General features: G+C 37.8%; 9 protein-coding genes, 3 long non-coding RNA genes and 1 pseudogene across 21 annotated transcripts; 11 read left to right on the plus strand and 2 right to left on the minus strand.

Annotated features, from left to right (window-relative positions):
- The first annotated feature begins 6,695 nt into the window (after window positions 1–6,695).
- LOC112173605 (transcription factor bHLH113) lies at window positions 6,696–8,708 on the plus strand. 2 transcript variants are annotated; one of them, XM_024311287.2, is made up of 5 exons: window positions 6,696–7,434; window positions 7,549–7,665; window positions 7,760–7,822; window positions 7,945–8,052; window positions 8,365–8,708. In XM_024311287.2, exons 1-5 carry the CDS (start codon window positions 7,057–7,059, stop codon window positions 8,554–8,556), a joined length of 858 nt encoding a protein of 285 aa, XP_024167055.1. In that variant the 5' UTR covers window positions 6,696–7,056; the 3' UTR covers window positions 8,557–8,708. The 2 variants fall into 2 exon arrangements, with proteins under 2 accessions (XP_024167055.1, XP_024167056.1); XM_024311288.2 differs by having other exon boundaries at window positions 6,702–7,434; window positions 7,552–7,665.
- A 5,731-nt stretch (window positions 8,709–14,439) lies between these two features.
- LOC112172772 (DNA repair protein REV1) lies at window positions 14,440–26,801 on the plus strand. Of its 4 annotated transcripts, XM_024310248.2 has the most exons (26): window positions 14,440–14,692; window positions 14,906–15,038; window positions 15,336–15,451; window positions 15,558–15,634; window positions 15,970–16,451; window positions 16,939–17,082; window positions 17,581–17,713; window positions 17,837–17,925; window positions 18,050–18,100; window positions 18,189–18,392; window positions 18,492–18,611; window positions 19,073–19,165; window positions 19,931–19,990; window positions 20,091–20,177; window positions 20,350–20,433; window positions 20,571–20,643; window positions 21,379–21,447; window positions 21,681–21,785; window positions 22,095–22,373; window positions 22,458–22,531; window positions 23,218–23,801; window positions 24,649–24,709; window positions 25,506–25,660; window positions 25,780–25,895; window positions 26,016–26,225; window positions 26,348–26,801. In XM_024310248.2, exons 1-23 carry the CDS (start codon window positions 14,496–14,498, stop codon window positions 25,545–25,547), a joined length of 3,357 nt encoding a protein of 1,118 aa, XP_024166016.1. In that variant the 5' UTR covers window positions 14,440–14,495; the 3' UTR covers window positions 25,548–25,660; window positions 25,780–25,895; window positions 26,016–26,225; window positions 26,348–26,801. The 4 variants fall into 4 exon arrangements, with proteins under 4 accessions (XP_024166016.1, XP_024166017.1, XP_040365207.1 ...); XM_024310249.2 differs by lacking the exons at window positions 25,506–25,660; window positions 25,780–25,895; window positions 26,016–26,225; window positions 26,348–26,801 and having other exon boundaries at window positions 23,218–23,470; window positions 23,649–23,801; XM_040509273.1 differs by lacking the exons at window positions 24,649–24,709; window positions 25,506–25,660; window positions 25,780–25,895; window positions 26,016–26,225; window positions 26,348–26,801 and having other exon boundaries at window positions 23,218–23,290; window positions 23,392–23,470; window positions 23,649–23,790.
- A 4,113-nt stretch (window positions 26,802–30,914) lies between these two features.
- On the plus strand, window positions 30,915–33,908 carry LOC112173237 (G2/mitotic-specific cyclin S13-7). Of its 2 annotated transcripts, none has more exons than XM_024310827.2 (8): window positions 30,915–31,067; window positions 31,717–31,858; window positions 31,960–32,029; window positions 32,160–32,390; window positions 32,512–32,637; window positions 32,746–33,153; window positions 33,263–33,441; window positions 33,546–33,908. In XM_024310827.2, the coding sequence occupies exons 1-8, from the start codon at window positions 31,031–31,033 to the stop codon at window positions 33,706–33,708; spliced, it is 1,356 nt and encodes a 451-aa protein (XP_024166595.1). In that variant the 5' UTR covers window positions 30,915–31,030; the 3' UTR covers window positions 33,709–33,908. The 2 variants fall into 2 exon arrangements, with proteins under 2 accessions (XP_024166595.1, XP_024166597.1); XM_024310829.2 differs by having other exon boundaries at window positions 31,969–32,029.
- A 10,062-nt stretch (window positions 33,909–43,970) lies between these two features.
- LOC112172814 lies at window positions 43,971–51,176 on the plus strand. Its single transcript, XM_024310300.2, has 2 exons — window positions 43,971–44,339; window positions 50,589–51,176. Exons 1-2 carry the CDS (start codon window positions 44,022–44,024, stop codon window positions 50,895–50,897), a joined length of 627 nt encoding a protein of 208 aa, XP_024166068.1. The 5' UTR covers window positions 43,971–44,021; the 3' UTR covers window positions 50,898–51,176.
- Window positions 51,177–52,326: 1,150 nt separating this feature from the next.
- Window positions 52,327–54,909, minus strand: LOC112173776. 4 transcript variants are annotated; one of them, XR_002925704.2, is made up of 7 exons: window positions 54,500–54,909; window positions 54,219–54,347; window positions 53,838–53,940; window positions 53,629–53,671; window positions 53,126–53,188; window positions 52,552–52,692; window positions 52,327–52,362 (listed from the first exon to the last, which is right to left on the minus strand). It is a non-coding gene; the product is annotated as an uncharacterized LOC112173776 (long non-coding RNA). The 4 variants fall into 4 exon arrangements; XR_005801373.1 differs by lacking the exon at window positions 52,552–52,692 and having other exon boundaries at window positions 52,328–52,362; window positions 54,500–54,907; XR_005801372.1 differs by lacking the exon at window positions 52,327–52,362 and having other exon boundaries at window positions 52,398–52,674; window positions 54,500–54,908.
- Window positions 54,910–59,378: 4,469 nt separating this feature from the next.
- LOC112172153 lies at window positions 59,379–60,766 on the plus strand. The gene is made up of 2 exons (XM_024309368.2): window positions 59,379–59,753; window positions 60,149–60,766. The coding sequence occupies exons 1-2, from the start codon at window positions 59,436–59,438 to the stop codon at window positions 60,515–60,517; spliced, it is 687 nt and encodes a 228-aa protein (XP_024165136.1). The 5' UTR covers window positions 59,379–59,435; the 3' UTR covers window positions 60,518–60,766.
- Window positions 60,767–63,106: 2,340 nt separating this feature from the next.
- LOC112172848 lies at window positions 63,107–64,276 on the plus strand. The gene is made up of 2 exons (XM_024310343.2): window positions 63,107–63,496; window positions 63,645–64,276. Exons 1-2 carry the CDS (start codon window positions 63,179–63,181, stop codon window positions 64,008–64,010), a joined length of 684 nt encoding a protein of 227 aa, XP_024166111.1. The 5' UTR covers window positions 63,107–63,178; the 3' UTR covers window positions 64,011–64,276.
- Window positions 64,277–66,106: 1,830 nt separating this feature from the next.
- Window positions 66,107–69,680, plus strand: LOC112174778. Its single transcript, XR_002926171.2, has 9 exons — window positions 66,107–66,360; window positions 66,470–66,603; window positions 67,034–67,104; window positions 67,230–67,309; window positions 67,398–67,461; window positions 67,557–67,628; window positions 68,606–68,707; window positions 68,860–68,932; window positions 69,662–69,680. It is a non-coding gene; the product is annotated as an uncharacterized LOC112174778 (long non-coding RNA).
- A 3,070-nt stretch (window positions 69,681–72,750) lies between these two features.
- LOC112174712 lies at window positions 72,751–74,469 on the minus strand. Of its 2 annotated transcripts, none has more exons than XR_002926146.2 (3): window positions 74,139–74,469; window positions 73,191–73,442; window positions 72,751–73,081 (listed from the first exon to the last, which is right to left on the minus strand). It is a non-coding gene; the product is annotated as an uncharacterized LOC112174712 (long non-coding RNA). The 2 variants fall into 2 exon arrangements; XR_002926147.2 differs by having other exon boundaries at window positions 73,182–73,442.
- Window positions 74,470–76,235: 1,766 nt separating this feature from the next.
- On the plus strand, window positions 76,236–77,275 carry LOC112172703. Its single transcript, XM_024310159.2, has 2 exons — window positions 76,236–76,615; window positions 76,745–77,275. The coding sequence occupies exons 1-2, from the start codon at window positions 76,291–76,293 to the stop codon at window positions 77,098–77,100; spliced, it is 681 nt and encodes a 226-aa protein (XP_024165927.1). The 5' UTR covers window positions 76,236–76,290; the 3' UTR covers window positions 77,101–77,275.
- A 7,982-nt stretch (window positions 77,276–85,257) lies between these two features.
- On the plus strand, window positions 85,258–95,536 carry LOC112170785 (annotated as a pseudogene).
- A 7,192-nt stretch (window positions 95,537–102,728) lies between these two features.
- On the plus strand, window positions 102,729–103,854 carry LOC112172660. The gene is made up of 2 exons (XM_024310096.2): window positions 102,729–103,184; window positions 103,318–103,854. Exons 1-2 carry the CDS (start codon window positions 102,860–102,862, stop codon window positions 103,671–103,673), a joined length of 681 nt encoding a protein of 226 aa, XP_024165864.1. The 5' UTR covers window positions 102,729–102,859; the 3' UTR covers window positions 103,674–103,854.
- Window positions 103,855–117,522: 13,668 nt separating this feature from the next.
- LOC112173861 lies at window positions 117,523–118,489 on the plus strand. Its single transcript, XM_024311545.2, has 2 exons — window positions 117,523–117,885; window positions 118,018–118,489. The coding sequence occupies exons 1-2, from the start codon at window positions 117,561–117,563 to the stop codon at window positions 118,371–118,373; spliced, it is 681 nt and encodes a 226-aa protein (XP_024167313.1). The 5' UTR covers window positions 117,523–117,560; the 3' UTR covers window positions 118,374–118,489.
- Window positions 118,490–143,829: the final 25,340 nt, after the last annotated feature.

Below are 143,829 nucleotides of genomic sequence, written 5' to 3' on the forward strand. Positions count from 1 at the left end.
ATCTTGGGTGGTATGATCAAAATTACTTTCACAGGTAAATTGGAATCCTCCATCCACAGAAGATTGTCCATATTCATATCTTTCACCTCCACCACCTGTTCCGCTTCCACCCTCTCCACCATCATCAGTACTATCTGGAGTTTCTGTACCACCCCACGCATCATCACTATCTGAATTATCTTCTAGGTTTTTAACAACTTCTTCAGATAAGACTCTCTCTGCATTGATTCCAGCATTAGTTGTAGTTTCTACAACTTGTGGAAGAGGTCTTCCAGCTTTATCATCAAGGTGTGCAGGCATAATCCAATCATGAAGTGGATCAATGCCATTATCAAGCGGCTTGCTTGCAACATGAAGTAGATCTATATAGTTGTTTTCATTGACCACATTAGTCTTTGTCTGTTTATCTCGCAATTGCAGCTTCATGTTGTAGTAGCAGTATACAAGCTTTTCCAACTTCTGATATGTCAAACGGTTCCTTTGCTTGGTATGAATAATAGCAAATGTACTCCAATTTCTCTCACACGCAGAAGAAGAAGCCGTTTGTGCCAAAATACGCATTGCAATTTTCTGCATGTTTGGTGCAGAATACCCACATTGTGCCCACCAATCAGCTGTAAAGCTACTACAATGAGTTACTGTTAGATTCACCTTGCGGGGATTTCTCCTAACTCAGATTTGCCTTGAGGAGATCTCTCTTCACACATATTTTCATTTAGAGAATTACCGAGTTTTTTTTTTTTTTTTACCTCAAATTTTACATATATTTCTTCATTTTATCGGGGATATTTGATGATGTCGGAGAAATTTCGCAGAAACGGTAAAAGATAAGATATTTACCCCCTAGATATATTGGTCCGTCGAAAAAATGAGATATCGGAAATATCGCAGATATTTAAAACCTGTAAATCATGGAATTGGAAGGCATTTATTACTTAGGTTTTTTTTTTCTTTTTCTTTTTTTATCTGACTTGTTACTGCTTATTAATGCCTTATATTTCACTTTGCAAATAAATTGTATGCAACTTCATTTATGATCCATAGTTTGTTTGGTTCTAACATGTAGTGTGTGAATGACCTATGGATGGTCAATGGTCAATTTAGATATACTCATTGAAACGAAGATATTACTTCTGCTGCTTGACTATCTAACTTATGATATCACATAAATTCTTTTTCAAGTTGTTGCTACTAATTTGAAATTGAAGTGTGTTTGAGCTAAGTGCTTTACCGTTTTGCTAGTCGGAAAGCTCTAACTTGCTCTTTTTTATGCTTGTAGGTCGTCCATTAGGTTTTTCGGTGGTATCAAAACCCAAATGTTCTCTTATTTTTGTATTTGTTGTCAAATTTGTAATACATGGGCTGACAGTTGGGCTCTTTATTTCAAAAGGCCCAATTAAAATCCTAGAGGCCTAAACTATAAATTAAATAGTGTATCATCATTCATCTTCAACCTGGATCTAAACTCAAAGAGGAAAGAAGAGAAGCAGTGATGCCTAAGGGAAAACAGGGGAGGGTGGGTAACAAAGGGGTTTCGTTCCTTAGTCTTTTGTTCCTCACTCTTTTGGTCAAGCTTCGGGTCCAGATTCGCCACCATCTTCACATTCTTCCTTGTTTTCGTGTTAAAAACAAGGAAGAATGTGAAGATGGTGGCGAATCTGAACCCGAAGCCTGACCAGAAGAGTGAGGAACAAAAGGCAAAGGAACAGAAGCCGAACGCCCAGAAGCTCACCGCTGCTCAGAAGCTGCTGTGGGATCGTTTATTCGGCAGGACCTGGGGTGATTGTAAAGAGGGCCCAAGCCATGGCATCGATGAGGTAGTTGTCTCCGATCTAGGCATGCTTTGGATTGTTTCTTATTTTTTAATTCTGCAAACAGTGTTTTATCGGGATTTGATGTAAGAAGTGGGTTATGTAATGGACTAAGATTTATATATGTGTTATCGACTATTTGCTTTGGATTATTTTAATTTTCTCTGTGGTCTTTATTGGGAGATTTATATGTGTTATCGACTATTTGCTTTGGGATTATTTTAATGGGAGATATATATGTGTTATCGACTATTTATATGTGTTATCTGTCAATGAATGATTTAGGCATATTAAATGTGAGTTAAGAAGGCTCTTCTTCAATTAAGTTTGATTCTAAGTGATTGACCTTCCAAATTTGGTTCTTAAGTTTGCGAATATTGATGTTTGATAGTTTAGTATAAAAAGATAATCTCCATATTTTTTAAAATGGGACGAGTGGGATGAAAATGTATTCGTCAAATATCTAATAGTTCATTGCACTTTGTTTTTTACTTTATTGATTATTTCTGCATTTTGTTGCCTTTTATTTTATTTCCAATTTAGTTTTTGATTTTGTAATTGGAGATGAATTGTTGCCTTGTTTGTAGCTAAACTCTTTCAGTTTGAATGAGTGAACGATTTTTTTACATCAATTTAACTTTTGAACAGTTAAATCATGGTTTTAATTAGATTGACGAATTTATGCAAATAAGAAAGAGTTTGGACACACGGGTCCAAACCAGTTTGGATGTAAGTATTTTTCAAATCAATTTCGAAGTCATTTGCTTCTACAAAGAGAATGTCATCCGGGATGAATACCAAAACGATACTACTCCCCAACATACAAAGAAACAAAAGACAAATTCAAACAATAAAGCAATATCCAAGGTTGCAGTTATGAATACTTGAAAACCAAACATACTATACAAATGTTAAAGACTTTAAAGTATGATATGAGTCAATAGTTAAGATTGCAAAGGCCAAACTTAAAAAGCCTACTTTACTACCTCTTATTAATTCTCTTCTTTTTTTTGGTTTTGATGTAGGTCGAGAATGTGCCAAGTTTAGCCGAAAAACCATAAAGGTAAAGAAGTAGAGTAGAATCAAGAAGAATGATTGTAATGAGGTTACTAACCGCTGGAATATTCAAGAAGATTTGGTTTTGGACTTTTCGAGTTATTCATGTGAAAAGGCAAATCTTAATTGTGAATCAGATTGGGATTAACTTTTGGCCAGAATGTCCGTTTGAAACGCATGATCCTTTCTAGAATGGGAACGACGAGATCATCAAGACTCACTTTAGTGAGCCCTAACAGATTTAGGCTAAAATATATCGTCTTAATTATCCGATTTGGGATTTAATATTTTTAGGCTAGTTTTTAGGATTCTTTTTATTTTAGGTTCTTAGTTTCCTTTTAAATTTGGATTCTTTAGGATTTCTTGTTAGATTATGATTTTAGGTTTTGGATGCCTATATAAGCACCATCATGCTTCGTATTAGAATTAGTTTATCATATCAAAATTTAATAAAAATGAGAGTTTTTTCTCAAATTCTCTAGTGGACTCTAGATTTATCTTTTTAGGGTTTATTGCTTGTAAACCTAAGTTACTTCCAACTGCGTCAGGTTTGTAATTAGATCCTAAAAGTTGAATGTGATATCTAGTTGTGCAAGAAATATGTAACTATGGAACTAGGAAATTACATATTTAGTGATATATTTATTTGATAACTAGGATTTAGGAGTCACTAACTAGTTTGGTCATCAAAGTAAATCGCATATGACATTACAAACTATTTTATACATGGTCTAAGTATAAAAATCTTTTGTTTCAAGTCGTGATATTAAAATCTAAACAAATACTAAAAAATCAATCGACTAGAATCAATAAGAGTCCATATGGAATTTAAACAATCCGTGGACAGTATATAGCAAGGGGGACTAAAGCAAAACCTTGCCAAGAGAACATGACTAGGGAGTGTACAAATGAAAATATAATATAATTAGATGTACATAGAAAACTGTGATAGAAATAAAAGTATAATGATAGAAAACTGTACGAATAAGATCTTTACCATATGGCCTAACAATGAAATCAGGTACAACATCCCACCAATGATTACCTTCATAAGAAGCACCATATCAGGCAAGGCCATCAGCCACTGCATCTCTTTCTCTATAGATGTGAGATACTTTAAGATTTAACTGACAAACAAGATGTAAGCAATTCAACCAAGAGATATTAAGTTGCCAAGGGACCAAAGAGGGGCGATGAACAAAATGCACCACCTCGAATCAATCTTATGCGAAATATGAGTCCAATGATGCACCAATGCAACATTGATAGCCTCAATAATTGCAAGAATGTATGGAAAATCAAACATAATATTTTAAAATCTGAATTGAATACACCCCCCTAAGTTGATTGTTGTAATAGACAACTTTATCCGTCAGTTATAACGTCCACATAGTTGTGTGTATCAGTTATTAAGGACTTCTAAGCAACCTGGTTCTAATGTGTTAACTACATTGTGATGCTACTAGGCTTGAAACTTGAGAGATTTCCGGTCATCAATATTAAGTGCAAGTGATTTCTTGATTTTCCTGCAACAAGCTTTCATAGATTGCTTTAACAGCAAAATAACACCTAGTATAGTAAATTTTGGGTGTGTTGTTTCATGCACCCATTTTCTACACACACACACACACATCTAATAGTTGAAGACAATTTCTTTGGCGTTGTAGTCAATTCCTTTGGTCTTGTAGACTTATAATATATTAAGTTGTGGGAGTTTACCTGCCATAAAGATCCAAAAGCTTCCTGATTCCTTAGGTTTGTGCGAACTGTGAAAGTCGGAAGCAGTCTATTACCATCATCATCATGAGTGGTTTGGACCTATAATAAAAGTAGATGGATTTTTCTAACGCTTATATGAAATGAATGACTTGTAATTTTTTGGTTTTGGTTCGACAAGACGCTTGGGGCATTGATTTTCAGTGGAATTTCAATTAATCAATCTATTAAGAGCCACCAAACGTTCAAATTCATTTATTGAGTTTTGTTTCAAAAATGATGGGGCATATATGTTCATGTGTCAATGCTTCTATACACCGATAGTGTAAGTGACATAATAGTTATTAGGTGATGATCTCAATTCTTGATATTTGTAGTCAATTTTTTTTAATAACAAAAAAGTACACTTGATGTTATCTAACTGTCAATTCTTGTTGGTCCAAGTGCATATTGATGCTCTAAATCCTTTACCCATGAATATTCATGTTGAGTCACACTTTTCAATTTTCTACATTGTTAACCAAGTAATAATTGAAAAGGTATATTCGCGGGAAAAAGATACACTTGTGTTGTGTGCATTGAGAATTGCATGTAGAGTTTATTTTGCTATTTCATTTTGGCAATCGCCTTAGAGTCTTGAGTTTAAGTCTTCATTAACACATCATTTCGACAAAACTAAACTGATTTCTTTTAGGTACTCAATCTTAATCAAACAAATGAGCAAACACAATCTGCTGAATATTAACCATTCATTTATATTAGTTGTGTTGTAAGAAAATATTCATGTTCAATCATTGAGTTTTGTTCCTAATACAATGGGGCATTTATTCATGTTGACTAAGAGCAAGTGCACCCGTAGTCAAGAAAAGGCAAAGTCGAGAAGTCAAGAATTCGACCAGTCAAGTTACTATTCACTGCCACTGGACATAGGTTTGCATCCGTTTTTTTCCTTGCCAGGTCAATACTGTTCACTTTTCACTGTTGGAATTCACTGTTCATTATTTAATTTTTTAACTTTTCATTTAAAACCCAGCAGCTCCTCCAGTACAGCGACACCTGCAACACCAACCTCCATTCCAACCTCTCCCTCCAGACGCTGCCATCTATCCCCTCCCTTCAGAAGCTCATCTTCCAACTCGACGCCCCAAACCTCTCCGTCTCTCACCTCTGCTTCATCTCCCAACAGTCGGTGCCATAAACTTCCAGACCTTGAAGATTTGGCGGGACTCCAACCTCCGCTGCGTAGAGTCCGTCAAGGCGCACGAGGACGCCGTGAGTGCGGTGGCGGTGGCGAAGGATGGGACCGTCTACACCGGGTCGGCGAACCGTCGAAGCCGGGTGTGGGGGAGACCGCAAGACGAGAAGCGCCACGTGTTGGTGGCGACGCTGGAGAAGCACAAGTCGGCGGTCATCCTTCGCGTCTCTCTCTGGCCGTAGTGGCTGACGTCAGCCATGTGGGGAGCTCGGGCCGTGCTGGCAGCAAACTTGACTGGCTAGGAAAATAGTCATGCACTTGACTATTTTCTTGGCTGTAGTCAAGAAGGGGTGGGTTTTGCCCGGCCAAGCTTTCACCGGTGGAAGTTGTTTTTTCTCCATGCCCGGTCACCACATCATCATTCCCTCACTTTGCCCGGGCAAAGTCATACCGGTGGACTTGCTCTAATAGCTTTCAATTTTGTATATGTTTAATCAAGTAAAGAATTGAATGGCTATTGAGAAAATGTACAAGTTTCTTAGAAACCATTTTGCATTTGCATTTTGACAATTTGACTCATTAAAGTACTTAACTTGAATCAAACAAATAAACACACACAATCTATTGAGTTTGAATATTTCATTATCATCAATGTGCTTCACGGTATTAGCACCTGAATAATCTCGGTTTGACGACAACATTGATGAATTCCGATAACATTGACCGATCTCTACAATCACACCGAGTCGGCAACTAAGATTACACAATCTCATCACATAAACCAAAAACCAAAAATTTGATGAGAACATAGCACCGCATAGGGACCCCAAACCCTTTGTCATGGTCTAAAGAAAAACGTTATTCTATACGAGATGGCTATACGTTACGCAGCAAGAATGAAGCTCCATTTCCATTGAGAACAACAGAGATGACGTATTGAGAGTCAAGTTACTGGGGTTAGCAACATAGCCTTGGACGACGAAACCACGGTTTTCTCGGGCCAGGTGGGGTTTGACCAAAAGTCGCCGAGAACCCCCAAAAACCTTAGAGCATTGAAATCCCATCTCTACCCCCCTCTGCCACCGTCACACTCACTTCGCTCTTCTCTCACACATATACCCAGAAATTCAGAAGCAAAAAAACAGAGCCAGCCAGACTTGTTTCTCTTCTCTCTTATCAACACCAACAAAGAAGCTTCCGTCGTTTTCTCCCAGAACCCTTCTCCTTTCATTTTCGCTTCGCTCTTCTTTCCGGGTGGTCCTTCTTTCTCTTCCCTTAATGGCTGGAAAGGAGGGTTTTGAGGTGGACCAGCTTGGGGTCATAGAAGGAACGAGCTTCTCTCAGCTGCTCTACGAAGTCGAACATGATGTGGTGGGTCTTTGTGTAGATGATCATCAATCCCAAATCTTCAACTACAACACCAACAGCTGCTCCTCGCTTTATTCGGCCACCGACCTTAAAACCCCCAAAATGCTCTGTTTCGGGGACTTTCAGAACAAGGACAGGGACAACCACCACCTCGGGGAAATTGGGTTTCCGGAGATTTCGATTTCCCGGCCGCCGGCTCAGAAATCAGGGCTCACATGCAGCGATTCCTCCTCTGTTTCTTCCACCAGCACCAAAGCGGCCACTTCTTCCTCCAACTCTAATAGTAATGTAAGTGTTGCAAATTCGCAATTGATTGATTTTGTAATCATTTTTTTTTGAAAAGGGTTTGATTTTGTAATCATTATGTGGTGTTTGTTTTGGTTATGATTTTGGGTTTGTCAGCAGAAGAAGCGAAACGGGGTGGCGCAAGAACAACAAGTTCAATGTGCAAGCACCACAACTCAGGCCGGTCAGAGAAGCTCTAAGAAGCCGAAAACGGACAAGCCCGCTGCCGGAAAGGTTTGAAATTTAGACCGGAATTTCTTACCTTCTATCTGTTTTTATTGTGTAATTTCATCTGTGATTAATAACTAGGGTTTTTTTTTTTTTACAGAGGAGAGAGAAGCTGGGAGAAAGAATCTCAGCACTGCAGCAACTCGTTTCACCCTTTGGAAAGGTACAATCTTTCTCATAAAAACTAATTTATTTCATTTCTTGAAACCTACCCAATTTCAACACTATATCAAAGTTGGACAATTTCATTAGACTAGATTAATGGGGTTTCTTTGAACCGTGCAGACAGACACAGCCTCAGTGCTTCATGAAGCGATGGGATACATCAGGTTCCTGCACGACCAGGTTCAGGTTCTGTGTTCGCCATACCTGAAACGCTTGCCTTCATTACCTGTAAGTATTACTGGAACAAGAACAACCCACCAAAACAAACCCAGCCAAAATCCAACGCACCTTTCTCTGTCAGATTAATTTTGTTTCGACCTCCTTCCTCCCTCTCATTGATAATTTTTGTTGCGACCTGACCTGACCTTACTCCACGTCACCGTCATGACGCTCCATTGGACTCAGTCTCCGTACGGGTCCCACACTGACGTGACCGCACTTAAGTCTCTCGTCCTTAGTCAACAGTCCCAGTCAAATTATGGCTTATATTTTTCACCCTTTTTTTTTAACCGCGGTTAATTATAGGCAATGTGATTTCAGGAGGGAGGAGGAGATGGGGCGGAGAAGAAGGACGAAGAAGCGAGGAGTAATGACCTGAGAAGCCGGGGGCTGTGTTTGGTGCCGATGGAGAACACCGCACATTTGGCGAACAACAACGGTGCCGATTTCTGGTCACCGGTTACAATGGCGAGCAACAGTAACAACAAAGTGTCATCGTCGACCGGATATTGATGAAGGACTAGTGAAGGTGCTTTTGTCAGTTTTGTGTACATGGCCAAACCTAGAAGAAGACCTAGTGCCGGCTCGTTTTGGGAACCTACAACAATGACATGACAACGTAATTTTTGGGGTAAAAGGTGAAAAGGGTGAAAAGAAAATACAGGGGAAGGGGAAAAAGTTGGTAGTAGTAGTAGTAGTGGTCTCTTTAGCCTAGTAGGCGTGTGAAAATGGTTTTTGTAATTTTGCTTTTAATGTAATGAATTGGAAAGGGTACTGGGAAAGGAATGCTTGTGTGTTTTGGGGAAGGAGTGCGTGTGGGTTTTTGGCCAAGGTTGCCTTGGCATGGCTTACACATGTAAATTTCCTAGGGCTAACCAATTACCAATGTATTCTTGTGCATTTCTTGGTTTTGGGCATTGGGGTTTCGGAGTAATAATTACAAGTTAATACTAGAAATTGCAAATCATTAAGTGGTTTTTTTTTTTTTTTTTTTTTTTTGTGTAAAAAGAAAAATAACAATTGCATTAGAAACTAGAAAGTTCCTAAATCATTATTCCCTGGCTTCCTATGAGTGCAAGGCAGGACCTATAATCGAACGCCAATTCTTAAGTTTGGAAATTATTCTATGTACGGTGTAAATGACCAAACATTTATAAGATGATTTTAACCCTTGATATTTATAATTAATATTTTTATTAATAACTTAAGAGTGTATTTAATATAATCTAACAATTCATTTATGTCGGTATAAGTGCACGTTGCTGCACTGAATTCTCCCCCTTCTTAAGTTAGAAAAAAATCATTAAATTTTGAAACCTCATTCGTTTTAGATGTATAAAAATAAATTTTTGCTATTCATTTTGTTAATAAGCACTAGAAATTGTCTACACACTCGCGCGTGTAAGATGGTGAAGTATGTGTGAGTGGATAGTTTAAGGCAATTCTTTTTAAAGGAGTGAAATTTACACTCACTATTTTACAATTCACACTCCATATTTTTTTTAGTATATTAAATTCTCTTTTTGTAGAAAAATTTGGAAGTGCGAATTTCATTCTAAAAGCAAAAAAATGAGTATGGATTTCAAATTTGAGAGTGTGAATTTCATTCTCTTTCTTTTGATTAATTTTTTGTTTTATTTTGACATTTTGATGTTTTGGCCAATTAATAATTATTAATTAGATAAGATAATTGTAATTGCAGTTAGCTGTTGGTTTCCCATGTTCAATGATTTTTTTTTAAATTTCACTATCCCTTTTTGAAATATTTTATTTCACTATCTTTGGTGTACTCAGCAATGTTCACCCAATTAGTAATTGACCAAGAAAATAATGCTCAACCACCATTGAATATAAATTCAATGATGGAGTGAATTATTATTAAGTTGAGTTGTTTTCTTTTCCACATTTGAATTTATATTTAAGGGTGATTTTTCTTGGTCAGTTGCTGACCTGTTGAACACCATTGTTGATGTACTAACCTAAGCTCTTTTTCCTTATCGAAAAAAAACCTCTTTTTTTTTTTTTTTTTTTTTGAAAATGCACTAATCTAACCTTAGTATATTAGATAAATCATTTTAGAGTTTAATTTGAGCAAAGGGCAAATTAGATAAATCATTTTTAGAGTTTAATTTTTTTCTTTTCTTATTTTTCTGCTTCTCTTGTAATTTGACTATCCCTTTGGCTATATTCTCCCTATATATTTTATGAGTATGAAAGTTTATTAATATTTCAGGGTTATTTTGGTATAATTTTTCAGTTTTGACTAACAAAGCTTCTTCTTTTAATATTAGTGTGTGTGTGTGTGTGTATATATATCATATTTATTAATTAATTAAGCCAATTCTCTACCAGAATGGTTAAATTTTTGAAGTACCTGTAATACCCACGGTTTATTCAAGCTCCATAAATCTATAAATACTGTGCGAAGGATATGATGGTAATCTTAACAATAAAATAAAGGGAAGAGGATTCTGCTGCGGCAGAGATGAGAAGGAAAAAAAAAATTCCCAACAATTCTGCCGCAAAAGAGAGGGGGGACAAATACAAGTCAAATAAAAATTTGCGTCTCTTTTGTAACGACTCAAATTTATAACTTTTTCGCACATTAGAGTTCTTTGAAGCTCCAATAATACAGTTGGACGCCCCCATCGCCGAAGTCGTACGACAAAGTTCAACTGTAAAACAAAGTGTGATACATGATTCTCGCCATATTTGTCTCATTTAACCATATTGTCCACATTAAGCCTCCAAACAATTTGTCATCTCTTTTTTCATACTTCCCACAAGATTTCGGTCTTGTGTCAGAATATTGTGTGCTAGGATCTTCTTGAGAATTCATCCAAGAGTATGAACTCATTATAAAATCCAAAGGTTCATACAAACCTCAAAAATATTTTTAAACAGAAAAGAACAATAAACCACACCTCCCAATCCGTTGGTTATCACTCTTCTTCTTTACCAAACTTCTTGGGTCTTGCCTCATCATGTTTGTTTTGAGTTTTTGGATTTGTATAGAAAGTGCGGGAGTCTTAAATATGAAGAGGGGGACTGGAGACATGCCTCATCAATTTTTAGAGTGCCCATAACACTAACCAACAACCCAGTATGGATTTTATACATTTGAAGTTGAGTCACAATTGGCATATACATTTAGGCACTAAAATTATGAACTTAACTTGTCTTTGATCCTTCATCGACCCAATTTGTTATTGAAACATGGCTGGTACAAGAAGAGTGCGAGCCATGTCAGCAATAGGACGATGTTTGCATGTAGCAAGACAATTCTATTAAGGAGTGTGAGGACAAGAAAATCGATGGTGAATCTCAAAAGGTAAGCACCCAATGGGAAAGACTGATTATCGTGTTCCTTGCCGTCATCACTTTGAAACTGTTCAGGATAGCAGAAAATTCTGTTTTGATATAAGAAAGAAAGTTTTTGAGATGCTCAAGAAATAAAGAGGGAACAGAAGTTACTTTGTAAAGACCATGTCTACAAGAACCTTGGAAAGGAAGAGAATCATTTGATTTATCAAATGTGTAAAACTTTCGAGAATCAAATATACATAAAACATTGTCATCTTGACAGAGTTGAGCAATAAATTTCAAATTTTAAGCGTTGAGGGAATTATCATAGACATTGTACAACACCGATATAAGATCGAGTTAGAGCCAAGCAAAAGTGATATGCATGCATGATACTTTAAACCTGGAAAGATTGCTCTGTGCTATGCAGCTATGAAGCAGTGGGGAATCAACTGTGCTACTCTAAGGGAATAAGAAAAGCGGTACGTGGCGCTGTTTGGGCTAGCTGTAGCGGCGTGAGTGGAAAGCAGTGATAATACGACAGCTGCAAAAATTTTGCAGCAACTAATTGATTATGGAGAGAGCAAATAGTCGCAGCATCGAGAAGAAGCGTTGTTGGTCAGGTAGTGATATTTTTGTGAGATGAGATCGAGGGATTGGGGCAGTTGTGTGGCTGAGCAGTACGTGAGCTCAAGTTCTTCGAGAAACGGTGGTTTAAAGAAGGGAGGAGATGATGAAAATCCAAGAGACTGAGAAGGATCTATGCTTTCATACCATGAAAAATTAAGTTGGTTAACTTCCGTTGAAAACTTTTGAATTTATATAATATGCTAACTGCTCATATCCTGAGTCTAATAAAAAGTAATTGCGGCAGTTACAACAGGGAATTACAATCTGAAGATTGTGCTATCAACATAATCAGGACAAAGAATGAATGTAGACATGTTACATGAATCCTAGCTAGTTGTAATTGTACGAGTTACAAAGACGGAGAAGAGTACCAGTTAGTGTCTTTTTGGGTGCCAATTCCGTCTCTCTCTCTTCCTCCCACTTTTCCTCTCACTCCTCCCTCCGAAGATTTTTTTCTTTCCCGATTTTGGCAAGTACATCTTCTTTTGATTTATTGTCCTAAATTAGCAACTTAATTTCAAATCTGTAGGCTTTTAGGCTAAATTCTATATGAAATTAATTAATTTTTCTAGTTTAAAGTTACTTTGAGAACAATTGTGAACCTAGGAGAGCGCCGCTGCTGCTCTTAGCCATCGTTTGTGTCAGAGAGCGACGGTGACGGTCAACTCCTCATCGTCGAGTCTAGCAGAGGCGTGACCTATCGTAGTCGAGCGCGGTTCTAAGGTGAGGCCGGAGATTTGCGGTTTGTTTTTGCGGATTGGAGCCGGATTTGTAGCAGAGTTGGCCGGGTTGCAGCGGTGGTTGAACTAGGTGCGAATCTGTAGCGGCGGAGGTCGAAGTTTGGTTGCAGAGGAGGTCGCTGCTGTTGCGGAGATAATTGGTTTTGAGATCGGAGTTCCTGATCGGTAGCTCGTTTGTTGGCCGATTGGGTTTTCGGTTTCTTTCTTCCCAGTTCCGGCGCCGGGGAGGCTTTTGCATATTTGTGTAGGTTGTTGAGAGAAGTGGCGCTAATGTTGCGTTGGTGGGGCCGCCTGCCGGAAAACATGGCGGCGGCGATGATGACTGACAGAGGCAGATTCACGTCTCCTGTTGTGTTGTCTTTGGTACACTTGGGCCTGGGCCTGGGACTAGGTTTGGATTTGGTCTCAGGTTATGGGCTAGTTGGGTTTGTCAAGAGGTCTGCCCTTTTTATAGGGCAGGAGCCTATAGTTGTTTGATAAGTTGATCCTAGTTACTATTGTCTATGCTGGTAGAGATACCTCTATGAGTCTTGTAGAAGTACTTAGTTTTTAGCGTACCACAATTGCGTGCCTGGTGTGTGAGACTAGGTAGAATAGATTGCCTGCAAGGCGAGGTGTTTGTATGTGGCATAGACTACTCAGAGCATCATTGTTTTATTGGAGTAGTCATTGTACTATTTCTTAATCTATGAACGGAGCATACTATTGGTATGTGTCAATTTGATCAAAAATAAATAAATTGTGAACCTAGTTTTATTTTTCAAATTTTTATTCGACTTCAAAGTTTCTACTTTTCTTAATTTGGAATTCGGTTTGCTTTGTTTTATTTGTTGTGAATTGAGAGGGTAGAGAAGAACCGGAAACTTCACAATCAGTTTGACACTAAAACTTCAAGTTTTCTGAATTCTAAGAAGTTTGAATGATACGTGAGTTTTAAAAACAAAAACAAAAAAAACAAAAAATACAAAAATTAAAAGAAATTTTTGCACATGGAGATTAGGCAAAAGTGGCTCATTATTATTTTTTTTCTTTTTAAATATTGTGATCACTAAATTCTGTATCCTCAGTTGATTCCATGGGAACGAAATCCACAAATCATGCTACACTAACCAATTACATATCATACCTATTTCAAATTTATCTGCATATATAACATTATATAAAAAAGAACCAGATTGGTATGTACCGTATTTGTGAGAAATGAGATAACACTCCTACATGAAAGACAGATCCTACCACAAGATTAGAGGATCTATCTAGTCTCTTCCCAAAACCCCCCATTTCAATAATGAAAAACAAATAAATGAGAAATTAAGTGATTATTAATTGTAGCAACGAGTCCTACGATGAACTTTCTTATTGGCCCTTGTCAACCTCGAAATTAGTTTTGTCTCTTATTGTACCAATTGTTATGTTTTCATTCTATAAGTTTTGTGTGCTTAGTTGGACAATAATAACATGATAGATATCTTAAAACAGAAACGCATGATATTGAATAAATAATAACTTCGTGAACTTCTGATTAGCTTTTAACTCAGATCAAACCTTGAATCATGCAACAGAAATCTAGTCACAATACTTCATCAGAAGAAAGAAAATAAAAAATTCCTACCAAAAAAAAAAAAACCGACCCGGATCCGACCGTTAAAAACCCGACGAGTCGGTGAAATCTGGGCGCACGTATAAAAGCCCGTGTCTCAATTTGCCGCTTTCATTTGAATAAAACGTCAATAGCTTCCCCAACACACACTCTCAATTCTCTCTTTCTCCAGAGATACTATGAGTTTGAATTCGTCAAAATCGTCTGGTTCAAAATCCAAGCGAAGCTTCAATTCCAACAATTCCACTAACAACAACAAGAAGAAGACGAAGATTAGCACCAATCAGAAAACCCTAGGCGGCGTCTCTTGGGGAGCCAATTCTCTCTCCTCCTCTCGCTCCTCCTTCCAAAGATCCCCCTTTCCTGATTTCGGCAGGTACATCTTCCTTTGATTTGGTCTCCTAGATTTCTCGGTTGATTTCAAATCAAATTGACTTTTAGGCTGAATTGTAGATGGAATTGATTTTTGTAGCTGAAATTAGGACAATTGCAAACCCTAGTTTTGGGTTTTCGAAGTTTTATTGAATGATCGAGGTTTTGTTCTTTTACTGATTGGAATTAGGTTATGTTTGTTGCGTTTGTTGGGCAGTTATATGGTAGAGAAGAACAGGAAACTGCAGAATCAGTTTGATAGTGAAGCTTCGAGTTGTTTGGGGTCCGAGAGGAGTATTTTTCGTGGGGTTTCGATTTTCGTAGATGGTTTCACAGTGCCTTCTAGTCAGGTTTATATGCTTTCTCAAAATTTTGGATTATTTACTGCTGACAGTTATTTGGCTGCCTAGAATTAATATCATATAGAAGACATAAAATGAAAAGTCGAGAAGAAACCAAGCTGCAGATTTCATTTCAAACTATAATTTGAACATTAGCGTGAATTGAAAGTTGAAACTAAGTAGTAGAGAATGCTTAATTTGAGCTTCCTTTTTACTGAGTTCTATGAATCATTCTTGGCAATCAATGGCGAGGTGTTGTTTCTTGTGGGTTTTCTTTTTGTTGTTGTTAATGTTATGCTGTTTCAGGAACTGAGAGCGTACATGGTGAATTATGGTGGTAGATATGAGAATTACTTTTCAAGGCGTCGTGTTACACATATCATCTGCAGTAATCTTCCTGACAGTAAAATAAAAAATCTGAGGTTTGTGTTGTTTTACTTTCAGATTGTTAAAATTGGAAAATTGAGCTACATTTCTTTGGCCCTTTGTTACTATCCCATTTGATTTCTGTTTTTGATCTTGTTACAGGTCTTTCAGTGGAGGGCTCCCAGTTGTGAAGCCTAACTGGATTGTAGATTCAGTTGCTGCTAACAAACTCTTGAGTTGTAAGTGCTTGGACATTCTCTTCACCTTCCATTTTTTCTTAATGTCTATGACTCAACTTTCCCATACTACAAAGTACCAACTAATTCAGGACTTGTCTCGATGCATGGTACATTTGTCTTAAATGCAACTGAAACCAGCATGGAGACACTGGATTAGGGGGTATTTTTTGCAAGGAAATAGTTGGTGCAAGAGTGTATCATGTTATCCCTATTATTACTAGTCATGTTTTGAAGACTTCTACTCATGGTCCTCTTTTTTGGCTTTTGAGAGGATTTCAGGAAGTATCATATACGTTTTTTCTTACTCATGAGGGAATTACTTTTTCTGATTGCAGGGGTTCCTTATCAACTTGAGCAGGTTTCTTGTAACCAACCAAGGTTGTCAGACTTCTTTGCTCCGAAGATAATCCCCAACTGTGATGATGCTTTGAGAGATACATCTGATCAAGTGAAACCTGAAAGTGAGGATACATCTTTGGTAGGAACCAGATTAGAAGATGATAACAAGTCAGTATGCAGATCCACTGAACACGAACAGGAAAGTAGCGGAGAATCTGATGATATGATATATGAAAACACCGATGGACAATTTGGTGAGGAGTTGTATACAGGTGAAAAATATTCTGAAGTTAAACAAGAAGAAACGCCTACTTCAGATGCAGAAGATAATGTCAGCATAAAGGATGAATTTAAATCTAGTACCCACCAGCACTCTGCTTCAGTTAGCAGTAACTGCTTGCCAAGCTCAGAAAATTTTGGGTCTAATCGAAGTCATTCAACTCTTGGGGATCCCAATTTTGTGGAAAATTATTTTAAGGTACTGATTTAGAAAACTAATTTGTGCTCAAACTTGTTAGTGGACATTGTGTCATCATGTATTTGATGAAATTTTATTGATTCCTTTTGTTTTTAAAGTCAGGTGGTTTTCTCACCAGATTTACTTTTGCAGTCCATGAATTACTGAGAGACTCTTTCCTTTCGTTTCTTGAATTTTAGATTTGTCTCAATTATGCTAATGTGCAAACCTTATGCTTAAATACTAACCAACCAAAGCTTTAAAGGCAATCCTTTTTTTAACGGTACCAGTAAAATTGCATGAGGGGGGTAGTTCCAACCTTTTGATTGAGATGGTACTGATGCATTTACTTATGTGGTTTGAAAACTTTCCTATCTTGAGTTATACATTTAATGGTTTAGATGGATATTGTTATATAGGTACATGATTACTATTTACTATCATTTACTCGTACTGTATTGGAAGTACTTAACTGAAGTCTTTGGTAATATTCCGTTTTGGTCTGCAGAGCTCAAGGCTGCACTTTATAGGAACCTGGAGAAATCGGTATCGCAAGCGTTTTCCTAGTTCGTCTAAAGGGTTGGACAACACAGATTCTAACCGTTGTGCTCCTGATAGTTCTCTGAAGACTCCCATTATACATATTGACATGGTAATATGGTACACTCTACTCCAGTTCTGTTTTACCTGAATTGTTATTGCATGTTCTAAAATTCAGTCTTCCCTTGCCTATGCTGTTTGTTGACGGTCATCACTTTCATTTTCTCCCAACTCCCATATATAGGTAGTTTTGTTATCAAGACAATTGTGTAAAAAACTGAGGTTTCAGATTCTTATTTCCAACACCAAGCATTTCTCAAATATTTTGCATTAACATAACTGTCAGGGAAATTCATTGCTTGAAATTATCTTATTTCCATCACCATTCAATCTTCAAAATCAAAACCTCTTATCTTCAGGGTAAATCTTTTGTGGAAGTTGTTTCTAATATGAAAGTCATAATTGCAAGGGAGGCTAAAATGCTTTACCCTGTCTAATGATGGATTCATCTCAACTGTCAAGTTGAATGGTTTTGGGAATGTACAAACTGAAGATCTTAGACTAGCTGGAAGTTTTCTGTGTTACTAAAATACTTGTCAATATGCTGTAGGACTGTTTTTTTGTGTCCGTGGTCATCAGGCAACACCCTGAACTTAAGGATAGGCCTGTAGCTGTATGTCATTCTGATAATCCAAAGGGCACTGCTGAAATTTCATCTGCAAACTACCCTGCTCGAGATTATGGTCTGTTTTGGTAACAATTTTTTATAGCAGTTTTTTCTTTTTCTTTTTTCCTGTTCGGTCATTCTTTTGTTTCCACTGGGTATGTTCTGTGTGGTTAAAAGTCTTCTTAATGTGTATTTTCAGGAGTGAGGGCTGGGATGTTTGTCAGAGATGCTAAGGCACTTTGTCCACACCTTGTCATTCTTCCTTATGATTTTGAAGCGTATGAGGAGGTTGGTTCTCGGAGGACATCATTCTCTTATGTTTCAAATTGCTGCTAGTTATCTTCTTTGTTTCTTATATCCTTACTTTGGCAAGTTTAGTGGATTTCTATGAGCCATATGATCTGTTGTGCAGGTAGCTGATCAGTTCTATGACATTCTGCATAAGCACTGCAGAAAAGTACAAGTACGCTTTTGGAAACCTATTTTATTTATCTTCTTAATACTTATTTCTTCAGTTGTGTTTTTATTAATATGCATTTTGTTGAATTTAGGCAGTAAGCTGTGATGAAGCATTTTTAGATGTCACATACTTGGAAGGGGTAGATATGGATATGTTAGCCTCAACTGTAAGACAAGAGATTTTTGAGACTACTGGATGCACTGCAAGTGCTGGCATAGCTAGAAATATGCTGATGGCTCGCCTTGCAACAAGATCTGCTAAACCAGATGGTCAATGCAACATTCCTCCCGAAAGGGTATGTATTTTGAAATGTAGTTCATTGCAACTGTTGTGCTTGTCATCATGAATATTATGTGCAGTCTGGCTTACTTAAATTGTATGGTTTTTGTATTAGGTGGATGATTATTTATATGAACTTCCCATCAAGACGCTTCCAGGAATAGGACACGTTCTAGAGGAGAAGTTGAAGAAGCGAAATGTTTTGACGTGTGGACAGTTGCGTATGATTCCTAAGGTGTCTTTATTTATGCATTTCTATCTCTTATTTTTTATCAGTTGGACCATAGATTTAAGTATGTACCAAACCCCAAATTGTAACTGGACTGGATTTTATAAAGTTTTGGTTTGATATATTGGTAAGAAAGTTTATTGAAATGATATGGGGACAGTTGAGGTACACAAAAGATATGAAAAGAAAGAGAAACAGAGAACAGCTAACTTAGGAGTGCAAGTTGTTACCCACTGTTAAGTCTTAAAGGTTTGATGACGACTTCCAGAATCATTTGCTGAGATACTATTAAATTGGAATATTTATTGCAACACCCTGCTTCAGAGAACTTTTTTTTTTTTTGGTGGTTTATGGATCAGCTCTTAATCTGAATTCTTTTAACCCCAATAAAATAGTTTGTGGTTTTATCATATTATTATGTGGAGATGTTCAAGCATCTGTTCTGTATGTTTTCTTGGCTTATTCAGGACTCTCTTCAAAAGGACTTCGGAATAAAAACTGGGGAGATGTTGTGGAATCATAGTAGAGGCATAGATAATCGGCTAGTTGGGGTGATTCAGGTTTGGCAAGGAGCATAACTTCTTGGCTTCTCTACCTCTGAGGCTACTGATTTTTTCTTATATTCCTGTTTTGCATTAAATTCTCCAGACATTTTTGTTTCTCCATGCTTTGTTTCTATGTGAATGTTTTACTGCTGTATTACCTTGGTGCATGCTACTTTCATGTCAAACAATTTCTTTTCATTAATCAAGTGTAGCACATTACTCTAATTTGTTATAGCATCAGTAGTAATTCTTACTCGAATTTGTTGTTATCACTTTACGAATTTAAGTGACAGACAGAATCATGTATTTGATGAATTACTTACAAGTCCGGGAAACTAAATTTCTAGCCTTGTCTGGAGAGGCTGAAAACCTGTGCTGGTCAGTGGAAACACATGTAACTGTCAATTATTTTGATATCTACATCTAAAACTATCCTCTAGTAATATTTACAAGATGGCACAGGTACTTTGTAGTATCATTAACAAGGTCAAGAGATCATACTAATTCAATGTTCTTCAGACATGATTTTGTGGACCTTAGGTACTCAAAATTCCTCATTGTAGAGAGAGGATGATAATACCAAATTTGTTGTCATCTATAGAATTGTATTTTTCTGCAGTATCAGTGTCCATATGAGAGCAATCTTTGTTCTATTGAGCTTTTTCATAAAAAATTTCTTATTGAGCTGTGCTTTTTGGTATTGTGTCATTTGCAATTTTTAAATTTTTTTGTTTTAAGTATTATCATTTCAGCACCACTGACCTATTGTCTGTTGTGCAGGAAAGTAAGTCTATTGGTGCTGAAGTGAATTGGGGTGTGAGATTCAAGGATTTGAAAGATGTAAGTAGTCTAATATTCTGTACAAACAGAAAGAAGTTATCTATTAACAGAATTTTTGTATATAGCCAGGTTAAGAGTTGACATTTGAAATTTTTGTCAGAGTCATCACTTCCTTTCAAATCTTTGCAAGGAGGTTTCTTTACGCTTGCAAGGATGCACAGTGCAGGGTCGTACTTTTACCCTTAAGGTATAGTCCTCTAATACTTATGATCCAAACATCTAGCTTGTGGCTCAAATGTCAAGCTGAGATAGTTTTCTTTGTTATGCCTCTCTCCTGTCTCCGGAACAGATAGTCGTACCTCAGGGATAACGGTGCTGTGAACTAAGGTTGACATCAGTTTTGTGATGTTTTGTTATAGATTAAGAAAAGAAGAAAAGATGCACAGGAGCCTGTGAAGTATATGGGATGTGGAGACTGTGAAAACTTGAGCCACTCTGTCACGGTAACAATACTTTATTTTCCCTTTACAAACATGCACAAATGTTGGCAACATTCACGATTGTGCGCATGCATAATTCTTGTTGCATATGGGTAACTTCCGCTTTTAGAGGCTCAGATGTAAGTTCTATTTCATCTTAGGTTCCAGTTGCTACTGATGATGTGGAAGTGCTTCAGAGAATAACAAAGCAGCTCTTTGGGTTTTTCTCTCTAGGTAAATTAACTTCTTAGACGATTTAAAAATGTATATGTTTTAATATGAATGGAAGACATCCATACATGTTAGCAGTCTGTAATGAAGTTCATGCACTTTTTGGGAGCTGAAATTCTTATGCACTGGTATTTTATGTTTGATACTTTGATGTAAGCATCCTATTTAGTTGGTCTCAGGATTTTACTTTTCTTGGACTACATCTTTTTGTTTAGGATTTTTGTTAAAGGATTCAAATAGTTAAGAAACTGGAGATTAGTAAGAGCAACCTTTTTGAAATCGAAAAGCATATATGGCCATTCCACTACTGCTGATGTTGGTAGCGAACATGAGTTTTTGGCTCTTGGCTTTGAAGGAAGTGGTGTGGTCATGGGTTTAAGGGGCAATGGCAACTTGATGGTTGACAGGGTTATAACAGCTAAAGAACCTATGGTGGGATCTTGGTTTGTGGAGTCTCATGTGGAAATATAGTGGTGATAAGGAGAAGCATTGCAATTTCAATGATAGTTGGGTAGGTGGTGGGTCATGTCTTGCCTGCGTCACTGTATAGTGTGTTTGTTTTTTTTTGTTTTTTTTAATCCCTAAACCCTATCTGTATAGCATGTTTAAGTGGATGTCTTACGTTTCCATTTCAATGGGAATTTCTTTGTTTTGTGTTGAATTCTAGTAGCTGTGGAAGATGATTTCTATGTAGTAATAACTTATAACTTCCTTTCAACCCTTTGATTATTTGTGTAGATGTCAAGGAGATTCGAGGTATTGGTTTGCAAGTTTCCAAGCTTGAGAGTGTAGATGCTTCAAAGCAAGGTGCATGCCATATTAGTCTGATATTTCACTTCAGCAGTACTAATCGAGTGCCATGTGGTTTCAATTAAGCAATTTAGCCACATATCTTTATCCTATAAACTGTAGATGTTGTGCCCTTGGCTAGACGGGAAGAGTTCTATATGATCTGTTGTTATTTTTCTTAGCCTTCACTCTGTGATCAAATTGGTCGTAATTTGTTTTTTATTTATTTTATTTTATTTCTTATGCTGAAGGACTTGGAAAAAACTCTTTGAAATTGTGGCTCCAATCTGCCAAAGCAAGTACAGAAGAACAATCCAATACTTATTCTGTAGATGATGGGAAGAGGGCGCATGCAGGTAATACACACACACACACACACACGATTTTAGAAAAAGTTTATTCTTAAATGTTTGTTTAGTCAATATTACTTCAAGAATAGAATCTATGTTATTTTTCAGACATGCTAAATTCATTTATGTAGGTTATGATATTATGATTTATACCGTCTACACTGTTTATGATTGATCTCTCTATGTTCAGAATATGTGATAATGTTTTGACATTTTCTGCCTCAGTCCAACTTAAAATAATATAGAATAACATGCTTGATAAGACATCAGCTCTGTACAGCATATCTATATCTTAATATGGCATTTGTCATACAGATTGTGAGGGTCGGGGAACTCATCGAACTTCAGGCCAGCTATGCGGAAATTCACTTGGTATTCCAATTCCAGTGGACAATCATCGGTGTAGTGGTGAAACTTCTGTGAACCAGGTTTCAGCACCACCACCTTTATGTCATCTTGATTTAGGAGTTATTGAAAGTCTTCCTCCAGAACTTTTTACGGAATTAAACGGGATCTATGGTGGCAAGTTGGTTGATTTTGTTGCTAAAAATAAACGAGAATTCAGTGCAACAACATCTCATGAACGAGTAGATGGTATTTCTCTCTCTCACATGTCTACCCAGCCGATTCAGTTATATATTTTCTGGTGCCTGGTTAATTTGTTGGTATATCTCTTAGGTGCAAAGAACGGGAGTGAGAGTCATCTCTTCAATGATATGCACCTGCAGGATGAAAATGCATTAGAACCCAAGGTATTTTTTCTCACTTCTGCTCTTTCTTCTGCAGTTCTTTTCTTCTCAATATTTATTTATCGAGTCAGGATCTTTCATCCAGTTATGTGCAGCATATTTATCAAGTGCTGTAGTTTGAGATGGACTTTAATATTACTCTTCTTTTTCATTTATGTCACACTCTTCATCCGAGTTAGCAGTTACATGTCATGACTGTTTAAGTTAGATAGCATTCCTGTAAGCTGAGGTATCCCGACCATTCACGACGCATCATCCTCGTTTTATTTTAGTATAGGACTTGGGTCTATGTCAATTTAAAAAACGAAAAGATATTACAAAGTATTATCCAGGCCCTGGTAGAATATTTTGTATCTTCAAAAAGAAAACCTTTCTTTTGAAGAGTAGTAAATATCTGGATCCCTTTTTTTTCTTGTCACTTTTTCTTTGACTGTAACTCTCAAGTGAATTTTTTCCCCATTAAAAAAAAATAGTTGAATGAAGATTAATTTATTATTATTATTTTTTTTGGGACATTATCTTAGGTGATGACTGTTTCTGTTTTCAAAGCATACGCTTTTCTTCCAGAATAGGATTGCAATAAAAAAGTTGCTGTTTTCGTAGTCTGAAAATTGAAATTTTTTATTTTTTATTTACATGCATTTGAAATCTTTGTTTTGGAACTTAATATCTCTACTTATGTGATGCAGCATACAGTTGTAGAAAAACAAGCAATGCCTTCTTCTGTGGGAGGGTCCAGTGATGTGGCAGCTTCAACATCAGGTCTTGGAAATACTGATATAATGCCTGCATCTTTAAGTCAAGTAGATCCCTTGGTGTTGCAACAATTACCTCAAGAACTGAGAGTTGACTTACTTGAGCAGCTTCCTGCACACAGGAGATATGACTTAGCTTCAAGTGCTGCCTCGGACCCTCTTGCAGAGATACCTGGAGAATCAATAGGTATGAGGGACGGATATCATTCTGGATCACATGATCTTGCATTTAACAAGCTTTGGATTGGAAATCCTCCACAGTGGGTTGAAGAGTTCAAAGCCAGTAAATGCATGATATTAAATATTCTTGCTGAGATGTATGACAAATCAGGGTCAAGTGGAAACTTATCTGTAATTCTGCGCAGTACTATCATGGAATGTCAACATCCTCTAGATTCAAGTTCTGACTGTTGGATTCAAGCTGTATACAGCTTCTCTGAGCTTCTCAGGCAGTATGTTACATTAAAGATCGACTCAGATATTGAAGAGATCTATGTTTGTTTTCGGCTTCTTAGAAGGTATATATACTGTAGTTGCATACCTCTCTCTCTCTCTCTCTCTCTGGTGCTGTTTTATGCATTTAACTTCCTCATCAGTCATCATTTGCACTAAAGTAGGGGTCCATATGTTTTAATTTCAAGCAATAATTTTTACCTTAAAACTGCAAATGGTAATGTAGGCATCCAACCAAAAAAAAATCACAGAATGATCCAAGTGTTGTGTGGGGAATGGTGGGTCTGACAAATGATATCTCAGAACCTGTACATTCCAATTTCTGTTGTTTTTTCCTGAAAAAGAAAAGAGGGAAGGAAGTATGAATACTTAAAATTTCAGTCATCAATAGTTTTCATTGTTGGACATTTTAGTGTGTTATATACTTATATCCATAGAATTGGTAAACTTTTGCCATCATGTACATGAATATTGTAGTCATGACTTGAGATCTTTAATTTTATTATTGGATGGAAAATGTTATTCATTTGGGAAAAATGTACAATCATATATTACATAGGACAAGATGTCCACTGATAACAGAATCTTAAAGCATCTAGAATACAAGTTGCATTAAATGACCAAAATTTCTTTCATGCCAAACAAAGAGCCAGCATCCAAGTTGCAACTGTAGCAAAAGAAAGGAAGCTGCAAAGAAGACTAAAAGCTGACATTATTCTGTAAAACTTGACCCTTCCCTAGAAACCTAGTCTTCTCACAAAATAAAATCAGTACAATTTGCTAGATTTTACTCTGCAGGACATGATTCTTCTTTACATATTGTGCATTTCTATTCATTTTCTGCTTAGTTTTATTTTTCAAATACTATAAATATTTTAACGAGTTAATTGATTAAAGTTTATTCATTTTCAGGTTTACAACGAAGTCAAAGTTTTTCTTACAAGTATATAGTGATGTCTTTCCTTACCTTCAGGTGAGTAGTTATACTTTCACGGGTACAATGCATTGTGGATAACCATCCGGTTTTTGTTATTTAGTGTGATATTATTTAAAGTTTAAGATGAGAGCCAATCTGTTTGAAATGATGTCTTTGTTTAAGTATTCTCCAATACCATTATTGAATTTTCAATTTGGTTGGAATGACTGACAGGATCCTCTATATGCTAGTATTGGATAGTACTTTTGGCTTTGGTAGTAAATTGTCACCGTAATTGACATATGAAGAAACCATAAGTAGAATAGTCCTAAATAATTATAAGAAAAAAAGCCAGACTCTGTAGTCTGGGCTGTATGCCTTTGCCATTTCACCATTGTTTACGTGTTTTTTTTTTTTTAAATGATAAATGGGGGTCCAAAGGACCCAAAAAGAAACCCAACAAAAAAAAAAAAAACACAACCTAACCTCAGCCTATGGCTGTTAACTTTCCTGTATCTAAGAACTTCATCTAACAGAAAACTAGTGATCTGTGGAGGTTGTTTACTAGTTGTCTGATATGAGGTGCTAGACATTCCACGTCTACCTCACATAGATTTGCGACCAAAAGGGGAAGAAAAAAACATTAGCTGTAAGTTATGTCCAAACAATGTAATGGCATGGAGAATGTCTCTATTGTCAGAAGACTCGGAATTCTTTTCTGATTTCCTTATCTTTTAAGTCTAACTAGAGATATATATGGCTGGGTATACTGAACCACTGTCTGCATGTCTTCATCAGTGATTGTGTTATGCTTATTCTTCCTACTCATTGCTTTGTTGATTTAATCTGTTAGGCATCTTTCACTGATAGCTATGGAGGAAACTTGCACATTTAGATTTGTGCTTCTTGTCATCTGACTTCTCCTACTGTACTGATTTTTAACATCCAAAGAACAATTTCTGTGGAAGGTGGAAAGCGAGATCCTAACATCGATCCCCCAGTAGATGGGTAAGAAATAACCATTTTATGTTACTGAGTTTATAATGCATTTATGCTTACTGATCTTCTCTGTTCGAGTCTTTGGTATCTTGAATATGAACTTGCGAATTTACATGCGATCACAACAGGATGCACTTTGGAGCACAACTTGTCTGGTAAATTGTTCACTTGGATGGTTCTTAGGTATCTGACGGAGATTCTTGTTCCTGCTATGTGTATGCTTGGAAACACCTATTCACAGCAGGTATTTGGGACACACTTTTTCATCTGTGCTAGAATAATTTGCAAGAGGTGCTTATTTATAGCTCAGAAGAATACCTATTTCTTCTGTTATAGCTTACAAAGGGTCTATTCCATGTTTCAGGTTTGCAAATGTAAATGAATGGAAGAAAAGAATTGGCCATAATTGAAGAGTGTACATATCCTGATTCTTTGTGTGTTCAAATCAAATATGGTATTGATCAAGGATAGGGTCAATTTTCTTCAGAAAAGGGAGGTGACAGGTGGTTCAGGATTGTCCCTTACAAAGTGTACAAAGGACTGTTAACTCTCCGGCACCAGTGTCCCACCTTAGGTACTGCCACTGTTAACTCTCAATTTTCGTCTTTGTTTTTCTGGTTTATGTGCTGGGTCTGCTTGATGTATGAAATATACATAGATTAGTCTGGAAACTGACGTTAGCATTCATTCATTCAGTTTAGCTCAGCCTACAGAGCGATGTCCTGGAGCAACTCGAAGATTAATGTTAAATAAGATGGAACTAGGACAGTGCTTACAGATTCCAGTTACTGTTTTGGTGCAAATTCTTGAAAAGTGGATTACTTTGGTTTATCTAGTACAAGAACAGATTTGACATGTGTTTCTGAACTGAATTTTTATCCTGTCGATGCTGGTTTTGGCAACCTCGTTTAGGACTTCTAAGCGCATTTCACTTGGTTCACTTGATCGTAAGACACTAGATGTCAAGAGTCACTTGCATATAGAATCAAGACCTTCCGAGTCTCCTAGAGCTGAAAGTGTTTTTGTTAGTCCAACTATGTAGGTTTTGAGAAGTTGTATTCAGGTTGTACATCATTCCGTCTCCCCTAACTCTATTCAAATTGTTACAAGATAAATAAAGAACTGTGAAACTTCGTTTGAAGTTTGGATATCCTTCAGTTGCTTTTTGCCAATTCCCAGTCTACATATTTCAATTGTTTGACTTCCCTAGTTCACGTTTCTGTTATTTTACAATTTAATTTAACTAACATTGTTTATAAGCTCCATTTCAAATGGCGTTCGGGTGGGACGAGGATATAGTAGAATCCAAGTTCATGTCTTGGAAAGCAAATTTGGCTAATGGGGCCTGAAATTAGGAGTTGGTTTTGTTATTTGGTCAGACTCGTGGTGCTGCTAATGCACTTCTTGGTAAATGTGGACTTGCCTTCAACGTGTGGCATAAGAAAGATTAATTGGACTTCCATTTTCTGAAGTTGCCGAGTCTCGATGGAATCTCGATGGAAGTCTGAAACCGCAGCAAATAGTAGGGGATGCCCAGCCTAACAACTTCAACCAATTCAACCATTTATTCCATTTGATGTGGTGGCACATGTTCCTGACTCTAGGCTCCCGTGCCTGAAGTTTGTTTTCGGTCTTGTGCTTTGATTTTTAGTGTAGGTAAGCGTAGGGTTGATTTTTATGTTACTTTATAGTCCAAAGCATGCCAAGGTTCCTTTGAATAACTTCTTAGTAAAACGTTTTTCCTCAAGATTTCCTCCAGATCTGGTATTGAGGAAAACACTCGAACCAGCCAGCATTTTTATACTATTCCACTTTGGAAAAGACTACATTTGTCAACTGATGACACAGTTCCTCATCATTAGGATTAGTTACAAGAGATAAGCATAAGTGGCGAAAGGCATCAGACTAAATGAAGTATAAGTGGTGTGGGAGAGCGGGGATCTGGGTTATGATTAGGCTATGTAAGAGTCAGATCCCTTTAATGTAACGAAAAGATAAAAATTCAAAAATTCTAAGGAGTAACACCGGTTGGAATCACATAATGGAAATGGCACCTTCTTTCACTTTGTTTTATCAAGGCAAACTTCAAACTGGAAGGTCTTTATTGGAGACCATATGTTCTTAATAGTCGTTCCATGTGTAATGGAATTTACATGTCATATGCTTGGTTTTATGTGATTAGCGCTAAGATTCTGGGATTTATGAGTCTCCCAAAAACCTGCGAAAAAGGATTGTCTTAACGATAAGAGAAAGACCCTAAAAGTGTTAATTAGGTCTAAAAGGATAAGGTGTTAGCTTGGATCTTTAGTAGGTGTTAGGGAAAGAGGGTTCTTAGTGGTTTGGTCATGTAAAAGCAACATAAATAGTCATAAAACGCCAACTGAAATCTTTAGAGAGAATAGACCAAACATGAAAGATCTACATCATGCAGCACTCTACAGAAAAAATTGCTCACCAACGTAACTGTAATCTTGCTCCGACCATTGAATTGTTCCTATATCTATAATATTCTACTGGAAAAACCTTTCAACTAGTCAAAGCCAGAGGTTCACGTTTTCAAACTCAAAGCGCCTAAAATCACAATCCAGCCTACAGTTCATCAACAAAGTCAATCAAGTACAAAACTCGAAAGCTAATTAATCTCCCCCAGTCCCACGTACCCTCTTTCAAGTTCTATATAAGAAACATACCTAGCTTACCTCTCTTGTATATCTCCAATTCTTCAAACTCAAACATTCTCTTAGGCTCTTAGCTCAGCTACTGCTGAAGGGAGTTCTACGTGTTAAAATGAAATCTCATTCTCATTCCCTTGTGTTGGCTTTGAACGCCTTTTCCATTGTCATCTTCTTCCTCTTGCTCTCTTACTCCATGCAGACCGAGGCCTCAAGACCTCTTCGAGGTGCTCATCGCTCCACTGCTACTCATTTCGAGTCGATAAAGCGTTTGATTATTGCTCAAGCTTACTCCGGTCCCAGCCGCAGAGGAAGCGGTCACTGATCACATAGAAATGATCTTTGTGTGATCGAAACTCGCATTCTATAAAGTCGTTTCCACTATTCAAGAAATAGCCAAGCTACGAGGTCAAGGGACATTTTGGTAGAAAAGATTGTTGTTATTATAATTTTCAGTTGTAGTCTTGTAGAGGTGTTTTTGGCCAACACATCTTCGAAAGTTTCTACTTTCAAGGCCACAATGAGTAATCACACTGTTTTTGTTCATTCATCGTAAATGGTTAACGTGAATCTGATCTCATACATTAATATGATAGTTATATAAATACCTGGTCTTTTCTTTCGTAATTGTGGGTTCATACATGCATATCGAGTCTCGTAGGTGTGACAAGATTGAATAGTAAACGTATGGAACATAAATATAGCGTAATGTTAGGTTGAGATTATTAAATCTTAATTAGCATGGCTCTTTTATATGTTGGTAAAAGGTCAACACAAAATGACAATTCTTAGGTTCATCCTTAGGGTGAACGAGCATATTCACCCTCATTGTCGATTAATATACTTTTACTTAATAAATTTATAATCCAACGGTCCATATCTTAAATTAGCCTTTAAAGATCATCTCTGTAAAAAATCAATCAAATCGGAAATCGTTTAATTATCTAATTGAATCAAATAAATAGATGGTTCTAACAACACTTACTACTATTATGATGAACCGTCTATGTATTTCATAGAAATAAATAACCGAAAGGTCTTCAATTTGATTGATTTTTTATAGAGCTAATCTTTGTATTACATTATACAACATGAATTAATGGTTGGATTAGAAAATTATAAAGTTATTATGAGTTAATCGCAAGAGAGAGTGAATATGCTCATTCACCCCAGGAGTGAACCTAAGAATTTTCAAACACAAAAACATCACACTGGTGAAACTGAGGTATAAAATAACACGAAGTAACTAGGCATATAAAAAAAGGGCATCATTTAATTGCTATTTTATGTTTTTATCAATTTTAAATGAGAAAATATTTCAAACAGTACCCGAACTAAGGCCGACTCCTAACTTCAGTACCTGACTATGCAAAACTATCACTTTGGTACCCCAAGTTTGAAGCTCGACCCAAGAATGGTACACGCCGTCCATCACAGCGTTAAGTCTTTGCTACGTGGCAAACCATGAGGGCCCTCAAAATATGCCACGTGGCTAGGTAGTTAACGCCGTGATGGACGGCGTGTACCATTTTTGGGTCGGACTTCAAACTTGGGGTACCAAAGTGATAGTTTTGCATAGTCGGGTACTGAAGTTAAGAATGAGCCTTAGTTCAGGTACTGTTTGTAACATTTTCTCATTTAGAAATTTGTTTATTTGAACTTTCTCTCATATCTGAGAAAAAAATCTTAGGAATAAATCGAAATACATCATGGACCAAAGACCCGAGATAAGCGAGGAGAGTAGCTCTGTTAGGAATGATGCTCGTTCTTTATTATAATCTTTTGGATACCTTAGTAATCTGTATCACTATTTTACCTGCTCTTGTTATGTAACTTTTTTTTTCTTTTTTTTTTCTTCTTTAAATAAGAGGATCAAATGATTTCACTCCTACCTCCATGATGACTTGAACCTATGACCTCGATCTTAGGTAGTGGGTGCTCTTGTTATGTATCTATTTTTGATGAGAATTGTTCTTTAATTATGCAAGGAATGTTAACCCACTACAGTTCAAATATTTCAGTTTGGCATATCAACTGTAACGTTTGGTTATTTTTTAACAAAAGTTGTAGTCTTCTGTTATTTTCCTTTTTTAAATTATCTGAGTCACTTGTTTATGCACGTGTCAAGTTATGCGAACATGATGACTTATTGTTTTCCGACCAAGGTAAAACTCTTATTGTAAAAGAAAAAAATGAAGTATGACTTACGAATTACGATTGAGCAGCTTAATAACAATTGTAATGTTTCGTCATATCCAAAAGAGAAAATGTATGTAGTCAATTTGGAGCGAGTCTTAATTGATTAAACGGTAATAATATCATTTTGCCCATGATGTATCCACTAAATATTCCACTTAAACGGTAATAATATTCTTTCTATTTATTTGTCGAAAATTAAGATCACGTGGCACTCTGTAAAATCCAGAATAAGCTGTGATGAGTTGGTGACCACGCCTTGACCCCCAGTCATTTACCTTTCTGCCCCTAACGGTAATATTCTCAAATGAATAGGCCCGTAGATGGTGCCTCTGATCCAACGGCTCAAAATTAAAGAAAATAAGACCGTTGGAGTGAAGCGGTGGCTCCCCTAGCTTCAAAAAGGGGTCATTCGGCTCCAAATTCTTATTCATTCTCTGAATCGCTTCTTCTTCTTGGGCTTCAGAGAGAGAAAGATTGAAAGGATTGATTTTGAATCAGAGATTTAGGAATGGCTTCGAGAGTCGTTGATCAACAACAAGCCAGAGGTATTGTTTTCTGATTCTAATTGGGGGTTTTGTTGTTCTTGGAAGATTGTTCATCTGATTTGTGATACGAACCGTTCATAACTGGGTAATTTTGCTGAAAAGGTTCAATCTTTGGACTTTGTGTTTGTGTAATTGCATAACCCATGTTGAGAAATCGTGGATTCTGATGGTTCTGGGTGCCTTTTTCGTTTAAATTTTGCAAGAAATTTTCTGATTTGGTTTCTGGGTGTGGATAGTTTCCCCCCAATATGATTAAGGCTTACCCATGTTGAGAAATCGACGAATCTGACTGCTCTTGGTGCCTTTTCATATGAAATTTTCTGATTTGCCTTCTGGGTTTGGTTAACTTCTACCCAATATGATTAAGGTTTAGATCTAAAAGGTTTGTTCTGTTATGGGAATTTACCTTATTTGGTTTTATAAAGTTTCATATAATGTTCACCAAAACCGATTGAAGGGTTCTGTTTCTTGGATCCCAAATGATGAAAGAATCATATCTTTTCAATCTTTTGACAGAAAAGATTTGCATAGAGTTGTCAGATTTCATTGGAATTAGACTGTTGTATCTGTCTTGTGATCGATTTCTACAAATGGGTTTGTTATAATAGGTGTTCTTTGTGACTGAGATTAATGTGTTCTGTTATAATAGGTATGGCAGTGGCCGGAGTAGGAGTTAAGCCACAGAAGAAGAACGCTGTGGCGGATGGGAGAAACCGAAAACCACTTGGTGAGATTGGTAACCAGCAACTTGTTCGAGGAATTGAGATCAAGCCGAATCGCCCCATAACAAGGTTTATTACTCGCTCTTCTATTTGTGCCTATTTTCAATTGTTTTGGTTACTTTGGGTTTATGTTCTATGGTGATTGTTACTTTCTTACTAATGTTCTATAGTGATTGCAGGAACTTCCGGGCTCAATTACTAGCTAATGCACAGGCTGCAGCAGCTAATGAGAACAACAAGGTTTGTTTTGATACCTCTCTTGCATTATCATGTGTCTGATTATGGGTTCTTTTATCACATTTATACCTTGTTTGCTTTGCTTTATTCATGTATCTGATTTTGGGTTCTGCCTATTTTGTTTGATGTACAGAAGCAAGTTTGTGTCAACGTGAATGAACTTGTGGCGGTTAAAAGGGATGAGGCACCCAAGCCAGTGCAGAAGAAAGTAGTTAATATCAAGTTGAAGCCCAAGGAGATAATCGAAATCAGTCCGGACACAGAGGAAGGCTTGATTGAAAAGGTGCATGAGAAGAAGAAAGAAGGAGCTTCAAAGAAGAAAGCAGCACCAACTCTTACTTCAGTCCTTACTGCTAGAAGCAAGGTAACATGTTGACCCTTTTTCATTCTTTGGCTGATTGGACTAGATTATTTTTGGTGGCAGATTTTACTTTGTGGTATTGTTTGTTCGTTTGTTCTTATTTATCTATTGGGGTGATATCCAGGCTGCTTGTGGTTTGACTAATAAACCAAAGGAAGTGATTGTTGATATTGATGCCAAAGATGCTGGTAATGACTTGGCTGCTGTTGAATATGTTGAGGACATGTACAAGTTCTATAAGCTTGTTGAGGTATGCATTAGATTGAATTGTCCCCTTATTTTCAGTATCACTTGTATATTTCACTGTCAGTCTCTGATTCAATCAGTCTCTAACTAATATCACACATATATAATGCAGAATGAGAACCGCCCTCATGACTATTTGGACTCACAGGCCGAGATTAATGAAAACATGAGAGCAATTCTGATGGACTGGCTGGTAGTTGTTCACAGCAAGTTCGAGCTTTCTCCAGAGACTTTCTACCTAACCACCAACATAATTGATCGGTTCCTTTCAGTCAAGACTGTGCCAAGGAGAGAGTTGCAATTAGTTGGCATCAGCGCCATGCTGATTGCCTCAAAGTATGAGGAGATCTGGCCCCCTCAGGTCGATGACTTTGTTAGCCTTTCGGACAATGCTTACAGTAATGTGCAGATATTGGTGATGGAGAAAATGATACTGGGCAAGTTGGAGTGGACCTTGACTGTACCTACACTCTATGTGTTCTTGGTCCGGTTCATTAAAGCAGCAATTTCAGATGAACAAGTGAGTAATCATATCAAAACCCTCTCAATTGTTGCTACCTGATATTGGCTTAATTAGATAAGTTGCTAATATTAAGTCATTAACATTATTCTTGTGTGGAATTGTCCAGATGGAAAACCTGGTCTACTTTTTAGCGGAATTGGGTATGATGCATTATGGCATGCTAATGTACTGCCCTTCAATGGTTGCTGCCTCTGCAGTCTATGCTGCTAAATGCACTCTAAACAAGAGTCCTGCTTGGTGTGACACGCTTAAGCTTCACACTGGTTTCTCAGAATCTCAACTAATGTAAGTATCTCTTGTATTCTCTTTTTTTTGCTTTGAAAATCTGTAAGTGGGTTTGTATGATTGATTGGATCTTTACTTACTATCCTTTAATTGCTTTCAAACAGTGATTGTTCCAAAGTGTTGGTGAGCTTGCATGCTAAGGCTGCAAAAAACAAGCTTCAGGGTGTGTTCAAGAAGTACTTGAGTTCTGAGAGAGGTGCTGTGGCTTTGCTGTCTCCAGCCAAAGTGCTTTTGCCCCCAGCCAAAGCTTCAGGAGGATCTTCATAGACACTTAATCATGGGATTCTGGAAGAAGCGGATACAACTAAGAGAATCAACAGTAGTTGATAATAGATTTGGTTTGGTGATTTGATTGGGTACACCTGCATAAACAAATGTTCAGACAAAAACAGATGTGTTTTAGATTCTATTGTACTGTTCCATGTTTAGATTTCAAGGAAACATTATTAGTATTATAATTCTTTCCATTCTTCCTATTTTTGTGAAAGGGTGCGGCTATCCCTACTATTTTCTTTGTTCACCCTACAAATATTTGAATTATTGAAAGACTATATTACCCAAATGCAAAATGACTAATAAGTACACTAATTTTCTAAAATTTAAATCTTTAAGGAAAACTAAATACATAACTAATTAAATACAAATTTCAATTTATTACAATTTTCTTTTTTATCTTTTTGTTGCGTCCTCATCGTTAATTTGTTATTCAATTCACAAAACCATTAGTGTTAACTTCATCAAAATCTTTATAATACTTTTAGAAACACCGAAAGTAAAAAATTTAAAACACGAAAAAAAAATCAATATTTTTTTCATTGCTCATAGTACTTACTAATTTTTTAATATGGATTGAAATAAACGAACATTGAAACTGAATGGAAAAAATAAAAAAATAGAAGTAAATCAAATTATGATTTTATAAGGAAATTTTAATATATTTTAGGACGTCTTTTTAATTGATATAAATTAAATGAGAAATTTTCGTTAAACAAAATTTTTTTTTATATGATGGAGGGTATTCTTAGAAAGAGAAATGGGTTGGATAAGTAAATCTAATAATTGTAATTAAATTATAGGGTGTAATGAGCAAGTAGGGTGAACAAAGAAAATTGTAGGGTGGCAATAGCCTCACCCTTTGTGAAATTGTGCCCCATTTGTTTCACTCTTTACAAATCCATTGGATCCCTTCTTATTTCACCAATGCCTCACTATGAGGACTATTGTACCAATGCCTCACTATGAGGACTATTGTACTAATGGCTTTAGGCAAATATTTGATCCTTAAGCTGTGAACCCTTTCACTAACGAATCAGGATAACCATTGTGTTTATCTCTATGTACAAGTTAGGTTCTGCATTGGATCCCTTATTTCACCAATGCACTATGAGGACTATTGTACTAATGACTTTAGGCAAATATTTGATCCTTAAGCTGTGAACCCTTTCACTAACGAATCAGGATAACCATTGTGTATGTATCTCTATGTACAAGTTAGGTTCTGCATTCAAAGCTTAATACACATCTTTTTTTTTTTTTTGGCAATTAAAATAATTTATTAATTAAAAAAGATAGTACGTAAGGGACACATCTATTATATTAACTCTTTGAACTCTGTTTTTCTGCTTCTTTGCCATTAGTTCTCTTAAATGATTAATAATTTATTAATTAAAAAAGATAGTACATAAGGGACACATCTATTATATTAACTCTTTGAACTTTGTTTTTCTGCTTTTTTGCCATTAGTTCTCTTAAATGATCAAGTTCCTATATCTGTGTTGGCCTATATTTCAAATTCTCAGTTCCTACTAGTTTATCATTCTCACCACTTTGGGAGCCTCCTTTTCTTAACATAGAGTAGATCCGTAGCCAAAAAACTGTTAACAAATTAAGTCATCCATTCTGCCCTCCTCCTTTTCTTAACATAGAGCAGATCCGTAGCCAAAAAACTCTTAACAAATTAAGTCATCCATTCTGTCCTCCTCCTTAACAAATTGTTTTACAGTGGTCATGTTATCCAAAACAACTAATGGATTATCCTATTGGTTAAAATTGTGTCATTAATTAAAGGGTTAACTACAAAGCACTACCAGACAACATATTTTTTGACAACTAAGTCCACAACCTTTTCCACTATACAATTAAGGACAGACACTATTCTCCTTTTACCTTCTTTGCTTTTTACATAGTATCAGCTACAGTACACAGTATCAGCCTATTTCTTTTCCAAACTAACACAGTATCAGCCTAAGGACTAGCCTTCAACATGCCACAATTTCACCTAACGACTTCCTGTCTAAGCGGCTACTACCAGGGCGGAATCACTGCTGCCTTAGTATGATAGGGGTCAGTTTTTATAGAAAGACTGCTACTGCTTACTGACTGCTACTGCTACCAAAACATAGATGCAAAAATAGTAAAATATTTTTGTGACAGAGTACTGGGCACAAACTGAATTTATTTATTCAAACATAAATACAGATACAGAACCCAGAGCCTCACTCTTGGGCAAACAGCTAGAAGCTGTTTTAGCTACTCATAACTGATTTACAAACACTTACTTGTAATAGAAAGCACACTGTGTCCACAGACGGACTGCTACTGCTACTGAGATATGCTGATCTTAGAGATTTTCGAATATAGAACTAATGCCTTTTTCTTCGAATGCCTTCTAAGGGAAGCTAAAGCTCCTTATATAGGGAGCGGAACTCAAATTACAATTCAAAACAACAAAATGTACAGAACGACTCCGTGATTTCCTGCTTTCCTTAGTGCTCCTGCTGGTGGAGGTCGACCGGGGAAAAAGCAGATTCCTTTAGGTGAAATGTTTTTCACCTGCTTTTTGAAAAGCAAAAGTCACTTTTAGGAAAAATCCAAAAGGACTTTCGGTGTTTTCTACACCTGCTGCTTCACATGTTCTCGTCGGTTTCTGAATTGTGACCAAGGACAAACGAGTCGTTATCTGCCTGGGCCATCCTTACTGTTGTTGCATTGTCTTCGACATCTGTATCAACATACATCTTGTAGTGGTTGTCAGTTTCAAGTTTTTCCACCCATCGTAAGCATGCCAGTGTCGAATCTATCTCTTTTCTGGTAAGAGATAGAAACAAGTCACTGCTGACTACGTCAGGATGATCGTAAGCAGTGATGATAATTTTCTCTCCTGCTGCCAGGAAGGTATTGTAGGTATCTTCAGAGATGATCTTTTTGATATATTCTAGAGTCATGGCTTTCATCCAAGGGATGCTTGAGTTTGGTTGGCCATTGTACCCTACACAGGCTGGTTGAAGATATTTCCTTTGAATAATTCTTACATAATGATAAGGAGGAATATATTCAACTTCACCGTTTGCCTTCTGGATCCATTCTGGAGGAGTGGATCTGAACTTCAGTCTAAGCATACAGTCATTTTTTCTTACATTTTTGACTGTATTAACAATGATAGGCGGCAAACCTTTTAGATCATCATTTGTTTTAGTCCACAGATTATGGACAAAACCATTTTCAACAAGCCAGAGCTTGTGTTCTTGAGGATGTTCACTCTGAACATTAACCAGGTATCTTCCAACATAAGGACCTGAAACAATAAAGAGCGTTGGAGGAACTAGGTCTTCTGGATTATGTCTTCCTATCAGACTGTGGAATTCATGCCAGTCTGATTCATTAAGTGCCATGACAGGAACTCTAGCACTTTCTGGACTTTCAAGGAAGAGAATTTTTTCTTTTCTTACAGCACTCTGCTGTATATGACTTTCTTCAAATTGTGGTCTGGCGTTCTCATATAGTTCTTCAGCTAGTGCAAAGAGTGCCGGGAACATTAGACCACTGCTTCTTTCTTGGAAAGCAAATAAGAGATTATCTAAGATTGCCTTCTGGTGATAAGCTAGTCTCCTGCCAGTTCTGAACACAGGAGTGTCAAAAGTTCTTAATTCATAATTAAAAACATTTATGACTCCAGTTGGAGTTGGTCTGCTTTTTGGCAAAGCAGCAGCCGTCAACGGTCTTGATGAGCCTTTACCGTCTGCCGTTTGAGACGGGCTAGCCAATCCTTTACCCTGGGATTGATCAGTTGAGGCTAGTCCTTTAGGACTTAGCAGAAACCTTTTAAGAACTTTTTCTTTGGTTTCCATAGGATCTTCTTGATGCTCATGTTCTTTCCCAGTCCTTCTGCTTCTGGGATTACGACCTTCGTCGTCTTCTCTTTGGCTAAACATTGCCATTTCCCTGGTCAATGCGTCTGGAAGATAATTCTTGTTTCCTGCAATTAATTCAACATTATAATCATATTGGTTAAGAAATAATTGCCAGTTCGCTAATCTTCCTCTATCAGCAGCTTTATCAAGTTTAAAATTTTTGAAATTCTTTACTCTGGCACAATCGGTGCGGACAGTAAAGGTTTTTCCAAGAAAAGCTGGTGAATTTAAAATCGTTTTTTTGACAGCCAAAATTTCTTTTTCCCCTGTGGGATAATTCAGTTCTGCAGGGCTGAACTTGCCACTACAAAATTTGCAGATCTTTTCAATGTTAGTTCCAGGCGCTCTTGCCAGAACAACACCGGACCAGTAATTATCGCTCGCATCTGTCTGGAGGATAATTTCATCATTCTCTTCTGGTTGTTGGAGAGGAGGGAGGTTTTTGCAGAGATTTTTTATCTGCTTCACAATCTTTTCATCATCTTCTGTGAAGTTCCATTTTCTTTTGGAACTTGTCTTAGGAGATAACATCGCTGTTAACCCTGAGATTTTAGGGATGAAATCTCTCCCATAATTTATGACACCAAGGAATCTCTCTAGACTCTTAGCATCATGAATTTTGTCTGGGAACTTCCAGATCTTTTCAAGAATATGAGGTTGGAGTTTTATTACTCCATTTTTGATGTTTATCCCTAGGAAATCAACTTCATCAAGGATAAAGAAGATTTTCTTTTCACCTAGGATGATTCCATGCTGAACTATCAGCTTTACTACCTCATGGAGGTGTTTCATGTGTTCTTCTTTGTTTTTGGAGAAGACTAGGATGTCATCTATGTAGACGACGCAAAACTCTGCCACATGCTTGAAGATGTTGTCCATCTTTCTTTGGAAGATTGAGGGAGCTTGCTTTAGACCAAAAGGCATTACTAACCATTCATAATGGCCTTGTGGTGTTCCAAATGCAGTGAGAGGTATGCTCTCAGGATGCATCTTGACTTGCCAGAAACCCGACTTTGCATCGAATTTCGAAAAGACTTTGGCTCCTCTGAGCTGGTTGATCAGTACTCTTACTTGAGCAATTTGATAACCATCTTTGACAGTCTTCTTGTTGACATCTCTGTAGTCAATCACCATTCTAGCTTTTCCTCTTAGAGTTTCTGCATGATTTCTCACGTAGAATGCTGGAGCATGATGAGGGCTAGTGGAAGGTTGAATCAATCTCTTGTTCAGGAGATCTTCAATATCTTTTCTGAATTCTTTTTGATCTTCCTCTTTGTAATGAGGAATGGCTTTGACATGGCAGATAGCATTCATGTCATGCAATTTCAATTCACAGACCACTGGGTCTTTTTCCCAAAACTTTTGAGGATTTGTATCCACATTCTGCTCGAGTAGTTTCTTGATTTTTTCAAGAGTGGGAATTTGCTGAGACTCAAGCTTATTCTGAAAGTGCTTGAGGTTGTGTTCATGGATGAAACTAGCTTCTTCATCTTCACTAGCTTCTTCTTCTTCTTCTTCTGAAGATTCTTCAACAAGCAATTCTTCTTGTTGTTTGATTTGGAGTATGGGCTCGAATTTGGGTTTGTAGGGGGTAAGATCACCACTATTCTGTTGCGATCTCTGATAGTGAGTAGTAAAACCGGGACCTACCACACTGAATGCATGTGTGAGTCGGTCTGCCCAGAACACTCGTCCTCCTTTCCTGAAGCCTATCGCTTCTTCATCCTGAATAAATCTTTGTTGGAGAATAAAATCATTTCCTAACAGGAAATCAGATCCTTGGCCTTCTGACTGCCAAACATTCTGGATGATAAATGTTCCTCCACCAATGGTGATATGAACATTTTTTGCTACTTTCTTCATGGTGAGATGGCTTCCATCAAATGTAACACCAGTAGCAGACTTTTTCTTATCTTCTTTCCAGAGTTCATCTGGAATTGCAAATCTCTTTGCAACAGTAAAACCTGATCCATTATCTACAAAGGCATGTAGATGATATTTCCTGTGATCAGGGAATTTGAGTCCGATCTCTATGTAGTTGCTGTATCTACTTGTAGAGACGACTTTCGATTGGTGAGGCTCATTTTCTTGAGCTTGCTCTTTTGGAATGAATGGTTTACATTCTTCTGAAACATTTTCCTGCATGGGTGATTTATCTTCACTATCATCCCAGTTTGTAGGAATTATCTCTTTGATGTCTGGATCACTGAACCAGGACGGAGGATCATATCTGACTTTATAATCATACTTGCCAGAGGGTTGGCCAAGTAGATCCCATGTGTCAGTAGCCTCTTGTCTTTCTAAGAGATGTACCGTTTCTGGTGGTTTCACCAGTTCTACATTTTCTGGTATTTCAACCAGTTCAATATCTTCATCGACTTTTTCTTTATCGACGATTTCTTCCTTTTTCGAGGAAGATGGTTCCATGGTTTCCTGGAAAAGAGTTTCAATTTCTTTTGCCTTTTGCTCGGCAAAATACTCTTCATATTCTTGCTTAACCAATTGGCTGACAAGACCATTCTTGGTTTTTCTTCTCGCTTCAGCTATGAAGCATTCTTTGTGATAAGTCTTCTTAGACTCTTCACAAAACATTGGGAGACCATTCTTTTCGTGACAAAAGCAGTAGTCACAAACGAATGTACCAGGGTTCACCTGATAAGAAGACATGAAGGATTCTGTCTTGCTTTCTTCCCAGTTTTTTATTCTCAAAACATTCAGTTGTCTAGATTCGAAGTACTCTACTTCAGAATCAATCTCAGACTCTTCTGATGAACTTTCTTCTTCTCCAGACCAGGCAGAGTAGACTGACCTGTCGTCATCTTCATCATCAGAATAGGCTATTTCGTAGCCTTTCATGTTTGCTACCTCTACTATTTGCTCATATTCTTCAAAGAGGGCCTTAGTAGATCTTTTACCCTTTTCCGGACATTCATTTGCATAGTGTCCTTCAGCTTTACACAACCAACATCTGCAAGCTTTCTTGCTAGGCTGTTTATGCTGATGAGTATTCTTCTTTTTGAAGAATTTCTTTTTAGGATCTTCATCCTGTTGCTTTTTGTAATTGGAACTTCTCTTGAATTTCCAATTTTTCTTCTGATTACTCTTTTTAAATTTTTTAGAGTAATATTTTTCTTTCTTCTTCTTTCTGTGGAATTTGGAGTCATGGCATCCCCAGTTTGTGGGCATATCTAATATTCCATAACAGAAATTTTCAACTCCTTTGAGTTGTTTCTTGGCCATCTTAGCTCTAAGATTGGCTTTGCATTGCTCTTTCAGTAATTGCCGGATTCTGTCGGCAATCCCTCCAACTGAAAATCTTTCAATTGGTTTTTCAGCTATACTTTCTCTCACAGCTGTTCTCCATGGTTCAGGGAGTTTTCTGTGCAACAGATTAACTAGATCAGTATTTTCTAGTTCACCAATTGTACAGTAGTACTCTTGAAACTCATTCAAGTACTCTTCGAAATATCTCATGTCACAGATTTTAAGAGCATAGATATTCGATTTTGCCGTTTCTTTGGCTTTTTCACTCAGATTTGAAAGATCTCCACAGAACTGATCATACAGTGGTACTGCAAAATCATACGGAGATTTTGAATTTTTGATTTCTTCCAGCCAGTCTTTTCCTCTGGCAGTTTCTTTGAAAGATAGGTAGTACTTTTTTGCTACTCCAGTGAGAGTAGTTTCATAGTACACCTGCAGATCTGGTGCTTCAAATTTGCCAAGGGTGAGTGCAGAAGCCATCATCAGGCTGTCTACCCATTGGTCAATGGTTTTTCTTTTGTCTAGACTCTTGTCTAGATTTAACCATATGCCATAGTTCGTGATCGGAACTCTAGGCAGATTGTCCTCTGGGACAAATCTTTGAGAATTTCTTTCTCCTTTTTTACCCGTGGGGGCTTTCTGAAATGGGAGTTTTATTTCTTTTTTTTCTCTGCTAATGAAAGTTCTGGAGCTTTCTCCTTCTTCCATTTCAATATCTTGATAAGGAAAGACTTTTCTTGTCTTTCTGAATTTGTATTCTTTCATTTCTTCGATTAGTTTTTCTAATCGTTCAGGATTTTCGCAATTCCCAGCTTCTTCATAAAGATCATAGAGCTTCTTAGTTCTGAACATATGGACTGGTCTGTTCAGATCAGCTTCCAATTCTTCTTCAGAAATTGGCTCTTCAATAGTGGGTTTTATACCACTGACACTAGCTTCTCTAGTGCTGTAGCTTCTTCTTAGAAGATTGTTCTTGTTTATCCTGAGATTCTCAGGACTGACATCACTTCTTCTGTGATTGTCAAAATTAAGACTAATTTCTCCAGTCTTTCTACTCTCGTAGATCTTTGCTTTTGCTCTTTCCGGCTGCTTTTTTGGACCGGATAATTTCCATTCAAGAGGAAAAGTTACTTCATTCCAAGTAACTTTGTGGATTTGTTGTGAATGGTTCTTCTGATTGGTGAGGAATCCAGTAGTAAGACCTGGGATATTTGTTATCCTTGTCTTAGGGGCTACTGTAGTACTCATCAATTTATAGTATATTCTATATACTATAGCAAGTTCTTGCATATCTTCTTTCATGGATATACCATCTGTCTTGACTCTCAGTCTGAGACAATGAGCTGCATCTTTCAAGCTGGTGGTGAAGTTGGGGAAGCAGTTGAAATATGCTACTTGGTCGCATAAGGATGCTTCGAGTGTTCCCAACAGACTAGCTTGGAAGTCTGTTAACCTGTTGTCCTGTAGGACACATAGGACCGAACAGTTTATGCCTTCACGTGCAAGTAGATTTATGCCTACTTGGACTGCTCCAATATGCATAAATTGATATTTTTTTGCTTGAGCTCTAGCAACTTCTGAAGGAGTGATTAATAGAAGATCAGTCTCTCCTCCTGCTGTAGCTGGAGTTGTAATTTCCAGAAGTTTAAAATAATGGCTATCCATTAAATCAAACTTTCCCCTTTTGTAGATTTGTTTAAAATCTAACTTTGGGATTGAGGAATTTTTTACCTCTTGTTCGATTTCGTTGAATTCGAATTCTTCAGCATTTAGGAGCTGTACTCCCTTCTTTTTCCCAAAGATGCTTAACATCTTCATTTCTCTATTTTCCGGATTTTCATACCGGATACTAGTCTGACTAGTAGATGGTTCCAGAAAAATCATATTTGGAATACGATTTGTGTCTGGTTTTTCTAACGGTTTGAATCCATTAGTTTTCTTTTTTACTGTAGGCACTTTCTTGTCCTTCAGTATATTTTTCATGATATCCAGCGTTTTTTGCTGTTCATTGACTTTTCTACTGACAACTGTCAGCTTTTCTTCTTCCACTTTTGGAAGTTCTTTGATATAATCCAGTTTGTTTTCCAATCTTTCTAATTGGTGGATTATAGCAGGTAATTTTTCTAGATGAGTTTGACATCTAGATATTTCTAGTAACAACTTCTGATATTTCTCATCAGAAGATTTCAATAGAGAATTTATTTTTTCTAATAACAATTCTGACCTTGTCCCCATTAAGGAGGGGTTCTCCTTGAGCTATTTTACAAGCTCTGATACCAGTGATGTGCGGATCTAACCAATGCTCAAATAATCAAGAGGTTTTTGTTCCTCTTCCAGAACTTCTAAGAGATTATCTATCTCCTCTTCTATTCTATATATTCTAGTCTGTAGTCTATAGATAATATCCCAGTAATTGGGAGAATCCCTACTAAGATTATCTCTATAGGTTTTTAATTTTCTCAATTTCTCTCTCTCCTTTTGCAGTTCCTTAGTAGTAATTTTGCAAATAGCAATCAACTCAAGTCTATCAACAATCGAAATTATGAATAGTGAAAATAACCGTTTACCTTCGAGTATAGAGGATGGATTTATACCTGCAATATGGTTAAACAAACAAATTCAAAAGCATGGGCCCACTACGCTCCGTCAATTTTATTTTTACCCAAGGAAGAGATAACTATTAAGGAAAGTAAAAGACTTACTAAAGACAAAATGTCCTTAAGTGTAAACTTTTGTCCTTAGATGTATAAAATCAAAAGTGGAGGAGTTATTTGTGTTTTGGACTTCTACTAGGGGGGTCTTTGTAGTTTGCTATTAATTAAAATCTTGAAACTTAATCATTTATCGGCCGAACTCAAAAGGGTACCTTGCTGGACAGCAGACTACTAGGACTATTGTTTTGGTAAGAAGACTATGACCAGTTAATTGAATTGAATACAAATCAAAGATGGATTAGTGATTTAGTTCGTTCCTCACGTAGTTACGTACATGGCTCTTAATGAATATTGGTGAGTAAACGCCCTAATGCTAACCATGTCTTGCAGAACCAAACTCTATATAAACCACAAAGAGCAAACACTATGTGCATAACAAATTACAGTCACTTGGTAAATCATTTCAAACACCATGGCTCGCTTTCTCCTTTCATTTGTCTTTGCTTCTCTCTTAGCCCTAGCTACTGTCCATGAAACTCAAGCTATTGAGTACATCGTCGAGAACCGGGCTCTCAGCACCCCTGGTGGAGTCCGTTTTAGAGACGAGCTGGGCTTGGACTACACCAAGCAAAGAATGAGAGACGCGACTGATTTCATCTGGAACCTCTTTAAGGAAACTACAGCTGCAGAGAGAAGGGACAAGCCACGCATAAGCTTGTTCGTCGAAGACAGAGAAGGCATTGCGGTTTCGAGCGGTGACATTATTCATGTTTCAGCCAAGTACATCCAGGTAAATATATACATGGTCAAGATTTTCAATATTTTACATTTTTTTTTTCCTTTGATATTTCTTTTGACTAATATATACACATAGCAATCTCGAAGTATAAGAAAATTTTCTTGTCACAATTCATTATTTTATCATTATGTTGAAGGATGTCGACATAATGTGTGCCTCTACAAACTAGGGTTTAGAGTTGTAATAGAAAAGTGTTCTAGGTATTCAATTGTATTCGGATTCTATTACATATTGTGTACCTTGTAACTCCCTATATAAGGGGCTTCTATTATCAATAATAAACACAATTACAATTCTCCTACAACACGTTATCAGCACGAGTTCTAACTCTAGCCCAAAAGAAAAAAAACCTTAAAATCTTCCGTAAACTCTCCTTGCCCACAAGACCCTAGCTCGGCCTACCTCCTGCCGCAGCCTCTTGCAGCCCAGCCTCCTGCAGCCCCTGCTGCCTTAGCCCCCTGCAGCTCGCCTTGCACACCTACGCAGCCCGTGCTGCTGCCTGCACACCAGCCCAGCCTCCTTGCAACGCACCTGCCTGCACACCTTCTGCCGCAAGCCAGCGCCCTTCCTGCCCTGCGCACCTGCTGCCGAAGCTGCTTGCCTGCGTCCCTGCAAGCCCGCCTCCCTGCAAGCATGCCTGCCTGCCTTGCAAAAGAAAGATAAAAACAGAAAACGAAAGGAAGAAACACATAGAAGAAGAAGGGGAAGGAGTGGGCCCAGAAAAGAAAAGAAGAAAAGAAAAAAAAGATGGGAGAAGGGCAGCCCACCAACTGCCAATTTTGACCAAATTCTGGCAATCCTAATTTAGCTACACGCCTGCATCAACACGCGCGTGTCTTCAAGCCAAAAACAATTACGTAAGTTTTTATAATTAAGGTTGCCGCTTTCTTGAATTTAAATTCCCTTTATTTTATGCAGAATATTGGAATATATGTTGCCAAATGGTTTTGAGTGTTTAACAAAGCGGAATTGTGGGGATTCACGCTTAACGAACTAAAAGTGTTCGTATGAACTAAGAGTGTTCATAATTAAACGAACTAAGAGCGTTCATATGAACTAAGAGTGTTCATAATGCTTGGACTAAGAGCGTCCATAAGCATCAAATTGTGACCATATTAAAACATCATTGTTTGGTCTAATCTAAAAGAGATTCTTGGAAATTGATTTCTTGGTAGCATAGCTCAGAAATCTTATTGTTTTAGTTTTTGTGGAAGTTTAACTCCGAAACTAATATATCTTCTCTTCTTATTTTCAGGATGTCGAATGAACCTAGACTCAACTTTCCCATGCTTGACTCAACAGGCTCGGATTACCACAGTTGGGTAACCGATGTTGAGAACCATCTCACTTCAAAGGGAATATTACCCATAATCCAGGCACCTAACCGGATCTTATGTTCGTGTGAACACCTACAAAGCATGCTCAAGCAGTTATCTTGATGTGACGCCATATGGACAAGGCACTCAGATTGGAGTATATGTCGATCAAGAATGCAAGAGAGCTATGGGTAGCGCTAGAAGAGCGCTTTGGCAATGTCCAAGATTCCCTCCTCCCTGACATGAAGGTTCAATGGAACAATCTGCGCTTTGCTGATTTCAAGTCTGTTGTTGAATATAATTCAGAACCTCTTCGCATACAGTCCATGTTGAGGTTTTGTGGACAACCTGTCACAGAGCAAGAGCTAATTGAGAAAACTCTCTCCACCTTCCCCGTTTCAGCCATTGTGGTATCAAAGCAATACTGCACTGAAGTCAATGCTGGATGGATCACAAGGTTTCATCAGCTTATCAATGTTATATCTGTAGCTGAGAAACATGATAACATGCTCGTGAGAAATTATAATTCAAGGCCCATTGGAACTAAGAGCGTTCATGAGGCGAATTATAATGCACCCAAAGGAGGGCACAAGGAGCGGTACCCTAAGAATGAGGGACGTATAGGCCCATATAACCGCCCTAACCAGGAAGGAAACCGCAAGTTTGGTGTGGATACACGTGGTGGTAATGCCACACTTGGGAGAGGGGGTCGTGGTATCCCTAGCCGTGGTGATGGCGCCATGGGTCGTGGTGGTGGCACCAACCCTCCTAGGGAACTCCCGCAACGTGCACCTCAATTAAAGGGAGGCAACCACAATGATGTGTGTCATCGATGTGAATCAATTGAGCATTGGTTCAAGCAATGCAAGGCAAGCGAGCAACTAGCTGCAAGATACAGGGCATACAGGGAACTGAGGGAGAAAGAAGTGTATCTTGCAGAAGAAGAAGAAGATAGTGAAGATGTCAATCTCACATAGAGGACTTCAAAGCTGAAGATGAAGTGCACAAGGATGCAGCAGACTTTGATTTGATTAGTCATTTTATTTTTCCAAGAACTTTTGTAATGGCAATATGCCTTAGTCAATAAATGACAATTGTATTAACTCTTTCTTATGTGGCGGACCCAACAAAATGTGATGTCTAGGAAAGTCATTGAGATTATTGGTACTTAAGAGAGCCTCGCTCCACCAACATCTCTATTTACTTTCCTCGTCATATTTGATTGGAGTTACCAAACAGATAGAGTGACTACAATGTGTCTTAGTTTGATTTTATTTTGGATTAGATTTTGGAAACTTTGATGTAATCATTGGCTATTAATAAAGTGTCAATTCTTTTACTTAATGTCTTAGACATACCTTAATTCAAACTTTATTATATAAGAGCCAATGGTTTTCATGTGAAAACACATTATGAGAATGGACAGAGTTCCTTTGAATCACCTCTAATGACTACGGACATAAACGAGTATTAGAGAAACTAATGTGTCACTCTAGTGGGTTGTATGCAACCACTATTCGAGTTATTGAATCCAACCATGTCATGAGAGACGATTTATGGGATTCTGACACATATAGGCTTTGGCATGATGATCCGTGTATTAAAGACTTTACACGGACATCCATTTTCAGAACGAAGAAAAGTAAGAACCAAGAATTGGTTCGAGGAGCTACACATGCGCCTCATGGCACCATGATTGTGCAAAGACCAGCCACACATAGCCGACGCTGCCTACCCCTGCGGCAAATACATGGCATTGAAACCATAAACCCTTATTCAACTCCTCTCCCTACTTCTCAAGTCCATTGTGACACTGTGGCTTAACCAAAACCTTCATTGGTTGATTATAAGGCCCATGTTTCATTCTGTAAAGCCTGTTATTTAGGATTGAGACCATCCTATGCAAAGGAGATTGAGGAAATAATTCCATTCTCACAAAGAATCTAAGGAAATTCTGTGGATTTGATCAACCAACTTGCTGACTGTATAGATGTTTTATGGTGTTGGTTGATACACAAACACGCTGGTCACGTGTTGTGCCATTATCCACTCATAATGCTGCTTATACTACACTCCTAGCACATAACATATGGCTACGGGCTCACTACCCAGATCATCCCATTCAGTCAATTTGACTTGATAATGTTAGAGAGTTCATTGAAAATTTTCGATGACTATTGCATATCATTGGGTATTGATATCAAGTATCATATTCTCATGTACCCACCCAATTGGTCTGGCGGACAAGCCACCATTAAAAGACTACGATGGTAGCCCGGACTTTGGTTATGCACACCAATATTTCCGCTTGGGTTATGCAATATCGCATGCAGCTATGCTCATTCGTCTACGACTCATAGCAGCCACTCAACTTTTATTTGCATTACAGCTAGTGACTGGGTTCGAGTCTAATATCTCGTATTTATGCATATTTGAGTGTGCGGTTCATGTGCCAATTGCGCCGCCACAGCACATCAACATGAGTCATTGCAACGAATGCATATATATATATATATATATATATATATATATTTGTTGGACATGAGTCTCCAACTATAAGTCCGCTATGTAGAACCTTTGACAGGCGATCTCTATTTCGCTGGATTTGCGAATTGTCACTTTGATGAGACAGTCTTCGCATCGTTAGGGGGAGATTAGAAAGTCAATGTATGTCTCATCTTGATCCCCTAAAAGTGACAAGATCACATATATCTGCTGCAAACATGTCTGCAAGGATTGATGTCCCCACAAGAGGACATGGTGCCACCCAGAGAAGATGGGTACGGCAACACCACCATGGATGGTAGTATGGTGACGCCACAAAGGTGGCATAATGGCGTCATAGACCATGGGTTCCGCTAGAGAGCGTAGGAGACCCATAGGTTTGATGGATTCTCGCCCTAAGAAGAGAGCGAGTTTGGCACAACTTGATCCATTGATCATTGATACTCAAAATCCGTCTCATGAGAATATTTTGGATTGTGGTTATGTCCAAGAGACATCGTTGGAGGACGCCTCAATGTTAGAACCAATTCCTGAGAATATAGAAATCTCTACGAACTACACTAGTGTACATGAGGACGTGGAATTATTGAGACCAATGACATTGAACCTTACTCTGTTGAAGAATGCCAACGTAGAGAAAATTGGCCTAAATGGAAAGATGCGATCCAGGTTGAATTGGATTCACTAATGAAGAGGAAGGATTTCGGGACCTCCTAACATAAAACCTATTGACATTAATAAGTCTTCGTTAGATAGCGTGATGAGAAAAAGATATGGTAATCTCGCCATATGGCGCAAGGTTTCTCACAACGCCCTGGAATCGACTACGAGAAGACATATTCTCTCGTAATAGATGTCATTGCACTCCACTACCTTATCAGTTTAGTAGTTTCCAAATAACTAAACATGCAGCTTACGAATGTGGTCACTACGTATCTCTATGGGGATCTAGATACGAAATATAATGAAGGTTCTTATGGACTTCATTTACCCAAGTCAAGTGGCTCTAGACCACGGAGCGTATTTGCAACGAGGTTGAAATGCTCACTAAAATGACTACTTGATTGGGAAGGGATATAATGAACTATGCCCACGCGTTTCCATGACAAGTTCCGGATTTGCAATTGTCACGGTTTATGTTGATAAACATAATTGGAACCCTTGAGAGTTAAGGGAAACCGCTGAACACCTGAAATCCGAGTTTGAGAGGAAGGACCTTGGGAGAACACAGTTTTGCCTAGATTCAGAACTTGTATACCGTGTCAATAGATGCTTAGGCATTTTGATAAAGTCAAAAATGCACTCCCATGGTTGTCTGTAGTCTTGGCCCTAAAAGGGATTCGTTTCGTCCCAGGGATGATGACGAAGACGTGTTAATAGCAGAAGTGCTTATTCATGTACAATAGGCGCATTATTGTATTTAGCACAATACAAGACCGGACACCTCAATTATTATGAACTTGTTGGCTAGATATAGCCCCGCGCCAACGCAACGCCATTAGATTGGTATAAAGACAATCTTTCGATATTTGAGAGGTACGATTGATATGGGCTTGTTCTATTCCTACAGAGAGAAAAGAAATGACGGAAGTGTGGGATCGGACCCCACAAGGCAAAATGCCACCTTCCGTGCTCCTCCTCCCTTCCATCAAAATGACAACAAGCACTTTTAAATATTGAAGTGAACCAAATCCGATCAGAGGATAATGTAGCGGACTTATTTACTAAGTTGTTACCAAAATCCACCTTCGAGAAACATGTGAAGAGCATCGGATTGAGAAAGTTATCCGAACCCCCATGATTGTAGCAATCATGGGGAGATATTGACATTAGGGGGAGGCATGATGTCTACATGTTCGATCTCGAAGAGTGAAGGACGTGTTGTGCTCTTTTTGTCCTTCAACCAGGGTTATTTTTGTCCCACAGGGTTTTTGTTACCTGACAAGGTTTTTAACGAGGCAACAATCAAAGTGTCATCACCAAGTTTGAGCGGCACAAGGGGGAGTGTTGAAGGATGTCGACATAATGTGTGCCTCTACAAACTAGGGTTTAGATTTGTAATAGGAAAGTGTTATAAGTATTTAATTGTATTCGGATTCTATTATCTATTGTGTACCTTGTAACTCCCTATATAAAGGGTTCCTATTATTCATAATAAACACAATTATAATTCTCCCCAGCTACATTGAATATGGATGAAGTCTATGACAATTTTGTTTTGACATGCGTGTTAACTCGTGAGATGAAAGACATTTGAACTTTTTGATATTCAAATGTCATGAAAATTTCGCATGAAAAAAGCTACTTTGATGATGAAGTTGAGATTTTCTACAACACTTTATTTTTCGGTATATCGATGTCTTCTTTATACTACTTTTGACCTTGCACTTGCTAATGATTTTTTACTACTTGTATTCAGGACCTACCGGCGGCAAACCTCAAAAACGACTTCAATTGGGTACTTTACCATGAGATCACACACTCATTGCAGAGGAATGGAAAAGGTCAAGCTCCTACCGGAGTGGTAGAAGGGATTGCTGAGTTTGTGACCTTGAAGTCTGGTTTTATACCCGCCTCGTTTGCAAAACCCGGTGATGGTAACAGTTGGGACGAGGGTTACAGCGTAACTGCACGGTTCCTGGATTATTGCAATGGCCTTAAAGACGGGTTTGTGGCAGAACTTAACAAGAAGATGATAGATGGTTACAGTAACGATTTCTTTAACTAGTTGCTCGGGAAGACGGTCGACCAGCTGTGGACCGACTATAAAGCCAAATATGCAAACTAAGGGTATTTCATATTAGTTGATAACATATGTGAATAAGAACTAGGTCTTGTATTAAGAAGGCCAATAAGTGATAGGGCAACAGGTTAACTATATGTGACATGTATGTCCACTCAGTATTCATTTAATGCAATTGTTTAGTGTACTAACTATTAAATAAAATACTTCTCCAAATAGCGAAGTCTTTTGGTGTAATGAATCTGAACTGTGGTGTGAGTTAAATTTTTTTGTCATGACAAAAGATGCAAGTTTTGTAGGTCTAAATATTGACCAAATTTCATAGATATTTTGCAATCTCTCAAGAGTGACCAAACGAAAGAGCTACATTAGTTTTGTGGATTAATCTTTTATTAAATATAAAGGAAATGAATCCTACTGTGGGATTTTTTTTAAAAATTTTAATTTCATTTTTTATGACCACCATCATGATTAATATGTTTATGTTTTCAATCACTTTTGGGTAGCCAAACTGTACAAGTTTACTTACGTTCTATCAAATTGGAAGACACATGATCAATTATTAACGTTGACATGCATATTTTTGTAATGGAGGTTTTATTTTATTTTTTTCAAAAATGGAATAAATTACAACGAGTTTCTCTAGTACAACCAACTCTCAAGTCACTACTAACAAAACAACAATTACCCACGGATTTTAATCTGTGGGTAATAAGACTTTCACACACGGATTTCAGTGTGTGATAGCCTTTACGCACAGTACACGCACAGATTGGTGTTACCGTGCGGTTTGGAGGGGGGGTAATGCTCATCTCACACGGATTATGTTGTCCGTGTGAAATACTTATGTGGGCCCCACTATCTTTCCATAAATATAAATTACCGTAATGAAACACAGTCCGTGTGAACAACTCTATTTCACACGGATTTCTGTAGCAAATGTTTACCTATCTCACACGGATTTCCGTGTCAAATATATACTCATCTCACACGGATTATTTTGTCCGTGTGAATATTAGACGTGGGCCCCACTGTCTTTCCATGAATATAAATTACCGTAATGAATTGCAATCCGTGTGAATAACTTCCTATCTCACACGGATTTCTGTGTCAAATTCTTTTACCCTAACTCTCACTGATTTCTGTGTGTAAAAGTGATAGCATTTATAAAAAAAAAAAAAAAAAAAAAATCTGCTAATTAATTAGGAACCAATGAAGATTCTGCATTACTTGAAGAAAACAAATATCATTCTAAAGATGTCAATAACAGTTGATAATACAACTAAAGAAATGATCAGCGTTTCTGCATATGCCCCTAAATTCGAAAGATTGGTCGAGCTTCTGTTCTGGTGAACTAAAAATCTCCTTTAATTCTCTCTTCACTCCATCATAAGCAAATATAAACTTGCACGAATTCTCGTTAGCTGAAATATTTCCCTCCTTCCAAGACCTAAGAATTCAAGAAACGGGCATCAGTTATGAGCTTTTGGTCTATTTTATATTAAATGCACTAGTGACATCGGACATACCAAATGGATTCAAAAAACATAGGAATCCTAATTATATGGAATCATTGAACAATCACTGCTATCAACTTGTTTTAATAAAATTTACATCACTCGTTTTATAATCTCCTTACCGAATTGTTGGGGATAGAGAACTACAACTTGCTGTGATAGAAGCTGTGATATATAGTAGCTGAAGAAAGTGTACAGTGAATGAATTCAAGCGACGTTAAACTTTCACTGTTCTGGTTGAGAAGCTTGCATAATCCAGTAATCTGTAAAAATGTATATGGCATCAGGCATTTGGTTAAACCAGCACATAGCAAAAACATATCAGTCTGATCTCTGTAATATTTATTGAACATGAGTTGGCTACTAGCTTAAAGAATCAGATATGGATATATACATGAGAATCATATGGAATGAACAGTTCTAGTTTACTTTGTGATTTGGTATAACATGTAAAAGTAAAACATATATTTCCCAGCATGAGAGAGGTATCTCTCTATGCATTGTCTATTTTACTTTTTCAAATACAAGGTTCTACCGTAGTCATCATATCACCTACTCACTAAAGCAAACAAATCAAGGCTACAAAAATTTTCAGAAAAATTGCATTATTTCTTGGTGAAGTGTTCTGTCCTTGAGAAAGAAGCTTGCAATCGTAGCCTATTTATTGAACATTCAAAGAGAAAGAAATGAGCTTACATGCTCCTTGGATCTTATCCACCTTAGTTCCAAGCTCTGCTATTTGCTGTTCCTCAATAGGTGCTGCAACAGATTATATTACAGTCGTGAATAAACCAATTCCAGCCATTAATTTCAACAAGTATATAAGCAAGCATATATGAAGCTTTAGGGGAAGGCCACTTCTGGCCAATGCATATCTTCGCCCTTGTTTATCATGGTATTCCTCACAACTTTAATGACGTCTTTCTTTTTAATTTTTTAACCAGCAGATGGCATAGGGAGGCTATAGGGACACAAAATTAGAATTCAAGAATGCAAAAATGACATTTAGCACAAATATGGTTTGACCGGACAGATTCATAGCATGCCTCACAAAACTTCCACAATAGATGCTTAAGACTTTTAAACTTGGGAAATAGTAACACAATTTTTTTTTAGATGTAGATAAGGTGTTGTCAAACTAAGGTTTAATATAATTAGGAGATCTCTGTTGGCATCTATACATGAATAGAGTAACTTACACAAATTTCTTCATCACAGAAAACATTTTGAAGTCTCAGGCATCTGCATAAAGATAAGAACACAATCTAATAACATAAATTTTGCATAAAGACAAGAACATTGAAGTCTGTATATGCAAATGGATAACGAAGTAAAATTTCAATATGTGACCCAGTCCTCCATTCTTGGAAGGACATGGGACTACGGTCTCATCAAATTGCAAACTTACTGCACAAAGTAACCAAAGTGTAGACAATGGTGATATAGTTTGGAATATTCACAAGTTGAAGTAGCCATGTCACCCTCACAACCTATCAATTCCAATAAAGAGTCTGCATAGAAGAAACACAAATGATTAGATAAACCACATAGCAGATAAGCAAGTATGCTGAATGGAAAAAACAAAACTCTTTCAACTTCACTGTAAAGGTAGACACCTTTTCTAGGCGTATAATAATATGAGAGACATATTTTCATTCAGTTCAAAACAAGTAGGTGAAGATGCTAATCAAGCTCCTACAGAAGCTTGAACTGATAGCATTCATCCTGCTTTCAACAGAACTTCACGTAGTAAGGAAAATACTAAAGCAACCACGCTAATAGCTAGTACCTGAAATCTTGATTTCACCAAGGCACCCATCAAATGAGGGCAGCGAAGCTAGCTCTGCAACATGATTAAGCTAGCTCCGGCCACCACGTTTTAAACAAATTTCTCCATGCCTTGTCGAAATTCCCTGACCTGCAACATGATTAAGCAGTTTCACGGCTGTACTAAACTCAACCAAATTACAAACCAAACCTATTTTATGCTATATTATGCTTATTAAAAAAAAAAATTGTGAAGGAGTTCAAGCTTGTTATTGGCATATAGTGGCATCAACTACAGCTCACCTACACTTACTCCTCGAGGCAGCGTTAAACTCGTCGGAGGTCGGTGAGGTCTGTGATGGTGGAGGTGAGTCACGGTGGTGACCGGAAGTGGGTGTCGGAGGAGAGAGAAAACAGATCTAGTTCCTCTGTCCTCCATTAAATCAAAAAAATTTGGAGATGAGAGAGAGGGAGGCAGAGAAGTGGAGCTGGGATATGAGAGAGAGGGGGAGGCAGAGAGAGGCAGCAATGGGCGGAGACACCGCTTCGAAATTGGGGGAGATATCAAATTGTTGTTGCCTACGACCGCTTCCAGACCTCAGATAAGGCTGAATCGATTTGGGGGAGAAGGACATCGATACGCTTTAGGGGTGGGGGAGAAGGACATGGATCGATATGCTTCAGATTTGGATCAATTTGCTGGTTATAAGCGGAATTTCCACGGAAATCCGTGTGAAATACATTTACCTTTGCTACTGATATCCGTGTGTATGTAGCTCAGTAATCTACGGAAATCCGTGTGTAATACTATTAGGGGAGGGAAATTGAATTTGTTCCAAAAAAGTGAGCGGGGAAAAATTTACCACAGAAATCCGTGTGAGATACATATATATTTACCACTGATATTCGTGTGTATTTATCTTGGTAATATATAACTGTCATGTTAATTATTGTTTACACGGAATTCTGTCTCTATTCTATTTTTTCACACGGAATTTAGTAGCTAATTTTCTTTTGACACAGATATCCGTGTCTACATTTCACACAGATATTCGTGTGTTGCTCATTTCACAGAGTATTCTATATTAAAAACTTATTGTAACGGAATTCTGTAGCTAATAAAGTTTTCACACGGAATTCTGTAGCTCGTGATTCTTTTCACACGGATTTCCGTGTTAACATTTCACACAGATATCCGTGTGTGTTACTCATTTCACACAGATGTCTGTACCAAAAACCGGTCAACCCTTTAAACGCTTCTACTTCCCTAAGGGAAGCCGACCCTTGAGGAGATAAAAATTCAGAAATTTTTACATTAGTTGATATAGCTTCGACACATGAGAGCATGAGAGTTTACCGATCAAAAAAATAAGTTATGAGTGAGCGGTTATGAGCATATTAGTTTATGTACTATTTAAGGTTTAGGATTGACCTAGTAGATCGAAACTCAAACGACGACGAAAATAGCTGAAATTTTGAACACAACCATTTATTCTTATCATGATAACATCCTACGGTCGATTTTGATAAACTCTATTTCCTACGCATTGTTGCTTATGGAATGTATACTTTTCATTATAACTAATAAACCAATTAAACAACATTGGTAGGCACATAAGGATTTCGTTCGATCTAAATACTCGAAACTGGAAATCAATAAATTTGGCATTACCTGTCTATTTATAGCGTATTAATAGGTATTGTGTGAAAAAATTAACCCGATCCGCCATTATTTTGACATGAAATAAACCGGTCAACCCTTTAAACACTTCTACTTCCCTAAGGGGAGCCGACCCTTGAGGAGATTAAATTCCAGAAATTTTTACATTAGTTGATATAGCTTCGACACATGAGAGTATGAGAGTTTACAGATCAAAAAAATAAGTTACAAGTGAGCGGTTATGAGCATATTAGTTTTATGTAGTATTTAAGGTTTAGGGTTGACCTACTAGATCGAAACCCAAACGACGACGAAAATAGCTGAAATTTTGAAAATAACCATTTATTCTTATCATGATAATATCCAACGGTCGATTTTGATAAAATCTATTTCCTACGCATTGTTGCTAATGGAATGTATACTTTTCATTATAACTAATAAACTAGTTATACCACATTAGTAGACATATAAGAATTTTGTGCAATCCAAAAAATAAAAATTGAAAATTTATAAATTTGACATTACCCATCTATTTATAGCGTATTAATAGGTATGGTGTAAAAAAATTAACTCAAATTAAAGCCATTATTTCAATATCAAATAAAGTGGTTAACCTTATATACACCGATACTTCCCTAAGGGGAGTTAAACCACGAGGAGATAAATTTTACAAAATTTTTACATTATTTTGTATACCTCATATTCATGAGAGTATGAGAGCTGACAGATCGAAAAAATAAGTTGCGAATGAGCGGTTATGAGCATATTAGTTTTATGTGGTATTTAGGATTCATGGATGATCTAGTAGATAGTGACCTAAACGATAACAGAAATTGCTGAAATTTTGTTCATAACTATTTATTCTAATCATGACAACATCCAACGGTCGATTTTGATAAAAACAATTTCCTCAACATTGTTGCTCATGGAAGGTATACTTTTCATTACAACTAATAAACTAGTTATACCACATTAGTAGACATATAAGAATTTTTGTGCAAACCAATAAATCAAAATTGAAATTCAATAAATTTGACATTACCCATCTATTTATAGTGTATTAATAGGTATTGTGTAAAAAAAAAATAACTCAATCCGCCGTTATTTTGATATGAAATAAATGGTCAACCTTGTATACACCTATATTTTTTCACACGGAATTTTGTAGTTAATTGTTATTTTCACACGGAAATCCGTGTGTATTACTCATTTCACACAGAAATCTGTATCAAATACTTATTGTAACGGAAATCCGTCCCTCCATAATTCACATAACATAAAAAATTAATGATTTCGAAATAAACTAATTTATAATACGTACAGAAATCCGTGTGAATTGTTTTTCACACAGATATTCGTGTGAAAATATTTTAGTTTTTACACAGATATCTGTGACTGTTGTTTATGCACACGGATTTCCGTTGATATTGTTATTGTATAAATTATTGTGTCAGTATCCGTTATGCTCATTTCACACGGATTTCTGTCAGTATTTCTATTTCACACGGATATCTGTGGCTTTTAACTACAGTAAATCCGTGTGTGTTGTTATTTTGCTAGTAATGATATACACCTATACTTTTTCACACGGAATTTTGTAGCTAATTGTTATTTTCACACAAATATCCGTGTGAAAAGGTTTTAGTTTTTACACAGACATCAGTTACTGTTGTTTATGCACACGGATTTCTGTGTGTAATATCCTTTTTGGCTTTTCACAAGGATTACTGTGTCAACATTTTCACACGGAAATCCGTGTGTATTACTCATTTCACACAGAAATCTGTATCAAATACTTATTGTAACGGAAATCCGTCCCTCCATAATTCACATAACATAAAAAATTAATGATTTCGAAATAAACTAATTTATAATACGTACAGAAATTCGTGTGAATTGTTTTTCACACAGATATCCGTGTGAAAATGTTTTAGTTTTTACACAGATATCTGTGACTGTTGTTTATTCACACAGATTTCCGTTGATATTGTTATTGTATAAATTATTGTGGGCCAAATTATGCTCATTTCACACGGATTTCTGTCAGTATTTCTATTTTACACGGATATCTGTGGCTTTTAACTACAGTAAATCCGTGTGTGTTGTTATTTTGCTAGTAGTGAGTTATCATACAGAAAAGCGTGAGAGAAGCTGAGAGGGGAAGTGTATGACACCAACTTTGAGCTTGAGCATGATGACCAGCTTTTGCAATAACATCGGTTAGAAAATCTTATGGTTCTCAACGTTTTTCATTATTTGTACGTGGGACTACTACGGTTGGACCCCGGCCGTCGCCACATAGCACATTGGCTATGATAGCTTTATATTCAGACAAAAACAGATGTGTTTTAAAATTTAAATTCTATTGTACTGTTCTATGTTTAGATTTCAAGGAAACATTATTAGTTTTATAATTAAATCCATTCTTCCTATTTTTGTGAAATTGTGCCCCATTTATCTCACTCTTTACATAAGCATTGGATCCCTTATTTCGCTATGTGGATTATTATTAGTATTATAATTCAATCCATTCTTCCTATTTTTGTGAAATGTGCCCCATTTATCTCACTCTTTACATATGCATTGGATCCCTTATTTCACTATGAGACTTTAGGCAAATGTTTGATCCTTAATCCGTGAACCCTTTCACTAACGAATGAGGATAACCATTTCGTTTATCTCTATGTATAAGTTAGATTCTGCATTCAAAGCTTAATATACATCCTATTATTAACGCTTTGAACTTTGCTTTTCTGCTTCTTTGCCATTAGTTCTCTTAAATGATAATATATGATCCATCAAGATCCTATATTTCAAATTCTCAGTTCCTACTAGTTTATGATTCTCACCACTTTGGGAGCCTCCTTTTGTTAACATAGAGTGGATCCGTAGCCAAAAAACACTTAACAAGTTCTTAACATAGAGTAGATCCGTAGCCAAAAACTGTTAACAAATGAGTCATCCATTCTGTCCTCCTCCTTTTCTTAACATAGGGCAGATCCGTAGCCAAAAAAATCTTAACAAATCAAGTCATGTGTCCATTCTGTCCTCCTCCTTAACAAAGTTGTTTTACAGTGGTCATGTTATCCAAAACGACTAATGGATCATCCTATTGGTTAACATTGTGTCGTTGATTAAAATCTTGAAACTTGATCATTTATGGGCCGAACTCAAAGGGTACCTTGCTGGACTTGATCAATTCTTTCTTCACCCTCCGATCTGTATATGATTTGGACACAAGTCAATATCTTACTAGAAATGAAAGGAAAAAAGGAAAAAGAAGACATTTTCAACCCCTTAATCACCGGTACGTACATCAAAAGTGCTGGGAAACTCAAAGTCAAGCAGACTATTAGGACTTTTGTTTTGGTGACAAGACTCTGACCGTATCAGTTAACTGAATTGAATACAAATCAAAGATGGATTAGTTCCTTGCGTACATGACTCTTAATGAATATTGGTGAGGAAACACCCTAATGCTTACCATGTCTTGCAGAACCAAACTCTATATAAACCACAAAGAGCAAACATTTGGTGCATAACAAATTACAGTCACTTTGGTAAATCATTTCAAACACCATGGCTCGCTTTCTCCTTTCATTGGTCTTTGCTTCTCTCTTAGCCCTAGCTACTGTCCATGAAACTCAAGCTATTGAGTACATCGTCGAGAACCGGGCTCTCAGCACCCCTGGCGGAGTCCGTTTTAGAGACGAGCTGGGTGTGGACTACACCAAGCAAACAATGAGAGACGCGACTGAATTCATTTGGAACCTCTTTAAGCAAACTACAGCTGCAGAGAGAAGGGACACACCGCGCATAAGCTTGTTCGTCGAAGATAGAGAAGGCATTGCAGTCTCCAGCAATGACATTATTCATGTTTCAGCCAAGTACATCGAGGTACAAATACACATGGTCAAGATTTTCAATATTTTACGTTAAAGGTTTTTTCGTCCTTGGTATTTCTTTTGACTAATATATACACAGACATAGCAATCTCCAAGTATAAGAAAATTTTCTTGTCATATTTCATTATTTTATCATTACATTTTATCCCCAGCTTCCCTGAATATATGAGATGGACTCTGACAATTTTGTTTTGAAATACGTGTTACTGGTGAGATGAAGGACATATAAACTTTTTGATATTCAAATGCCATGAAAATTTCATGAAAAGCTATTTCGATGATAAATTTGAGATTTTCTACAACACTTTATATTTTGGTATATCAATGTCTTTTTTATACTAATTTTGACCTTGCACTTGCTAATGATTTTTACTACTTCGTATTCAGGACCTATCGGCAGCAAACCTCAAAAACGACTTCAATTGGGTACTTTACCATGAGATCACACACTCATTGCAGTGGAATGGAAACGGTCAAGCTCCTACCGGAGTGGTAGAAGGGATTGCTGAGTTTGTGACCTTGAAGTCTGGTTTTATACCCGCCTCGTTTGCAAAACCCGGTGATGGTAACAGTTGGGATGAGGGTTACAGCGTAACGGCACGGTTCCTGGATTATTGCAATGGCCTTAAAGACGGGTTTGTGGCAGAACTTAACAAGAAGATGAGAGATGGTTACAGTAACGATTTCTTTAATCAGTTGCTCGGGAAGACGGTCGAACAGCTGTGGAACGACTACAAAGCCAAATATGCAAACTAAGGGTATATATATCATATTAGTTGATAACATTTGCGAATAAGAACTGGGTCTTGTATTAAGAAGGCGAATAAATGATAGGACGACATGTTAACTGTATGTGACATGTATGTCCACGTACTCAGTATTCATTTAATGCAATTGTTTAGTGTTAATAAAATGCTTAAAATGCTTCTCCAGTTCTCCACATAGTGAAGTCTTTTGATATAATGAATCTGAACTGTGGTGTGGGTTGAATTTTTTTTGTTATAACAGAAAGATGCAAGTTTTATAGGTCTAAATATTGACCAGATTTCATAGTTATTTTGCGATCTCTCAACAATGACCAAACGAAAATTAGTCTACAACTACTTTAGTTTTGTGGATTAATCTCTTATTAACTATAGAGGAACTTAATCCTACTTTGGGATTTTTTTTTTTTTTTGTATTTTTAATTTCATTTTTCATTACCACCATCATGATTAATATATGTGTATGTTTTCCATCACTTTTGGGTACCCAAACCATACAAAGTTATTTACGTTCTATTGGATTGGATGACACATGAATTATTAACGTTGACATGCATATTTTTGTAATGGAGGTTTTTTTTTCTTTCAAAAATAGAATAAAATTACAAACGAGTTCCTTTAGTACAACCAACTCTCAAGTTATCAAACAGAAAAGCATAAGAAGCTGAGAGGGGAAGTGAATGACACCAGCTTTGAGCTTGAGCACTATGACAAGCTTTTGCAATAGCATCGGCTAGGAAATTTGACGGTTCTCAACACTTTTCATTATTTATGGGGACTGCTAGGGTTTGACCCTGGCCGTCGTCATATAGCACTTTGGCTTTGATGGCTTTATGGGGTAGACTAGAATCAATGTTTCAAGATTTTGCTCTGCCTATGCAGATCTAGCAAGCTGTTAAAGAGTACATCTTTCTCAAGTTGATCTATACACTCTCGATCCGGTTATCAGTTATCTTTACATGCATATGCTATAGCTTGATCCAACAATTAATGGATGAAGGCCTAAAGAAAATCAAGAAGAACTCCCTAAATTCCATAGAGAAATTTCTATTACAATAACACCATCTCACTCACAAGTTTAAAGAAAATGAAAACAGTTACTAGAAAGTAATTATACCTTACATCAAGCTTAACAGACTAAATCAATCATTATGGCCTAAATGCTAACATGATCATTGTGTTACGAATCAAAAGTCAATAATTCCTCTTAGTCTAAAATATTTTTTTATTGAAATTATTTTGTGTTATAATCTCACCATTGAAAAACAAAAGTTTTAGGAGCTGCCCTAAATAAAGGATAGCAAAAATCTTGACCCTTTTTTTTTTTTGTGATTTTCTCAATTTTCCAACTTTGGAAAAGAAAAAAAAACTTGGTCCAAGACTCTGAGTTCCATCAGCTCTAGATTTAGTTTAAAATCATGACACATGGGTAAGAAATCTTAATGAGAAAATAAGAACATATGAGTTTGGCCAAAAAATCATGTGCATAGTCCACTGAAAAATCATGATCTCATACAATTTATTTCTCTTGGAGAAATTTTTTGAACTTGATTCCACAGGGTTAAGAAATCACACAATATTTTTTTGGTGTGTTTAATCTCGCTTGCAATTTTTTTAATTTTTTTTTTAATTTTATAACAATGGGTTGGTGACCTAAACCCAAGAGACCATTGAGGAAAAAATCCCACCGAATCAATAGATGATCAGGTGATGGGATGAACAAACTGACAACAGAAAAGAAATAGATCGTTACCGACCCAAGTCTCAGCCACATTTCATGGATGTGGTGTAATGCCATCTTCTAGAATATTGACAAGCTTTTACGCCTCTTGAATATTCAACATTGTTAACAAATATGTACGAATTTCCGCGTAGATCATGCAGCCTTGTCCACCGTCGATACGCATGTCATGATCAAACAGATCATTATATCTTGAATCTTGAGTCTTGAGTCTAGTCTAAGCTAGATAATAGACTGCTTTATATATATGTACCATCGTCATTGGCGGTGTACATATTTGGCTTTCTTTGATAGATTAATCAAAGATTTTCTGATTATACAGAAAATATACTTTAGAGTATTCTCCCGTTCAATCACTTTTGAGAATTAAGGAGTTTCATGAAGAATTTTCAGTTTCATCACTCGATCTTGGCCTTATCCTAAAACTGCACTGTTCCAATGTAAACTGCAGAGTCTTTCTAGATTTGGGTGGGGCGGTCACATTAACTGCATGCCCATTCCACACGGCAGAAAGAGAAGTCAAAGCCAATCAGAGTATGATGATTATCTTATCTCCTATACAAAATTCCTGATTAAGAGACTAGTGTTGAAACAGTAAAAACTGCAGGCTAAACAATTTATTATTTTCGTCGGTCGTCCATAATTTTGAATAAGTGCATTGTGAATATATAGATCAAGTCTTATGAAGCTTCCTGTAAAAGAAAGGCGTTTTACTTTATCTTCCATGTTCTAAATGAGTTAGAGATGGATTTGCTCGATCACCAAATACATGGCTCCTAACGATTGGACAGCAAACACGTTGATCCTTCCAATGTCTCATAAACGAACTCTATGTAAACAACAAAGATCAAGGACATTTTACACCTGCAATTAAAGTCAGTTAATTAGCTAGTGTTGTTAAAATTAAGCATCATGGCTCGTTTTCTCTTGTCTTTCATCCTTGCCTCTCTCCTAGCCCTAACTACTCTGCATGGAACCCATGCAATCGAGTTCGTCGTCTTTAACCGGGCTCTCAACACCTCTGGCGGAGTCCGCTTCAGAAACGAGCTAGGGAGGAACTACACCCAGCAAAGGATGAGCGCTGCCACAAATTTTATCTGGAACCTCTTTAAAGAAACTACAGCTGCGGAGAGAAAGAACGTGCCACGAGTAAGCTTGTTCGTGGATGACATGGATGGCATCGCGTATACCATCAACGATGAGATTCACGTCGGGGCTAAATACATACAGATATATATAGTCTAATTTCGATGACATCCTAGAATCTTCGTATTTTTCTTTTATTTTTATTTTTTTGTCCTAGTTTTAACTTAAAATGGAATCATTAACACCCAATTTCCTAACTTTTCATATGTTAATTAAAATTTCTTACATCCAGGGTATAAAAGGTGACATCAAAACGGACTTCAATGGGGTGTTATTCCACGAGATGACACACGTGTGGCAGTGGAACGGTAAGGGTCAAGCTCCCGGCGGATTAATAGAAAGAATTGCAGATTTTGTGAGGTTGAAGGCCGACTATGTTCCTAATGGGTGGGTGAAACCGGGCGAGGGTCAGCTTTGGGATGAGGGGTATTCGGTTACTGCACGATTCCTAGACTACTGCAATGGCCTCAAGCAAGGGTTTGTGGCAGAACTTAACAAGAAGATGAGAGACGGTTACAGTGACAATTTCTTTAGCCAATTGCTTGGGAAAACAGTAGATCAGCTGTGGAAAGACTACAAAGCTAAATTCGGGAACTAACTAAGCATGTACAATAATTCTGCTTATAGCTAAAAGTCTAGATTACGTACTATGATGAATAAGATGTGGGGCTTCTGTACGTATCCACAGATGGAAAGTTGTAGTGAAGTAAGTTATATGTATAATCCGAATAAGTGGGACTAGGATGAAAAAATCACATTGTTTTGGATCAATTTCACATACATATATATGGTGTCTTTTTCTACTTTTCTTTTTTGTTACAAGAACCAACAAAGGGTTTGTCAATTATAATTATGTGAACAACGTTTTGATACACCGAAGATTTTTATTTTATTTATTTATTTTGTTTGAACAAACTCTAGTCACACGAATAAACTCTACAATACATTAAATGGTTAAATCAAGACCGGTTGAGCCAATAGAAAGTCGACAATTTCTAAATACATATAGCCCATCTCATGAATGGTACGTTCTACCAACCCAAATTGCACTAATGTTAGGATGGCTGGCCTTTGAACTCAATAAGAATAGCACTTTAATAGTTTAATTGGTGGCATGCAATTGCAGTAGAATGGAATTACCAATCCTTTATTCCTTGGAGTTAAGTTCGATGCATGCAATTCGATATAATCAACAGTACTGCCAACTAAAGTGGAGCCGGTCTCATCGACCATTATATTGAGAACAATTCTTAGGTTCACTCTTGAGGTGAATGAACATATTCACTCTCTATTCCGATGAATGCATTTTAACTTTATAATTTTCCAATTCAATCATTAATGTTACATAACATCATACAAAGATTAGCTCTATAAAAAATCAATCAAATTAAAGACCTTTTAGTTATTTATTTCTATAAAATACATGGACGGTTCATAATTATAGTAGTAAGTGTTGTTAGAACCATCCATTTGTTTGATTCAATTAGATAATTAAACGAATTCTGATTCAATTGATTTTTTACAGAAATAATCTTTAAAGGCTAATTTAAGATATGGACTGTTGGATCATACATTTATTTAGTAGAAATATATGTTAATCGACAATATATAGAGGTGAATATACTCGTTCACTAAAAAGGTAAACCTAAAAATTATCCTTAATTATATGTATATGTACTAATTTCCGTGTACGTCTAGTATTCTTAATATTCAGTTGATTTCGACAACTTATAACATGAATTTCATTTTAGAATTTAGACTAGTATAGAGAGTAATTAGTGGCGGAGGCCTTCTTCTGCTAATTTTTCTCTTTGCTTTGTCATTTTGTTATTGGTTTATTTTAGACTTGTATACAAGGTGATTAGTGGGAAAGGTCTTCTGCTATTTTTCTCTTGACTTTGTCAGTTTGTTATTGGTTGTCTCTGTTTGTTTAGGTTAACTAGCACTAGGCAATTCTATCTTCTTGTTTCCATTGTACGTGTTAATAAACTAAATTATGACCATTGACTAAATAGTTGTGCGTGTATATCTATATTCCAATATCAAAATAAAATAAAGTGGACTCGGCAATTTTCCAACCTGAGTTTCAAATTTTAAGTCGGCTATGTACCAAATTTTTTTTTTAAGTCGGCAAGAAGAGGCACTGGTCCAAGTCAAGGTCAATGGTAGCAGCTAGGGTGCCCTTGTTGTGCCGGTACTGACCTGGACTGGTATACTTTTCAGTCCCGCGAATTAAAGCCTCTGTCCAGAGAAATTCTTAGGTAGGGCACTCCTACCACGTCACTTAAACGACCACCCATTCCTGAACTGACACGTGTGATTTTTTTTTCCACACCAGCTTGCTATGAGAAAGACTCCAAAATTTCAGTTAAAATTTCAATATCCCGCCAAGAGTTCACTACTACAATTATAGGCTATAAGGACACCATATAAGGACACTTGTTTTCCGAAGTGTCCTAATAACCCTATGAGGACAACTTACAAAAAACAGGAGCAATAATTTGTCCGGCGCGCCAAATTTTTTCGACCAAAGTTAAACTTCCCCCACTTTTGTTCCCCCCCCCCCCCCACACACACACACACACATATTCGCACACTACAATTGTGCTCGACCCGCCTCTATTTTTCAGTTGACCTCTCTCTCTCTCTCTCTCTCTCTCTGCGCATCTCCTCCTCGTCGAACAAATTGGAGCTCAATTTGTTCGTTGCCGTCGTCTCTCCCCAAACCCCCAACCTAGCCTCTGTTCCTAAACGCCTCCAACCCCCTTCACGATGCCATTGAGGAGCTCCAACGCCTTCATCGCACCGATGTTGCGCGTGGCTCGCAGCACCACCCACCCAGCTACCATGCGAACAGAGAGTTATGCGTCGCACACGCGATTGGGAACTCTACCAGAGCCTCCGGTATGCTCGCTACCTGCATCATCCAACCCATCGATATGATCAAGGTGAGTGTTGAAATTCATCAAGATTGTAATTTTTGTGAGATTTGGATTGGACCCATGATTCCAACTCGGGTCTTTGAGCTTAAAGTTGGTTTCTTTTGATGGGTTTCAGATCTATGATTTGTTTGGCTCCGTTGATGGAGGAGAGGGGGGCTTTGAAATGGAGGAAGAACAAGGATGTTGTTCTGTGGTTTGGGTTGTCTCTGTTTCTGCTTTTTCCTCTTGCTTCGTCACTGAACAGTGAAGGTGGGTGATACTATGCTTCTTTTGTTTTTGTTTTTGGTTTTGGGCTTCCATTTTTGAATGTGCCCAGTTTGTGTTTTTAGACCAAAACGTTTAGGATTTTTAGAAACAAACCAGAAATGGAGAGGTGTAATTTGTTTTTGGACTTTTGGGTTTCCGTTTTTGAATGTACCCAGTGTAGTATTTTTAGCCCAACTTTCTGGAAACAAGAGGAAATGAAGAGCTGCAATGTGTTTTCCAAAAGTTTTATGGTTTTTACTTGTGAATTTTCTGTGACAATGTCAGCCTCTCTGTAGCCTCCTTGTGAGTTTCTCTCTCCTCTTTCCCTCTCTCTCTAAAACTGTTTTTTTTTTTCTGGGTTAATACTGTTAATGATCTCCTACAGTAATTCACTTTATACTGAATTATGTGTTTATGGGTTTGTTTGTTTTAGGAATTTGTCCAGCTTGAATTTGGCGAAGAGATTTCACCAGCCCTTGGAGATCTGGGAAGCTTGGAATCCATGTATGTTTTATATCTATTTTAAACTCTCTTTTTTTTCCTTTTTAATTTTTTTTTAAAATTTTTGTGTTCATAGTGTAATAGTCCTGAAGTGGTGTGATGACTCTTTGTTTATTTTCGAATCGTAGAGACTTGCAGGGGAATGAGCTAAGTAGCTAACTGGTCAAATCCTGGATGAGATTGGCAACTGTGCTTCTCTTATGTATCTGTAAGACATCTCCTTCATGTTGACTTTCTTTGTTCGTCCTTTTACTTGTTTTCCATTTTGGTTTTGCTAATTCTGTGTTGAAATGCAGGAATTTATCTTACAATAATCCTTCTGGAGTTCTCGGTTTCAAAGCTTAAGAACCTTGAGGTTTTGTAAGTACTGTTTAATCATAAATTTTCATTTTGTAGTATGCATGCCTCATAAATTCTTTGAATATTTACAAGTGTAATTTGGTTTGATAATGCAGGAATTTGAAGAACAATCAGTTGACTGGTCCTATCGCTACAACTCTTACCCAAATTCCAAACCTTAGAACTCTGTAAGTCCCTTGCTTTTAATCACATGAAATTCATATTTATGTTAAAAACTCTCTCCGAGAACTGACTTTTGGCTGTTGGTATTCCTTTCTATTTGGGACTGATGAGTTTTATTTTTTCTGCTTTGATGCTGTTATGTTTGCAGTGATCTTTCTATGTTTATGTGCATACATAATCTCACGTGAGATTATGTATGCACATAAACATAGAGTTCTGTGTGTTTAGTTTCATAATGGTTGATACTTTATTAGGTTTACAGCTAAGCTTCATTTCAGCGTTGCTAGTATGTATGGTTCTTACCCTGAAAATTTAAAACAAGGGTTTTATCTTTTACTTCTGTTTAGAGTTTAGGCAACAAATTCGGTGTACGAGTCATTAACTATTCCCTAAACATGGTTTGGTTGGTTAGACTCGGTTTGTTGAGAGACTTTGGGTTTCCTATGTAGTCCTAATAAAATAAGGGGAAAAGAAAAGGCCTTCAAAATTTAAAAAACATGAGATACAGAGGAAAAATGCAGGGGTGGGGGCTGAAATTGTACAGGCATTTACCTAAGATTATATTCAAACTTCTAATAATCAATCTCTGAAAGTTGATTTGAGTATACTTCCATAGTCTCATTATCTCATGGCCAGACAGAGGTAGTGTAGCGCGTTCTTGTTTTTGTCTGCATTCTGTAACAATCCACCTTTAGGTAACTAGAATCTTAGACAAATTAGTACTCCATTGAGAATGTTGTTTCATGTCCTTTGCTCAAATTGTTTCTCAGTTCTTGTTGGAATCTATTTCTCAGAGTATCAATTTTTTGTTTTTTGTTTTTTTGGTCTGATCACTGAAAAATATAATAAAATTTCAAAAATAGATGCAGTCACTATTGAGTTATGTTATATGAATTTTATTTTTAGCTGCCAATCAAAGGTACTTGTTTCATCCAATGTTGTAAGATACCCTTGTCTTATGTATTTTAAAATATAAATGCAGGATATGGTAGGGTATGGGACTAAAGAGTTAGATCTTAAGGGAAAAATTGTAGTCCCTGGATTTATTGATTCCCATGTGCATCTGATCTTTGGTGGACTGCAGGTATGACTGAAGCACTATAATTAATTTTGATTTTTTTTTCTTTTTCTGAATTTTGATATGCTCTTTTTATTCTTCTTGAGTAAAAACTAGAATGAAATGCTTTTAAATATGAATAATAAAGTTGGGTGTGAAATATTGACAATGGAAAACAGATGATGCGTGTAGAACTACATGGCATAAACTCAAAAGATGAATTTGTGAAGAGGATCAAAGAAGCTGTGAGAAGTCAGTTCCCTGCCTTTTTATTTTTCTCGCAATTTTCTCAAACCTATGCAAACACAGTGCATGTGAATGTAGAATGTGTAAATTTTTCTTTTTATTTTTTTATTTATTATTTACACTTTGTTTATGTATTTATTCTTTTGGGATAAGAAACATTCTTTTATCAAAAGATCAAGCAAAGTATATCACAGGGACAAGATGTTTGTGTTATATGGTCTGGTCTACATCCCAAAATAGTAGAAAAAATAAAAATATAATTCAAAATGCTAAACCATAGCAGCAGTCTGATCATAAAGATTAGCATTGATGCCTGTAGGACACTAACAGTTCAGTCATCTTATTTGACCAGTAAGAGTCTCTTGCAATAAGCTTGAAGTATATGACTATAAAAGTGAAACTATTGAACTCTCAATTTAGCTATAGAATTAAATGAATAATACAATATGATGTTTGCAGTTAGTCAAATGAACTCTCATTTCTTTTCTTTTTTTGTGATTACATTTAATCTGCTATATCATTTCTTGAGTGGGAGCATGATGCATAATTAATGATGACCAGAAGTCTGTTAACACCAACTTTTAATCATGAAAAGTAGTTTTGCTGAGGGAGCATTGTTGAGAATGACTAAAATTCTGATAAATGATGATCTAAATGAGCCATTGGAATGATTTTTTTTTCTTTCTCTAATAGTCTTATGTGTATAAGATTCTAAGAAAAAAAAAAGAAAATCAGATGCAAAACAAGGTTCCTGTGATGCCAGAAGATATGGTTGTTTCCATTGCAGACCATGAATCACATGTTTATTGTCAATAGTACTAATTTTGGTTTGAGAATGTTATGGTGCACTGTGAAGTCCTTAATTGACCCCAAGACAACTGCCAAGATTAATGTCGGTATATCTTTTTGGGTTCTAATTTTAGCTCTATGAATTTGCTTTTCACCTTGGCACTTTCGTATAAAAACACAAGTACATGGAAATAATTGCAGGCTTGATATTAGCTTTTAATTTTTGGTTGCTGATGAGTTTGTTGTTTGTGTAGTTTGCAAGTACTGAATAATTTATATTTTTTTGCTTTGCATTTCAGGGGTCTTTACTGATCGAGCTTATTCAGCAGATGCAAGTACAAGGTGTGCCGGTATGGTTTCTTTGATGCCTCTCTTGTTGGTCCTTTTCTTGCTGCTGTTTGAGAATCATTAAAGAGGTAAAGAAGATGAGTTTGCCCTTTGAATTATCAAGATAGAATGACATTGTTCATGTTGCTGAGATGATCAAGTGAAATATGTTGGATTTGTTGTCTTTGCAGGTATTAATACTTGTTTTGGATGGTGTATATATATGTAGCAGCAGCAGCAGCTACCTAGCAGCTAGTGCTTTGAATTAGGTAGCTAGTTAGCTTCAAATCAGTTATATAGTACATTTGATCTGGTGCATGTTGGACTTGTGGTTAGTTCAATAGTGTTGTCTTTGCAGGTATTACTTGTTTTGGATGGTACGTATATATATATGCAGCAGCAGCAGCAGGAAGCAGTAGGAGCAGCAGCAGGCAGCAGCAGCAGCTAGTGCTTTGAATTAGCTAGGTAGCTAGTTACCTTCAAATCAGTTGTAGTACATTTGATCTAGTGTTGGACTCGTGCTTCTTGCAGGCTGCATCTTTTGAATCTTAGGTTTATATGGACTTGTTTGATGTATAGTCGATGTTATGCGCACAATTTTTATAATATGAGATCGTATATATTCCCTTATGGATTTAATGACTCAATTTTCAGAACTTTGAGAATATAATTTATGTGTCTTAGTATAAAAAACATGACACATATGAGAATGTATTTTTGTGTCATCTTATGAATTTAAGGACTACATTTACAGGTACTTGAGGACACAATTTGTGTGTTCTTATATAGAAAAGAGGACACACTTGATAGTGTATTTGTTGTGTCATCTTATAGATTTAAGGACTCTTTTTTCAAGGTTTTTAGGACACAATTTATGTGTTCTTGTATAAAATAGAGGACACATTTGAGAGTGTTGCTTTTGTGTCCTCTAATAGATTTAAGGACTCTATTCCTAGAGTTTTTAGGACACAATTTGTGTCCTCATATAGAAAAGAGGACACTTATTTGATAATATAAGAATGCAATTTAGGTGTCCTCTTATACATTTAAGGACACCACGTACACAGGTATTAGGACACATAAACTGTGTCCTCGTATAGATAAGAGGACACATTTTCGGTGTCCTTGTTTGGGACTTACAATGACACCCGGATAGAGGACACGTTTTTTAAGTGTCCTTGTATGTATTTAAGGACACGGTTTAGGTGTCCTTAAATCATGTTATTGTAGTAGTGGTTCTAGCTTAACTTAAAATTTCTAGGTAGTTTGGTCTGGAAAAGAACAAACGCTGTCTCTTTCCTCCTTCCCAATTCATCTTCCTCTCTTCCTTTCCCTTCCATTTCCAGATTCTCCCAAATCAACCTTTCTCGACCCCTTAGTTCATTCTAATCGGTAAGGTATTCTCTTTTTCTTGCTGAATTTTTGTTCTAATTCTTATCTTCGTCAATCTTTTCTTTTTTGTGAGTATTTCGTGTGAATGGATTGGAGAGGTGATAGATTGGTTTCAGTCTGGAAATTTTGAGGTTTTGGAGGTGGGTTTTATTGGAATTGAAATCATCTTCAGGTTTGGGATGTGCTTTTCTTGGTTTCAATCTGGGCATTTCAATTGCTTTGCCATGGAAGTGGTGCAGAGGCAAGCTGCGTGGAAAAGAGTTGTGGATTTTGGGCTCAAACAGCTATGGCCGTTCGGAACAGTTCTCTGGGTAATAGGAAAGATAGTGAGGTCACTCAAAAAGATTATGAGCTAATTAGAAAAAGAAGTGGGGGCATTCAAAATCCTTCAAGTTCATGTAGATACTGATATTGTACAGTTGATATATATAAAGCCAAATTGGGTTACTTATAAACCAATCTTCATGCAATATAGAGAAGTCTGATGTTCTCTTCAACTTCCTAGGTGTAGTGATCATTGCTTAAGCTTGTCAATAAAAAGTGCTTGCTTTTTAAGTTCAGTGAGCTAATAAAAAAATTGCTTTCAACTTTATATGTTACTTTACCAGATGGGCTATAATTGTTTCTTACGTTGTAAATTTGTTGTTTCTCAGGTTCAATTGGCTTGTAAAGGAATGGAGGAAACTATTGGAGATGATGAAGAACTCAAAGTGCGAATTCAAGTATGCTTTGATGAAGAGGCTTACATGCAATTTATATAATACCTATGCTTTAAAGAAAGGTTTCAGTGTTCGTAAAGGACATATTCGAAGAGATGCATCAAATAACACCCGCCAATGAGAATTTGTACCAGGATGTATTTCAACCAAACAAACATGTCTGAAAGAAACTCAATTACATTATAAGTTAGTGAACTTATATTGTGCAGGTTTCATTGATGCAGTATGAAGAGGAACATTTTGTGAGAAGTGAAGACATGTTTGGAACTGATTTTGATTGAACTTTTCCCCCATTTTTGCTACATGTAATTTAATCTTTGTGAGATATGGTTAGGAGAAGATGAAATTAATTTTGCTGACTCTTATAGAATTAATTTGTGGAGGCTCTGGGTGTACCAGCTGGTCTAGGGGCCATTGCTTCTTTGCTGGTTTGGTTCTTTTAAGCTTTCCATTTGATTCCATTATTTGTATTTTCCAGAAGTCTTGTTCAATTGTTCTTTATGATTAAAATGATGATTTGATTTCGGCATTGCATCATACATATCTCCATTTTTTGCCAAGTATTTCATGATTAAAGCTAATTCTTATATTAGTGAGTTTTCAAAGTGAGACATCAGACCAATCGTTAGCAATTTAATGAAAAGAGGTATAGTATTGATGTACAAGGAATATCGGCGAACACATTTATGCCATCAAAAGGCTACTTAAAATGGGGATATTAATCTGTACGTCAACATAATTCTTTGGTATCAAACTTAGGTCACCCTTTCTTCACCAAACCAAATAGCCAGATCCTTGTATGTACGCTTGGGGGCATCAGCACTGGAAACTATCTCCACTACCTTGTAAGATGCTTCAGGAGTGACTAATGACTCAATAGCTAATTCCACCACCAGATCTCTGGAGATGGGTGCCTCCAGATAGTGTCCTACCAAGAGAAAAAGTACACTTAAGCGACTAATTTATAGAAAGTACATAGTAAGACTACATACAAAATTGGAAAAATTGGTACAAATTCAGTGTGTTACCTGACTTACCTCTGGTTCCATCACAAGATTTCCTGTTAGAGGTTCATTTCTCAACTCACCAGGCCTTATTATTGTGTAGTTTATACCAGACTTCCTGATATAATGCTCTGCCTGAAGCTTTGAGATTAAGAAATATGTAAGCTGGATTGAGAATCTGCCCCATTGATGCTCCATTGACCAAAATTGAACTTACTAGAATAACCTCTTCACACCAACTTTACAGCATGCATCGACAAGGTTAGTTGGCCCAAAATTACCAACCTATATCAAAGATAGCCATTTCTCAGACAGCAAGACATTAACTATCAATAGCACTTGGTGAAACACAGAAAAAACAAATTTGCAAATAAATTAGAAGTAGGATCTTTGAACATTTGTGGCATCAAAATTCATTTGAAGCCTAGACAAAGTATGAATTCATTTCCCACTCTAAGGTTCTTTTCATTACTAGCCAGGGGTTGAAATTTTGGATTTCTTTTCACACAAATTATCAGCATTAGCATAGTGCAAACTTTTAAAGTCTCTACATCCATACAACATAACTTCTACTCATTCACTCATGTCTTCCCCGAACCCAAAATATCCTCAAATCAACATGGCTTTGATTATCTCCATAAAAGCGACTCTTCTAATTGAGGACTTAGCTGTTAATCAAATGCTTTTCTTGAACTAAACCATTGTCTAATGGCACACTCTATGACACTCGTTTCCACAGTAAAGGATATCATCATTGAAAGGGTGATCCTTTAGTTTCTTTGACCATCTTATAAAATGTTACTTTCTCAACATATCATGAAAATCTACCTAAGAGAATCGAAGATTAAGATTGAACTTAAACAAACAGCCCTTTTGCCTAATCATACTACAATCATACATTAGTATAAAACCAAAGATGCAATATACAAAGCAAAATGCAAAAATAGCTCATAATTGCATCAGTAAAGAATCAAATGTGACCTTCCATATGAGCCTCCCCTACATGTAATTTCATCTTCTCCAAGCCATATCTCGCAAAACTTTTTGAACACTCACCATCTCTGCCTCCATCGCCTCCGCCATCACCACCTCCTTCTTCTCCGAGTCAGAGGGCTCCCAGTTCCTTGCCAGGCGCTCTACCTTGCCGATGAGAATGAACCAAGGGGTCAAGAAAGGTTGATTTGGGAGAATCTGGAAATGGAACGGAAAGGAAGGGAGGAAGATGAATTGGGAGGGAGGAAAGGGACGGCGTTTGTTCTTTTCCAGATTAAACTACCTAGAAATTTTAAGTTAAGCTAGAACTCTTGGCAGGATATTGAAATTTTAACTGAAATTTTGGAGCCTTTCTCGCAGCAAGCTGGTGTGGAAAAAAAATCACACGTGTCAGTTCATGAATGAGTGGTCGTATAAGTGACGTGGTACGTGGTCGTAAAGTGGACTCGGCAATTTTCCAACCTGAGTTTCAAATTTTAAGTCGGCTATGTACCAAATTTTTTTTTCAAGTCGGCAAGAACAGGCACTGGTCCAAGTCAAGGTCAATGGTAGCAGCTAGGGTGCCCTTGTTGTGTCGGTACTGACCTGGACTGGTATACTTTTCAGTCCCGCGTATTAAAGCCTCTGTCCATACAACTCCGTACGGCGAAACAGATTATTTTACTTCGACCAAAAAGCTATCCCTCGACTTGATTAAACATTATGATCTCCGATCTATAGCTAAAATAGAAATTTGATTAACCAGAAGTACTGGTAGTTTACATAGTTTGAATGTGGGGAATCAATTACAGTACGTATACATGATCGATCATTAAGCTTATTAACTTTAGGTTATTCTGGTAAGTAAGTGAAGTGTTTGGCCTGGTCCATTCAGTAACGGATCAGTTGAACGACCTTAATTATGAGTTGGAATACAACTGTTAAAGGTCCGTATGAACTATGAACCAATTTGCTATTATGAAAAAGCAATATTATATTATTATATATGATGGAGTGGAGAAGAATATAGAGGTTGATGAAAATTTCCAAGGCCAATAAAAATTAAGGCCGAAAGTGGCATAACTTGTATCATGTCAATGGCATAATATATATCCGTCATTCTTAGCTAAGAATATCCTTACCTAAGCTTAGGTACGGATTTTCAGTTTTTGGTCACTTTTCGATCACATATTCACATCTTAACTGTTAGTTTTTAGGTCCTAATGTATAGATTATCTCTGCAAAATTTCAGCCAAATTGATGATCGTTAAGGCATTCAAAACTGCAATTTACAACAATGTACACGACCGGTTCCAGTTCAACAGATTCGGTTCGTTCATGTAAATTGCAGTTTTGGATGCCTTAACAATCATCAGTTTCGCTGAAATTTTGCGGAAGTGATCTATACATTAGGACCTAAAAACTGAACGGTTAAGATGTGAATATGTGATCGAAAAGTGGCCAAAAACTGAAAATCCGTTCCATAAGCTTAGGTAAGGGTAAGGATATCCTTACCTGAGAAAGCCTATATATATATATATATATATATATATATATATATATATTTTGTGAGAATGTGGAATTACCATTGATAACAAACAATCAGTGTACATCGGAAGTTACAATACAAGACAGCCCTTCAGGGCTGTCATTGACCCAAACATAAAAGTTGGGAACCATAAGCGCATTCCTTGCTAGAAGGTGCGTCGCCCGATTACAATCATGTGGGGCAAAAATACAATAAACTGAACAAAATAAACAAAACAAAGATTTAACTTCTTTAATAGGATCACCTTTAACTACAAAAATAAACTAAAATAACCGCTAAAAAAAAATACAAAATAAAAATAAAAATGTTTATTTGAAAGTTAGACCATTAACCCTAAACTTATAGAAATTGATAAAATGCAGTTTTGACAAGTAAACAGCTATATTTATCTATAGTTTAAGTTTAAGTTTTTCAAATTGAGTCTAAAACCAAATGGAGTTGTATACGCGGCCACGCGGGTCTAGAACTTTTTAAATGATCTATAGTCATACCTACGCGAAGAAATTTGACTTTTAATTGGTATAGTGTATCCCTCTCTATATATACCATAGAGTCGATCGGTAGCAAATTCTGTACAACAACCAAAACCAAAAACAAAGCTTCTTTACAACTATGGCTCAACACTGTATTTTTCTCCTCTCCCTTTTGATAACACTTGCAGGCCTTCACGCCGCGCATGCAGTCGACTACACAGTCACCAACAACGCCGCATCAAGCGCCGGTGGCATCCGATTCAATAACGACATCGGAGCAGACTATAGCTTGCAAACACTAAGCTCTGCGGCCGACTTCATATGGAAAGTCTTCCAGCAAAGCACAGATGCGGATAGAAAGAGCGTAGCCAAAGTCAGCTTGTTCATCGACAACATGGACGGCGTGGCATACGCTAGCAACAACGAGATTCATGTTAGCGCCAGTTACATAGCAGGCTACTCAGGTACTAGCATTTCGATATACTAGCTCTCAGTTTTTCATTCAGCACTCCAAAATAAATATCTCAGTTTTTCATTCAGGTATTGCCATTTCTTTTGCTAACGACGACAGTTTGATACCTTGTTCTTTTCAGGCGACGTGAAGAAGGAGATTACAGGTGTGCTTTACCACGAATCGACGCACATATGGCAGTGGAATGGAAATGGTCAAGCCCCAGGTGGGTTGATTGAAGGAATTGCAGACTTTGTGAGGTTGAGGGCTGGGTATGCACCGAGTCACTGGGTTCAACCAGGTGAAGGGGATAGGTGGGACCAGGGTTATGATGTTACTGCTAGGTTTTTGGATTACTGTACTAGTTTGAAAGATGGGTTTGTTGCAGAGTTGAACAACAAGTTGAAGACTGGTTATAGTGTTAACTACTTTGTTGATATTCTGGGGAAGAATGTTGATCAGCTCTGGGCTGATTACAAGGCTAAATATGGCAAATAGAGGTAGCTAGACTTATACCCAATAAATTAATCAAGACTGATTTGAATGAAAATAAGATCTTCTATAATTGTATCAGATAAAGAAATTATTGTGCGTACCAATAATAAAAAAAAAATATTGTATCAATAAATATGCACGAATTGATGTACGCCTGTACCCACTAAAGCAAAGAGAATTTTGGCGTTTTTTTTTTGTTTTTGTTTTTTTTCACTGGATATACTAGTTGAACTGTGTTCTTCAACTTTCTTGCGGAAAACAGTTTTAATTGAAGGGTCAAAATATTATGTCACAGTTTGTCAAAAACCAAGCCTCGTAATATATCACGTTGGAAAACAATGGAGTCACGGAGGCCCATTGACTTTCTCAATGGATAATTGTAACTTTATCCTTTGATTACTAAAAGAGGGTATCTTCAAAATTTGATCATCATCTGCTTGGATAACCTATTCCTTAGTTGAACCAGACTTTGCTGCTCTCCTTCTCATCCGAGGACTGCAAGTAATTAAATGAATCCCATTCCTTAGTGACTGATACATAAATAATTAAACTATAAGTGGCACGGCAAGTCTGCGTTATAGTTTTCAAAGCTAGGTAATTCTTGTGCATGGAATTCTGCTACACCAATGAAGTTGGGGTATGTTTTCTTTCATAGATGGACAAGGAATCTGGGACAAATATATGGAGAAGAAAATAAATTGAATCATTAAAATGGAAATCATGCCTTTCATGAAGGAATCAAAAGTACCAAATTTCTTCTCCATGGAATTGGTGAATAGGGGATTTGGTAATTACTACCATATCTAAGAAATTTGTGTGTAGTTAAAAAGTTGTATTTGTTGTTGGGTCTTAACTAAAAGTCTAGATTTACATACTATGATGAATAAGATGTGGGGGCTTCTATAGTTCTATCTATATCCACAGTTGTAGTGACGTAAATCCGAAAAGTGGCGAGGACAAAAATGAAGCTTTGGGATTTAGCACAAAAATAGTGTCCCTTTTTTTTTTTTTTTTTTTTGATAAGGGATTTGGAGGCTCAGCCCCACGTCTGGAATGTCTTTTTTTTTTTTTTTAAAGATACAAGGATAAATATCTGATCAAATTCTGCATATATAAATAAAAAAGTAAGTAAATATTAATGGTTAATCAAAGCTCGTAGAGCCGAAAAATTGTTGACCAGTTGATATGTAAATTTATAGCACATCTTATGATAGTCTTTCCACTCCACTACCGCCGCAAGGGTTGTGACCCTTTTGAAGTAAATAGGAATATGACTTGCATGTGGTCATCCAAATTAGGGGTCATCCTAGCCCGGCCCTACCCTAAATTTTAGGGCTTAGGGCCGGGCCGGGCCTAGTCAAAGTCAACAAAATTTAGGGCCGCATAGGGTCTGGTCGGGGCTTAAATATGCTAACTCTTACCCACTCGAAAAGCCTGATTCGTTAGGGCCAAAAGGGCTGAGTTTGGCCGGCCTTCTGAATAGAGCCGAAAAAGGCCTTGTTTTGTATAACCAAAAAAAAAAAAAATTGTATTTTTTCCTCAAAATGTGGCTAAATGATTATATAGGTAATACAAGATTCATTGTTTTTTGTTGATCATATTTAACACACACACACACACACACATATAGAAATTAACTTATAACATTTATTAATTTAGTTAAGTTGGTTATATTCAATTAACTATCTCTTTAAATATATTAATATCAATTGTTGTGTAACAAGGAAAATAATAGTTAAAGAAAACAAAACCTATGTAATAGAAAATAATAAAAATAATATATAAATTTTAGGGTAGGGCCGGTAGGGCTTTTAGGGCCTGGCTGGGCAGTAGGGTAGGGCCGGGCTTCATTTGCATGACCCTTACCCTACCCTATTTGAGAAAGGGTAGGGCCGGCCAGCCCTAATGTAAGGGCCGAGCGGGTTTAGGGCGGGCTTAGAGTTGAAGGGTTAAATGATGAGGCCTAATCCAAATGCAGCCAAATCGAGTTACCAACTTGGAGTCAAACTTTCCAGTTTGATTTTATCAGTAAGACTGCCAATTTACAAAAATCTAATCTTCATGAACAACTTTTTAACTCAAATTTAATCTTCATCAAAGTTAGATGTTATCAGTAAGACGGTCAATTAACGTGGAGATTTCATTACCAACCCCATTTTACATGTACTAATTTCCGCGTATGTAGAGCATTCTATAGATTCAGTCAACTTCAATAAGCTTAATTTTATCATGAATCTTCATTTTGGACTTGACATACAACGTGATTAGCGGGGAGGTTCTTCTTCTGCTAATTTTGTCTCTTTAATTTGTCATTTTATTGTTGGTTTTCCTGCTTGTTTAGCGTAACCTAATTCATGCCTGGTAATCCTCTTTTCTTGTTTTCTATTGCATTGTTATACGTATACACAAATTGAAAAGAACCCAAAAGTGTTCCAAAAAAAAAAAAGCCTAAACCAACCCAAAAACTTATGATCATTGACTAGGCCTATAATAACTTGAGACACCAGAATAACAAAATAAAATGGACTTGGAAATCTTTAGACCATAAAGACTTAGACTGTTAGACATCATCTATCAGCAAAGACAATTAGGCACGACAGAGTCCAAGTCCAGGTCAATGGTAGCAGCCAGCAATGCCTTTATTTTCTTGGTATATAGTATATAATCAGTCCCACATATTAATTATTGCCCTGCGCGTATGTATGGACCATAGTCAGTCCCAATTATTAAAGTAATTTAATTTCAATCAAAAACTTCACTTGATAAAATCTTAGTCAGTAATTTTTTATATTTTATGTGAATAAAACAAGTACTTACGTTTTATTTAAAAATATTTTTGTACTTCATACTTTTGAAAGAGGCTAGTTAAATTTCCATACTTTTGCAGTCAAAAGTATTATACATGATTTTTACTTTTTTTTTTCCCTTATGTTACCCATATTATTGAACAAAATGAATATAAATGAATATTTTTTAATTATTTAATTAATTAAAAATATTTTGCCAAACTTTTCAACGAACTATTTGAGAAAATATCTGAATAATATACGTATGTATTTTTCGCGTACTATACACGTCCCGTTTTTTACTAATTATGGATAAAATAATATAGGCTTCACAATCAAAATCAATTGATCGACAACAGTTTATAAACACGTGCATGGTCGCAATTTTTGCATGTAAGATCCATATTCTCATGAACATGCTCCGCATGTGGGAGCTGTATGTGGGAGCTTCATTTTTTCAGGTGTAATTTATATTCTAACGTTGCAACCAAAGTCCCAGCCGCTGCCCAGATCCCAGATGCAGCGATGACGCCATCACCCGTCGCCGACAAACCCCACCCCAGCGCTGCTCCACTCTTGCCCTCATCCCCGATCCCAGAAGAACAGATCGAGATCGATCAGTCCGCTCCGAGATCCCGCCACCATCCTCCAACCCTGGACCAAACTGCTGCCACAAAAACATGCTGCTAGCCCGAATCACCATCCTCTCCCAGGCAGGAACGCAGCGGCAGCAACACCGACGGCGTTCGGCCGGGAGAGATCCCTGACTCTGCCCTGTTTTTTTTTTTTTCCCTCCGCGCGTAGGGTTTCTCTACGACGATCGACACACCTTTGTGTTCATATTTGATGAAAATTTTGGACCATCATCATAAACAATGGCTAAAGAGCCTCAACATTGTTTATCGGTGAAGTTGTTCTTGTTACTACTTAATTGTGGAAAGAAATTGGGTCGGGAAGACACCACATGTAACAAATAAAAAGAGATGGATATTATTAAGCAAATGCTCAACCTGGGATTTGAAGAAAATGGTATAAGTACTGTTTCCGGTAAGAATATGGAGTTAATGGGTGCCCTTAGCAGTTTTGGGCACACTTAAAGAAAAATGGAAGGAAGTCAAAATGGTTAATTTTGTGATTGGTCAACTTGGTCATTCCTAGTCAAATCAGGAAAAGTGGGTTGGACGATTGGATAATCGTCTAGATTTTAATTAAGTGTTTAACGGTCCATTAACGATTATTATGTCGGAATCTAGGACTCCAGTTACCTGAAGAACAGAAGATTTGTGAATTTCAGACAACTTTAGAATCCAGGTAGGGGATTCGGGGCCTTTCTCGGTTAGTAGATTTCTTGTTTTATATAAAGTGATGCATGATGCATGTTAAATTATATGGTATATATGGTTATGTTTAAATGCAATGCATACTAACCATTCCGTGAGAGATATCGTTGATGGCTTGAGAGCGCAAGGAGCACTGTCTTCCTTGGGTTCAATCCCCTAAACCTCCGGAGGGTTAGCTACACCGGTCGGACAGTGCGCGATTTTAATGACGACCCGGTTCCGTGTGTGTAGCTAGGTAGCGGACGCTCTCGCTACGCTTACCTGGTTATGAATTGATTTGAGGTAAGGTCGTGTAGTTGGTCTATGGGACAAGCCATTAGGTATTGTTTTGGGCCCGTATTTACTTGAAGTTCATGCATCGGATTTTATATCGGAAAATCATCTAAATTTGTCATTCTTAAATATAATGCATTTACATATGTTTTTATACTGGCGCCACAAAAGTTTATTTAAAGGTTTTCAAATCTAGTGGGGGTGAAGCCCCTGTTGAGTAGCTAGGACGAAAACTTACCCCTACAACAATGTGGATGCAGGTACTGTGCACTGGTGACAGGATTGATGGACGGAGCGGGTGTGCAGAGTCAACTTCGGTAAATGGTTGTAATGGGAACCGGTTCCGAAGTTTAATTCCATTTCTTGATTGTTTAGTGTTATCTCAGGAGTAGTTGATTGATCATTTATTCTAAATTCGATACTCGGATATGTCGATTATTTCTTGACTTCTTGTTGACTCATGCCTTAGACCAACAAATATTTGAAATAAAAGTTTTAAAGTTTTCACCTCAAAATTATTTTAAACGTTTTCGCTGTGCGGTTTACGAAAAATTATTTATGAAAATACCTTGTGGGTTTCTGGAATGTAAATTGAACCTTCGGTTTATGTTTCGGGGTCTCGCGGCACTGTGACGTACTCAAGCTGGTGAGGTGGTGAGGTGCAGTTTGGGGCGTTACACCCAAGGTTTCAAATTTCAGTACTTCAAATTTAAGGAAATTTTCTCTTTTCGATAGAAATTTCCATTAAAAATAAAGAAATCATATTAATTGCAATTATAAAACAATATTTTTGAATGAAACTTTTACATAGACTAAACTAACCTATAATAAACCTATTTACAATGCAGCCTCTCTAAAATTATACATTTATAATAGAATTGTGATATTTAATATGTACGAGTAATTAACTAGTACTGTAAAAGGTTGCTAAACTAGTGTTTTTATCTATATGTAATTATAAAGCTCAACTTTGCTAGGGTTTGATAGAACGCCGCTGATGGGTGGGAGTTTATGTAATCTTCTTCATCTCCAATGGAGAACACTGTCGGCGCTTCCCCAGGTGACGTATACCTCGAGAGCGGTGCAAACCGTCTCTTCTTTTCTTCCGTTTTGCTCTATGAAGGGGTGGTCTTTGTCTTCTTTTGTGGTGGTGAATCGTGATTTTCTCCCTCTTTCTCAAGTCGCCATGACCTGGAATTCAGTCTGGCGAACTAGTGAAGGTGGTTGGCTACCTTTCGATGGAAAAAGGGAGGTCTTGGGTTGGATCCGGATTTAGGATCCAGGTTCTTTGAAGGTGGAATGGAAATCCAATCTGGAAGTTGGATGGTGGAGATCGTTGGCTGCTGGTTTCCGATGGTTTCTTGGTGGCGGTGGCCAATTGTTGGTGGCGGAGAGATTGTCTGTCAGAATTGAAACGTTTGGCTACTGTGGGTTTGCCATCGAGTTGTTAGAGGGAGCGGTTGATTCTCTCAGGCGAGCGGCAGTGGCACCGCAAGTGGAGTTTCTCCTGCCAGGCAGTGCACGGGGTGCTGGTGTAGTGTTTTGGTGCACCGGCTGCGGTAGAGCCTGTTACCAAGACGAGCTAACTACTAGGGGATGACCTAATGTGGCTTGGGCTCAAGTCTGTTATTTGGGCCTGAGACTTTTTGGGTGCTCTATAGCAATAGAAATTGGGCTTACTAAGTCTTGGATCCGGATCTGGGATCCAAGTGGTTTTTCTATTAAAACTTGGGATCTGGGACAGCTCTCAGTTCTATATCCAATCTTTTATTTTGTTTGGGATCAATACTCGCGAGGAACTGCTGGGATTATTAGTCTGAGGTTGTCAGCGAGTCTACTGATGGATGCTGCGGAAAAATTTTATTGTCAGTTTTTTATTAGTGTACTCTCCCTTTAGCTTCACTCAATAGGCGGAGTCGTATTGTGTTTAGCGGTGTCTCTTTTTGACGGCCCTATAGGGGCGGGTCACTGTGTAATATTTCTTCTTCCATATTGAATAAAAATGTATGACCTCCTTCAACTCAAAAAAATCTATATGTAATTATAATTGTGTTGTATATTCATAATGTGAATGTGATTTGCTTTTTTTTTTTTTATATATTTTTTTTATGGCTGGAACCCAATTGAATTGTCATTGTTCCACAATATATAGATCATTCAACCTTGACTAAATGGCATACAAGTTGAATTATCAATGGCGTACAAGTTGAATTGTCATTGTTGCACAATATATAGAGCACTCAACCTTAACTAACTTAACCTTGACTAAATGGTGTACAAGTTGAATTGTCAATGGCGTACAAGTTGAATTGTCATTGTTCCATAATATATAGACCAATCAACCTTGACTAAATGGCGTACAAGTTGAATTGTCATTCTTCCACACTAAGTGACATACAAGTTGAATTCGGACAATGCATATAAAAGCACCGTTTGAGTAATACTAGTCTTACCCAAGGTTTCAAGTTTTAGTACTTCAAATTTAAGAAAATTTCAAAGAAAGTTTCAATTTCGGTTCAATATAAAGAAATCATATTAATTGCATTTATAAAATGATATTTCTAGTGGCAGGGTGAGACTAAGTGTCATCGGATTTCTTTTTCGGCGGCAATATAGGAGGAAAGCTGTGCTAAAGCTGGTAATTATGCTATGTTGTAATTTGGTTACATATCGAGTTATCTTTCCGCTATGTCACTGCTATGTTAAAGCAATTGGAGTAGCTTATTGTGCACTCTTTGGTAGTTGGTGCTTTTTAGAATACATGTCTTATGTAGATATTCCTGATATTATTTTAGGACATACTCTAGATGCTTATTGTAATAAGGGGTTTAGGCTTAACGTACCCTTCTTGTATTCGACAGTTTCATTTATCGAGGCTTGAAGGCAGCCGCACCAGCCCTTTATTAAAAAAAGAAGAAGATATTTTTGAATGAAACTTTTACATAGACTAAACTAACCTATAATAAACCTATTTACAATGTAGCATCTCTAAAATTATACATTTATAATAGAATTGTGATATTTAATATGTACGAGTAATTAACTAGTACTGGAGTAGGTTGCTAAACTAATGTTTTTATCTCTATGTCATTATAATTGTGCTGTATATTGATAATGTGAATGTGATTTACTTGTTTATTTTATTATTTTTTTTATGGCTGGAACCCAGTGAGAGGCTTGGTCATCATGCATTTTTCACTAATAATTAGAAAAATACGTACAACTATGAAGGGGGGAGGATGTAATCCCAAAACCCCATGAATGAAAATAAACAAGTACAACAAAACAATATAAGGTATTAAGAATAAGTGTTACTACGATGTGGTTTGATCCATATGGTTGAACTGCTTACATTTAATATCATATAATATTGCTCCCAAGTACATGAATTTTGGAAATGATTTTTGTAGCAGATAAAAGCCAAAAGGTTTTTTTGTTGTATTCAACTTGATTGGGAAAAAAATCAAAATATAATATTTTCTCTATGAAAATATGAGTAAAAACTTCGTTGTCGGTGGCAAACAAATTTCACATAAATTTTGAAGAAATTTCGGACAAATTTTCAGTGTAAATTTTTAAATAATTTTTTTGTGTGTAATTTGAGAAATTAAGAATTTTGTGGAGATGTATGGAAAATTTTGAAAATTTTTGAGAAACTCTTGAAGGAAATGATATAGCATATGAATTTCGTTTCGGTACTTCCAAATTACAGAAATTTTAGAGAAATTTGAAACCTTGAAACCCCCCGGATCGCTACATACATGGCTCCTAACGATTGGACAGAAAACACGTTGATCCTTCCAATGTCTCATAAACGAACTCTATATAAACAACAAAGATCAAGGACATTTTACATCTGCAATTAAAGCCAGTTAATTAGCTAGTGTTGTTAAAATTAAGCATCATGGCTCGTTTCTCTTGTCTTTCATCCTTGCCTCTCTCCTAGCCCTAACTACTCTGCATGGAACCCATGCAGTCGAGTTCGTCGTCTTTAACCGGGCTCTCAACACCTCTGGCGGAGTCCGCTTCAGAAACCAGCTAGGGAGGAACTACGTACACCCAGCAAAGGATGAGCGCTGCCACAAATTTTATCTGGAACCTCTTTAAAGAAACTACAGCTGCGGAGAGAAAGAACGTGCCACGAGTAAGCTTGTTCGCAGATGACATGGATGGCATCGCGTATACCATCAACGATGAGATTCACGTCGGAGCTAAATACATATAGGTATATATAGTCTAATTTCGATAACATCCTAGAATATTCGTTTTTTTTTTGTCCTAGTTTTAACTTAAAATGGAATCATCAAAGGCGTAGCTACATACGGGCTCCGTTGGGCTCAATGGCGGAGCTAGGATTTAAAAATAGAGAGGGCTAAAAAAAATATTTTCTTAAAATTTTTACTAATGCTTTTAAATTATTTTTTTTCTTAAGTTTTACAAGTAATATGTTTTATTCTTTTCTTAAATTAAACCACATTATATATATTAAATAATCAAATAGCTAACTGATTCAAAAAATAAACATTATAACGTGTAATAGAAATTCGATAACAAAAGTTTATGACAAAATAACACACATACTCAAATTGTACCCCGCGCCCTTAAATAGAAACAAAAATCTTTAATTATTGAATATGTATTATAATTCTCAACCGGCTCTTTTTCAGACCTAATTTACACACACACACACAAAACTTTTTTATGTGACTATGTCTTTTAAAGCATAATAGAAAATAAAATAAAGGAGGGTTCTAGTTGGATCTCCAAATTTAATAAAGGAGGGTTCTAGTTGGATCTCCAAATTTGATATTTGGACCTTGCCTACTTATTAAACCTCAAATTCACTTTTTTGATTACTTAAAAGGTGTATTTTACCAAAATATCCTTCAACAATCAAAATTGTATTTTCAACAATTTGTTTTTTTTATTATTATTATTATTTTTTTTTTATCTCTATCAATTCATCCATGAAGAATTTTTTGAGGGAGTTGCCTACATTTTTGATGTACTTTCATTAGTGGAACTAGAAAGTGATTCTTGGAGATGCCGAAGAAGTAGACAATTACAAAGATTTTTTGCTATTCTAGATCATAGTTTTTTTGTTTATTTTGCAATATGAATGGTTCTAGAAAAGACTTTGGTTCTCAAATAAATAACATATGTCTATTAAATCTAATTAAAATGAGTTGATCTTGAATCTTAGTTAGTACTATCTACACCAAAATATTCTAAATTTTAAGGAAATTTAAAATCAAATTGTTTTGAATCTACTTTTGTATTAAATGATAGGGCCATGTATAGAAATTATTATTTCTACTTAATTGTTTTAGTAAATTATAAAATTATGTAGGTAATATAAGGAAATTCTAAAGAAGAAAAAAATAATTTATTTGTTGAATGTTATATTAATGGCGGAGGTAAGAAGAGTATTTTTTTTTCTTTTCCTTTTGATCTCTATCTCTAGTTGTCTTTTCATATGAGTTGACAAAGTTTATTGATAATTGAAAAAAAACAAAATAGAGGTCCAAATATTAAATTTGTAGGTCCAACTAGAACCACCCTAAAATCAAATCAAATACTTCAAGTAAAGAAATAACATATGTATGACTAAAATAAGAAAAGAAATAACATATGGGCTAAGTTTATAAATTTGAGGTGGGCTAATTTTTAATATTTGATATTTTAAACCATAATTAAGCTATAAAATTTATGTCTTTTTTCAAAATTTAGGGTGGGCTGTAGCCCAACCAAAGGCGTAGCTACATACGGGCTCCGTTGGGCTACAGCCCACCCTAAATTTTGAAAAAAAACATAAATTTTATAGCTTAATTATGGTTTAAAATATCAAATATTAAAAATTAGCCCACCTCAAATTTATAAACTTAGCCCATATGTTATTTCTTTTCTTATTTTAGTCATACATATGTTATTTCTTTACTTGAAGTATTTGATTTGATTTTAGGGTGGTTCTAGTTGGACCTACAAATTTAATATTTGGACCTTGTTTTAGGGAAACGAGAATTGAGAGATAATCGCTGTGTCTTCTCATTGATAATAGGGGCCTTTTTATATAGAGGATTACAATGCATAGAATCTCAATCATACAAGGAAAGTAATTCTACATTGAATAGGATTCTAGATCCTTCTACTTAAATCCTATTACCACTAGGTCAAGTAACCTAGAGTTTGGGCTAAACACAAATTAGGTTTTCCTTGAACACTCCCCCTTGTGTTGCCCAAACGCGGTGCTTCTCTAGTTGCCTCGTTAAAAACCTTGCCGAGTAACAAAAACCCAGTGGGACAAAAATAACCTCGGTCGAAGGGGAAAAAGAGCACAACACACCCTTCACGATTCGAGACGAACATGTAGACATCTCCCCCTGATGTCTGCGCCTCCCCCTGATGACTACAATCATGGGAGTTCAGATAATTTCCGCAAGTCAATTCTTGCCACATGTTTCTCGAACGTGGATTTGGGCAATGACTTAGTAGACAAGTCTGCCGCATTGTCCTCAGATCGAACCTGGTTCACTTTGATCTTGAGGAACTTCTGTTGTTGCTGATTATGCTTGGTGTTATCGCTTTTGATGTAGTCTTGCCTCATTTGTTCAAAACAAGCAGCATTATCCTAAACGCGCGTAGGCTCATCTGTGGTAGACTTCAAACCACAATTGCTTCGAACATGCGTAATTATGGACCCAATCCATATACATTCACGAACCACTTCGTGAAGAGCAATGATCTCTGCATTGTTCGAAGATATAGCGACTACGGTCTGTTCTGTAGACCTCCAAGATATCACGGTCTTTTCCCATGGTGAACACTTAACCAGTTTGGGAGCGACCATTGTGTGGGTCAGAGAGATACCCAACATCAGCAAAACCTTCCAAAACACATGTTGTTTTGGGATGGGGATAGTGGACGCGCCTAGTGTTGGCGACGTTCCTGGTGTGTGATGGGTCCGAATCCATCATCTCTTTGTAGGGATAAAACAAGCCCATATCACTCATACATCTCAAGTATCGAAAGATATCTTTTCCACCAATCCATTGGCGTCGCGTTGGCGCAAAGCTATATCTAGCTAACAAGTTCACAATATATGAGATGTCTAGTCTTGTGCATTGGCATAAGTACAATAATGCGCTTATTGTACTAGGTAAGGCACTTCTGCCTCTAGCACATCTTCGTCATCATCCTTTCGACGAAGAGGATCATTTTCAGGATCAAGACTATGGACGATCATAGGGGTGCTTGAAGGCTTGACCTTGTCAAAATGCCTAAGCATCTATCGACACGATGCTCAAGTTCCAAACCGAGACATAATCGTGTTCTCCCAAAATCCTTCATCTCAAACTACGGATTTCAAGTGTTCAGCGGTTTCCCTTAACTCTTTAAAAGCTTCTAATGGAGATCATGTCCAACACGAACCGCGATAGAATCCGAAACTTGTCATAGAAACGCGTGGGCATATCCCTTCCCAATCAAGTAGTCACTTTAGTGAGTGTTTCAACCTTATTGTAAACGCGCTCCGTGGTCTAAAGCCTCTTGACTTGGGTAAATGAAGTTCGCCATGAACCTTCATGTATATTCCATATCTAGATCCCTATAGAGATACGTAGTGACCATATTTGTAAGCTGCATGTTCAGTTATTCGGAAACTACCAAACTGAAAAGGTAGTGGAGTGCAATGACATCCATTACGAGAGAATATGTCTCATCGTAGTCGATTCCAGGGCGTTTTGTGAGAAGCCTTGCGCCATAAGGCGAGATTACCATCTCTTTTTCTCATCACGCTTTCTAACGAAGACCCATTAGTCAATAGGTTTTATGTCAAGAGGTGTTAGCATCTCTAGCTCGAAAACCTTCCTCTTCGTTAGAGAATCCATCTTAACCTGGATCGCATCTTTCCATTTAGGCCAAATCTCTCTACATTGACATTCATTCATCAACGGAGCGTGGTTCGATATCATCTGACTCAACAAACTCATGCGCAACAAAATACGCAACTACATCACCAATTATGATGGAGTTTCTATCCCACGTCTCATGTACACTAGTGTAATTTTCATAGAGCTCTATATTCTCAGGAATAGGTTCTGACGTTGAGGCGTCCCCCAACGAAAACCATAACCTGGAAGATGCTCATGAGACAGATTTTGAGTGTCGATGATCAAAGGATTGGAATGTGCCAAAGTATCCTTCGAACCCACAAACCTCCCAAGCATCCTAGCTGGGGCCATGGCCTGTAACGCCAGAGTGCCACTCTCTTTGGCGTTGGCGCCATGCCTACCTCCGTGTAGGGTGGCTCTACGTCCTCTCATAGGGACGTCTTTCTTTGCAGGTATGTTTGCAGCATATTTGTGTGATCTCGTCACTTTAATAGGGATCGAGATGAGACATAGTGGGGACAGGCCACGACAATTTCTGTCGTTCCTGTTGAACATTCGTGTTCTTATCTCCCCTGAACGATGGGAAGACTGTCTCATCAAAGTGACATCCGCAAATCTAGCGGTAAGGAGATCGCCTAGCAAGGGCATTAAGTGGCGGACGATGGTTGGAGTCTCAAATCCAACGTAGTTGCCCATTCGTCTGTAAGGACCTATCATAGTGCGCTGTGGCGGCGCAATGGGCACATAAATAGCTCACTCAAATGTGCGTAAGTACAAAATATGTGTACCCAGTCACTAGCTGTAACGCATAGGTACATTGAGTGGCGGTAGGTCGTAGACGAATTAGCATAGCTGCATGCGATATTGCATCACCCCAAGCGGATGTAAGAAGATTGGTGCGCATTACCAATGTTCGGACTAACATCGCAGTCGTTTCCGCGAGACCAATTGGGTGTGTACATGGGAATATGATGTCCAACATCAAGCCCATTGCAATATCCATCGAAAGTCTTTTGATGTAAACTCTCTAGCATAGTCAAATCCAATTGACTGAATAGGATGAACTGGGGAGTGAGCCCATTTTCATATGATATGAGCTAGGAGTGTAGCGTAAGCAGCATTTATAGGTGGACAATGGCACAACACGTGACCAGCGTGTTTGCGTGTCAACCAATATCATGAAATATTTAAACGTCCGCAAGTTGGTTGAATCAGTCCATAGAATCCCCATGGATTTGATGTAAGAACATAATGAGTATTTTCATATCCTTTGCGTAGGACGGTCTCAGTCCTAATTTCCCGAATGAACTGGCTTTGCAAAATGAGCGAGAGGCCTTAGAAGCGACCAATGAGGATTTTGGTTGGGCCTGAGCGTCTGTAGCGCTATTAGAAGCAAAATGTGTGACTACATCTCCCATCATGGCGTTGGAGCCATGGAAATTAGCATGTATGGCGTCATGGCCACAAGGAGGAACAACCATGCATGGCGTTATGCTCATGGTTGGCGCCTTTTATGGAGTCATCAGATTCTTGCTTCGTTTTGCTCAAAATGATGGATGTCCGAGTGAAGTCTTTAGTAGACGGATCATCATATCATGACCAGGATGACCTATCCTGTTGTGACAAAGCCAATATGTGTCTAAATCCAAGAGATCTTCTCTCATAACTTTATTGGATTTAATAGCTCGAATAGTGACATAGAATCCACTAGAGAGACACATAAACTTCTCTAAGATGCGTCTTTGTTCGCAATCATTAAAGGTATTGCAAAGGAACTCATTTCCGTTCTTCACATGCATTTTCGCATTGAATTTGTTGGCTATTCATAGGGTACGATTTGCCCTAAGAGCGTAGAGAGTTTCTGTGACAATTGTAATCAAGGTGCCATTTGGCAAGTGGAACTTGGGCTATTCCATGTCCTTGAATTAATATTGATGGCCTAGCCATCATAGTCACAAAGTCATATGCTCAGAATCAAAATGGAGTCATAATGAAAAGAACTCGAAATTTTATTCATAAGCCAACGGAGTACATCATTGTTTTTTTTATCAAAGAAAATCTAATCCAATAAAGGTAATATGGCAATCGCCTACATCTCTTGGAAAATAAAGACTTAAACAGAATTGGCGATCTATTGATCCCAGCCAGATTTGTAGTCTGCAACCCTTCACTCTAGATCATCTTCTTGATCTTCTTGTTCCACATAGTGAGCTTCTCTTGCTTCACAATATGCTTTGTAGGCGGTGACACGTTCTTCACGAGCTCTACAAATGTGTGCCCAATGATCAGACACTCCACATCGAGAACATACATCTCTTTGCTCAAACTCCATTGATTGAGGCGCTTTGAAAGCGTCATTTAGATGGCTCTTAGTGTTGGTGGCACCACCAACATGGCCAGAGGCGTTGCCTCCCTCTCTCTTTCCACGTTTACCTCTTCGGTTCCGTGTTCGCCTATTTTGGCAGTTACCTTCCCAAGTAGAGCGATTATATGGATCAGAATGTCCAGAAGTATACCTAATATTAGGGTTTCGCTCTTGGCGCCCTCTCTTAGAGGTGCGACTATAATTGGATTCCGGAATATGCTCTGTTTCCACGGATCTCGAATTATAGTTCTTCACAAGGATATTGTCATGCTTTTCAGCGACATTCATAGCTCCAATGAGCTCATGAAACCTTGTGATCCGTCTTGCATTAACATCGATTCGATAGTTCTTAGCAACCATCAATACATAGACGGGGAAGGTAGAGAGAGTCTTCTCAATCAACATCGCATCTGTGATCTCTTTACCACAGAATTCCATTAAGGATTTAATGCAAAGTGCTTCCGAGTTATAGTCAAGAACTGACTTGAAATCATATAAGCGGAGGCTATGCCATCTCACTTCTAGGTCAGGAAGCAAGGAGTCACGGACGTTGCCAAATCTTTCTTCGAGTGAGACCCACAGCCTTCTGGGGTCTTCTTCATTCATACACTCGTACTGGAGCGAATCATCCATATGACGAGTCATTAGGATGATGGCTTTCGCCTTATTTGCCTCTAAGGCTGCTCTATTTGCTTCCAAAGCTTGAGCTTGCTCAACAGTTATCACGTCCTGGATAGGCTCGAGAATCATATCCAAGATTCCTACAGCCTTGAGATGCTGGCAGATATCACGAACCCACCTGTGATATCCAGAGCCAGTTGTTCCCAATGGAGCAAAGTCCAATTTGTTCAGGTTACTCATCCTGAAAGAGAACAAGAAATTAGGGTTAGTTTCGGAGCGAAATAGGCTACCACGAAAACATATGAAATTTCTGAGCGTAATCGCTTCCAAGAAATTAGGAATTTCTTAGCGTAGTCGCTTCCAAGAAATTCGATTCCAAGAGATATTGGATTAGATCGGAACAATGATGTAAGTGGTCGATCATAAATTCTCTACAAACTCTAAGTTTGGAGATCTCAACAAGCTCTAAGCTTGGAGTGAGCACGAACCCCCACAGTTCGGCTTAATTTGGTCTCCTCTATAATGAAGAAAGGGGGGTAGAAGAAGGGAGGTTGCAAGTCCCCGAGAAAAAGAAGCGAAAAAGAATATAAAAAAAACTTCAAAAATGGGAACTTTTAGTAAACCATACCTCTTAGTATTGCAGAGCGTATTTGATCCTTATTGTAGGATTGCAGACGAGCTTCAGTCCTAGGCGAATCAAACTTGTTGAAATTCGGAGCAAATTTGCTTCTGAACAGCTCCCACTCCGATTGATGTACAGGTCTCTAAACGACTCCAATAGGGCTTAAATTTGGAGGTTAGATAGAAGAGACAGACTTGAACAACTTTGATGAAGGAAGAATTTTGATCTGAGGTTCTGAACTAGGCGTTTCGGGGATTGCAAACTGACTGATATGCATAGGAACCAGGAACGAGCATGCTAAACAGCTCCCACCTCGAATGGTGTACATATCTCAAAACGACTCCAATAGGGCTGAAATTTGGAGGTCAGATATAATAGACGTAGATGAACAACTTTGATGAAGAAAGTATTTTCATCAGAGGTTCCGAACAAGACGTTTCGGCGCGTGAAAGCAGACTGATCTGCACAGAAATGAGCGTGCTGCTGTGTTGCAGGGGGCAGCAGGCTTGCGGCAATGCTGCAGGGGTAGTAGGCGGCACAAGGGTGCGCAAGGGCTGCAGGGGCAGCATAGGGCATAGCTAACAAGGGCTAGGAGCTTGCGGCAGTTTTAGTGAGAAGAGTTTTCGGGTTTTTTTTGTTTTTAGGGCTAGGGTTAGGGCTCGTGCTGATAACGTGTTTTAGGGAAACGAGAATTGAGAGATAATCGCTGTGTCTTCTCATTGATAATAGGGGCCTCTTTATATAGAGGATTACAATGCATAGAATCTCAATCATACAAGGAAAGTAATTCTACATTGAATAGGATTCTAGATCCTTCTACTTAAATCCTATTACCACTAGGTCAAGTAACCTAGAGTTTGGGCTAAACACAAATTAGGTTTTCCTTGAACAGACCTCTATTTTTTTTTTCAATTATCAATAAACTTTGTCAACTCATATGAAAAGACAACTAGAGATAGAGATCAAAAGGAAAAGAAAAAAAAAATACTCTTCTTACCTCCGCCATTAATATAACATTCAACAAATAAATTATTTTTTCTTCTTCAGAATTTCCTTATATTACCTACATAATTTTATAATTTACTAAAACAATTAAGTAGAAATAATAATTTCTATACATGGCCCTATCATTTAATACAAAAGTAGATTCAAAACAATTTGATTTTAAATTTCCTTAAAATTTAGAATATTTTGGTGTAGATAGTACTAACTAAGATTCAAGATCAACTCATTTTAATTAGATTTAATAGACATATGTTATTTATTTGAGAACCAAAGTCTTTTCTAGAACCATTCATATTGCAAAATAAACAAAAAAACTATGATCTAGAATAGCAAAAAATCTTTGTAATTGTCTACTTCTTCGGCATCTCCAAGAATCACTTTCTAGTTCCACTAATGAAAGTACATCAAAGATGTAGGCAACTCCCTCAAAAGATTCTTCATGGATGAATTGATAGAGATAAAATAATAATAATAATAATAATAAAAAACAAATTGTTGAAAATACAATTTTGATTGTTGAAGGATATTTTGGTAAAATACACCTTTTAAGTAATCAAAAAAGTGAATTTGAGGTTTAATGAGTAGGCAAGGTCCAAATATCAAATTTGGAGATCCAACTAGAACCCTCCTTTATTTTATTTTCTATTATGCTTTAAAAGACATAGTCACATAAAAAAGTTTTGTGTGTGTGTGTGTGTAAATTAGGTCTGAAAAAGAGCCGGTTGAGAATTATAATACATATTTAATAATTAAAGATTTTTGTTTCTATTCAAGGGCGCGGGGTACAATTTGAGTATGTGTGTTATTTTGTCATAAACTTTTGTTATCGAATTTCTATTACACGTTATAATGTTTATTTTTTGGATCAGTTAGCTATTTGATTATTTAATATATATAATGTGGTTTAATTTAAGAAAAGAATAAAACATATTACTTGTAAAACTTAAGAAAAAAATAATTTAAAAGCATTAGTAAAAATTTTAAGAAAATATTTTTTTTAGCCCACTCTATTTTTAAATCCTAGCTCCGCTATTGGGAATCATTAACCTGACCTACCCCTAACCCAATTTCCTAACCTCTCATATGTTAATTAAAATTTCTTACATCCAGGGTATAAAAGGCGACATAAAAACGGACTTCAGTGGGGTGTTATTCCATGAGATGATACACGTGTGGCAGTGGAACGGTAAGGGTCAAGCTCCCGGCGGATTAATAGAAGGAATTGCAAATTTTGTGCGGTTCAAGGCCGACTATGTTCCTAATGGGTGGGTGAAACCGGGCGAGGGTCAGCGTTGGGATGAGGGGTATTCGGTTACTGCACGATTCCTAGACTACTGCAATGGCCTCAAGCAAGGGTTTGTGGCAGAACTTAACAAGAAGATGAGAGACGGTTATAGTGACAATTTCTTTAGCCAATTGCTTGGGAAAACAGTAGATCAGCTGTGGAAAGACTACAAAGCTAAATTCGGGAACTAACTAAGCATGTACAATAATTCTGCTTATAGCTAAAAGTCTAGATTACGTAGTATGATGAATAAGATGTGGGGATTCTGTACGTATCCACAGATGGAAAGTTTTAGTGAAGTAAGTTATATGTATAATCTGAATAAGTGGGACTGGGATGAAAATGAATCCAAAAAATCACATTGTTTTGGATCAATTTCACATACATATATGGTGTCTTTTTCTACTTTTGTTTTTTTGTTACAATAACCAACAAAAGAAAAGTTAATCAATTATAATTATGTGAACAACATTTTGATACACCGAAGATTTTTTATTTTATTTTTAATTAATTAATTTATTTTTTTAACAAACTCTAATCACACGAATAAACTCTACAATACATTAAATGGTTAAATCAAGACCGGTTGAGCCAATAGAAAGTTGACAATTTCTAAAAACATATAGCTCATGTCATGAATGGTTACCAATGGCGGAGCAAGGATTTTAAAATAGGGTGGGCTAAAAAAAAAAAAAAAACTCTTAAAAGTTTACTAATGCTTTCAAATTATTTTTTTCTTAAGTTTTACAAATAATATGTTTTATTCTTTTCTTAAATTAAACTACATTATATATTAAATACATATTAAATAATCAAATAGCTAAATGACCCAAAAAAATCAACATTATAACGTGTGATAGAAATTCGATAACAAAAGTTTAAAACAAAAGAACACACCTACTCAAATTGTACCCTGAGCCCGTGAATAGAAGCAAAAATCTTTAATTATTGAATATGTATTATAATTCTCAGTTGGCTCTTTTTTAGACCTAATTTACCAAAAAAAAAAAAACATAAATTTTTTATGCGACCATGCCTCTTAAAGCATAATACAAAGTAAAATAAAATAAAATACTTCAAGCAAATAAATAACATATCTATACTATTATTAAGAGAATAGACTTTATTAGCCAAAATTGAAAATTTTGACAGATTTAACCCTGAAAGATTAAAAAAATTTGAGAATAAATTAAATCAGAAGGATAAATAAGACAATTATAAAATAAATTTTTATTAAGAAAATTAAAAAGAAATGATTCCACAAGCCCCACTTTTCTCTCCCACTATTTGAGTATTTTCTCTCTATAATAACTACCAATGAATCTACTTCTTCTGCAATAACTACCAACATTTAAAAAAAAAAAAAAAAATTTCGTACACATGCAAAGTATGTGATTGCAGACTAGTGTATGACTAAAACAAGAAAAGAAATAACATATGGGCTAAGTTTGAAAATTTGAGGTGGGCTAATTTTTAATATTTAATCTGTTAAACCATAATTAAGCTACAAATTTATGTTTTTTCAAAATCTAGGGTGGGTTGTAGCCCAACGGAACCTGTGTGTAGCTACGCCTTTGGGTTCTACCAACCCAAATTGCACTAATGTTAGGATTGCTGGCCTTTGAACTCAATAAGAATAGAACTTTAATTGGTGGCATCACTGGCATGCAATTGCAGCAGAAAGGATTCCTTGGAGTTAAGTTCGATGCATGCAATTCGATATAATCAACAGTACTGCCAACTAAAGTGGAGCCGGTCTCATCGACCATTAAATGTAGAATAATTCTTAGGTTCACTCTCCAGGTAAATGACTGAATGAACATATTCACCTTCTACTGTGATTAATGCATTTTAACTTTACAATTTTCTAATCCAATCATTCATGTTACATAATATCATACAAAGATTAGCTCTGTAAAAAATCAATCAAATTGAAGACCTTTTAGTTATTCATTTATATGAAATACATGGACGGTTTATAATTATAGTAGCAAGTGTTGTTAGAACTGTTCATTTGTGTGATTCAATTAGATAATTAAACGAATTCTGATTCGATTGATTTTTTACAAAGATAATTTTTAAAGGCTAATTTAAAATATGGACTGTTGGATGATAAATTTATTTAGTAAAAGTATGTTAATCGACAATTGAGGTGAAAATGCTCGTTTACTTAAGGGGTGAACCTAAGAATTATGAGTGTTTCTATTGAGACCTCAAAATCTGCTCAATTGACCTCACTCTATTATGAATTATTAAATGACATATATAACCTCTTATAAAATGACTATTAAGGACAATAGTTATACCCAAAAAAAATTATATTTAATTTCTGTAGACTTTCCAATTCAATAATATTATATCGTATTCTTATTATTTTTCTTATCTATTTTCATTTTCCAATTTCACTACATACTCATTAAAGCTTTTATATATATTTAATAAGAATTAAAACTATAATCAAGATCATGTGACATAAAAATTCCTATCATCATATATGTTGAACGCATATTGGTTCGGAATAACAAAAGAAATCATATTATGACCTAAATCCCAGTCTATCCATTATATTTGCAAAAAAAAAAAAAAAAAAAGACCTAGCAGTAAAAAAAAACGTAAAAACTATTAAATAATTAATCATGACGTACAGAAAATAGAGAAAATAATTAAACATTAAGAAAAACTACTCTTCATTTTTTTTGCACATCTACAAGAGAAAAAAGTTAAAAAAAAAAAACAATTCTTTTTTATTAGAAATTAATTTTTTAACACCTAGTGGCTAGTTTGTGGTGGATTTGTCCCCACAGATGGTGCAGTGGATTAGTCTGGCTCTGCTAGGATACTCTACATGGGTGCGTGTGTCGCTACCTTATTAACGCTGACCTCCCCCAATCAAAAAAAAAATTAATTTTTAAAGCCCAATACCTTGTGTTTGAGTTTCTTTTTTATTGGATAAGAGATTTATGTAATCTGATTAAGGAATGAATATGTAATTAATAGTTTGTTTGCAAATTATATGAGCGAGGTTATTTCAGGAACTTGAGTGAGGTTTAGTGAGTAAATTTAGTATTTAAAAATTTGCTAGGAAGTGTAAAAAGCAAGGAGGTCAAGTGAGTAAATTTGGAGGTTCCAAATTCCAATAGAAAAACTCAAGAATTATCTTTATATGTATATGTACTAATTTCCGTGTACGTCTGGTATTCTTAATATGCAGTTGATTTCGACAACTTATAACATGAATTTCATTTTAGAATTTAGACTAGTATACAGCGTATTCTTCTGCTAATTTTTCTCTTTACTTTGTCCCCCATTTGGGGGCGGATCCGTGACATCATAAATTATAGTTAAAATTATACTTCAATTACCAACCATTAGATTAAAAGACTATCAATGGATGAGATTAGTCATAAAGAATAATATATCATTACCTATTATTTTTCTTTTCTTTTTAATTAATTAATCAAATCTATTTATTATGATTTAATAAAAATCAATAATTGCTATTTTGATTTGGAATACAATTAAGGAATCAAATCTTTCAATTGTTTTCCTATTGAAACTCATCTACTCCTCAAAAAAGAAAAAGAAATCGATCAGATGAGGCTTTTGATGAACTAAATGAAAACTTTAACAAACTAAATGAACATGAAAGAATTTTACACAACGTCAACTAGATATCATGAGACCTGATGTTTATCATCAACAAATGGCATGAACTGTACAATATTTAGAGCAAACAGAAAGAAAAAGAAAAAAATTAAGGGTAACCTACTGGAGATATGCAATAAAATATGATGAATCTTGATTTTGCTCTATCATCTTGATGAAGAAAAGGTGAGAAAGAGGTAGATAATTTAATCAGTTTTCATCATGCTTCGTCAAACGCCTCATCAGTTTTTTTCTGAGCAGTAGATAAGTTTCAATAGGAAAACAATTGAAAAATATGATTCCTTAATTGTATTCCAAATCAGAATAGCAATTATTGATTTTTATTAAGTCATAATAAATAGATTTGATTAATTAATTAAAAAGAAAAGGAAAAAAAAAAAAAGGTAATGAAATATTCTTTATGACTAATCTCATCCATTGATAATCTTTTAATCTAATGGTTGGTAATTGAAGTATAATTTTAACTATAATTTGTGATGTCACGGATCCGCCCCCTTGTCATTTTGTTATTGGTTTATTTTAGACTTGTATACAAGGTGGTTAGTGGGAAAGGTCTTCTGCTATTTTCTCTTGACTTTGTCAGTTTGTTATTGATTGTCTCTATAGGTTAACTAGCCCTTGGCAATTCTCTCTTCTTGTTTCCATTGTACGTATACAAAACGTAACAATTTAATAAACTAAATTATGACCATTGACTAGGCAGTTGTGCGTGTATCAAAATAGAGAGTCTCTTGCGTAGGGCACCCGCACGGGACACGTGGTGGGGAGGACCAATCACTGCCCAACAGGGGGGATATTTTGGATATTATACTTTAGGGAGCAAAGCAGTTTCAGAAAAGATGAAAAATTTGATTTCTTTTGATTGGGTGGCCGTAAGGCCACGTGACGGGGAAACCCCACCTAAGTATTTTTCATCAAAATAAAGTGGACTAAGCAATTTTCCAACCTGAGTTTCAAATTTTAAGTCAGCAAGGCAATAGTCCAAGTCAAGGTCAATGGTAGCAGCTGGCAAGCCCTTGTTTTGTCGGTACTGACCTAGACTAGTATGCTTTTTAGTCCCACATATTAAAGCCTGTGTTTAGGGCTGTCAATTCCGACATGACTCGAAACCCGCACGATTAAAAAGAGGGTCAACCCGCCATGACCCATTTAATAAACGGGTTGGCCACGGGTCAACCCACCAACACGAAGTGAACTCATATAACCCAATTATGTTATACTTTTTTCTTTTTTTTTTTGTCATAGATTATGTTATACTTCTTCTTGAAATTTTGGAGGTTGGGAGTATTTGATCATACGATTGGACAATTTGAAATATTTTGCTTCATCATTATTTGATTTAATTATTTATATTTTTCGTCTTGTGGATTTTTTAGTGAATTTAATGAATTTATGCATTTTTTTTTAGTTTATGGGTCGCAATGTATCCTTAAATGAGTCATTTGATCTAACATGACACGACCTATTTATTAAATGGATTAAGCGGGTTGGAAACGGGTAACCAGTTTAGTAAATAGGTTGAGTTTGAGTTTAAATTTTCGACACGATTATTAAATGGATTGAGTTTGGGTTTGTCTCTTGTGACACGACAAATACATTGACCCGACATGAACCAAACCCGACACGACCCATTGACAGCCCTGCTTGTGTCCATACAACTCCATTCGGCCAAATAGATTATTTTAGGGCTAAATACTGTTTACCACCCTGTGGTATGGACCTCGCATCAATTCAGTCCATCGACTTTCAATTTCATCAAAAACACCCCTGCGGTATTATTTTCTCGTCCAATAGGTCATTCCGATTCAATTCCGTCAGTTTCTAACGTTAACTGTTGACGTGGCATTCCAACTCAGCAAAAGTGGGACCCACACACATGTGAAATTCCCAAAATGACCCTGGGCAACAAAATATGGAGAAATCCAAAATTAATTCCAGTTTTGAGGTTGAGGAGATACGAACCCCTCCCAAAGCATATGCAAATGAATGGCCCAACCACCAAACCACTTGCATAGTTTTGGTATATTGCAAACAAAAATAGTATATATCTACATAATAGTGGTTTTTTTAAAAAAAAAAAATCCACCCACCTCTCTCCTCCTCTCCTTTTCTTCTTCCGCAACCCGCGCTCCCAAAGCCTCCTTCTCCTGCTCCATGCCTCACCCTCCAAATTGAAATCGTCGAAACCGCAGACGAAACTCCAACAGCACCACCACCACCACCACCACCACCACCACCACCACCACCGTCCCCACCGCCAAGCCCTCCTTCTACACTTCTTCTGACCCTGAAAACTTCCAAGCCACCTTCAACCTCAACAGGCTCTACCTCTGCTACTCCTACCTCTGCCACTTCCTCGCCTCCGCCGCCGAAGCTGCGGACGACCTCCAGACCCTCGTCGACGTCGACGTTGACCACAGGATAGTCGTCTCCTGCAGTCCCTCCACGCTGCGATTTGTCGGCAATTTCGTCGTGTTGACCTGCGCCGTCGTGCTGGGGTTTTGGTTGGGTTGGTGAGGTTAGGATTTGGGAGCGGGTTGGGTTACGGAAGGGAGAAGGTGGTGACGAGGAGGGATAGGAGTCTTGGAGGGAAAGTGGTTGTGGCAGCGAGGATAGAGAAGCCAAGAGCAGAGGAGGTTAGAGTCAAGAAGAACAGGGGTTTGGCGATTTTGGATAATCACCTATCGTCGGTAAGGAAGAGCCAAATGGTGGCTGGGATGGAGAAAGTGTTTAAGAATTGGGTTTGCTTCGGGGAGAAGCTTCCCCAATGGTGGCCAACTGCAACTTCCCCAAGAGAAAGAAGAGGAGGAGAGAGGTGGGTGGAGATTAAAAAAAAAAAAAACAATATTATGTAGATATATACTATTTTTGTTTGCAATATACCAAAACTATGCAAGTGGTTTGGTGGTTGAGCCATTCATTTTCATATGCTTTGGGAGGGGTTTGAATCTCCTCAACCTCAAAACTGGAATTAATTTTGGATTTTTCCATATTCTATTGCCCAGGGTCATTTTGGGAATTTCACATGCGTGTGGGTCCCACTTTTGCTGAGTTGGAATGCCACGTCAGCAGTTAACGTTAGAAACTGACAGAATTGAATCGGAAGGACCTATTGGACGAGAAAATAATACCGCAGAGGTGTTTTTGATGAAATTGAAAGTCGAGGGACTGAATTGATGCGAGGTCCATACTACAGGGTGGTAAACAGTATTTAGCCCATTATTTTACTTCGATCAAAAAGCTATCCCTCGACTTAATTAAACACTATGATCTTTGTTCTCTATAGCTAAAATAATGTTTATTTGAAAGTTAGACCATTAACCCTAAACTTATAGAAATTGATAAAATGCAGTTTTGACTAGTACACAGCTATATTTATCTGTGGTTTAAGTTTAAAGTATTTCAAATTGAGTCTAAAACCAAATAGAGTTGTATACGTGGGTCTAGAACTTTTATAGATAAGTCATACCCACGCGAAGAAATTTGACTTTAAATATTAAGTGCAGAATATCCCTCTCTATATATGTTAGAATAGGATATACGGTCACGATCCAATATCAAAAGATATTTACGTTTCACTCACTATTAGGTTTGGTAGGCTGCAATCACAATATGCATGTACTCAAGCTTATCTTGACACGTGGTGATCATGTAGCGGTTCTGTTGCTAATTGTACTAATTGTGCTAATTAGGTTCGTGCTCATGAGGCTACTATACATGCCTAACCCAATTACTTGTATTCATTCTGTTGTTAAGTCACATCAAATATACAAAGAGTTTCTACTCTTTCTCTCTCTCTTTTCCTCTCGATTCTTCTAGCTTTCTTCAAGCTTTCAATATATACCATAGAGTCGATCGGTAGCAAATTCTGTACAAAAACCAAAACCAAAAACAAAGCTTCTTTACAACTATGGCTCAACACTGTATTTTTCTCCTCTCCCTTTTGATAACACTTGCAGGCCTTCACGCCGCGCATGCAGTCGACTACACAGTCACCAACAACGCCGCATCAAGCGCCGGTGGCATCCGATTCAACAACGACATCGGAGCAGACTATAGCTTGCAAACACTAACCTCTGCGGCCGACTTCATATGGAAAGTCTTCCAGCAAAGCACAGATGCGGATAGAAAGAGCGTAGCCAAAGTCAGCTTGTTCATCGACAACATGGACGGCGTGGCGTACGCTAGCAACAACGAGATTCATGTTAGCGCCAGTTACATAGCAGGCTACTCAGGTACTAGCATTTCGATATACTAGCTCTCAGTTTTTCATTCAGGACTCCAAAATAAATATCTCAGTTTTTCATTCAGGTATTGCCATTTCTTTTGCTAACGACGACAGTTTGATCGATACCTTGTTCTTTTCAGGCGACGTGAAGAAGGAGATTACAGGTGTGCTTTACCACGAATCGACGCACATATGGCAGTGGAATGGAAATGGTCAAGCCCCAGGTGGGTTGATTGAAGGAATTGCAGACTTTGTGAGGTTGAGGGCTGGGTATGCACCGAGTCACTGGGTTCAACCAGGTGAAGGGGATAGGTGGGACCAGGGTTATGATGTTACTGCTAGGTTTTTGGATTACTGTACTAGTTTGAAAGATGGGTTTGTTGCAGAGTTGAACAACAAGTTGAAGACTGGTTATAGTGTTAACTACTTTGTTGATATTCTGGGGAAGAATGTTGATCAGCTCTGGGCTGATTACAAGGCTAAATATGGCAAATAGAGGTAGCTAGACTTATACCCAATAAATTAATCAAGACTGATTTGAATGAAAATAAGATCTTCTATAATTGTATCAGATAAAGGAATTATTGTACGTACCAATAATAAAAAAAAAAATATTGTATCAATAAATATGCACGAATTGATGTACGCCTGTACCCACTCAAGCAAAGAGAATTTTGGCGTTTTTTTTTTTGTTTTTGTTTTTTTTTCACTGGATATACTAGTTGAACTGTGTTCTTCAACTTTCTTGCGGAAAATAGTTTTAATTGAAGGGTCAAAATATTATGTCACAGTTTGTCAAAAACCAAGCCTCGTAATATATCACGTTGGAAAACAATGGAGTCACGGAGGCCCATTGACTTTCTCAATGGATAATTGTAACTTTATCCTTTGATTACTAAAAGAGGGTATCTTCAAAATTTGATCATCATCTGCTTGGATAACCTATTCCTTAGTTGAACCAGACTTTGCTGCTCTCCTTCTCATCCGAGGACTGCAAGTAATTAAATGAATCCCATTCCTTAGTGACTGATACATAATTAATTAAACTATAAGTGGCACGGCAAGTCTGCGTTATAGTTTTCAAAGCTAGGTAATTCTTGTGCATGGAATTCTGCTACACCAATGAAGTTGGGGTATGTTTTGTTTCATAGATGGACAAGGAATCTGTGACAAATATATGGAGAAGAAAATAAATTGAATCATTAAAATGGAAATCATGCCTTTCATGAAGGAATCAAAAGTACCAAATTTCTTCTCCATGGAATTGGTGAATAGGGGATTTGGTAATTACTACCATATCTAAGAAATTTGTGTGTAGTTAAAAAGTTGTATGTGAAGATTAGATTTGTTGTTGGGCCTTAACTAAAGTCTAGATTTACGTACTATGATGAATAAGATGTGGGGGCTTCTATAGTTCTATCTATATCCACAGTTGTAGTGACGTAAATCCGAAAAGTGGCGAGGACAAAAATGAAGCTTTGGGATTTAGCACAAAAATAGTGTCCCTTTTTTTTTTTGATAAGGGGTTTGGAGGCTTAGCCTCACGTCTGGAATGTCTCTTTTTTTTTTTAAGATACAAGGATAAATATCTGATCAAATTCTGCATATATAAAGTCTAGATTTACGTGAATATTAGATTTGTTGTTGGGCCTTAACTAAAAGTCTAGATTTACGTACTATGATGAATTAGATGTGGGGGCTTCTATCTATATCCACAGTTGTAGTGACGTAAATCCGAAAAGTGGGACTACACGAGGACAAAAACGAAGCTTTGGGATTTAGCACAAAAATGGTGTCCTTTTATTATTATTATTATTATTTTTTATAAGGGATTTGGAACTCAGCCTAACTGGGAGGCTCAGCCCCACGCCCGAAATGTCCCTTTTTTAAGGTACGAGGATAAATATCTGATCAAATTCTGCATATATAAATAAAAAAGTTAGTAAATATTAATGGTTAATCAAAGCTCGTAGAGCCGAAAAATTGTTGACCAGCTGATATGTAAATTTATAGCACATCTTATGATAGTCTTTCCACACCACTACCGCCACAACGGCTGTGACCCTTTTGAAGTAAATAGGAATATGACTTGCATGTGGTCATCCAAATGCAGCCAAACTGAGTTACCAACTTGGAGTCAAACTTTCCGGTTTGATTTTATCAGTAAGACTGCCAATTCACAAAAATATAATCTTCATGAACAACTTTTTAACTCAAATTTAATATTCATCAAAGTTAGATGTTATCAGTAAGACGGTCAATTAATGTGCAGATTTCATTACCAACCCAATTATACATGTACTAATTTCCACGTATGTAGAGCATTCTATAGATTCAGTCAACTTCAATAAGCTTAATTTTATCATGAATCTTCATTTTGGGCTTGGCATACAACGTGATTAGAGGGGAGGTTCTTCTTCTGCTAATTTTGTCTCTTTAATTTGTCATTTTATTGTTGGTTTTTCCTGCTTGTTTAGCGTAACCTAATTCATGCCTGGTAATCCTCTTTTCTTGTTTTGTATTGCATTGTTATACGTATACACAAATTGAAAAGAACCCAAAAGTGTTCCAAAAAAAAAAAAAGCCTAAACCAACCCAAAAACTTATGATCATTGACTAGGCCTATGATAACTTGAGACACCAAAATAACAAAATAAAATGGACTTTGTTAAAGGAAAAGCACATTATGTGCCTTTGTCAAAGAAACAGACGAAGAGGGAATCAAGCAATTACAAATCACAGCTCAATCAGCATTTAGTATCATCAATGTAATTGATATTTCCGTTGTAATCCTATCCCTATATAAAGGGGTTATGAATGAAATGAGTAGACCAATTCCAATCTCCAAAAAAAAAAAAAAAAAAAATCCGTTCAGACCGAGCTCGAGCACTGAGACCTGCCACCAGCCCACACGGGCCTCACCTTCACCGGCCAGATAGCAACACCCATCTAGGTTCACTCCACCGTCGCAGCACCGGCCTCTACCTCACTGTTGCACCGGCCTCCGCCTCGCTGCTGCACTTCGCTGCCTAGCCCCCGGTGCCCTGATCCCGAACCTGGCGCTCCTGCGCAGCATCGATCTGCACCTGACAGAACTCCAACATCGATTTGCAGCTGTTCTTCTTCTTCCTTGTCCAGACCGGCCTCCAGCCAGCCTTCACCGCCTGATAGCAGCCTCCACCCAGCCTTCACCGTCTGCATAGCCCACCCACCTGCAGCAGACCACCACAGCTCGCGCAGATCCCCGTGCCTCTTCGCACACTACCCAGCCCGTCTAACAAGCTGCCAGCCTCCCAGCGGCTCCTAGCATCCTCGCAGAATCAGCCCCGCATCCTCGCAGCCTCAGTCTTGCGTGCGGCCTACCACCTGCGGCGTCCGGCTCCAGCCTTGCAGAGGGACAGAAACCCAGAAGGAAGAAGACGCAAAAGAAAAAAAAAAAAAAAAAACCCAGCCCAAAGAAAAGGGCGGACCAAGAAAAAAAGAGAAAAGAAAAAAAGAAAAGAGAAAAGGAGGACCCGAACCAGAAAAAGGGTGACCCGGCCCAAAAGAAAAAAAAAAACAAGGCCCATTACTGAAAAGAGGAAGCGGCCCAGTTTTTCTCAAGTCCAAAAATATCGCTACATACGCCTGCATCAACACGCGCGTGTGTTAGAATTGTTTTATCGAAATCAAGTATGTTTTCTTTATTTTATTTTATGATTTTAACCAAGCATGCTTTATACCATATTGTTTATGCCTTTATTTTATTTTGTTATTAAGCATGTTTAATTAGATAATTTTCATTGTATTAAGCATGCCTTATTATTTATGTTTTATATCATTATATTTAAGCATGATTTATAATTATGTTGAAGCATGCTTTATATTTTATTGCTTATGTTTTTATTATGCAATTGTGAGCATGTTTTGTGAATTTTATTTACGCTTATATAGTTATTCCTAAGCATGCCTTTAATTATGCTATTGTTTATATTTTATTTTACGCATGATATATTATTACTATTATTATATGTCACATATATTTTGTTGTATATTTGTGCAATTTGAGCATGTCATGTAGTTTATTTTTATATATGCTATGTCTTATTTATTATTAAATGTGTTATAGTTATTTTTGTAATACGACATATAAAATTCCATTCTGCCATGATAATGAAAATTCATGCGCATTATACACACACTTACTGTGATAAAGTATTTTCACATAGCATCGAAAAAAAATGTGACCATTACGAATCTTGGTCTTGAAATCTAATTCATATATTTGGAAAATAATTTACGTGGATGTCTTTATGACTGCGTAATTTATATGTTCTCTCTTGTTTTATGTAGATGGCTGATCCAACTCGACCTGAGTTTGACATCTTGGACTCAGAAGGACTTGAGTACCATCGTTGGGTTTCCGATATGGAAACTGCCTTTGTGGCAAAAGACTACACTGCCACCATTACTGATCCCAAAGATGATGAACTATCTAATAAGGTGAAAGCAGATGCCTTAATTTTTCTGAGGCGACATATTGATCCTAGCCTACGCTGGGAGTACCTTCAGTTTAAGGCACCCAAAGCACTGTGGGATGCCCTTAAAGGACGTTTTGGGAACATTCACGATACTTTGCTCCCAGGACTGGCTGTTCAGTAGAATGGAATCTGCTTGCTTGACTATAGAAAGGTCAATGACTTCAACAAGGACATGTTGCGCTTAAAGGCACGTCTCAATTTCTGTGGAAGGGAAATCACAGAAGATGATATGATCTACAAGACTCTTACCACCTTTCCTAATTTAGCTTTTATACTAGCGAACCAGTATCAGTTGGATTATGACAACAAAAGAATCACAACCTTCAATAAGTTGATAAGCCTACTGCAAGTGGTTGAGAGACAAAATAAGATTCTCTTGAATAACAATGCCAGGCCCATTAGGACAAAGAAAATTCCCGAGGCTAATTATGGAAAAATGAAAGGTGGAAATAACTCCAATGCAAAGGGGTTTAGACGTGCTGATCCCTACCCACGTGGCAACAATGCACCACGTGGAAAGGGACATGGGGATCATGGAAACAAGATGCCAAAGGAAAGAGTTGACAATGAACCACGCTATAGGTGTGGATTCATTGGGCATTGGTACAAGAACTGCCAAGCAAACAACAGAGTAGCAGCCAATTACAAGAGGTATAGAGAGTCTAAAGAACAAGTGGCTCACTATATGGAAGAAGGAGGTCATGACCTAGATGTCAACCTTACAGTTGCAGACTCCAATGGCAAAGAGGAACTTGCTAAGTCAATGGATGCTCTCAATCTTGACTAATCTGCTTTATTCATTTTATTTTCCAAACAGTTGTGAAGGCATAATGCCTCATTTTTAATTAGACTATTATTTGGTTTTAAAGTTTATTTTCAATCATGGATTGATGAATAAGATTTCTGAACAAGACCTTGATTTGATTATCGTTGGCTTATTAATAAATTTCGAATTTTATTCTGAAGCACTGAATTTATTCAAATTTATATTTACATGGTTCGACATAGCACTATAAAGATGTAAAGCAATACATCTAGAGAAAAATTATTAGAATGAAAAGAATACCATTCTACGCAAATAGAAATTCTCTAAAGAATATGAGTTATATTTTCTAAATACCTCCCATTTATTTGTAGGAATGAATGGAGGAGAACTTGAGTGCTTAGATGATAGTGGGACTACCCACACAATATTAAGAAATAGGCAATTATTCATTGAACCAATAGCCTATAATTCCTCTGTGACTACGATGATTGGATTATCAAAACTAATAAAATGGCGAGAAACTGCCAAATTTTTGTTGCCTAATGGTGCAACATTTCAAGTCACAGGCGCTCTATATGCACCAAGAGCTAATCCAACCTTGTTAATGTTTCAAAGCTATTTGTGCCAACGATTATCCAGTAAAAACACACCGTGAGAATGGAACTGAATACCTTGATATTACATCTAATGACTGTGGAAGGAAACACATCTTAGAGAAACTTATGAGTCAATTTAGTGGACTGTACCTCACTACGATTCGGATCATTGAATCCTATACTATCTCCAACAATGAAATGTGGGACACTGACTCATACAGGCTTTTGCATGACCGCCTATGGCACCGAGGTCGTGACATGATGATCCGTATTTTTCAAGAACTCACACTGACATCCCTTCTTTCTAGTGAAAAATGGGAGAAAAATCCGCCACACTGCAAGGTGTCGGTTCTAGGATTGCTCAAATGCAGTCATTGCTTTTCTAAAGTACCAGAAGCACTACCTCCCTCCCATTATGCCTCATTGACTATTTCAAAGGTACATCACTCGTTTTGCAAAGCCTGCTCTTTAGTAAAAACAGGATCGAGACCTTCCTATGCTAAAGATACAAAACAAAACATTCCATTCTTACAAAGGATACAAAGAGATGTCTATGGACCTATCCATCCAGAATGCGGACCATTCAAGTACTTTATGGTTCCGGTGGATGCTTCTGTCACGCCCCTGATTTTTACACACATGAAAATCAATATATATAATCCCATAATTATACATGCGTGACTGTTCAGTCATCAATACAAATACCTGGAACATATTTCCTTATAACGAGTAAATACTGATGCCCTGAAACCATCCGAGTTAATATACACTCGCTCCATAGAGTTATATATTACACAAATTTACGAATTAAATTGTCATCACAAAATAAAGCGTAAATGCTCCTCAGAGCTTACTACATAGCGGAAGTCATAACAATGGCAAAGCCAACAAAATTTGCTTCCTACCCGTTCAGCTGCCTGTAGCTACTTCAGCTTCAACCACGATTTTCCTAACCTGCAGGATTAACCCCTACACCAAAAGAATGGTGCACCGGGTTTCCACACAACAAAACCCGGTAAGCTTATGAAAGCTCGTATGAGTAACTCATGAACATCAATCAACAACTCACATCAATCTACTTAAGGAAACATGCAGCCATGATTCCTTCTAACATTCCATATCCTTTCCAAAGAAAGGACAACATGAGTCACCGCTATGACCATGCTCTATTTGCTAACTTAACCATCAAGTAGCAATTCAAGTCTCATCTAGACAATTAAAGGAGAATGCCGTCGGAACTCTCCTTTAAGCTGCATACTTATGAGTCTCAAGCAACCTCGACCGTTACTCCCATAAGCTATCATGGCAGATAAACTAGAATTCTATTGAAATTGTAACCACTCGTCCTACCAAGGACGTGATTATCTATTTCCTGCCTTGATCACCATCTGCGATCTATCACCATCTGTGACATATGATTTCAGACTCCGTCTGGTCATGAAATCAACATCAAGGTAGCCATCTGCAACCTGTCACCATCTGTGACGTATGATCTTTAGACCCCATCTGGTCTCAGCTCAACCATTGATCACCATCTATCACCATCTGTGACTCAAGATTTTCAGACCCCATCTGGTCATGAAATCAACCATCAAGGTCACCGTCTGCAACCTGTCACTATCTATGATCTATCACCATCTGTGACTTAAGATCTTCTTAGACCCTATCTGGTCTTAAGGTCAACGTTAAGTAAGTCGCATCCGACCTAAAAACGTTACAAACATCTAGTTTCGGCTTTCCTAATCCCTGCTCACCATCTGTGACCCTTGATACAAAAACCAATACATCTAAAATGAGTCACGCTTGACTCAAAATGTAACATCAAGCTCACTACTTTCCAAACAATAGAAAACATCTTTTTCTATAATATTATTTCCTGAAAAGTCGCATTCAACAATAATATGAACACCATCATGCATATTATTATTCATCACAATCATCCACAAGGATATATATATTTCATCTAAATATATATATGTAGTCATTCGCTCAGGAGTGCCTACTAATACCAACTATAATTTGCAGTTAATTAATTAACGCCAAAACAATAATGGTACTTCTGTTCATAAAGATCCTTGTGAGATTTACTCACCTCGAAACTCCTGCTGCATCTTCAACAAAACACAAAGCCTCCAATTCACAAATAATCGTCCACTGTACTTCGTCAAGTACCTATTCACATACGTTTCCAATTTAGTGACGATTTACATTTGATTTAAGTTCGAAACCCTCTGTTTTGAACTAAAACCCTCAAAGTGGCGCCAATCGAGGCAAAACCACATCTGAGACCTCCCAAGGTCTCCGGAATACGCCCACGATCGATGTGACCAAACCACAAGTCGATCGGATGCTCGAATCCTCACGGATCGAATAAATCGATCGGTATGAAACTGTAAAAATCATAACAATTTCATACAAACTCCAAAATTTGCATATTATATATCGAAACGCTCGTATCAATGACTAGAACATATATAATACCACAAACAGTCCCATACATGGCCGGAACACCGCCGGAACGCCGCCACAGGTGGTGGTGCACCTCCGCCGGCCAAAACTCAATATTTCACAAAACTCCCAACATCAAAAAGCTTCATCTAAGCATGCTTGTGAACTTTCATAACTGGATCGAAGTCAGAAAACAAGCTTAAGGGATCGAAAACTACCTCACAAGCCATGAACAGTGATCCCAACTGAGTTGATCGAAGTTTCACGTGAATCGATCCAAACAACCACCAAGGATCAATCGGCGAGGCTACTCTGAGCCCAACCAAGAAAACTCGAAGCCTTGCCGACGTCGGAATAAGGATTTCCGGCAGGGTCCGATTTCTTCAATCTGTGCCGCCTTTAACTGCCACTGAGACTGAGAATCTTCATAAGAGACCACCACAGAGACGACCGGAGCAAGGAGGCGAATCGTTCTGGGTTGGTTTCACCGGAAGAGGTCGCCGGAGATGCGAGTTCCGACCGGGTCGGAATACCGGGTCCGGGTCGGGTTAGAAGGAAAATTTCGTTTCTAAAGGAGCGGACGAGAGAGAAGAGAGAGAGAATTATTTCCGGAAAAGGAAAGGGAAATAATGAATTTAATTTCTGATTTTCCATATTTATACTAAAACGGAAACTTCTTCCGATAGCCATAACTTCCTCATACGAACTCCGATTTATGCGTTCCGCATGTCCACGAACTCGTATCGACGCGCTCTACAACTTTAGTGAAGGAAGTTTTCCAAGAATCCCAACATATAAAAATTCAAACTTCACACGACCCCCTAAACTGTGAAATTCAAATATTTATATGTACGAAAACCATTCCACTCCACATACAACCTACGAATAAAGCACAATAACAAATATTCATACAACTGGTCCATTATTAAATACCAAATTTAAATAACAGAAAACCAGGTCATCACAGCTTCGACAATCTGGCCAAATGTCGTTTTATTGTCCACAAGAAATGCTGCAATACTCCTAGCATAGATTATACATTTAAGGGCTCACCACCCTAATCACCCTATCAAGTTTATAAGACTTGATGATGCTGGAGAGTTTACATCAAAAGCATTTGATGATTATTGCATATCTATTTGGATCGATGTAGAGCATCCTGTACCCCATGTGCATACACAAAATGGTCTCGCAGAAGCCACCATCAAAAGGCTACAGATGGTGGCTAGGGCATTGGTTATGCGCACCAACCTGCCTATATCTGCATGCGGTTATGCAATATTGCACGCAACTTTACTTATTCGTTTCAGACCCACAGCTAGCCAACCATTTTCTGCGTACCAGTTGGTAACTGGATATGAGCCTGACACTTCACACTTACGCATATTTGGTTGAGTAGTATATGTGCCTATTGCGCCCCCACAGCGCACCAAAATGGGTCCTCAGAGACGATTAAGTATTTATGTTGGATACGAATCCCCAACAATTATCCACTATTTGGAACCCTTGACAGGCGATCTCTCTACCGCTAGATTTGCGGATTGTCACTTTGATGAGACAATCTTCCCGTCGTTAGGGGGAGATAGGAAAAAGGATTTTCCAAGGGAACGACAGGAATTGTCGTGGTTTATCCCCACTCTGTCTCATCTTGATCCCCGCACTTCATAAAGTGAAAGTGAAGTGAAAAGAATAATCGATCTTCAGAACGTAGCAGATTCGATGCCTGATGCGTTTACTGATATCATAAAAGTGACGAGATCACATATACCAGCTGCAAATGTGCCTGCAAGGTTAGAAGTCCCCAACAAGGGGCACAGTGCAGCAGATAGAGGCACTGCAACCGCACTTAGTGGAGGTGTGGTTGAGGCCGTGGCTCCCCAAGGAAGAGGGGAGGTCACTTGGTTCGATTGACACTCACCCAAGGAAGAAGAGGGTGAGTAAGGCACAAACCAATCATCAATGTATAGAATCCCTCTCATGAGATTATCTCTGATTATAGTTATGTCCATGAATCAATACTGGAGGACGCTCCGATGTTTGAAATGATTCCAGAGAACAAAGAAATCTCAAAGGATTACGAGAGTACGTATGAGTTGATAGAAAGATCTTCCATACACATTGATGATATATACTGTTGCTCAAGGAATCATAGAGCACGATGACATCGAACCACGCTCTGTTGAAAAATGTCAACAAAGAGCAGATTGGCCTAAATGGAAAGAATCAATCCAGGTAGAATTAGATTCTCTGACAAAGAGATAGGTATTTGGTCAGGTAGTGCTAACCCCACCAAGTGTAAAGCCTGTAGGACATAAATGAGTCTTTGTCAGAAAGCTTAATGAGAAGAATGAAGTCCTGAGGTACAAGGCTCGCCTTGTGGCACAAGGTTTCTCACAACGCCCTGGAATTGACTACGAGGAGACATACTCTCCCGTAATGGACGTTATAATGTTCTGCTACTTAGTTAGCTTAGTAGTTTCAAAGGACTGGAAATGCAGCTCATAGATGTGGTTACTGCATATCTCTATGGGGATCTAGATTCAGAGATATATTTGAAAGTGCCTGATGGCCTTACATTACCCAAGTCAAGTGACTCTAAACCACAGGGTGCGTTTGCAATTAAGTTGAAACGCTCACTTTATGGATTGAAACAATCCAGACGGATGTGGTATACCCGTCTAAGTGACTACTTGATTGGGAAGAGATATAAGAACGATGAATTATGCCCCTGCGTATTCATAAAGAAAACAAGTTCCGGATTTGCAATTGTAGCAGTATATGTCGATGATATGAACATAATAGGTACTCTTGATGAAATAAGAGAAATCGCGAGCTACTTGAAATCCGAATTTGAGATGAAGGATCTTGGGAAAACTCGATTCTATCTAGGTCTTGAACTAGAACACCGAGTTTGTGGAATATTAATCCACCAGTCTGCATATGTCCAAAAGTCAGGTGATATAACATGGACAAAGCACATCCTGCTAGCACTCCTATGATCGGTCGAAGTTTGGATACAAGGAAAGATCCATTTCGTCCAAAGGAAGATGACGAACAAGTGTTGGGAGCTGAAATTCCCTATCTAAGTGCAATAGGCGCATTATTGTACTTAGCCCAATTTACTCGACCAGACATTGCATTCTCAGTGAACTTGTTAGCTAGATTTAGCTCAGCGCCAACGCAGCGTCACTGGAATGGTATCAAGAACATCTTTGATACCTAAAAGGAACCATTGACTTGGGACTGTTCTTTCTCTACAGAGAGACAAGAGGGACCGCAGATGGAACTGCAATCCCTAAAGGAAATGTTGATGGCGAAAGCGCCACTCACTACACTGAAACACCAAATGACGTTTTGGTTGGTTTTGCTGATACTGGGTACCTCTCTGACCCACATAAAGGTCGTTCCCAAAATGGTTATGTATTCACCATTGGGAACACGGCGATATCTTGGAGATCAACCAAGCAAACCCTTATGGCTACCTCCTCAAACCACTCAGAGATCATCGCTCTACATGAGGCGATCCGTGAGTGTGTATGGTTAAGAGCTATCATCACACATATTCGAGAGACTAGTGGTTTGAGTTCTACCACTGGAGAGCCTACTTGCATTTATGAAGATAATGCAGCTTGCATCGAACAGATGAAGCTAGGATATATCAAGGGTGATAATACAAAACACATATAGCCAAAGTTTTTCTACAATCAGCAACAACAGGCCCTTCTCAAGATTCAATTGAATCAAGTAAGGTCTGAGGAGAATGTGGCAGATTTGTTCACCAAATCATTGCCTAAGGCCATATTTGAGAAACATGTGAAAAGCATAGGAATGCGAAGACTTTCCAAGCTCCCTAGATTAATGTAAGTATCAGGGGGAGGTGTAGACGTCAGGGGGAGTCTAACACACACATGTCATACTCAAATGTAGAAGGTGCGTTGTGCTCTTTTCCTTCGACCAAGTTTTATTTTTGTCCCACAGGGTTTTTATTGTTACTTGGCAATGTTTTTAGTGAGGCAACAACTCATGCACCATTTCGTCTTTAACTTGGCACAAGGGGGAGTGTTAAAAGGAAAAGCACATAATATGCCTTCGTCAAAGAAACAGACGAAGAGGGAATCAAGCAATTACAAATCACAGCTCAATCAGCATTTAGTATCATCAATGTAATTGATATTTTCGTTGTAATCCTATCCCTATATAAAGGGGTTGTGAATGAAATGAGTAAACCAATTCCAATCTCCATTTTACTTTTACAGACTTGGAAATCCTTAGACCATAAAGACATCATCTATCAGCAAAGACAATTAGGGACGCTAGAGTCCAAGTCCAGGTCAATGGTAGCAGCCAGCAATGCCTTTATTTTCTTGGTATATGTCGAGTACTATAATCAGTCCCACATATTATTGCCCTGCGCGTATGTATGGACCATAGTCAGTCTCAATTATTAAAGTAATTTAATTTCAATTGAAAGCTTCACTTGATAAAATCTTAGTTAGTAATTTTTTGTATTATATGCGAATAAAACACGTACTTACATTTTATTTAAAAATATTTTTGTACTTCGTACTTTTAAAAGGGGCTAGTTAAATTTCCATACTTTTGCAGTCAAAAGTATTATACAAGATTTTTACTTTTTTTTTCCCTTATTTTACCCATATTATTGAACAAAAATGAATATAAATGAATATTTTTTAATTATTTAATTAATTAAAAATATTTTGCCAAACTTTTCAACAAACTATTTGATAAAATATCCGAATAATATACGTACGTATTTTTCGCGTACTATACACTTCCCACTTTTTACTAATTATGGATAAAATAATATAGGCTTCACAATCAAAATCAATTGATCGACAATAGTTTATAAACACGTGCATGGTCGCAATTTTTGCATGTAAGATTCATATTCTCATGAACGTGCTCCGCATGTGGGAGCTTCATTTTTTCAGGTGTAATTTATATTCTAACGTTGCAAAGAAAATGAGAGAGAGAGGGAGAGAGAGTTGCTATATACGTGTATTATGATGCAATAACGTACATATCTACACCTAGTTATATAAATCTAGCTAATCTGCAAATCGTACAGATGAGTGACACGTGGCACACAATCTAGGTGATTATGTAAAACCATGCGCAGATTACTAACTAATTAAATAGCTACCCAACTAATTAGAGAGCTTATTCTAGCTATTCTAGCTTTTAATTTAATTTCTACCGTCATATATGGCAACAAGCTAGCCCTCAAGTCAAACACTATAAATTTCATTAATCAACTTGAATGGTAGAGATCGACCAGTAACATATTTAACAACAGAATGTAGATATACATAGTACGAACGTACATATTGTCTTACATTTTGGTATTTAGAAAAATTGTTTGGCCTGGTATGACGCTCTCTCTTTGTGTCATCCATAAATTTTAGGATAAATTTCAGTTTAGTACCCTGTGGTCTGGAGGTAACATCATGTCAGTCCCTGCTTTTTCAATTTGATTAGCAACACCCCTGTGCTTTCAATTTCAATCAGCCGTGCCCAAATTTTACTGCTCCGTCCAATTTGAACGTTAACTTTGACTGGATTGGCAAAGTAAAATTTAGACGGAACAGTAAAATTTGGGCATGACTGATTGAAATTGAAAGCACAGGGGTGTTGTTGATCAAATTGAAAGAGCAGGGACTGACATGATGTTACCCCCAGACCAGAGGGTACTAAACTGAAATTTATCCTAAATTTTACATAAATTTTTCCCATTGAATAAAGAACTTAAAGACCATATGATCTGAGTATGGTGCAGGATCGACCATAACTACTGACATAAGCTAAGCCGCAAAACACTATTTACTTATGCATGTTTCATCTATAACATGGAGAACTTTTCCCAATGGAGATCGATCCCACCCACTTTTTTCAATGTTTGATCTGAGTATGTGTCATGATGATACCTACCCACCCACTGGTACAGTCGTGTAGATCCCACTCTATATAAACCATGGAGTAATTGGCGAATTTCGTACAGAACCCAAAAGAAAAAACAAAGCTTTTTTACAACCATGGCTCAAAACAATTTGTTTCTCCTCTCCCTTCTCATAACACTTGCAGGCCTTCATGCTGCCCATGCAGTCGATTACACTGTCACAAACAACGCCGGATCAAGCGCCGGGGCTGTCCGATTTAACAGAGACATCGGAGCAGACTACAGCAAGAGAACCCTTATCTCCGCGGCCAATTTCATATGGAAGATCTTCCAGCAAAGCGCAGCCGCAGATAGAAAGAGCGTAGCCAAAGTCAGCTTGTTTATTGACAACATGGACGGGGTGGCGTATGCTAGCAACAACCAGATTCATGTCAGCGCCAGCTACATAGCAGGCTACTCCGGTATAAACAAAAACACGCTCTCAGTGTGTCATTAATTCTGGACTCAAAAACAAATATATTTTATAATTTCCAAACACTGAGCATTTCTGTTTCTTTTGCTAACGTCGATAGTTTTATTCCATGTTCTCTCAGGCGACGTGAAAAAGGAGATCACGGGTGTGCTCTACCACGAATCGACGCACATATGGCAGTGGAATGGCAATGGTCAAGCCCCAGGTGGGTTGATTGAAGGAATTGCAGACTTTGTGAGGTTGAAGGCTGGGTATGCACCGAGTCACTGGGTTAAGCCAGGTCAAGGGGATAGGTGGGATCAGGGTTATGATGTTACTGCTAGGTTTTTGGATTACTGTAATACTTTGAAAGCTGGGTTTGTTGCAGAGTTAAACAAGAAGTTGAAGACTGGTTATAGTGTTAACTACTTTGCTGATATTTTGGGAAAGAATGTTAATCAGCTCTGGGCTGATTACAAGGCTAAGTATGGCAAATAGAGATGGTCCTATAGCTGGCTATAAACTAACGATCGAAATAAGGAAAATAAGAAATGATGTAGAATTTCATCAGATAAATAAATTCCATCAATAAATTTGCACGAAATGATTATTAATGTGGATTGTAGATCAACTAATGCATCTAGCATATTATATTAGCAGACTGTTGATGTGAATCATACATGCGCAAAAGTTCTCAAGTATGGCAGGAATGAGTTTGCATAGTAATTAACTGCAAGATGTTAGACATTGACCGATCAGTAACTATGTTCGATGGAGTGGTTGTGACTTGTGTGACGTTCTTGTGTCTCACATACTGCATTTATTCAACAAAACTTATCACAAATTAGATAATTCCAACTTATATTATCTAATTTATGGATGAATCGTTTGAGCTAGCTCTATAAGCATACTATATATATTCTACAGTTGTATCTGAAATTTTTGAGGTTTTGAGTGAATCATAAAAATATGATCCACGACTTTTCATAAAAACTGCTTCCAGTATTTAAAGAAGCGTACTATATATGGATTGGAAAACTAAAGTAGTTGTCTCCATTTGCTATTCCAGATACGACCTTAATTTGCATATTTGACCCAAAAGCTGGGATTTGGAGGTCCTTCTTATCACTACTACAAAAAGTCAATCACACAACGGAACAGAAATCGTCTGTTGTGTGTTTAAGTAAACTCTATTGTACAACGGTATTGATGATGTTCTGTTGTGTGAATGTCAACAAAGTGATAACTTTTTTCTCAGAACTACATTGCACAACAGAATTAAGTATTGTCCATCGTCTGAGTCTTAAAAAATTTACCGGCAGATTTCCTTCCACTTTGGAGGCTTGGTTGCCTCTTGAAACACTTAAATTTGGGCTACTAGGTACAACAGGTTTCACTATTTCCGTTGTGTGATTGAAAAACTAAGCAACAAAGTTTGAGGAAGTTTGCTTGAATGTGCAAGCTGTAGAAATTATACAATAGATTTAACATTTTCTGTTGTGTGAACTAGAAACATAGGCGACAAAATTTTGAGCCAAAATACACTGGCGGCATGATTCCCTCCACGTTTTGGCATTTTGAATTTTTGTAATACACTCGTACAACAGTTTGTTATGGTTCTGTTGTGGGAGTGGCTCGAGAATTTATCGAGCTTTATAGACCTAACAAGACTTGGCCAAAGAAAAAATAGGGAAAAATTCATGAATAGTACCCGAAGTAAGGGTCACTACGAATTTCAGTACAGCAAGTTCCAAAACATAAATTTTGGTACATCAAATATGAAATGTATTTCATATACGTACACGGCGTCAGTAACTCTGTCAGTCCGCATGCCATTACTCACATTATGAAGGACATAATTGATTTTTCATTTGTCAATTCCTCTCTCTCACACTCTCTCTGTCTCTCTGACTCTCCTTCTCTCCCAACCTCGCTCACCGAATCCAAATACTTCCATAGCTCACCAATGGCCTCCGACGACCTCTCCTCCGTGTCCACCACCGCTGCTACAAGAGCCCCAAGGCCTGGCCTGTTCGCGTTGTTCCTCTACCACATGTTTCTCGCTCCTCGATCTCATGTTGACTTTCTCTGTATTATCTCTAAGCTTTCAAGTTTCAATCTCTTCCTTCTATCTTCTTTCTCTCAGGTCTGCCATCTCTTTTCTTCTCTCTACTTGCTTTGCACCATTGGCATCACCAACTACAATCGGAGGTTCGAGTTCGAGTTTGACTCGGACTCTCGCAACATGTTGAACTTGGCGGCATTCTTCGAGTTGCTGTGTCAGCGCCAGGAGGATAAAATCTGGGGGTGTTCATCTTCTTCGAGATCAAATTGGCAATCGCCCTAACACCCAAACACCGCCAAGCTTGGAGTTGAGAAATTCGATAGTGGCAATGGTGGCCGCTTCTCACAACCTCATTTACCCAGCCTACAACTTCTCTGTCATCGAGTATTTTCATCGCTTTCCCGCAACAACATCACATCCTTCGGGTCTAATTCTTTAGTTTTGACTTCCTTCGAATAGGTATTTCTGGTCTACACCTCTTGGTGAGCTGTGGAGGTATTTGGATTGTATTTACTATGCGTTAAGAATAGCGTAAGAGCCCACTCTTTTCGATTAGTTCTGGGAGGACCAGTGGTTGTCATCAGCTGTGATGGTAGGACACTGTGTTGAAAGGGTGGTGGTGCTGCTTGCACGCTGCACTGTGCAAGCAGGTGAGTGAGAGAGATTGTGCCCAGAGTAAGAGAGATGGAGAGCTAGTTGCCCAGAGTAAGAGAGATGGAGAGCTGGGTGCCCACAGTAAGAGAAGAGAGAGGGCTGAGTGCTCATAGTAGAAAATTTGAAGATACTGTTTTACCCCTTAAAATACGACCAGTTGGCACCAAACTAACGGCGTCAATGACGTTGTGTATACTTACTGGTCAGTTTTGAAACCTCATGTACCAAAGTTTATGTTTTGGAAATTGATGTACTGAAATTCGTAGGGGTCCATAGTTCAGGACCACTTACCAAATTTTTCCCGAAAAAAATAAAACAAAACCTCTCGACCCTCCGCGAAACCTCTCTCTCTTGAAACCTCTCATAGTCTAGCACCTCGTTTCTTTTCTTTCTTCCCCGATACAGTGACCCAAATCCTCTACTTCGATTTATTCTTGTCCTTGAAATCCTAATTCACAGGTTGTTCTTCATCTTCAGTGAGAAATTAGGGTTCGAATTGGGGCTTGCTCTTCCTTTTTGCAAACCTGCCTCCAACTCCGTCCCCAAGTAGAGCACCAAATCCGGGCTGAGCTTGGTTGGTCAGACCGACCCTCCTTGGATCTTATCCCTGTGTCGCGTTTACGCAATCGATTCCAACCCGATCCACCAAATGGGTCCTGCCCCATCTCCTCCACCCATCATCATCGATGCCACCACCGCCCAGATGAAATTCGAGAGCTTCTGGGCCCAGACACAGGTGAGTTTAGGGCTTTCGAATGTGGGTTAGTAAACTGTAAGACTCGCATAGTTGTTTTGATTATTGAAATTTTCATCTGATTGAGCTCAAACAGTTTTGTGTCACTTGCAAAGAACTAGTATATTTAGTTTTAAATTTTATGAACTATCTTTTCATTCGAATTTATGTGTTGGATGAATTAATCAAAATGCTGAGGGTCTGTGGCATTTGGGGTAAAGATTACATCTTTTTATGAAGAGGCCTGTGGAGTAAAGGAACTAGAGTGGAGGAGAAAATGAAATCTGATTTGCCTTTTGATTTGTAGTTTTCCAGTTGTCACCCAAGCATTCAAGGTGAGGAAAACAAGTCAGGGATCTTATATTTCAAGTTTCTTGATGATGCCTAAAGAAGTTGAATCCGGGGCTGAATTTGAATATAACTATTAATGTTTGTCTTTTTTCCTTTTGGCATATGTGAATTGTATGTTCAGGTTATTTGAGCTGCCGATTGGCTATGACTTTGACTATGATGAATACCGCAGGTGAGAAAAGGCCTTTCTATTTGATCATTTTATGTTTGAGCCCAATATCGAGATGGAACCAAAATGGTTTGTACAATTTGTCTCTACTCAATTTATTAGTATTGTTTACAGTTTGCTGGATTTTTAATTGGAAATGTTATTTATAGAAATGAGATAGATCTGCCAAGGTATTGCATCTCATAGACTTTGTCAGTTTGTGCCTCATTGTCAGTTTTTCTTATAACTTAATTGATTTTTCTAACTATTTGACATGTATTGGGTGATAGTAATACAATGCTTCATTGAATTGCTTGATTACGCTTTGTTGGGTGAAACCAATTGATTCATATATAGATTCTTGTCATAAGATTGATCATAAGATTGGCATCTAATATAGTGTGATCATAAGATTGATGTATAGCATATAAGTTTATAGAATGGTTTTGCTGGAAAGTTTAGCTTGATGGATGCCAAAATTTTATCATATTATTGGCCAAAATATTAGGGCTGATGGTGTGTTGTTTAGGTCCATTATCTATTTATTTTATAGGTGCCTCTTAATGATTGTTTGTGTGGGGAGTTTTACATTTTCAGTCATGTTACAGGTAAATGAAGGGGATTGTGCATTTTACAGACCAAAGTTAGATACCAATGTATCTGATGCATTGAACATGAAGTTTCAGTGTGCAATATTATAGGTATGTTGTAATCACTTTCTCTGTTCAACGATCTCTTGTTCTTTTGTTTTCTCATTACGTAAATGTAACTGTCTTAGGGAAAAATACTTTTGTTGCAGCTTGATTTTCAGCTACCTGCTCGCTTTGAGCTGTATTACTCAGCAGAGGGTGAAGAAGGCAAGAAGGAGGCACCTGTTATGATACACATAGCCATTTTCGGTTATGTTGAGCGTATGTTTGCTATACTGCTGGAGCACTACAAGGGGAAATGTTTGCTTCCATTTGTTATATGAGTGGTGGCTTATCATTGATTTGGCTAGAAGTTGGATTTTTTTTTTCCTTTAGTTCCAAGATGGAAAGATATGCAATAATATTTGCACTTATGCTTTGTCCTTTGTTGTTTGGTTTAATGTCGGTGGGTAATTCTCTTATGAATAGGTTCTCTAGCAATAACAGTGGCAAATCCAACTGATCTTGTAAAAGTTAGACTTCGAGCTAAGAGAAAATTTCCACCAGGAGCACCAAGGTGCTATTCTGGCACATTAAATGCGTCTTCCAACATCTTGAGACAGGTTGTGCATTGATATTAGATCTTATTTTTCCTAAAGAAAATTCAGGGAGCAGCATTGAATATATTGTTCTTTTTTTTATTTTTTACTGTGGGTACTTTGCGAAAAATTCAGGAAGGAGTTGGGGTTCTCTAGACTAGAATTGGACCTAACATTGCACGTAATGCTATGATTAATGTTGCTGAACTAGCCAAATATGATCAAGTGAAGCATGTTAACTCATCCTGAATATGGTCATCATTCCCTTTTGAAGTAAAACTCTTGTTACTCCATTTTAATGTGCAAAATTTCTATGCAGACACTTCTGAAAATTCTCGGGTTAAAGGTAATGTTGTCACTCATCTTTTTGCTAGTCTGGGGTAAGTTTCTATGCCAATGATTTTATTTTATTTTACTTATTCATTTTTACTATGCATATATTTGATCCTCTATTTTCTTTTTTATCGTAGATTATATGGTTGAAAAGCTTGGCATAGAGTTTGTTTTTGCAGGTCAGTGTGGATTAAAGATGGGCATATCTGGTACCTCTCCCTTGACAATAATGCAAGTAAAAAGGATTGAAACTTTGAATATCAATCATTTCAAAGATTAGTTTCCAGTTTCATTGCTAAATCAAGTAGCTATTATTGAATAGGGTATAGGTTTCAAACGAAATAGATGTACCGATTTGGTTGGTTTAGCATGAAGCTCAAGTTGGTTGAAGGTGACTCTGCTGGCGTTGTGACAGCTTACTATGTAAGTCCCATCTTTTAACTTCATTCATTATTTATGTCAGTAAATCATAATCTTATTTGGAAGTGTGCACAATTATGTACTTGCAGATGTGCTACCATTATGTACAATTTGTATGGATGAGTTTTGAACACATTTCTTGAGGTGAAAAAGTTTTTAGTTGATCTGAATGTTAATATCTTTTCTCTGGCAGGAAGAGTGATCCCAGAGAGTTCGGTTTACAGCTTTGGGACTCTATTGCTTGATATGCTCAGCGGCAAACATATTCCCCCAAGCTTCGGAATTGAGCTTTAATTGGGACCCTTGTTCTTCTTCAAAAGGAAACTTCGTTGAAGCAAAAAGATATTATATCAGCTTTTGATTCATATGTAGCTATAGCTAGGAATGCTTTCTTGTTTGGTACATTATTTGGTTACTTGAATGTATGGAATTTTGAAAAATGGTAATTGAAATGATATTGATTAGAGTACTGTTTATGTGGTAATTACTGTCCAATATTGAATCATACAACACAATACAAAACCATGTGTTGTATGACTGAAAGAGTTCAAAATTAAGGTTTCTCCTACAACAGTCATTAGATGATACCTAATTTAGTTACAATATTCACACCACAGTTAACCAAATGTAGCTGTTGTGTGAACTAACAACCAACAAAAAAAGAAAACAAAATTCTGTTGTGTGAGATTCATAACATACAACAGAAATAAAATCATCTCTGTTGTCTGAGTGAATCAACAGACAAGGGAGATAATTTCAGTTTGGTTGTGTGTTACTTATCTCAGACAACAAAGAAAGAATTATAGCTGTAGTGTGTTATTAATCTTAGACAACAAAGGATGAGTCATAGCTATTGTGTCTTATGAATCTCACACAACAAAGAAAGAATTATAGCTGTTGTGTGTTATGAATCTCAGATGACAGCAAAAATTATCTTCTGTTGTCTGAATGGCTCGACGCATCCCTGCGCATGCCATGGCAGGCACCTGCTGCGCAGAATTCACACAACGGAAAAATAGTTATTCTGTTGAGCCAACTACTATCAGACAACGGTGGAATTACCGTTGTGTGATTTTTCAATCACACAACACTGACTTAGACAACGGTGGATTTCTGTTGTCTGATGAAGAAGTCCACCGTTATCTGATGAACTTTTTATAGTAGTGTATTATCGAACCCACTTAGAATAAAGAGAATTTTGGTGTCTTTTTCTTAACCTCTGTTAATGTTGCTATAATAATAGACAAAACTAAATCTTATCCATATGCAGTCTTGCACAATTCCAACAAGAATGTAGGCATTGTGGTTCTTCAACTTTCTTGTGGAAAATAATTTCAATTGAAGGGTAAAATTGTTATGTCACAATTTGTCAAAGCACGTTCGAAAATAATGGAGGCACATTGACTTCTGTAGAATATTATTTTAAAGTCATGTAACATTTATCCCCTAGCTATGTATCAATCATTATAACTTTATCATTTGGGAGTTCCATTAAGCTTTATCATTAAATTAACTAGTAGGTCATTTTAGTGCATCAAATGCTACCGCACCGATGAAGTTAGGGTATGTTTTGTTTCATAGATGGATCGGAGAAGGAACATGTGACAAGTATACGGAGGAGAGAATTTTGGGTCATTAATTAAATGAAAATCATGCGCTTCATGAAGGAATCAAAAATACCAAACTTGTTCTCCTCATTTTCATCTTGCTTAATTAAGGTCACTTGATACGTGTCTGGCTTTGTTTCATGCTGCTGATTTCTTGTATGTCATACTCATAGATAAGATTGGTGAGATGTATCAAAATCCTACATTAGGATAGGATTGTTGTGTTTAATTATGTAACACTAAATATCTTATTTAAGACCTTAAGACCATGCTAGCAGTCCCAATTATCTAATCTTTTAAAAAGTCAAAAAGTCAAATATGGGAGCCCGGCGCCCTCCCAACGCTAGCCACCTATATACGGCTAGTTTCTCAATGCGGCTTTCATGCTGCTGTTCATCATTCTTCTCAAGTCTCGACGCCTGCCGACGAGTTTATTTTTGGCCATTGATGTCGCCTTATACCAAGGGAGTGTGCTGTGTGCAACACTCGAGCGACATATATATTCGTCGTTCATTTATGGCGGTGTATGTTCGTTGTCCTCTTGCAGGTTCGGGGTGGTGCGGGGTGTGACTTGCGATGCCAATTGCTCGGAGGGGAGATGGGTTCCCGTCTCTTCATATCGACGAAGGTTGAGACCAGATTCGACCCCATGCTGCTGGGTTGGTCTTCTTAGTTGCTATTGGGTTTTGATGACGTCGATCAATTTGGTTCCGACTTCCGGCCGGATTCGGCAGTGAAGGAGCATGGGCTGCTGGGGGAGATGAGTTCTCCACCTCCTGCTTAGCTTAGTCAGTTAGATAACCATTGGGAGCAGCTTACTGCCAGCTCCTGCTTAGAAAAATCATCTGAGGATTATCCCAAACTGCCAGCTCCTGCTTTGAGCTTGCTGCCCAAGTTTTAAGCTGCTCTTAGAGCAGTCACTTGCTGCACACAAGTAACTTTATGTCTGCAGACTCTTAATTGTGGTTAGAAGTGGGCCTGACCCTTTAATTTGGTATTGGGTCTATTTTGGGCTAGGGCTTTTTAATGAGGATGCATTCACTCTTACTTATTACTTAATGCTTATAGTAGTTTTTAGTCTACATTCTATAAGTGTTTTCACACTTGGTTAAAGAGGATCTCCGGTATCACAATTGAACGCATTGACAAAGAAATACTCGTCTAGTTAATTTTGTGTAAGAAGACTTGGCATAGTCTTGTAGGCTTATATTCAATGTGAGCTTCATTGTACTAGTGGATGGTACTGATTTTCTTTTTACCTTCTTGGCAATGATATAGGGGCTCAAGTAAATGTGCCATTGTGGTCATGTGATTAATGACATGTCTTCATCTTGTCAAAAAAAAAAGGCCATGTAGCTCACTAATATTTTGTCATGTTTTAGTACTCTTTCTCTGTTTGTTATTAATAATTAGATTTTTAGAATTTCTAAAGATCATTAGTGAGGTTTCATGTGTATTATTCTAAACATTATTTTTTGTGTAATTCGTGCAAAATTTTTGGTGCATGTAACACCCATATCTCCCACATATTGTGTATAATCCTAGAGCTACCTTCAACCATTACACTGGATAGCTTGTCTTCCATTCCATAACCGGAAACCAAATGGTTCATACTTATACAGCCTTAAATTGTCCCAATTGACTCACAAAGGACAACAATAACAAGATTTTCAAGTCATAATCTCTGGTAATTGGCATTATTTATAGCTAGCTCTTTGACAAGTATTTATGGATTGGCTTACATAAAAAAAGAAATTGAATAGAAATAAAAACTTCAAAAAAGAAAAAAACAGAAGTTTAGTACGAGAAAAAAGAAGTATATATAGTAGGAAAATACTTCAGTACATTAATGTACCGATACATCAAGTAGACTAGGTTCAATACAGACAAAAATTTTGATTTTTGGGTAATACTTGAGGTACCATTTGGAGTAAAAAAAAAAAAAATTATAGGTATGAAAAAATACATTTTGCAATAGTTTGGGAACCATTTGAAGTTTTTATTTAAAAAATACATGTCACATAAACAGAAAAGTTAACAGATGTACTACATTTGGTAACGGTGTAATACTTCAGGTACCATTTGGGGTAAAAAAAAATTCAGTAGGTATCAAAAAATACCTTTCGCAATAATTCATGTCGAGAACAATACCTCAATCAAAAAGTTTATGTGTTATTGTAGATTTGCTACAGTAGTCTGCAACTATTCCCAAAAAGTATCATCATTATCAGTTCAATTGTGACTACCCGCAATGTTATCTAATTAATGGATCAATTGTATGAGCTCCAAAAAGGAGTAAAAAGCATAAGGCTTTGAGTGAATCATATCATAAGAATATGATCAACGACTTTTCATAAAAATACATCCAATATGTAAAGAAGCTTACTATAGATTTCGAATCTAAAGTAGTTAATTGTCTCCATTTGCTATTCCAGATACGACCTTTGCATATTTGACCCAAAAGCTGGAATTTGGAGTCCTTCCTATTATAGAACCCACTTAGAACAGAGAGAAAGTTGGCGTCTTGTTCATAACCACTTGGTAATGCTGCTATAATAATCGATAAAATCTAAATCTTATCCATTTGCAGTGTTGAACAAGTTCAACGAGAATGTACGTACGTATTTGATAATGAACAATATAAGGAAAGAAGCATATCTGCATATATTCCTGAAAGTTCTTTATTCTTGCTTTCCAAGTTCTATATCTTTCTGTTTCTATTGCTTAAGTATCAAGCATGATAAGATTTAGTTTGTATAGGTCTCAAACTCTCTGTATAAATACTGTAATATATGATCAAAGCTAGCGTGCTATTGATTTCACTCATTCTGCTTCTTATATATTCAATTTGGTTCTTGAAAACAATGAAGGCACATTGACTTCTGTGAATTTATTTGTTAAAATCATGTTCCATTTATCCCCTCGATATATGGATCGATCATTGTAACTTTGTACTTTGGGAGCTCCATTAAGCTTTATCTGTAAATTTAAGTAGTACGTCATTTTAGTGCATCGAATTCTACTACATCAATGAAGTTAGGGTATGTTGAGAAGGAATCTGTGACAAGTATATGGAGGAGAGATTGTTGAGTTATTAAATGAAAATCACGCCCTTCATGATGAAAATTCAAAAATACCAAATTTGTTCTCTTATTTTCGTCTTGGTTAAGGTCAAAAGTTGGTGGATGCCAAGGGATGAACATATCCGAATTAGTAATAGCTACCTCATCACTAGGCAATGCAGAGAAAGCCAAGTTTCCGGGAGCCTTATCAATTTCTTTAGGTCGTCATCGTGCCTGAACATGCATCCAAACTCTTATGGGGATTTCTTTGTTCACCTCATTGATTACAGATTGGGAAGCTTGAGGAGAAAGCTGTACTTCATTAGCATGCACCTCACCACCTTTTCAGTACCTCTGACAATTCTCCATTTCGATCTCCTTCTTATGGCCATACAGACGACAAGTAAAAATATTTCTGGCAGGCCTTCATATTCGAGATTGAACCAACAATTGTTAATCTCAACAAAAGCTTCCAGTGGTATCGATAAATTCAATTCCACAGATTCAGGCGAACTTAACTCTGGCTCTCTTAACAGTAAGCTCATCAATCTTCAACAACTTGCCTAGATGTCCTCCAATCTTCTTCAAAGCCCGCTTATTGAGATATTCAGAGTAGACCCCTGAAATTCTGAGTCATACTGTACATTTTTAATTATAACATTATTACACTGGTTGAGATATTGACCTTTTTATAAATAAAAAATAACATAGACATAACCTTCACCGCAACAATCCCCTAATCTACATCTTCTGTCCTTGTGAAGACATAACAAAGTTGAAGAATGATCGACTTGAGGGACTACTTTTCCCATGGGAGTAAAAGACAATACTATAGTCAAACTTATATTTTACTAAAAACTACATCAAGTCAGTACCCAAAACAAATGGGAAATGCTAGCTGCCCAGACACAGTGAAAAAGAATAGGTACATTTTCTAAAGATCGAAGAAACAATGACGTACTTTAAATATTACCTGACAGAAATATGAGATTAAAAAACAGTGCACTTTCATACTTGTCTTTGGAGATATATCAGCTGTTATACACAGTCTGAATTGGAACTTATATTTCGAACAATGACAGCGCCAAGAGGCTATCGATCATTCCCACAAATGAAGGGAAACTCTATTATATATATTGTCCATTCACAAAGCATAAAAAAAACTATGCATATATAATTATATCAGCTTCCTGTTATATAAACATAAGATCATTAGAAGGACATGAATGGAAGATTTAAGCCTACTTCTCTACATAATCTAGAATACATATATAAATGCATACATGAATACATCCATTTTGTTTGCCATTAAATTCAACAATTTCCTCTGCGGAGGTTCATAAAAAAAAAGTTCAAGAAGATCAGCAAACTCCATAGTCTTATTTCCATCATCGTCAACTTCACTTATCATGTCCTGAGTTTCACTTCCTCCTCTGATCTATTAGAATTTGATCCAGAAGACTGAACCATCGCCAACTCATCAACAATTATGCAACCTGCACATTCAAACACTCAAATCTGATCACCATTTTATGAAAATGCATATAAAGAGAGACATATAAGAAACTAGTCCTAATAGACATACTAATGTCCAAATTTCTTTATGTTTTTGGGTACACTTATAAATCTGAGAACCTAAATTATAAACCAACACATACAGCTAGCCGAGAATAGTATATGTTCTTTATTTAGTACCTATGCCATGTAAAATGTTTAAATTAATTTCCCTTGAGTTAAGCTCAAGAACAAGCATGGATGCACTCATATACTCACTTATCCAAATGATGATTTTGCTCTGGCTACAACAACACTTTGTTAATTGTGAGGCACCTGCTCCAACAAAATGAATTTGTCAGTTTTTGTGAGATGAACTCCGTAGGCAACTCTATTATCAGTTTGCCACACAATGCATGCCCTTTTCCACATAAGATGCTTGGATTCTAGATACAGGAGCCACTCATCAATAATCGTGCTGCATCTGGGGATTCTAGAAATTTGACACATGCTCCTCATTCTGTTGCTCCATCCTTCTGCAACACGTTAAAAGATCGTTCTCAATTGATGTTCTATGCAGCTTCAATATTTCTAATAGTTTTTCCTTCAAAAGATAGAAGTCTCACCACCCTGGATTGCTATTTGCTACAGATACGAGTCAAATTGGTGTTTATTGCCATCTATTTCGGCACACTCTATGGTCAACAGTCCTTCGCAGATCCATACAGCTAAGGTTGGTATATGCAAGTAACATGTATTTGTTTCCAAGACTCCATTTAATTGGCTCTGATCTCTTAGCTTTGCATTATTTCAATAGGTTGTTTAGAACTCTGGAAGCTGGCTCATGGATACAATTATTCGAACATAATTAAAAAGTAAAAAAATTAAGGATCATTTAAGTCAAACATGAGAGATATAGTACATTCTGAAACACAATAAATACCTAGTACAGAAGTTGCATCTAAAAAGAAATAAGTGTCACTTTTGATTCTTTCTGAGGATGGCAGTGAAATAACGTACATCTACTCTCAAACCAAAACTGTTACAGCCCATTTTTGATACTTTTTTCAACACAACTGTGATACTTTTTTCAACACTACTCTAAAACTTTCAATAAAGAAACAGAATGCAGATTAGACATGCATATCAAGCATGAATGGTATTATGAGGAAACAAAAGATGGTAAGATATAAGGAGAATAAAGATCACTACCATCAGCAATAGTCTGGCTCCTTATTAAGGAGTTTGCTAGTATAACTACTGTTGATCATCACATGGAAAACTAGAATAACAGTGGATAAAATAAACCTACCATAAACTTTCAATTCCAGTTGATCATCGATCTCTTGCCAGTTTAACAGAAAATGTTTCACTGAAGATTTGAGGTCAATTTGTGCCATACATTTGGTATTGGTGTAATGTAACATCCCTTCTTCTCAGAATTTTCTTTGTAGTAAGAAGTACTCCCAAGTTCGACGGATATGCAGGTGGAAAAAAATGTGTGGGTAATACTGATCAGAATATACAATATTAAAAAGCCTAATTCACTTTTGAGGATTTTCTTATGAACTAATTAGCGTACGTGGTTAATTAATTAAGAGCATGTGATGTTGCAACTTTGTCCCACAAATCTTTGAAGCCATGACGCCCGGACCTTCAAATAAAAGATAAGAACTATGGTCAGAAATGAAACTCGAGACAAGAGAATTCTTGTAAACAAAGTCTTTATATATGGTCAGAAATGAAACTCAAGACTGAAGTGTATCATCATAATCATTGCCTCCAATCACTATAAACAATGATACTTCAAATTGTAGATTTAGGTTTTGGGGAGTGTTTAAATTGGTAAGGCTAGAGTTTAAACTAAATTTGGTTATATCTGATTCTTTATGATTTTGTGTATTTTTATGTCGCTTAATATTTGAACAAAGATTTGACATTTATGCTTCATGTCAACATTCTATAATTCAGTTGGATTTTCTTTGAACCGGATAATGAGCATTTTTTTTATACAGCATTTCTGTTCATTGATGTAAGGAAAGTAATCAGCCATATCTCCCATATTATTGCAGATTGATTTACCATTTAGTTTGTGTAATAGCTGTAGCCTTCCTTATATGTATTTTAGATAGTAAACAGATTCCTGACTTGTAAGAATAACTTGTAATCACACTTGTATAAAGATACGATTCTATGTGAATGAAATCATCACTTCAGCATATCAGTTTATCCTTCTTTTCATGGTATCAGAGCAGGATTAGATCCTGACTCTTCTCATCTGCTGCACTCTAATCTCTCGTGTAGCCTAATCTCCATCCTCTCATCGTTCCAGCCAACATGGGCAACGATGATGTCCTCTCACCATCACCCAAGGATCACGGAAAATCAAAAGCCGATTCCTCCAATCCTCCTACATCTGAGATGTCAAAATCTGACCTCTCTAATCCCTTTTTCACTCATCATTCAGATCATCCAGGTCTAGTCCTAGTATCTAAGCCCCTGAATGGAGACAATTATGCGGGATGGAAAAGGGCTATGACCCTAGCTTTGAATTCTAAGAACAAGCTTGGTTTTGTGAACGGCACAATAAAGGCTCCCTCAGAAGAGACAGACCCAGAAGGCTATGCGACTTGGTCGCGTTGTAATGATATGGTTCATTCATGGATCATCAACACTGTTGATTCAGAAATCATCGACAGTGTTATTTACTATCCTACTGCACACGAAGTATGGGAAGATCTTCGTGAACGATTCTCCCAAGGTAATGCTCCACGCATTTTTGAAATTCAGCGAGAAATCGCTTGTTTCCGACAAGAGCAATTGTCAGTTTCAGCTTATTATACAAAATTGAAAGGCTTATGGGATGAATTAGCTTCCTATTCTGAGACATGTCGAGGAGCACAGGCAGAACAACAAAGACTTATGCAATTTCTCATGGGGCTGAATGATACTTACAGTTCTGTACGTGGACAGATTCTTCTGATGAGTCCTTTGCCAACAGTCCGTCAGGCATATGCAGCTGTCTCTCAGGACGAGAAACAACGTGCACTTGGAGCCTCTCATCCGGCAGCAGACTCATCTTCAAGTGCTGCAATGGCAGTGCGCAATCCTAGCAGACCCAGTTTCAATTCAGGAAGAAGTGGACGCTTTGAGAAGGCTGATCGGCATATCCAGCGTCCAGAACGCTATTTTGCGTCCCAAGAAGGACGCCATCTTGATACTGAACGGCGACAAGGCTCCGGCAGGGGTAGACCTCATTGTACCTATTGTGGAGATCCAGGACATTGGGTACAGACTTGTTATCAACTGATTGGGTATCCCCCAGGTCACCCCAAAGCGAGGCAAGGCACAGGTTTTTCGAAACCAAGAGCAGCTCCTTCGGCAAACCAAGTCTGCGCGACTGTTGAAGATGGTGGTGGGCCATCCGTGACACTCACTGAGGCCCAATTTAAACAGTTTATGACTGCTCTTAGTAATCAGACTTTGAAGCCCAATTCCAATACCAGCGCAAGTTCCAAAGCAAACGCCGTCACAAAACCAGGTTTGTCAAAGGTCGTTTCCCGCAATTGGATCATTGACAGCGGTGCGACTGATCACATTACTTCATCTACACAATTGTTACACAAAAATAATAATTGCTCATTACCACCTGTTCTATTGCCTAGCGGAGATAAAATTAATATTGCTGCTAAAGGATCATTACCTCTCAGTACCATGTTTTATCTTCATGATGTGTTGTCTGTGCCTAAATTCAAAGTCGATTTATTATCGGTTAGCCGATTGACGAGAGGATTAAACTGTTCAGTGACCTTCTACCCATATTGGTGTATTTTGCAGGATCTGGCTACGAGGAGGACGATTGGTTTGGGTGAACAACGCAATGGATTATATTATTTGGTGGCATTAGCGACGGAGAAGTCTAAAACCAGTCCTTCTTTTTCCATCACACGCCCAGCCTGTCACCTTACCATCACCTCCAGCGATTTATGGCACAACCGCTTAGGGCATGTGTCATCCTCTTGTTTAGGTTTCATTGCTAAGAATTTTCTGCATGTTTCCTTTCCGTCTAATAATCATGCTTGCCATATATGTCCTTTGGCCAAGCAAAGTCGCCTACCTTTTAGTATTAGTACCATATCTTCTGTCAAACCATTTGATATTATTCATTGCGATATTTGGGGTCGATATCGATTTCCTTCTATTTCTGGTGCTCATTATTTTCTTACCATTGTTGGTGACTATACACGTTTTACTTGGATTTTTTTAATGCGCCATAAAGCTGAAGTCCAATCACTCATTAAACAATTTTTTAGCTATGCTATCACTCAATTTGATTCTCGCATTAAAACCTTCCGTAGTGATAATGGTAGTGAATTCTTATCCCTTCGATCTTTTTTTAATGATAATGGTGTCGTTTTCCAACATTCTTGCGTTTACACGCCCCAACAAAATGGGGTTGTGGAACGTAAACATCGACACATTCTTCAGGTGGCTCGGGCCCTCAAATTTCAAGCACACCTCCCTTCCCAATTTTGGGGGGAGTGTGCTCTTACTGCAGTCCACATCATCAACCGCTTACTTTCTCCCATTCTTTCTTTCAAAACTCCCTTCGAACTTCTTTATTCGAAACCTCCTTCTTTCTCCCACCTACGTGTTTTTGGCTGTTTAGCTTATGCTACTAATGTTAATCCCGCTCATAAATTCGATCAACGTGCCATTCAGTCCATTTTCATCGGGTATCCCATCGGTCAAAAGGCCTACAAATTGTTTGATTTATCTCGCAAGAAGGTCTTTACTAGCCGCGACGTCAAATTTCATGAGCATATTTTCCCCTATTCCACTCTGCCCAGTTCTGTGGTCTCGTCATTGGGCCACCAACCCGGCCCAATTCCCTTGCCCCCTAACCCATTCACTTCATCCTCTGACTTTGACTTTTCCTTCTCTCCTTCTGCATCGCATTCTCCCAGTCCCCCTGTTCCTTCGTCCTCATCTCCAGACACCGATCCCTCCTCTTTCATCCCAACATCCCCACCGCCCCCACCGCCCTCTCTCCGTACTTATTCTCGTCGTTCGACGAAACCTCCTGTCATCGACTCCGCCCTTCTTGGTCCGTCCTCTACCCTAGTGCCGTCGTCGCTTCCGTCCCCTCTCCCCACGCCTACCGAGCCCATTCCTACCCATATACCCGACCCTCCACCCGCTCCCGAACCCGTACCCAATCCCAATCCCATACCCAATCTTGATCCCATACCCGATCCGGCTCCCCTCCGTCACTCCGGCCGCCTGACACGTCCCCCGGACCGCCTCACCTACCATGTCTGCTCCACCGTTCCCTCGGACCAATCGTCTTCTTTGTTGCCTGGTCCAACCCAAGGTACTCGCTACCCCTTGGCCAATTATGTTTCCTATCATCGGTATTTGCCGCAGCACCTCGCTTTCACAGCCAAGCTCAGCCACGTTCCCGAGCCCCGCACCTATTCTGAGGCTGCTGGTCATCCTGAATGGCAAGCTGCTATGCTTTCCGAATTACAGGCTCTTCAAGCCAACAGAACTTGGTCTCTGACTCCTCTTCCGGCCGGTAAGGTCCCTATTGGTTGTCGATGGGTTTATAAGGTGAAACTCAAGGCTGATGGTTCTGTGGAACGGTATAAAGCCCGCCTGGTTGCTAAGGGTTTTACTCAGTTGGAGGGGGTTGATTATCACGAAACTTTTTCTCCTACTGCCAAAATCATTACTGTTCGATGTTTGTTGGCTTTGGCTGCAGCTCGTGGTTGGAAATTGCATCAATTGGATGTGAATAATGCGTTCCTCCATGGAGATTTGTCTGAGGAAATTTACATGTCTCCTCCGCCTGGTCTTTGGCGACAGGGGGAGGAGAATCTGGTATGTCGATTACATAAGTCCTTATATGGTCTAAAACAGGCTTCACGACAGTGGTTTGAGAAGTTTTCTGATGTTGTACGGTCAGCTGGGTACGTCCAATCTAAAGCTGATTATTCATTATTCACTAGAAAACATGGGAATTCATTCACTGCACTTTTGATATACGTTGATGACATATTGATTACTGGAAATGATTTGGAGACTATTGCTGCACTTAAAGCTTTCTTACATAGTCAATTTCGTCTCAAAGATCTTGGAGACTTAAAATACTTTCTTGGTATTGAAGTTTCGACTTCCAGACGGGGGATTTTTATATGTCAACGTAAGTATGCTCTAGAGATTATTGAAGATACAGGTTTACTTGGAGCTGCACCTGTGGATACTCCCATGGAAAAAGGTCTAAAGTTATCTGATCACAGTGATTTGCTCAAAGACCCTGGACAGTACAGAAGGTTAATTGGGAGACTTATATATCTCACTGTTTCACGCCCTGACATCACTTATGCAGTCCATGTTCTTAGCAGATTCATGAACCAGCCTAGAAAAATACATTGGGAGGCAGCTCTGAGGGTAGTACGCTATCTAAAAGGTGTTCCTGGACAAGGTGTGTTTTTCTCTTCCACCAATGATCTAAAATTGAGGGCCTATTGTGACTCTGATTGGGCGGGATGCCCTGTCACTAGAAGGTCTACCACCGGATACTTTGTTTTTCTTGGACCTTCCTTAATTTCTTGGAGGTCAAAACGTCAAAAGACAGTGTCTTTGTCTTCAGCAGAGGCGGAATATCGTGCTATGACAGGAACATGTTGTGAGCTAACTTGGCTGCATTATCTGCTCAGAGATCTCAGTTTATCCCTCCGTGAACCGGCTCTGCTATTTTGTGATAACAAGGCTGCACTGCACATTGCTGCCAACCCTGTATTCCATGAGCGAACTAGACATATCGAGATGGACTGCCACTACATTAGGGACAAAATTCTAGATGGTACTGTGACCACAAGGTATGTGAAATCAGCTTATCAGCTTGCCGATGTTCTTACTAAACCTTTGGGGAAAGATATCTTTGTTCCTATGATTCGCAAGTTGGGAGTGCAAGACATCCACTCTCCAACTTGAGGGGGAGTGTAAGGAAAGTAATCAGCCATATCTCCCATATTATTGCAGATTGATTTACCATTTAGTTTGTGTAATAGCTGTAGCCTTCCTTATATGTATTTTAGATAGTAAACAGATTCCTGACTTGTAAGAATAACTTGTAATCACACTTGTATAAAGATACGATTCTATGTGAATGAAATCATCACTTCAGCATATCAGTTTATCCTTCTTTTCAATTGATAACTGGCATCTGTCTACTTCCTTCTCTTTGTAGTGATGACACACAGACACATGGTGTGTATCTATATACTTTTTATGTTGTCTACCTTCAAATTCATCAAAATATGTAAACTTTTGATATTGGGATTGTTGTCAATTTTAATTTAGTACTCGCAAGTGCACGATTCAATTGTAGGATAGATGTGCAAGCACGAGGTCATTCCCTCAAGGACTGATTGAAACAATTTTGCAATGACAAGTGTGCTTTACTTAAGTGAAACAAACTGATTTTTATGATGTGATTGAGGTTTAATTAAAGAAAGGAAAACTGAAATTAAAAACAAGAATGAGCAATGAGATTTAAACTCTAAAGAAAGCAGATTATGAAGATGCTAAAGCATTGAATCCACCACCTAATACTTCTATCCAATTCTCTAGTTGATAACCATTGAATTCCCTTGATTTCATGCTAAAGATTTCCGTACATAAGCTTTATTGATCCCAGACATATGCCAAAGTTCTTCTAACCTATGAATTCCAACCTATTGATCATGTATAGAACTCAAGTAGCCAAACTATAATTTACTCCACTTAATGATCAGGTTCAAGCAAACATGTTCAACTCCATTAAGCACAAAAAAACTAGGAAATCATGCAAACAAGAATATCGACTATGATCAAGCACTTGTATTCTTAATTCACAACTTTTTAATCACAAGATTGAATTATCTTTTGGCACCCTAGAAAACATCTACTCATTGATCAAGCATCATATTTTCCAACCAAATAACTCATAAACAAAACCTAGGTCTTATTGATCCCAAGCAAAGATTTTGAATAAAAGTTCTATTGAAACGGTGATTAAGAGTTTAACATAGAAATCCATAAATTCAATCACAAATCAACTAACAAATAGAATAGTCATACTAGGGGCTTCATCTCAGCCCTAGCTTAGGAATTTAGCAATCCATAACCATGAAAAACATGACTAGAATCGAAGAAAACATGAAACAAACAATGGAAGAATTGAGGAACTCCGGTCCAGCGATGGTGAGAGCTTTCTCTTCTCCTTGTTCTCTGCCGAATATGCTGTGTCTTCTGTCTCCCAACGTGCTAGGTTTTCTGCCGAATATGTCTCTTTCCAATCCTCCTTGACTTGGGCTTCTTCGGTCTTCTAGTCCAACTTGGAATAGCTTTCTTCTCTCCAAAGGAACGCAGGGTTATTAAATTCAATGCAAGAAATTACTCCAAAGATGTCAAACACGTTCAGCCTTGTTCCATTCAAGTGCTAAGAACAACGGACTTGGGCCTCACTAGTTAGATTCCCAAAAGATATATGAAATTATGAATCTATCAGGGATTAATAGTATTGAGATCGGTAAAGTCCAAGAGGTGTGTCTTAAAGATATGACAGAACTATGTATCTTTCGTGATCAAAGGTCATAAGGAAGAAAGTAGGAGAGGACTTGGGTTTTGATTACAGTCCCAAATTTCCAATTGTTAGATTTTTTTTTTTCCTGAACCTTGATTGTGTTCCTGCAATTTGGAATTGTTCTCTCACTCTGACATGGGATGCATATTGGATTTATATTTGCAGGTTTCGCTTTGGGGATACGTATTGGATTTATATTCTCAAGTTACTGAATTTGGAGGTAATGCCTTTCCCACTCCATTTGTGTGTGTGTATGTGAAATGTGATTCAACTTTGCGCTTTCATGCTATTAGTTGCCTGCATTGTGTTTTTCTTATACATGACTTTTTGGTATATGTTATTAACTTTGAAAATTAGTTCACATTGTTGATACTGTGGTCTTTTGAGGGATGAGTTTAGGCAGTCTACTTAGCCGCGTAATAAATCAATCAGGGAGCAACAATGTTACTGTTTGAGCCCAAAAGTATTTTTGGCAAGATCCTTTAGTGGGTTCCAACCAGTGTGCCGATACCTGCGGCCCAAAAATAAAACTGCTCGGGTCTGGATTGTAGCTTCGCCCATTCCGTGACTCATAAGGAGACGAAACCTTCTTGAGGACGAGTAGTAGAGATTAAACAGGAAACTTCAATTAAGAATCCTTCCAAGGCAAGGAGTAGTCGAAACCCTAGGGTATAAGTACAGGGTTAAGTGGCGAAAACAAGGACCTCTCTCGAATCAACTAATCCCAGCGATTACAAAGCCTCCCCGGAGCAAACCTTCAACCTCGTTGAAACCCGGCGACCGTGCTTCCAGTCCTAGTCTCCTCGCTAGCCGACTGCCAGTACTACTGCCACCGATACACCTAGCGAAGCAAGGGTAACGCCCTCGCACCCAGCGAAGCTAAAGATACGCTTTAGCAAACCTCGTGCTTTCTCAGACTTCCCAGTGATTGCTCTGCTTAACCTACAACGTTGAGTATCGATTTTGGTGACCAAAGAGATCACACTCAAAGTCCTTATTCGTAAGGCAAAAGTCCTTTTCCGAAAGGCTAGAGAAGAACCCTGTGACGAGGTTGGTGCTCTCCTCGCCCACAGCGCTTGACAAAGAAGTCAGGTCAAGGGACTACCCTAACGACTGCACCTCGCGGTGCTGGCACGCCTGCGCAATCACACGCTCAAAAGAGACTGTTCGCACACCAGCTGGTTTTGGAGCCAAACATTTTGGCACGCCCAGTGGGACTCAATAGTGTTTCTTTGTGAACGCAACCATTGGGAAGTCTAGCGATAACCCTTATAAAAAAGGCTACGCTAACTGCTCAAAACATAAGACCTCCAGTTACAGGCCGCATTCTCGCGCGGACTGTCGTGGTCTTTTTGAAGAACTAGTGATGCAACGATTCTCTCATCAGCCCCAATCACCCGGTATGTCAACTGGACAAGATGAGAATCGCTCGACCGCTACTGAGGGTCAGAGCGTCAATGTTAACCAGGCCAACGAGCCTGTTATCCCCACCACTGTCAACACTGCTGTAGATGGTGGAGCAGGAGAGGCTTTCGTTGCGAAGCCTATTCCAGAAGGAGCGACCTTCGAGGAAAGGTGCCTGATCATCATGGAAAATATCGAGAACCATTGCAAGAAGATGGATGCTAACTTTGCTAGGGAAACCGCGAAGGCAGATAAGCTCTTACGCGAGTTGGATCAGCGTATGACTCGACATATAGAGGATACCCAACAGCAGATCGCACAATCCGAAAGTGCTTTGAAAGCGCACGCCGCAGGTATCGCTAGCGAGCAGGATCAGCGTCAAAAGGCAATTTTGGAGGCTATAGCAGGCCACACCAAGCAGACCGCGTCGGATATGGAAGGCCTTCGCAAGGATGGGGCTAACCTAGCAACCGAGGTGGCTATGCAGAGAGCAGAATTGAATCAAGCAAGAGATGTATTAAACAAAGCTTTAGGGGATCCTAATGCTATCTTGGGCTCTCTTGGCCAACCATCCGGTTCAGGCAAGTATGTGCCGCCAAATCAACGCGAGAAGAATAGCAACAATGCTGTTTCCTCCTCAGCTACAGTTGCCGCTACTCCGTCGAAGAATAAAGAACAAGCCCTGGTTATTGGTGGCAGCAAGGAAAAGACTGCTTCATCAAGCGGACACACCACTAAGAAGCACCAAGCCCCAAAGGGCGCGGGAACTGCATCCGAACCCGTTACGTTCGTCCAGTACGACAGTGACGGGGCAGAGATGGTATATCAAGAACTGCCGGGGAGTTATTATGGGCTTGACCAGACTGGCGCCCCGATCAAGATAAGAGCCCTGTCGAAGGAAGAAATCACACCAGCGGTAACTCTCCAGCAGCAGGCTACTACCCGCATTGTGCATGTCGGGGAGGGGTCGGCAATGGTGAACCAGGCAGTGCCTGTGCAAGCTACCCACCGAACAGCGGCGACACCTCCTCCTCCGCCGGGTCCAGATTACGTAAGACGTGATGAAGTAGAGGAGATGATCAGATTGGCCAACCCTAGGGCCCAGCCAGATGGGGTCTATGAAGGACCTTTCCCGCCACACATCATGCTCGCACCTTTCCCTCGGGGTTATAAGAATATCATTTTTTCTACTTTTTCAGGGGAGGACACTGAAGATGCGGCAACACATCTGGCCAGGTTTAGGGTACAATGTGGTCAATACCAGAATGATGATGTCCTCAAATGCAGGATCTTTGGCACTTCTCTGTCTGGCGCCGCCTTCAGATGGTTTTCTAAACTTAGACCAGGAACAGTGGTGGATTGGCTGGCAATGGAACTACTTTTCCGTGAGACGTTTGGAACTATTGAGCCTGAAGTAGACCTAGCCTCGCTCACTCAGATGGCACAGCAGCCTACGGAATCAGCAGTTGCCTATCTTCAGCGCTTTCAAATCCAGAAAGCTAAGCTGAATGTCATACTACCCGAGAAGGAGTTAGTTAAGTTAGCGGTCAAGGGTTTGGAGCCCCGTCAACGAAAGAAGCAGCATGGCAGCATGATTCAGTCGATGGGGGAACTCATCACAGAAGTAGGCAGTTTCGAACATCTCCTCAGAGAAACAGATGCGAGGAAGAATGCTTCCAGAGGGACGTATGTGCCAGGTAAACATCGTACCGTAGCAGCCCTGAGCTACCAACCGGCCACTTACGACCTTTATTACCATCATAACGCTGAAGAAGTAGGCCAGGAAGATGAAGAGGACGAGGATAATGATATAGCAGCCTACGAGTTAACCGGGAAAAAGAATCTGTCCTTGAAACAGCTGAAAATCTCCAAGGAGCCTGTTAAGCTCAAGTCAATGGCTTTCACCAAACCGGAGTTCGCGACATATACTTATGATGCCAATAAGGCCCACGAGATCCTGGATGAGATGATCGCTACGAAGATGGTGAAGACTGATTTCGGACCTTTTCCACGACCAGAGCAGTTGAAGGGGAAGAAATATTGCAAATTCCATAATCTGTGGAATCACAACACCGCGGATTGTGTAAAGCTCAAAGACCAGATTCAGATATGGCTTAATAATGGTAGTTTGCAGGTAGAAGCTCCAGTCACAGCGGCGGCACTAGTTGACGTAGATCCCTTCCCAGATACTGGGATCAACATGGTCAATGTAGATTGGACCAAACAGCAGCGACGTAAACCAACTCTGGATTTGGGTTCGAGCGAGCAGAGTGAGAAGCCCACCGCGGATGAGACACCCGCCAAGGGAAAAATTGAATAAACCAATCAGGCTTCATCCGTGATCTTGTGCTCGCGATGTAAAGAAAAATGTGGTATCCAAGTGTCACACGAAGAGGTCGAGCAGACATTTCACTTTGGTTCCCTACCACCAATCAAGTGGGCTTCGTCGTCGCGGAACTATCAGCCTTCCAGTCCAAGAGAAAGGGAGAAGACGGAATCTCCACCATCCCCCAAGGACTCCAACTTATTCATGAAATTGAAAGCAACCGCAGGCGGTCCGAAACAAGAGAAGGCCAGGAGCGAGTGCAAGGATAGTCTGACCAAACCCTACATACCACCTGCTTCAGTTAATCCTATCAAGGAGGGCAAATGGTACACCAGGGAAAAGGGCAAGGCGGTGGAGATTAGCCCGTCCAGAAAAAGGAAGCTACAACGCAGGTTTGGGGAAGCCAAGCACGCTCTAGAGGCTCTAGATCAGGGCCTGATCAAGCCTTCACAACTGGTTAAGTCGCTCGAGCAATACCAGAGGGAGATGGAGTTGTTGGCTACTAAACCGTTGAGGCCTCCCCGTAGTTTTAAAAAACAAACGCATTCACTGACAGGGGCCCCAAAGCCCAGTGTTTTTTGCAGGATTACTGCGGAGCGCTCACCTCCTCTTACAAGAATGGAGAACTCACCACCGCGGCGGCCACATGTTAAGCGCAAGCTTTTCCATGAGGAACCAGTGGGCAAAACTTCAGTCTTTGATAGACTGGGGGGCAAGGACAAGGCTAGCGACAGTTTACAGTGGCGGCCCAAGAAAGTCCAAAGTGTAGTCATCTCTACCTCAGCGGAGAACATGAAGCTGGAGAACCCTAAGCCGGCTGCCATGACACAAGAGCTTGGACATTGCAAGGTAAAAGGCCTCACAGAAGGATCGTTGGTGGATTGTTTGGCTAAGCAATTCCAAACAGATATCCCGGCAGCGGAGCCTAAGCTTAACTTGGAAGACGACATGGAGGAAACAGAGACAACTGACGTTTCTTGGAATATGGTCTATGTGCTCCCTGCGAGATATGCATTACCAGTCGCTGCTCAGGACTGTGTGGGGGTTGAAGAGGAAAGTGCACCGCCATTGCAGGTCACATCAGCAGCCGCGACACCTGTAGAAGACACGGTCCCGCTTCGAACGGAAGAGGCTCAGGACAAGGGGTCACTCGTGAACTTTTCCAAACCAACGCCAGCTATGGTCCAACACATGCGACCACTATACATCACGGTAGACGTTGGCGGTATCAAAGTTAGTAAGATCATGATTGACACAGGAGCTGCCGTTAATGTCATCACTACCAGGACCATGCACCTGCTCGGGATCAAGCGGGAGAAAATCCAGTCCACATCCCTAGCACTCAAAAATTTCGCGGGTACTGTAACAAAAACCCTGGGATTATTGTTCTTACGTATTAAGGTAGGACCAGCAGAGGGGGTTTATGCCTTCTTCGTGACGGATTTCTATGCGGCCTACAGTGCCATCTTAGGCAGAGACTGGATCCACAGGAGCTAC

Source organism: Rosa chinensis, chromosome 6 (assembly GCF_002994745.2).
Source record: "Rosa chinensis cultivar Old Blush chromosome 6, RchiOBHm-V2, whole genome shotgun sequence".
In the NCBI taxonomy this organism is placed as follows: Eukaryota; Viridiplantae; Streptophyta; class Magnoliopsida; order Rosales; family Rosaceae; genus Rosa; species Rosa chinensis.

Coding starts and splice junctions, on each gene's coding strand:
- LOC112172153 (XM_024309368.2), top strand. CDS start 59,436: ATGGCTCGCTTTCTCCTTTCATTGGTCTTTGCTTCTCTCTTAGCCCTA. Junction 59,754..60,148: donor TTTCAGCCAAGTACATCGAG/GTACAAATACAC, acceptor CTTCGTATTCAG/GACCTATCGGCAGCAAACCT.
- LOC112172848 (XM_024310343.2), top strand. CDS start 63,179: ATGGCTCGTTTTCTCTTGTCTTTCATCCTTGCCTCTCTCCTAGCCCTA. Junction 63,497..63,644: donor TCGGGGCTAAATACATACAG/ATATATATAGTC, acceptor TCTTACATCCAG/GGTATAAAAGGTGACATCAA.
- LOC112172814 (XM_024310300.2), top strand. CDS start 44,022: ATGGCTCGCTTTCTCCTTTCATTTGTCTTTGCTTCTCTCTTAGCCCTA. Junction 44,340..50,588: donor TTTCAGCCAAGTACATCCAG/GTAAATATATAC, acceptor ACTTGTATTCAG/GACCTACCGGCGGCAAACCT.
- LOC112173861 (XM_024311545.2), top strand. CDS start 117,561: ATGGCTCAAAACAATTTGTTTCTCCTCTCCCTTCTCATAACACTTGCA. Junction 117,886..118,017: donor CTACATAGCAGGCTACTCCG/GTATAAACAAAA, acceptor ATGTTCTCTCAG/GCGACGTGAAAAAGGAGATC.
- LOC112172660 (XM_024310096.2), top strand. CDS start 102,860: ATGGCTCAACACTGTATTTTTCTCCTCTCCCTTTTGATAACACTTGCA. Junction 103,185..103,317: donor TTACATAGCAGGCTACTCAG/GTACTAGCATTT, acceptor TGTTCTTTTCAG/GCGACGTGAAGAAGGAGATT.
- LOC112172703 (XM_024310159.2), top strand. CDS start 76,291: ATGGCTCAACACTGTATTTTTCTCCTCTCCCTTTTGATAACACTTGCA. Junction 76,616..76,744: donor TTACATAGCAGGCTACTCAG/GTACTAGCATTT, acceptor TGTTCTTTTCAG/GCGACGTGAAGAAGGAGATT.
- LOC112172772 (XM_024310248.2), top strand. CDS start 14,496: ATGAGTTTGAATTCGTCAAAATCGTCTGGTTCAAAATCCAAGCGAAGC. Junction 15,452..15,557: donor AGTAAAATAAAAAATCTGAG/GTTTGTGTTGTT, acceptor ATCTTGTTACAG/GTCTTTCAGTGGAGGGCTCC. Junction 20,434..20,570: donor ACTTGAGCCACTCTGTCACG/GTAACAATACTT, acceptor ATTTCATCTTAG/GTTCCAGTTGCTACTGATGA.
- LOC112173605 (XM_024311287.2), top strand. CDS start 7,057: ATGGCTGGAAAGGAGGGTTTTGAGGTGGACCAGCTTGGGGTCATAGAA. Junction 7,435..7,548: donor CCTCCAACTCTAATAGTAAT/GTAAGTGTTGCA, acceptor TGGGTTTGTCAG/CAGAAGAAGCGAAACGGGGT. Junction 8,053..8,364: donor AACGCTTGCCTTCATTACCT/GTAAGTATTACT, acceptor ATGTGATTTCAG/GAGGGAGGAGGAGATGGGGC.
- LOC112173237 (XM_024310827.2), top strand. CDS start 31,031: ATGGCTTCGAGAGTCGTTGATCAACAACAAGCCAGAG. Junction 32,391..32,511: donor TCCTTACTGCTAGAAGCAAG/GTAACATGTTGA, acceptor GGTGATATCCAG/GCTGCTTGTGGTTTGACTAA. Junction 32,638..32,745: donor AGTTCTATAAGCTTGTTGAG/GTATGCATTAGA, acceptor TATATAATGCAG/AATGAGAACCGCCCTCATGA.